Genomic DNA, 128,823 nt, shown 5'->3' with positions numbered 1-128,823 from the left:
ATTCTGTTTTACATGTAGACCGTTTAGACCAGACTATTTGGACCAAATTTGTCACAGTGGATCATTCTGGATATAAACTTCATGCAGCATTTTCTTATGCAAAATAGCTGAAAGGGGCGTTAGAGTGTGTCTTCTTCTGCTGGGGATACATACGCTGCTCTACATAATCGCCCCCATAGCTTGAGTGACATCTATCACTTTGTCACACTTTGTCTGCAGATAGACCCATTTATCATCTAGAGCAGAGACTGGAGCCCCAATAGGAGGAGAATAGGAGAAGAAATATCACTAAAGCCCTTTACAACTAGTTTGCATATGAGTAAAACGTTGATTTTCATAAAAATGGTGCTGCAGAGTCAAATAAGAAAAGTATCTTTGTCAAGTGTAGGAGCCGCTCTACAAGTTACTGTCATTAGTTTGATCATTATTTTCCTGCTGACAGACTCCCTTTAAGACCAGTGTTTATTGGCACAATGTGGCACATCTTAAGCCAAGCCATGCCCCATCCCTCTAAACCACACCGTCCCTTCTAAGCCTTGCTTCCTTGTTAGTTGAAGCCCTTCTATTCACTCTACATGATATAATTTTATATAGGAACTTAGGAAATAGGAAAAGAAATGTGGGAATTTACTAATCTTACCACACCAGTTTTCAAAAATATGCCCAAAATGGGTCACACTGTCTATTTTCTGCCCAGAGCAGGGCAGCCTGGGGCATGAGCAGGGGTATAACTAGAAAACATTGGGCCCCATAGCAACTTTTTGAATGGACCTGTGGTGGATTCAGAAACTGACTGCTGGAACCTTTAGGGTATGTTCACACAGTGGAAAATGAAGAGGAATTTTCATAATTTTCCGCTGCCGGCATTTTCGCTGCAGTCTAGCCGTGAAGGGCCTAATCAGGAGTGAATCTTGAGCCACGGAATCGTGGCAAGATTGAGCAGGACGCTTCTTTTTTCTGTGTCCTGCTGCGATCTCTGCCTCCCATTGAAAACAAAATCCGCAACCAAATGCAAGGCAAATTCCTCCGTGTGTACACACCTGTATACAGTGTATACAGCTGGAAGCAGTTCTGCTTCCCATGTAGCTGTATCCTGGGAAATGCAGCCCATTCACTTCAGAAGGAGCAGAAAGGCTTCTGGTTGTATATGTTGTATATAGCTTCTGACAGCCAGATCAGCCTGTGGATAGGTCACATCAATATCCAAAGCACATTGAGTCTTAAGCAGCCCCTGAAAGCTTTTCTGCTCCTTCCCCTGATGCTGCCGATCAGCACTAACAACAAGTAATAGGCAAATGGACACTAAATTAAATAAATCCTATTCACTTTGCTGGAACTGTAAAATACTGTTTTTTTTCTCTGTAACGTGTGGCCTCAGCCTAAAGGAAAGGTTTATATAGAGGCAAAGACAGGGGCAGGACTGAGAGTGGAGATCTAGGCTGAGAAGTCTTCCTCTGGATATGATAGCTGTATTCAATGTGTTCGGTATACACTGGGGAAGATTTAGGAATTGGTTGCACAAAACAGCCAATCAGAGAACAGCTTTCATATTTTAAATAATTCAAATTGAAATCTGAATCCTAATTGGTTGCTATGGGCAAATTAGACATCTTTTCTTATAGATAGTTTAATAAATCTGAACACAGATTCACCTTAGCAACACCTTAGGCAGGGTTTATGGGCAAGGGGATATCTACAAAATGGAAGGCTGACCCTTGATTCACATCTGCGTTAGGTAATCCGTTCGGGGAGTCCGCATGGGGACCCCCCAAATGGACTACCGAACGCATTTGCAAGCGATGTGCAGTGAAAGCATATGGACCCCACAGACTATGGGAAAGGAAAGTAGATTGTGAAGTACTTTCCTATCCGCATGTTCCATGCGGAGATCTTGTGGCAAGCACACGGACCCTATTATAGTCTATGGGGTCCATATGCTTTCACTGCACACCGCTTGCAAATGTGTTCGGTAGGGAACGAGGCCCGAGAGGATGGTTGTCAGTTTAGAAAAGAGATAAAATGGGAAACAATAATGTACAGACCACAGTATGAAGTAGGAAGAATCACAAACTTTTAGAACAAAAAAATAGAAAAAAATCAGGGCACTCACCAGCCAGTAGTAAAATTCACCAAACTTTAATAATCTTCCATAAAAATAGGCACTTGAACAGCATTTACAGACGGGGGTATGGTAGATGGAATGTAGAAAGTTTAACCCAGATGTATTTGTTACAGTAGTTGTCTAGAACTAGACACATCACCATCTTGGTCCAAAGGCTGTGTATAGCCCATGGACAGATGTAAAACAAACTTTACTTACTAGTCTGATTCATTTTAGGAAATACAACTGGGTCAGGTCAAGCTACATATTGCTGATGAAAACAGCAGATTGGAAATCCTAAACTTTGTGGTAGTTATGAAATAAAGCATTGATTAATCTTTTATCCCTCTTTCTTATGGTATATAGACATAGATGTTGGGAGCGAGGACAGGAGTCATGTTAAGGCCCCTTTAGATGTATGGATAATTGTGCGACAGTGGCAAATAATGGAATAGTGTGAAACCGTACAAAGATCAAGCGAAAAGCGGTAATTGCTTCGTAGAAAAACCGTGACATACAAGGTTCTCTGAATCCTTTATTTAGCATATTCTTATATAAATTGGAGAAAATGGTCATGGACTGTTATGCTACAACTAATTGACACAGAATAAATCGTATTTTACATAATAATGTGCACCTAGCAAGAAAAAGCATAATACATTTTGATGCCTTTAATATATAAAAACATAAGCTAAGTGCATTGACAAAAACTGAACAAGATTATGCATCAATCCATATTCTACCAAGAAAGAATACATTAAAAAATGCAAAGTAATCCAGATGCAATATAAAGTAAACCTGTGGATTCACTTATTTTCCATTATTGAGGCTAGTTATTGCAATTTATCTCTGACAGCTTTAATACAGATGTCTCAGTATATTAGGCAATCATGTTAGCAGCAGCGTAACTAGTATATAGGGTGTACAGAGGTAACAGCTGCATCTGGACCCCATTGCTTGGGGGTATTATAAATGGGAGATGATATGCAGGAGACCTGCTTGTGCTGGGGCCTAAGGTACATCTACATTTTTTTGAGTGGAGTGAGCAGACGGCCAATGACAAAGTCCTGGCTGCACTATCACAAAGTACTACCCTGTTCTATTACCGAAATCTCACCATCTAAAATTGTAGGGATACTATAAATAGATGTGGCCTCTGTTGCCCATACTATCCAAAGGTTTTCACTTTCATGTGTATGCCATTTATGTATATATGTACATATGCATGTACATATGTACAGTGGCAGCCAAAAATAATGCACCACCAGTGGATTTTGTGAAACGTATGTGATGTGTATAAGATGAATCCCTACAGATGATATGTATACCTCCTACTACGAAATCGACTGAAAAATATCACGTGACATCATGTACAAAATTGCCAGATACTCATCATCCAGGAGAGAAGAGGATAGAATTGGAAAAAGACAAGAAATCATTTTCGCTACAACCATTACATTTTGTGGAATGGTACAGTTTTTTTGGCCGCCACTGTATATGTATATAAAGGGCTTCAAGGTTGTCTTTGGATGCTTATACTTACTATGAGCATAATTTATTGACAAATATATATAAACTATGTATCAAAGTGATACAAGGGTTCAAAAAATGCAAACAAATGAATAAAAGTAAAGTTATTGAAAAAGGAGGGACAAAAGAACAATAAACTTTTTACATGGTTATACGTCACAATAATACAGTCCTTTGAAAAAGTTTGGGCACCCCTATTAATCTTAATCATTTTTAGTTCTAAATATTTTGGTGTTTGCAACAGCCATTTCAGTTTGATATATCTAATAACTGATGGACACAGTAATATTTCAGGATTGAAACGAGGTTTATTGTACTAACAGAAAATGCGCAATATGCATTAAACCAAAATTTGACCGGTGCAAAAGTATGGGCACCTCAACAGAAAAGTGACATTAATATTTAGTAGATCCTCCTTTTGCAAAGATAACAGCCTCTAGTCGATTCCTGTAGCTTTTATTCAGTTCCTGGATCCTGGATGAAGGTATTTTGGACCATTTCTTTCTACAAAACAATTCAAGTTCAGTTAAGTTTGATGGTCGCTGAACATGGACAGCCCGCTCTCAAATGATCTGAAAACAAAGATTGTTCAACATAGTTGTCCAGGGGAAGGATACAAAACATTGTCTCAGAGATTTAACCTGTCAGTTTCCACTGTGAGGAACATAGTAAGGAAATGGAAGACCACAGGGACAGTTCTTGTTAAGCCCAGAAGTGGCAGGCCAAAAAAAATATCAGAAAGGCAGAGAAGAAGAATGGTGAGAACAGTCAAGGACAATCCACAGACCACCTCCAAAGAGCTGCAGCATCATCTTGCTGCAGATGGTGTCACTGTGCATCGGCCAACAATACAGCACACTTTGCACAAGGAGAAGCTGTCAGGGAGAGTGATGAGAAAGAAGCCGTTTCTGCACGTACGCCACAAATAGAGTTGCCTGAGGTATGCAAAAGCACATTTGGACAAGCCAGCTTCATTTTGGAAACAAAGATTGAGTTGTTTGGTTATAAAAAAAGGCGTTATGCATGGCGTCCAAAAAGAAACAGCATTCCAAGAAAAACACTTGCTACCCACTGTATCAGCAGATTCTTGAGAATAATGTTCAAGAATCAGTGACGAAGTTGAAGTTACGCCGGGGATGGATATTTCAGCAAGACAATGATCCAAAACACCGCTCCAAATCCTCAGGCATTCATGCAGAGGAACAATTACAATGTTCTGGAATCCCATCCCAGTCCCCAGACCTGAATATCATTGAACATCTGTGGGATGATTTGAAGCGGGCTGTCCATGCTCGGCGACCATCAAACTTAACTGAACTTGAATTGTTTGTCCAAAATACCTTTATCCAGGATCCAGGAACTGATTAAAAGCTACAGGAAGCAACTAGAGGCTGTTATCTTTGCAAAAGGAGGATCTACTAAATATTAATGTCACTTTTCTGTTGAGGTGCCCATACTTTTGCACCGGTCAAATTTTGGTTTAATGCATATTGCACATTTTCTGTTAGTACAATAAACCTCATTTCAATCCTGAAATATTACTGTGTCCATCAGTTATTAGATATATCAAACTGAAATGGCTGCTGCAAACACCAAAATATCTAGAACTAAAAATGATTAAAATTAATAGGGGTGCCCAAACTTTTTCATAGGACTGTACAAACTTACTTGAATGTAATAATTGAAATGAATGTAATAAATTAAAACAGCAAAGAACAATGTGGGGAATTTATTAAACATCGTATGCCAGAAAACGTGCACATGTATGAAGAAAAAAGTAGGCACCACATTAAATATTGGTGGGGGTCAACTCATGTACGCTAATACCAAGGACAAAGGAACAAGAAAAAAAATGCATACATAGAATTGAGATGCTCAACCCAAATAAAGTTTAAATAAATAAAAAAATTCTAATATTTTATTGTCAAAATAGACATAAAAAATAAGTAAAATCATCAAAGACTACACCAACATGGGATCCTAAAGTACAATGTAACATGACAGCTCCATACAAATAAATATTGCATAATTGGTATAACAAATAGAGATGAGCGAACACTAAAATGTTCGAGGTTCGAAATTCGATTCGAACAGCCGCTCACTGTTCGAGTGTTCGAATGGGTTTCGAACCCCATTATAGTCTATGGAAAACATAAACTCGTTAAGGGGGAAACCCAAATTCGTGTCTGGAGGGTCACCAAGTCCACTATGACACCCCAGGAAATGATACCAACACCCTGGAATGACACTGGGACAGCAGGGGAAGCATGTCTGGGGGCATAAAAGTCACTTTATTTCATGGAAATCCCTGTCAGTTTGCGATTTTCGCAAGCTAACTTTTCCCCATAGAAATGCATTGGCCAGTGCTGATTGGCCAGAGTACGGAACTCGACCAATCAGCGCTGGCTCTGCTGGAGGAGGCGGAGTCTAAGATCGCTCCACACCAGTCTCCATTCAGGTCTGACCTTAGACTCCGCCTCCTCCGGCAGAGCCAGCGCTGATTGGCCGAAGGCTGGCCAATGCATTCCTATGCGAATGCAGACTTAGCAGTGCTGAGTCAGTTTTGCTCAACTACACATCTGATGCACACTCGGCACTGCTACATCAGATGTAGCAATCTGATGTAGCAGAGCCGAGGGTGCACTAGAACCCCTGTGCAAACTCAGTTCACGCTAATAGAATGCATTGGCCAGCGCTGATTGGCCAATGCATTCTATTAGCCCGATGAAGTAGAGCTGAATGTGTGTGCTAAGCACACACATTCAGCACTGCTTCATCACGCCAATACAATGCATTAGCCAGTGCTGATTGGCCAGAGTACGGAATTCGGCCAATCAGCGCTGGCCAATGCATTCTATTAGCCCGATGAAGTAGAGCTGAATGTGTGTGCTAAGCACACACATTCAGCACTGCTTCATCACGCCAATACAATGCATTAGCAAGTGCTGATTGGCCAGAGTACGGAATTCGGCCAATCAGCGCTGGCTCTGCTGGAGGAGGCGGAGTCTAAGGTCGGACCTGAATGGAGACTGGTGTGGAGCGATCTTAGACTCCGCCTCCTCCAGCAGAGCCAGCGCTGATTGGCCGAATTCCGTACTCTGGCCAATCAGCGCTGGCCAATGCATTCTATTAGCCCGATGAAGTAGAGCTGAATGTGTGTGCTAAGCACACTCATTCAGCACTGCTTCATCACGCCAATACAATGCATTAGCCAGTGCTGATTGGCCAGAGTACGGAATTCGGCCAATCAGCGCTGGCCAATGCATTCTATTAGCCCGATGAAGTAGAGCTGAATGTGTGTGCTAAGCACACACATTCAGCACTGCTTCATCACGCCAATACAATGCATTAGCCAGTGCTGATTGGCCAGAGTACGGAATTCGGCCAATCAGCGCTGGCTCTGCTGGAGGAGGCGGAGTCTAAGATCGCTCCACACCAGTCTCCATTCAGGTCCGACCTTAGACTCCGCCTCCTCCAGCAGAGCCAGCGCTGATTGGCCGAAGGCTGGCCAATGCATTCCTATGCGAATGCAGACTTAGCAGTGCTGAGTCAGTTTTGCTCAACTACACATGTGTGCTAAGCACACTCATTCAGCACTGCTTCATCACGCCAATACAATGCATTAGCCAGTGCTGATTGGCCAGAGTACGGAATTCGGCCAATCAGCGCTGGCTCTGCTGGAGGAGGCGGAGTCTAAGGTCGGACCTGAATGGAGACTGGTGTGGAGCGATCTTAGACTCCGCCTCCTCCAGCAGAGCCAGCGCTGATTGGCCGAATTCCGTACTCTGGCCAATCAGCACTGGCTAATGCATTGTATTGGCGTGATGAAGCAGTGCTGAATGTGTGTGCTTAGCACACACATTCAGCTCTACTTCATCGGGCTAATAGAATGCATTGGCCAGCGCTGATTGGCCAAATTCCGTACTCTGGCCAATCAGTGCTGGCCAATGCATTCTATTAGCTTGATGAAGCAGAGTGTGCACAAGGGTTCAAGCGCACCCTCGGCTCTGATGTAGCAGAGCCGAGGCTGCACAAGGGTTCAAGCGCACCCTCGGCTCTGATGTAGGAGAGCCGAGGGTGCACTTGAACCCTTGTGCACCCTCAGCTCTGCTACATCAGAGCTGAGGGTGCGCTTGAACCCTTGTGCACACTCTGCTTCATCAAGCTAATAGAATGCATTGGCCAGCGCTGATTGGCCAATGTATTCTATTAGCCTGATGAAGTAGAGCTGAATGTGTGTGCTAAGCACACACATTCAGCTCTACTTCATCGGGCTAATAGAATGCATTGGCCAGCGCTGATTGGCCAGAGTACGGAACTCGACCAATCAGCGCTGGCTCTGCTGGAGGAGGCGGAGTCTAAGATCGCTCCACACCAGTCTCCATTCAGGTCCGACCTTAGACTCCGCCTCCTCCAGCAGAGCCAGCGCTGATTGGCCGAATTCCGTACTCTGGCCAATCAGCACTGGCTAATGCATTGTATTGGCGTGATGAAGCAGTGCTGAATGTGTGTGCTTAGCACACACATTCAGCTCTACTTCATCGGGCTAATAGAATGCATTGGCCAATCAGCGCTGGCCAATGCATTCTATTAGCGTGAACTGAGTTTGCACAGGGGTTCTAGTGCACCCTCGGCTCTGCTACATCAGATTGCTACATCTGATGTAGCAGTGCCGAGTGTGCATCAGATGTGTAGTTGAGCAAAACTGACTCAGCACTGCTAAGTCTCTGCATTCGCATAGGAATGCATTGGCCAGCCTTCGGCCAATCAGCGCTGGCTCTGCCGGAGGAGGCGGAGTCTAAGGTCGGACCTGAATGGAGACTGGTGTGGAGCGATCTTAGACTCCGCCTCCTCCAGCAGAGCCAGCGCTGATTGGTCGAGTTCCGTACTCTGGCCAATCAGCGCTGGCCAATGCATTCTATTAGCCCGATGAAGTAGAGCTGAATGTGTGTGCTTAGCACACACATTCAGCTCTACTTCATCAGGCTAATAGAATACATTGGCCAATCAGCGCTGGCCAATGCATTCTATTAGCTTGGTGAAGCAGAGTGTGCACAAGGGTTCAAGCGCACCCTCGGCTCTGATGTAGCAGAGCTGAGGGTGCACAAGGGTTCAAGTGCACCCTCGGCTCTCCTACATCAGAGCCGAGGGTGCGCTTGAACCCTTGTGCAGCCTCGGCTCTGCTACATCAGAGCCGAGGGTGCGCTTGAACCCTTGTGCACACTCTGCTTCATCAAGCTAATAGAATGCATTGGCCAGCACTGATTGGCCAGAGTACGGAATTCGGCCAATCAGCGCTGGCCAATGCATCCCTATGGGAAAAAGTTTATCTCACAAAAATCACAATTACACACCCGATAGAGCCCCAAAAAGTTATTTTTAATAACATTCCCCCCTAAATAAAGGTTATCCCTAGCTATCCCTGCCTGTACAGCTATCCCTGTCTCATAGTCACAAAGTTCACATTCTCATATGACCCGGATTTGAAATCCACTATTCGTCTAAAATGGAGGTCACCTGATTTCGGCAGCCAATGACTTTTTCCAATTTTTTTCAATGCCCCCAGTGTCGTAGTTCCTGTCCCACCTCCCCTGCGCTGTTATTGGTGCAAAAAAGGCGCCAGGGAAGGTGGGAGGGGAATCGAATTTTGGCGCACTTTACCACGTGGTGTTCGATTCGATTCGAACATGGCGAACACCCTGATATCCGATCGAACATGTGTTATAACAAATATAAGAATTGATTCCAGAGTAGCTGTGTTTCAAATGTGAGATATATAGTCAGAAAAAGTACAATGTTAGCTGTCCATAAATAACTAAATATATGTGCAAAAAAGATTAAATGCAATAAAGTGCAATGAGCCATAACTATGAAATATAAAAATATACAATAATCCATAAAATACATACCATGGCAAGGCATTTCAAGCTGTACCACCCCAGGACACAAGAAATCTCCAGAATTAAATATCATGGACAATATGGTGCAAAAAAAAATATTTTAAATAGCTTCATAAAAGCTAATTACACAGTCCAGTCATATTAATATGCCCACCGCCTACTTTTGACGTCAACGTTAAATAACCAATTGCAGAAGGCAGGTGTCATCAGCCATCTGTGTGCACTCATCATTGTGGAAGGCACGATGGATCAACACAAGTATGCATCTATCCTTGTGGACCATGGTCCCCCCTCCCTACGAATTGTTTTTCCTCAGGATGATGGCATCTACCAGCAGGACAATGCGACGTGTCATAAAGCTCGCAGTGTACATGCGTGGTTCAAGGAGCACCAGGATGAGTTTACCATACTCCGTTGGCCAACAAATTCCCCGGACTTGAACCCAATCAAGAATCTGTGGGACCACTTCGATCGGGTTGGAGCTGGAAACGGCACTGGAGTCAGCATGGCTCAACATCCCAGTGAACATCACCACAACATCCCCTCTCTTCCTGCATATCTCGCAGCAGTCTGCTCTGAGAAAGGTGGTCACATTAATGTGACTGGACTGTGTAAATCAAAATATAATAATATATACAATTTAAATTGTCAAGGAAATCATTAAGATTAGACTAGTAAACCAACAAAACAGACAAAAGATGGTCAATCAAGAGAGGAACGCATCAAAATTAGACTAAGGTGAGCCAAAAAAGTCAGCAATGATCAAAGTGTTAATCCAAGTACAGGAAATGTCCCATAATAAATGTTAATAGCTCATGAACAAACAACCTATAGGACAAAATATTCCAGGATCAGAGATTCCAAGTTCCAGGGTTGCAATTAATCCATGAAGACATAATAAATCCAGTACTCAACGACCAAAGGTGACTTCAAAGGGAGGCAAGATAGGCCGTCAGAGGCTGAATTCAGACGGATAATGGTCAAAGGGTCGATCAATTTGAAATCAACAGGATCAAAGGAAAAATCAAAAGAAAACTAATATAATGTCGGTGTTTGTCCAAACAAAGTTAAGCTACCGATGTGAGCTTTTATTCCTCATATCGATCCCTGCTTGCTAATCCAATGATGGAGGAGTCATTTTGGATCCTGTAAAGTATGGCCTACATAGACCTAAGAATCATAGGGTTGTAACTTCAGTTCTAGAAGAACCTGTCTCCAGGTCATTTGATCTGATATGTATTTGACAGGAGAGTTTTTGGATATCCTCTTTCTTGAAACACATTGCTTGTGTTTTAAACTGAATCTCTTATGAGAATATTCTCCTATTGTGGGAGAATTGTCCTTTAGCGATGCCCTGCTTCAAGTGGTGGGGATAAAAGTTGGATGTAAGTCTGAAACTAGTGCCCTGTCTTTTCTCATTGGATTCATTTTCTTGGCAGAAATTAAGCACATCATAAAAGGTCTGTTGGTCCTGTCCCTGAAATTCATCTGCAAGAGTCGGTTGCAGATATAAAAGATATAAGGTTAACTTACTATCAGTTGAATCGTCTCCTGCGTATCTTGCATGATACGCAGGAGACGATTATATATGATATATGCTTCAATGCCTAGGTCCTCTTTTTCTTTGGTTTGCACTAACTTTTCGCAGGTTTCTGATAAAAAAAAAATCACTAGTACTGAAATCTCTATAAGATGTATCTATTTCCTTCCATGTGGAATTTCTCAGTTTAATACATCCTCTGGTGTTGCCTGTGTGTTTCCACTTATAAGCTTATAGTTTGTCATAATCTTGCCTATCTCTGTGAAATTTATTTTTTTTCCTCTCTGTGATTTCCATTTCATATTTGTCCATCATGTCTTTCAATTTAGATTGGAATGGTTTGATCTGTTTTCTCAAGTCAAATTGAGACAAAGTATCCTCTACCTGCCTAATTCCCTGATTTGTATCACCACTTTTCATCCTGTTCCAATAGCAAGTTAACAATGATCCGTGAATACTGCATCAGTTCTGTTTCCCAAATCTGTTCAAAATCTGCACATTAAGGCCTCTGGGAAAGATAGAATGGTTAGTGTACTCCTGCAAGCTCCATATTTGCAGGGGCGAACCTAGCGTCTATGTTGCCCACAGACTATAGAAAGGTGCCCTCCCAACCCCCAAAAGAAAAAAAAAAGGCTTTACATGCTACTAGCTTCACACACTGCTATCATCGCACAATATACAAAGTTATACAACAGTTTTTAAGAATATTCTTCCTGTATTCCTTCAGTATCAAATATCAACACCACGGCATTAACAATGAAAATAACTTCACACATCTTCTGCTTGGTGGATGGATGAGCCCACGTGGCCCCCATTCTCTTTAATAGGAGCACTGCAGATATCTGACTACTGTACTCTGCTATCTTGGGCACTCCCATCGAAGTATCTGAGCGTGTGGGTTCATCCTTCCAACACCCTGGCTGCGGTGAGGTTGAATTCCCACCCAGTGTGTGTGTGTGTGTGGAGGGGGGGACTAATTTTCAGGCCCAGTGAGGGTCTCAGCAGACAGCCCCCCCATCAATCAGGTATCTCTCCTCCATCATTTAGGAGAATACAGTGCAGTAACATTTAGTGACTTCCAGATGATGTCTCTGACTAATGATTCATGTTTCCCTTCTCTTCCCTTTGAACCACGATGACCACTTCTTCCAACTGTGACGTGTTTCTGCAAAGTTTGCAACACAGACTTCTTTGGCTCCTCACTTTTCCTGGCACCTAACATTATCCTCACCTAGACAAAGCCCCCTCCTGCTGCTACCCCAATTATAAAATATTTGATATCATTCTTCCCCATAATGAATAATACCCCTTAGTGCATCTTTATAATAATAATGTCCGTGTGTGCCCTGTATAAATAGTGCCCCTTATTAATATTGCCCCATGCCTACCCTGTTTAAATAGTGCCCTTTATTAATAATACCCCAGGTATTTCCTAATTAAAAAGTTTTCCAGGTCATTAATAATAAAAATAAATAAATCTGGGACTCAAAAACCCTGGACCCGCACTGATCAGCGGTTTAAATGAACCGTGGTACCTGTGTAACCTGTGACTGCTTCTTTGTTTACATAGTGTCCCTCATCTCATAGAGTCCATGTCATGTAACTATAGCCTCGTCCTATACATGTCTATGTGTCAGGACTGCAATTACATGACACGGTCACTATAAACAGCGCGTGATATAAACAGGTGCCATAGCCCCTTCATACAACTGATCAAGGGTGGGGGGCACTGATCTCTTATTGATAATGTGTCCTAAGGATAGATCATCAATAAAAATGACCTGTAAAGTCTCTTTAATAAAACTCAATTGCCGTCTTGAAGGGGTTGTTAAGCATAACCACTTTTTTAACATGAGGCTAGATAAGGTTCTCCAGTGTTTTTCAGCACATTCCAGTCCTGTTGCTCCAATGTTTTCTTCCAGTGGAAATCCCCACAGCTCTGTGATGTCCCATGTCAGTGACCTAAGCGGTCAGGTGCAGTGGGGACTTCCACCAGAAGAAAATACTAAAGCAGCAGAACCAGACTGCGGTGGGAGACATCGGAAGACAAGGTATTATGGCCCACAGCAAAACCTGTACACAGTATTATGGCCCACCAGGGCCCCTGCACACGATATTATGACCCACAATGGCTCCTGCGCACGGTATTATGGCCCATGGCGACCCTTGCACATGGTATTATAGCCCATGGCATCCCCTGCACACAGTATTATGCTCCATAGAGCCTCACTCATAAACTATTATTATAATCTGGGGTCTTTTCAGTCCCCAGAGTATAATCATCGGAGACCCAGGGGAGGATACAAACATAAAAACCAAAGTTACTTACCTCTCCTGGGCTCCAGCACACTCTCTGCTGCTTTCAAATCTCTTTAGTGTCGGTTCAGACATCACATGGGCCAGGCCGGCGTCATGAAGCTCAATGACGCCGATCTGGCCAAAGTGACGTCTGGAACGTCACCAAGAGGCCTGAAGCCTGTTGGGAGTACACCGGATCTAAGCAGTGGTGAGTAACATTGGTTTTTATGTTTATCACCTTCTCGTCACCTTTTCAGGGGTCTGAAAAGTATATTAGTAGTATTTGTTGCGATTCGAGGGCCTGCGGCCTCACTTACCGATCCCCTGTCCTGTTCACAGCTGCATCTGCTTCACCTTTTGCGTCTCATAGTAGAAGGGAAAGCTGAAGTGGCCATGAGCAGGAACAGAGATAGGTAAAAAAAAAATAGGGTCCGTTATCTGCTGGGGATACTCCAGTACATAATGGCCTATAGAAAAAAAAAAACTATCTTCACCTACCTACGATCCATTGATGGAGCTGCCACCTCCTCTTCTTGTTCCACCCAAAGAACGTTGCTTCTTAGTGCAGCTGGCGCAATGACATCATAGTATCACCACTTGCGCTGAGATGCAGATGTCTCCCAAACCAAGATAGATCCTGCTGAGCTTTTCTTTTTTTTTTTTTTTTTGTAAGTGGGCTGTCTTGGGCTGGTTGAGGTTACATAGATAGTAAAAATGCTGCCTCTCCAAACAGCGACTATATTGCCGCCTAAGGCGGCCACCTCACTTCGCCTTGTTAGAGGTGCTCCCCTGTATATGTACCACCAAAGTTAGTGTGTATTAAAGAAAACAAGCATAGACTTGGCTCATCTTTCGTCCGTAGGCCCTGATTTATGTCAAGGATGCACCCGAGACCTCTATCTAACCATTTCACCGCGTCTGCCAAGTCCAGGTCTTTTAATAGGCGCTGTTCCACTGATTCCAAATAATGTTTTTTTCTAGCTTCCACCATTCCCAAACAATAAGTCCTGTAAATTTTGAAGCCTATATGCTATTTAGAGAAGGAAAAATTCTGGAACTCTCAAATATATTTATGTATTACTGGGTAGGATTATAAACCGTTATACCCAGGAGGATTATGGTGCTCAGTCAATCAATATACCGGAACTTATCTTTTTCTTTATATGTCTTTGGTTCCTCCGCCTCACAAAAAAAATTTACCAAAAAAAATCTAAATTTTTTATATCTCTGCCTCTCCCCCTCTTTTATTTTCTTTTCCTTTTTGAGGTTGTTTTACTTCACTGTACTGTATACATGTCATCCATTTACATGGGACCCATAAGTAATTTCTACTAGCATTTCTTCCTGTAAATGCTTATACATACCTGTAACATGTCTTCTTTTCCCTATAATAATAATAAATGTTATTTATATAGCGCCAACATATTCCGCAGCGCTGTACAATTTATAGGGTTCAAATACAGACAGATACATAACAAAGAACGTCATTTCACACAATGGGACTGAGGGTCCTGCTCGCAAGAGCTTACAATCTATGAAGTTTTTCCTTAGCCAGCCAGTGGACTAAGATGGCAAGTGAGGTTACTTCCGGTCGTGTGGTGCAAAAGAGGCTATTCCTCCTTTAAACTGGGCTGTTAGGGTAGTATGGTAGCAATGCCTGGGCAATCTGGCCATTCTTTACTGCCACCTATCTATTATATGGCTTTGCTCACTGACTCCTTTTACTACTTATACCTGGTAAGATTGTTTAGGTACCAATACTGCATTTTAGATTCATCACAACGTCTCTACTGAAGTATAAGAAAGCTGGGCACCGCTCCTCTAGACATAACATTGTATGACCTACATCCAGGATATTATAGTCATATTTATGTATCTAGTGTTTGTTTTACACATTATGGATTGCTTATTGCACACTGTTGTTGGCTTACATAATTTTTATACAGTATATTTGGGTGATTTAAATATTCATTGAAGAATATATATTAATTTGATTATTTTGCATATTTCTACAGATGACAGAAGAAGGTCTCTTGTGAAACGTTTCATGTCTGGATATAATAAATTTGGAGTCTAACTCATAAATATATTTGTGTGCACCATTTTTTTTCCTTCTCTACTATTGTTACAGAATTAGTCATTCTCCGAGCAACTGAAGTTAACTTGAGTGCCATATCGTTAATATCTGTTGCATGCTACGTAGGTTCTATACTATCAGTAGCGTGGCTATGGGTGTGATCCCGAGCACTGACACTAGCTGCCTCTGACTGGAGATCTAAATCACATCCCCTTATCTACTCCTGCCTGACACCGCCCTCTTGAGAGTACAGAGTCTAAGTAGTATATCAGCACTGATTGCTCAGGTACGGTGGGGGCTAGAGAAAAAATCCAACTGTGGCAGGAGCAGTGGAGTAGCTACTACTAACAGATGTGAAGAACTGGAGTATATGGGGGTGATGAACGGTCTTCTTTATTGGAAACACAGACTTATGCTAGGTTCACACCAGCGTTCGGGTCTCCGTTCTGTGGTTTCCATCTTCTGCATGCAAGAAGACGGAAACCACAGACCGGGTCCGGCCGTGAGCAGCGGTGAGCGTTTTATGCTCTCTGCCGCCAAACTGTTTTGTTTAAATCCAGACACAGAGTACTGCATGTCCGACTCTGTGTCCGGATTAAAAAATCTGGTTTCGCAGTGGAGAGCATAAAACGCTCGCCGCCGCTCACGGCCGGACAGCTTTTTCACCCATTCAAATGAATGGGTGAGAGAGACTCCTGCAGGTTTCCGTCTCCTGCTCTGTTTTGTGCAGGAAACGGAAACCTGCAGAACGGAGACCGGGCGCAGATGTGAACAAGCCCTTAGTAATGTCAAAGTGACAGCAACAGATATAGCTATGGGTAACCAGGGGTAACAAACAACGTATTTAATAAAACACAGCGCTGTCAGATATTTTTTTTTTATGCCTTTTAAAAAATCTTCACTCTTTGAGGACTGATGCCTCTCTGTGTGTATACTCTCACACAGTGATATAAGAAGCAGCAATGTCTTTTTACAAGCAACAAATATGGAAAAATATATATATTTTTTTTTAAAGGATACTGCTTGATGGGATTTTACTTAGCTGTATCCAACAGACTTGTTATAGGTGTTCCCTTTTATATTAATATTGTCACTTGAACAGACTGAACATTGGTATAGGAAATTTTTCTACAGCCTCTGGTCCCTATAAATGCAGGCAGGTAGACTTTAAATGTAATGTACATAACATAATATGAAAAATGATGAAATTAACTTCGCTATCACTTTTTTAGGGGGTGTTCTTGCTGGACAAAGAAAGAAAACAGGCCCAATTTTACTTATCAAGTGACAAAATTTTATAAAAAAAAAATACACAACTACTTCACTGGGTTGTGACTTTTGGCAAGGAAAAAAACAGCCAAATTATGCCAGAATACTACAAATAGACTGCATTTGTCGTGACTGGATTTTTCAGATCTTAATTATCAGCACACATTAAATCTGACTTTGCAAAATGTGAATTATGATTAAGTCTTAGACTACATAGCGACTTGGACAGTGATGCCGGTAGCACAGATGAAGATCACTAATGTAAGAGAATAGAGTCACACTGCAACTATAACTTCTAGCTGCACAGTCATTGTGCTCTGCTGGATTTTCTTTTCAACTAGAAGCAGCAGTCACAGCAACCTCACAGTCACAATGGTGAAGGAGCTACATGCCGATCTTTAGTCCCACAAGGGTAGTCATGGCCAAAGTCACCATGTAGCCCCAGCTTATTAGATGAAACTGTTGCAGAGTCAGCAGAACACGCATACACCCGGTTTGTGCTGCAGTGCTGGCTGTTCCCCTCTATACAGTGTGAGTCTGTGGCAGACTACTCTCACCCAGTCTCTATCAATTTATTAATCCAAGTCTTTACCAGTCCAAAGTCATTAGAATCCCCACAATGCATTATTTGCATTGGTTGATCTGTAGAGGTAAACCACAACGGGATGCACTGGAAATGGCTGATTAGAAAAAAAAAATTAAAAAAGTGTCAGCCACAGAAAATGCCTGGCTGCACTTTAGAGTTTTGCTTGAAGGAGGTGTCTCATTATGGACACTTATCCCCTATCTACAGGGCAGGGGACCTCCGGGTTCCCCAGTGATCAGGAGGACCTGGAGCCTAAAGTCCCGCTAAGGACTCCTTGTGAACCAGCGCTCCATTCACTTCTATGGGGCTGCCAAAACTGTAACACACCTAGCAGCCCCATAGAAGTGAATGGAGCCCTGGTCACACAAGTGCATTAGTCTCTGGTCCTCCTGATGACTGTGGCCCTCAGTGATTGGTCACTTATTCCCTGTCCTGTGGATAGGTGTTCATAACGGAACAACTCCTTTAAGGCTTGTGCATGTGTTTTTGAAAAATGGAGTGCGTTATTCATCTGTGGTATCATAAGCGATTTCCCCATATTTAATAAGGGAGGGGGTGGGGAAAAGAAGTGGTGCAGAGAAAAACCCCCACCAAAAACAATAAAAATGGTATGGATAAAAATCACAATGCATTTCACTATGTGCGACCTTGGCCTAAAGGAGGTTTTCAGCAATATGATATATGTGGAAAAAAACTTCTTTTAAATGCATCATTCAGTGCTCAGTGAAGGATTCTATGGCATTGTAGTTTTTGTGAATAATCACAACACAATCCAAGTTTGTCATATGAAGGTTACTGCTTGCACGAGCAGACACCATTGGCTTATAATGAGCGGCACCATTTCGAGGAGAAAAATAGTGATGATGCACAATACTTTCTGGAAAATCTGACGGACTCCTTTATAATACAAAACACTGGGTAAGGCACTGATGTGAACCGAAATACAAACCAAACCATCCCTTTTTTGGACAGTCAGACTGTTCCCACAGTTAGTTGATCCTGCTAAAATCCTTAGGATTGGCCAACATATTAAATGTGTACGGCCGACTTGGTATGTATGAATTATAACTTGTTACTTATCCTCCCTAATCTTCATTTATTGTTATCGCAATATTATAAATACATCTGCCCCAATATATTATTGGTGAAATGAAATAGATACTTAGCAAAAGATAATTTTGGAGCGCCATCTACTGATCTTTATTGAAAAGTGAAGCAGCATGTAGAGTAGGATCTGTGGTGAAAGTGCCATAAGACATCCATACTTTCCATCAGTTTTAGTTTACAAGCTGCACAAGGACTCTATTAATACTGTTCAATCTGTAGCTGTGACCTCAACCATGTGTTGACAATGTGAGAAGGAGGATCTACTTCCACAATTTATGATCTTGTAGAGTATATGCACAATTTCCTTAAAAAAAAAAACCTTCCTTTTGAGATTTGATCTTGTACTTTTTTGTTTTTCCCTTCTAACTCATCATTGGGGTTAACGTCACCTGCCATGTCTATTCCAGTTTCTTTATTCCTATTAAAATAATGACTAGAGATGAGCGAACAGTGTTCTATCGAACTCATGTTCGATCGGATATTAGGCTGTTCGGCATGTTCGAATCGAATCGAACACCGCGTGGTAAAGTGCGCCATTACTCGATTCCCCTCCCACCTTCCCTGGCGCCTTTTTTGCTCCAATAACAGCGCAGGATAGGTGGGACAGGAACTACGACACCGGTGACGTTGAAAAAAGTAGGAAAAACCCATTGGCTGCCGAAAACATGTGACCTCTAATTTAAAAGAACAGCGACGCCCAGGTTCGCGTCATTCTGAGCTTTCAATTCACCGGGGACGGAGGTTTCTGTCCATTTAGCTAGGGCTTAGATTCTGGGTAGGCAGGGACAGGCTAGGATAGGAAGGAGAAGACAACCAACAGCTCTTATAAGAGCTAAATTCCAGGGAGAAGCTTGTCAGTGTAACGTGGCACTGACGGGCTCAATCGCCGCAACCCAGCTTTCCCAGGATCCTGAAAGGAATACACTGACAGTGTATTCCCGTATACCCTATATATACCCCCGATCCCCGTTCCAACGGTGTGCCCCCCCACCTTCACCCCAGAAATACACTGCAAGTCCCCTAGCAATAGAATTGGGGCTATATACACCCACTATGTTTGCTACTGCCATATAGTGCCATTGTCTGACTGGGAATTCAAAGAATATATTGGGGTTACAAATACCTTCAAGTCCTGCCACTGCCATATAGTGCCAGTTTCTGACTGGGAATTCAAAGAATATATTGGGGTTGCAAATACCCTCATTTCTTGCTACTGCCATATAGTGCCAGTTTCTGACTGGGAATTCAAAGAATATATTGGTGTTACAAATACCTTCAAGTCCTGCCACTGCCATATAGTGCCATTGTCTGACTGGGAATTCCAAGAATATATTGGGGTTACAAATAACTTCAAGTCCTGCCACTGCCATATAGTGCCAGTTTCTGACTGGGAATTCAAAGAATATATTGGGGTTACAAATACCTTCAAGTCCTGCCACTGCCATATAGTGCCAGTTTCTGACTGGGAATTCAAAGAATATATTGGGGTTACAAATACACTCATTTCTTGCTACTGCCATATAGTGCCATTGTCTGACTGGGAATTCAAAGAATATATTGGGGTTACGTGCACCCACAATTTTTGCTACTGGTATATAGTGCCAGTTTCTGAGTGGAAATTCCCCAAATAATTTGAGGATACATTCACCCTACATCTCAGGCTCTTGCCATATTCACCCAGGTTGTCAGTGCTGCACCAGCTCGTTCCCAGACAGCTCGACCTGAAAAACACATTACCTATATAGAGGATTTGGACAATGAAGACAACATGTTCTAAATCTAATGTCTGCACCTTCTCCAGAATTAAAACGAAGGCAGCTATTAACTTTCAAATAGCACTGCACAAAGGAAGATCTTATCAGCTTGTCTCATGACATGCTACTAAGAAGTGTCATTTGTGTATCTTAATGTAAATATAGTTGTATAAGCTTGTTGGGTTTTAGGCACTGCCAAGTTATTTATTACCACCCGCTCCCTTATAATGATGACGCCAAAGTCACTGTGGGTGTTCAGAGCTCACAGCTTTGGTTGACATTTGTCTTGCTCTCTGTCGGTACCAGCTGTCTTTTTGGATACTGTAAAGTTATGTTGACTTTATTAACAGCTATGGAAGCTTTAGCCAGGTTGTGACGGTGTGTAACCCTAACAACACTAAGTGGGATACACATTAATAGTCAGTCTATGTACGCTAAACGCATCACTGAAGTAATTTTTTTCCTTCTCCCCTAATATAAGAAAGGAACAGACATTAGACCTAGACCGTGGTTCGAGGCTTGTAAAAATCCAGTATTATTTGTTCTCCATGATGTGAAATATGCGTTAGACTCTTGAAAAGCAACCCAAGATGAAGTCAGCCATGTGTGCCAGTGTGTTACTTGGCATGCTTTTGCTGGCCCCAACTGTAAGGGTCACTCTCCATTTCCTCCATTTTCCACTCCCCTTCACACCATTTGTGGTGAAGCAATGGGATGCACTGAAGTGCACCCTCTAGCCTCGTGTGGGACAGGGACATGAGATGCCACTCCAACCCCCTCGTCTTCCTCTGCCAGCCAACGGTGCGAAGATGAGAGGAGTGTGCTCTGAATGTTTTCTGCCTAGCAGTAGCCAATAGCTAATCAGTTGCTCAACCATGAGTGGCCATGGGTGGCAGACTTATGTGAAATCCCATCCCATCCATTGCACTGGACACGAAACATTAGCATGCGCTCATCACAACTCTGGATATGGCAGCTGCGTTAAGCAGGTGCAGGGTACAACAGAGACCAGGCCCGAGCACCAGGAACAGGAGTTAGAAATACTGCAGCATCCGCCATTTCCTTCCAATTATGGGGTTTTGGACCTGCCACCGACTTTTCTGGACCTCAGTGGGGATCATGAGACACAGTTGCCATCAGGGCAAGCTGTGGTCATGTGCGGTTTGCAGTAAGGGGACAGTGCGCAATTGGAAGAGGAGTTGGTGGATGATGAGGCCACCGACCCCACATGGACAGGGGTGATGTCTAGGGGCTAAAGCAGTGTAGATGTAGAGGGAAGCTAAATCAACAAAACACCTGGGTAGAAGCAAAGGCATAAACTGGGGTGATGTTTAGGGGCTAAAGCAGTGTAGATGTGGAGGGAAGCTAATTCAACAAAAAAACAGGGTAGAAGCAAAGGCATAAACTGGGGTGATGTTTAGGGGCGAAAGCAGTGTAGATGTGGAGGGAAGCTAAGCAGCAAAAACAGTGGGTAGAAGCAAAGGCATGCAAAACTCTACCCTGTTGGAAGACTTATTCCTAGGTCTGGAACACGTTAATGGCCCCCCCTGGACAAATTACTGCCACTCAGGGGCCTAGTGTCACCAGGAGGGACAAGTATAAGCGCATGTTGTGGGAATACCTGGCCGACACCAGCTCTGCCCTCTCTGATCCCTCTGTGCTCTACAGCCTACACTTATTTTCTCATCTTTTTTTCTGCACTGCACATCTCTTGCCTACTTCCTTTGGGATCTCAGAAGTGGTGGTCTCAGTGCTGAGAAACACATCTGAGTCCCCCATGCAATATGCATTAAGAGAACCCTGGAGCCTACCATAGCATTGAGCCTGGCTAAATGCAGAGAAAGATTTTGGACCACTTCCAGAGATGGTAATTTCAGTGCTGCAGTTGGCAATGGATAGTGTAATGGGATTAGCTGAGGGATCGCGGTCTTGACCACTTTTTGGCACAAAATGAAAGTCCAATCCCGCCAAGTATGGTGCAAGGATATGATGCAAGGACACCTACATATCTGTCTGTGACACATTGGGGAGTTCACCCTCATCCGCCCTTTTGGCCTGCACCATAATGCGCCTCTTCCCAGCTAAGCTAAGCGCTGAATTTAGGGACTGCCTCATGTTTGGGGGAAAGTGCTGGTGTGGACGGCACAGTGAGGTGGCGCAGTAGACACTCTGCCCAAAAAGGGCAGAGTGTCCCCCAGCCGGGACTCCAACATCTCCTGGGCCAGATTTTTTGAGATGAGGCCGTTGAAGCCTTGGGCATGTGGGTGGGTTGCGCTGTACTTTAGCATGAAATGAAAGGCCTGGGAGATGGGGAGTTGCTGGGAAGAGGCACATGATGGCGTGGGCAAAAGGAGAAGTGGCAGGAAAAGGGGAGGATGAGGGAGAAGTCAACAAAGTGGCGGAGGCAGATGAAGTGATGTCCTGGCTCGTCCTCTGGAGTGCATCGCCAGCACTGTGAGCAGAGGCAGTGGCATGAACGGCGGGCGACGTTTGTCCTGCCGTTGCTGCCTGCCACTGATTCCAGTGCTTGGATTCCAAATGACGGTGCATTGAAGTGGTGGACAGGTTGCTCTTCTCAGGGCCCCTACTCGATTTCGAGAGGCAAATTGTGTAGACGACACTATATCTGTCCTCGGCGCATTCCTTGAAAAAACGCTACACCCTCGAGAAACGTGCCCTCGATGGGGGAGTTTTTCTGGGCTGGGTACAAAAGGGAACATCTTTGGACATTCCGGGTCTGGCCTGGCTTCGGCGAAGCTGCTGACCTCTGCCTCTAGCTACCCTTTTTGGTGCTGCACCTGCCTCAACATCCACACTACTTTCCCAGCTTGACATCCGCCTTGTCCAGGTGGGGTCGGTGTCCTCGTCATCCACCACCTCCTCTTCCAACTCCTGTCTCGCCTCCTCCTCCTGCACAATGCGCATGTCAACTGGCTGCCCTGACAGCAACTACATCTCATCGTCGTCGATGAGTGTGGGTTGCTGGTCATCCGCCACCAAATCGACCGGAGATGGAGGAGACTCTAGTGTTCGAGCATCTGGACACAGATACTCGTCTGTTAGGTCCGTGGAATCGCGAAATGGAGGGGCAGGTTGCGGTATAGTCAAAGGAAGGGAGAACAGCTCTGGGGAGCAGGGACAATTGGGGTTATTGTTCTGGGAAGATTGAGAATTTTGGGTGGAAGGAGGACAAGACTGTTGGGTAAGAGGAGGAGAGGAGGTAGAGGCTGACTGGCTGGTGGACAATGTGCTTTAAGTGTTATCCGACAGCCATTGCAAGACCTGTTCCTGGTTCTCGGGCCTACTAAGGTTTGTACCATTCAGCCTAGTTAATGTGGAACTTTTGTGCAAAGCGCAGAACTTAGGGCCCGCCTGATGTTAAAGGACACACGCTGGTACAAGGCTCAACTCACCCTAAGTGCCAAAAACACTGCTGGTGCAAGGCTCTACTCATACCAAGGGCCTCGATCTCTGCTGCTGGTAGCTCAGCTTAAGATCCTGTAACTTTGTTTGGAAGGGCTCATGTTAAGGGCTAGAAAAGTCAATTTTGGAAGGTCTTACCACATCACACACACACACACACACACACACACACACACACTGACAGTTGTGGGTGAGGCCTAAAGGATTTCCCATTGCCTATTCCATCTGTGGTTGTCATGGTTTAAAGGGGTGGTTGTTACTGTTTGTTGAGCTTAAATTGGGGTTTGTGTCCATCCATTTGGGGAGTAAAGAAGGTTTCCAGGTATTTTCCCACTTTGATAGAGGTTTTTTTGAATGTGGAAAGTGTGTAGTTGTTAGGCTGTGATGTTGGGGTAATAGAGGGTCTTTGGTGTGTTAGATGCCCCCAGACATGCTTCCCCTGCTGTCCCAGTGTCATTCCAGAGGTGTTGGCATCATTTTCTGGGGTGTCATAATGGACTTGGTGACCCTCCAGACATGGATTTGGGTTTCCCCCTTAACGAGTATATGTTCCCCACAGACTATAATGGGGTTCGAAACCCGTTCGAACACACGAACAGTGAGCGGCTGTTCGAATCGAATTTCGAACCTCGAACATTTTAGTGTTCGCTCATCTCTAATAATGACATATTACATAATAATGTGATATATACATACACACAATAACCATCCACAAACCATGACATGTCCTCCATTTCATCAGTGCTAAAAAGTAAGGTCTACTTTTGTCTCTTATCCATAGCTCATTTTCCAAAGCATCGTGGAACACCCAGGTGGTTAAAAGTACTTCTGTACGTTCCCCAAAATGTCATCAATAAAAACATCAGGTCTTATTGGAAAAATAAGCCCTCGCACAATTCTGTTAAAAAAAATAATTAATGATTAGAGATGAGCGAGTACTGTTCAGATCAGCCGATCCGAACAGCACGCACGCATTGAAATGAATGGACGTAGCCGGCACGCTAGAGTCAAAGCAGAAGTACCAGGTGCTTCCATTCATTTCAATGCGTGCGTGCTGTTCGGATCGGCTGATCCGAACAGTACTCGCTCATCTCTATTAATGATACTATGTGTTTTGGAAAGTGGAGATGGAAAAAAATGGACGATGAACACAAAGGGTATTCTAAAAGTAGTAAAATGTTACATAAAAAAATAGAAATAAAAACACTATACAATTAGTTATTTAAGCTGTACAGTGAATGGCAATTACTTTTACTGAAGTCTGCGGAAGATACTAAAACAGCTAGATCAAAGAATTGGTGTGGAAATTCTGGTCAGTTTTTAGACTTTACTAAGTGCAGATTTATTAAAAAGAAGGTGCACACCTCGTCCATGCGCTGGAACAGAAATAGTTAATTCGATTTTCGGCATCGTCAGATGATAAACTAAACAGGACTAATAGCAACATCCACAGCAACCCCTCAATCAAGCCATGGTAAAATCAGCCCCACAGCAATGTAGAATGGGATGGGTGTGCAAAAGTGCTATACAAGTTGTTAGCACAGTCTCAGAAAGCAGCTGCAGACTTTTATTATTATTATTATTGTTTATTTATATAGCACCATTAATTCCATGGTGCTTTACATTTGGGGGTTTACATACAATACACAAAATATACAGGTAGATATAATACTAACAATGACCGACTGGCACAGTGGGGTAGAGGGTCCTGCCCGCGAGGGCTTACAATCTATGAGGGAAGGGGGGTAGAGACAGAAGGAGAGGGGGGAGACTGTACAGATGGCAGTGCGGTGATAGTGTTATTGGAGGTTGTAGGCCTTCCTGAATAGGTGAGTCTTCAGGGCCTTTTTGAAGCCTGTGATTGTGGAGGTCAGTCTTATGTGTCTTGGTAAGGAGTTCCAGAGTATGGGGGATGCACGAGAGAAATCTAGGAGACGGTTGTGTGAGGAGCGAATGAGAGCAGAGTGGAGTATGAGGTCGTTGGAGGATCTGAGGTTACGTGTGGGCAGGTAGTGGGAGATTAGTTCGGAGATATATGGAGGGGACAGGTTGTGGATCGCTTTGTATAATAACGTTAGTAGCTTGAACTCAATTCGCTGGGCTATAGGTAGCCAGTGGAGGGACTGGCAGAGGGGAGCAGCCAATGAGGATCAGGCAGTGAGGTGGATTAAGCGAGCAGCACAGTTTAAGGTGGACTGGAGGGGGGCGAGGGTGTTTGCTGGGAGTCCATGGAGAAGGGTGTTGCGGTAGTCTAAGCGGGAGATTATGAGGGCCTGGACGAGCATCTTAGTAGTATTAGGGATGAGGAAGGAGCGGATTTGATGGATGCTCTTGAGTTGGAGGCAGCAGGAAGTGTTGAGGGTTTGATTGTGTGACTTGAAGGATAGGTCGGGGTCCAGTGTTATCCCAAGGCAACGGGCCCGTAGGACAGGGGTAAGTGTGGGAGCCTTACTTAGGAGCCAGGAGCAAGGCTTTTTTCATAGATGTTAATTGCAGTACTTTTAATTTAATTTAAGGGGGGGATGGATGTTTGGAAAGGGCAGGGAAACACCAGAAGGAAAGACCAGGGGAGATAAGGGTAGAAAAGGGTGAAAGGGTGGTGGGAGATCACTCCTGGCACAGAAAATATAACACATGTAACAGTAACATTAAAACAATGTAACCACTAAAAAGATATAGGAGAAAGGAGAGGGCATTAAGGCAGGAGAGAGGTTCCAGTAGGAGGAGTGTGAAAAGAGGCCTGAAAAGAAGGAGAATAATAAAAGATTCCACAGCTTCCACACGTGATGGATGTAGTCATCTGGTCTAAGTGCCAAAACCAGGTCTTCCATCCCCTGTATGTGCAGGATCTCCTGGAGACAGTCTGATATGGACATAGGTAGCAGTGGATTTGCATCAATGGGGATTGACTGACCAGGCCGCTATCAACATAAATCTCACCAGCTTACGAACATGTTTCTATATCTTGCGAGAGAAGATAGAAGGGAGGAGGGGGGGGGGGATATGTCGTCCTTTAGAGTTACCCCAGTCACATTCCTTATGACTCTACAAACTTTATGTCAAAACAGGAGAACGCCAATTCCACCAGACATGTAGCATCGTCCCCGAGGAGCAACAGTTGCCTTAACTTTTTAATGGATTAATGTTTTCAGACAAATTGACTATACTCTGCACGAAATTAACAACTTCTCGCCACAGGCATGTTTCAATTTTTATTTTTGACTCCCTGCCTTCCAAAACCCATAACTTTTTTTTTTCCCGTTCACAGAACCATACGAGGTCTTAACGTTTGTGGGGCAGACTATACTTAGCCATGGTAAGAACTTCACAAGAAATTGTCTTAGAATCGCCATATTCTGCCACCTGTAACTTTTATATTTTTGTGCACCTACAATAGCCTGTAATAGAACATAATTCCAGGCAAGCTTGGAAGCCTTCCATAGGTTCCCAGCTGTCATGTCAATGACTCGCCGGCTCCAGTTCTTGCTCTGGGGACTGGCGATCCTCTTCAAGATGGTGGTGCTCGAGTCTCCGGGAAAGAGAGGCACTAATTGCAGACATTAGCACTGGGTCTCTGCTCAGTGGTTGCCATATTTAATTATCACGCATCTATCCTGCTATCATGGCAGATGTTGTGAATGGATTAATGGTATTTAAAGATTTTTTTATATTTTTGTAACAAGCTAAGCACATGTAATTAGTGTAACTAGTACTGAGAATAGGGGTCTCAAACTTCTGTTTAATAACTCAGAGTGTAAACCCTTGCAGTCATAGCCATCTATTTCACTGTGCCAGTCACTGTTAGTATTGTATTTGTTTTGTATATTTTATGTACTGTATTTAAACCCTCAAATGTACAGCACCATGGAATTAATAGTGCTATATAAATAATAATAATAACAACCCCAAAAGTAGCCTTGTGAAATTCAATGTCTCCCAGCAGTGATAGGAAATGTAGATAGAGAGTCCTGTATCGGAAAGAGACTGACAACATCCGTAAAGCATTGCAGAATATGATGGTGCTATACAAAATAGGTTAAATAAAAATAAATAACAGTGGCCCCACACAGTTTAATTAATAAAGTTTAATCACTAAACTATAACTTTAATGGCCCCCACTTGTACCTTACTGCTTCTGGGCAAGTACCATCTCCTGATTTGGGCGCATTGCTGTGACGTGTGTGTACATTATGTTCTGAGATGGAAGGAGCAAAGAAGCTGAGAGGAAAGTTCCAACTTCCGGTCAGCTAGACTGTAGTTACTACAGCCAAACTTGTCAAGAACTTGCATCCCATAGGCCTAATGTGGCCTACGCAGTCAAAGGATTACAACAGGTTCAGTTCTTTTCTCACAGATAAGTAAAACTGGGGAGAAGGCCGTGGGCTGCAGAGGACAATCCTGGGGGTGTGAGACCCCTGACTAAAAATTATATTCAGCTTATTTGTGGCCAGGTAATTAAAAGCATGTCCTAACGGTCAGTCTACTGAAGTGCTCACTGCACACAATACTCCATGACATTTTGATCTCTCAATACAATGCATAAATTTATATGGAACCATAATGGGCTTGTCCTCCCTATTGGCTTCCACTTCCTTATACACAAGAGTAGAAAAACAGATTACAAACTTGACAACAGTCATAAATGGATGCTGAGAAAAATATATAAAAATAAAATAGATGGAACAAAAGTACAGATCTAAGGAATCAATGAATCAGAGTTCTGCTTATACTCTGTCAAATGTCAGAATGTATAAATTCACAGCCAGATTATTAGTGAACTTGTTCTCAGGGATCTATTTACACTGCATGACATTTCAATGCAAAGATATGAAGAAAGAATTCCTTTGAGAACACAGCAGATTTTGAGCATTGTGCTAGTTTGACAAAGCACGGGTGGCGTCACCTCACATCACCTCACTTCTGGTTTAGAAGAGATATATATATATATATATATATATATATATATATATATATATTTTTTTTTTTTTTTTAATTCCTAGAAAAAAACCTAAATGTAAGTGAATTCGAATTATACTCATGTCTTTCGAATATCTCAGTATACATTTTTCCAAAAAATAAAAGCAGTGTCATTCACAAGGGAAGTTGTACATTGCAGCCTTTCACTGGCTAGAGGTACGCATGGCTATTGGATTTGTCTAGTTTCACGTAGAATGTTTTAATAGGACTTTAAACGAGACGTTATAATGCCTGCCAATATTAGCATGCAAAAGTCAAAGGCTAACTCTAGCTAATATCTAAAGTTGAGCTTTGACTTGTATAGATAAAATAGCACTACTTTTCTGATAGCATCAGTATGATACACTGTTTGATAAAGGCAGAGTTTATTGCAACTTCATGACACTAAGGCATTATGCGGCTGAGATGCCCATTTAGAATAGGACAGTGACAAAAATGGGGACAGTAGATGCTGGAACCGTCATGTCTGAAAGCAGTTTTTTTTTTGTTTGTTTTTTTTTTTACAGCAATATCATCCCAGGACTACTTAAAGCAGAAAATGACCATTGCACTGTGAGAGAAATGTGGTATTTAAAAAGGGGTTGACTCCTCAAAGCATCCCTGACTACATTTGTTGGATTCAACATCTTGCTCAGATGGACTTCGAATGATCTTGTATTACATGGCCTGAAAGTGACAAATGTTAGAAATGTCTCTGGAGAAAAAAAAAAAAAAAAAAAAAAGTCAAAAACACAAGGTGTCGTATTAGTTGTAGCCATGTCAAATTATATCATCTGCCTAAGAAAAACAAATAGCTAGCAGTTATATAGACAAGAAAACTGACCAGAGAACTGACATCACAAGCTGTCTCCTTTTTCACGCCTCCACCATGAATGTTTTCCTGCAATAGGAGCATCAGATTAATATAAAATATAAACCATTTGTTGGGGTTGATTTCTCTCATTCAAGTATTTTTCTAACCTTGTGTTTAAAATGGGTATTTTTAAAGTGGTACTCACATTTCAAGGCTCCTATCTATACTGCTAGTTTATGTAAACTCAAAAGTTTTCTTAAATGCATTGCTTTAGAAACTGCTTTGTTTGACTTCCGTATGAGATTATTCCTCTCATTATTTACACATTGCTTCCTTGTTCCCCAGCCTGTATGTCTTATTATCTAGCATGGAGAGAGGGGCCAAGCTCTTCAGATGACATTTGCTCTCAGAGCGGATATCTTTTACTAATTGCAGTTTGCTCATAAAGGCTCCAACACTTTCTTATATCTCTATGTAAATACAAAAGATAATATTGAGTTTACTTTGTCAGTCCTGGCAGCAGGTATAAGCTTTCTATCTCCAAATGTAAAATACACTTACTGTACCTGTTTGATCATTATTATAGATTCCTTGTAATCATAACAATCTCTTATGGTAAAGGCAATGTCTATATCTACTAAAGGTACTTTATAGTGTCTTGTCCATCAAATTGTCAAGGCCTGCCACAAGCTTGTTGAAAAATACAGGAAATGAGAAGAAGAAACCGAGGACAAACTGAGAGGAGGTTAATCCTCTAAATTATGCCCTATACACTTGTTGGTGATTCAATGGCTAGGAACACAAGACATCACAACAGAGGTTTCAGCAAGCATCTGAAAAAAATGGCAGGTTGAGAATGTGCACTGCAACTAACTTTTATTCTCTTTTGGACTGCTGGAGACAAAGCTAGGACAGTACAGTACTCAGGTATCAGACCCTTAGTAGGGTATGGCCACACCATTATTTTATTTTTATTATTTTATTTCCTTACATAATGCCATCATATTCCGCAGCACTTTCCAGACATTGTCAGTTACTGTCCCATATAGGACTCACAATCTACATTCCCTATCAGTATGACTTTTGGAGTCATATACAGATGCAAAGGACCGCAATTCTCTTCACACTAGGTGTACACCATTAGGACTTTTCTCCTACTTTTCCCCTACATTAAAGAGGAAACACATATCACACAGAATCCATTTCTTTTAAAATAGTTTATTTACAGGTTCCTTAACAAAAGTACACTTCTGGTTACACTGGAAGAATTGACTGAAAAATGTACATTTCATGTTCAGAATTATATTAACCATTCATCCTATATACACAAGTCTCGTCACCACTGGTTCCAACATGTCCTGCTATGTACCGCTGACCACAGATGCAGTGCTAAGGGTAATCTACTGCAGTTTTACATTTACAATAGTTTACATAAACAATATTACAGAAAATATAGAATATGATTTTTCTAGGCGCTATCCAATTTTAACGCAGGTGACCACAAGAAATAGGCAAGCAACTAGGGTACAAAGGAAAACTAGTGCATGCTGGGTAGGCACAGTCTATCATGCATGATAGACTATGGTACAACAACAACGCTCCAAGCGTCTCCAATTGGACGGAAGTTGAAGCTAAGTTATAAAAGTGGTTTAGAACTTCATTTGCTATTTTGATAAAAGGGTCTCTGTGTCTGAATAGACATTTTTGTATTTTTGCTTTATAATATCTTTTATGCACTGACATTTCTACAGCATGTCGTGCATACAATATTCCATCGGCACCAACCCTCCCATGGTTAATGGATTCTTTTACAATCAGATAACAACTGAAATAAAACACATTAAAGCTTGCATCGGTATCAGTATTAAAAAAGTAAATGTTATGTACTGTTCTATATGAAGTAATACTGCAGTAAAAAGGTTGCATTTTAATCTATACAATAAAACAGGCAAAACTGGAGCCGGAGACTCACTGTGTCTAAATACAAATATATTTATATAAATACAAGTGTTAGTAGAAATACATTGACATATGAGCATGGTTTATTTAAATAAAGGCTAAGGCAGCAGGTATATGCAATAGATGTCCATAGAAAGGAGATCAGGAAATCAATAACTGTGGCAATGCCATACAAGAAGTTGGAGAATAAAGTTAAAATAAAATCTTAGATTTAAGAAAACGAGAACATGAAAATGTAAACAAGTTATTTCTTAGATAAACAGTCATATTCACAAAATTCATTACATATTGCAAAGGTCTCACAACAGAAAGTGTACAACAAACTTGTCTATTGTATGTATATACTGCCATTCCTTGTATCAGAGGTATAAATCTGTGCTCCACATTTAGTCTGAAGGCAGCATTGCCCATAGCCAGTGCCGGCCCGCTCTATGACTTAGTGGGTACAGTACATCCAGCACCTGCTTTATGCACCCCTTTATTCAAGATGTAACTGAAGAAAATGGTAGCTACATAAGACGTGTTCTAAAAGTCTGATGCACTTCTTAAAATATATAAAGAAAAAGCACAATACCTTGACGCCAATCTGTGACAAAGGTACAAAGTGCTTCAAGAAGCATAAATTGAAGGAAGCAAGCATGGGTTAGACCACTGCCCCTAATGATGGTTAGTCTGCTGGTTAGGTCGCCCGAACACAAATTCTCATGCAAAATGCGCATCATGCCACGATCATGCAAAGACATCACTGCAAATAAATAGCAAGAAAATATTAATGGTGTGAAACTGAGCATGAAGTCTAAAACCCTTAACCTAATGCATGCCATACATGTGAAATACTTCTACAGAGAAACAAGATGACAAGGACAATTCTCAACATTAGTGTATGGCTTTAGTCTTCAGATTGGGATCTATGATAACAGTCTTTGCAGACAGCAATGGTTAAGAGCATGGTAAAAACCATAAGACTTCTGTATTCACATGTGGCAAAAGCTTGTGTGACATCCAGGTGGGGTTATTGCAATAAAACCTTGGACTGCCTTCATTATACAAGAATTGAATGCCTTTGTCTGCTTGTTTCTTTCTTCTTTTATAGAGGTGCAGTATTTGGTGACGTGTCATAAATTGCACATTGTTAGGGACTATTACATACGTGTGTGTGTGTGTGTGTGTGTATATATATATATATATATATATATATATATATATATATAGGACTCAGTGTTTTATGTTATCCTAGCATGACTGCAGCATGCTACACATTTCAATTACACTAAATGACAGGGTCAAAGGAGGAGAAATGCAAAATGGAAGACACTGAGGGTCCAAATAAATTAGGTGGAACAGTAGACCACAGCTACGTAAAATTCTCAAATTGTATATAGTTTAATCAACTCCACCAATCGTGTACACTAAATGATGGACATGAAGGACAAACATTCAAGTCCATGATTTGATTGCCAATAACCCACAGATGATTAGGTCATAGTGACAATGAGGGGCTCCATCAGTATCCCCAATGATGTCTGGGTGAAATAAAGTCAAGGCCACCAATATGATTTATGATCTGATGTCTGACTATCTACACATCATAAGAAGGAGATTAGTAAGGAAACTTCTTTGATATGTTCCCATTTGCTGAAACAGTATCTGTAATCAAAGAAATAGCAATCCTTTAGGCTAGAGCTTACATGACGATAGGTTAAGTGAATGGCGTTGCAACACGACTGTCACAAAAACAAGAAAGGTTTGACTTTCTTGCGACTAATATTCATAGTCGTAGCAACCTCTGGGATGCAATGTGATTACATTCACTAATATGAGTGAAAGAGTCACAGAGCAATACAGCTATCTTTGGTCATGTGATAGGAGTCACAGCCAAAGTCACCATGTAGCCCTAGCCTTACTTTTAGAGCATCTCTATGAAGAAAGTAGGTGCAGCTGAGGGGAAAAGTAAAAAAAAAACAAACAAAAAAACCCCCCAAAAACAAAGAAGCAGATTTTCTAAGCTGAATGTGACAGAGTTCTGGATTTATATGAGCCCAATAAAATGGCTTCATACTTTGCATATTTATTAAAGGAGTCTGGCTTAGAGAAAAGGAGGCATGGTTATAATGAAAGAATAGGGTTAGTGCTAGCTTCTGATATGCTACTACAGCAAGCTAACCTGCACACAGAGTACAAAGGGGCACATTTACTAGTAGGTTCTACCACCAATTAATTGGCTTCATTTGTACCAGAATTCCAATGCAAAGACAACGAAAAGGTGGTATAAACTATTAGGAAATCTGCCCCTATGTACTCGTAATGTAAATTAGCATACCCGATACTCTTTGACACTAGTCCTATAGTTTAAACAAAGAGTGCGAGGAGAAACTACCTTAGATACAGCAATTCCAACATTGTAGCTAATAATGCAATCTTTATTTTACCAGGCTAGCTTATAAAAGGACTTGTATGGTGACAAAATATCCTATAAATGTATTCTGAAGGAGTACTTACACCATAGCAAAAATGTTAATGTGTTAAACAGCTAAAGATTAATTAAGTAAATTATGGCTTCGTAGGCATTGAAGGGATTGTAGGACAAACAACATTTATTTCTTACCCACAGGTCTGATTGTTTGGCAGCCCCACTGATCATTAGAATGGGGGTCCTGTGCCTCCCATTTAGTTCTCACTGCATGACCACACTGAGAAGGAGATTGAATGGTGCAGCAGTGAAATATCTGCCTTGCTGCTCCATTCAAAGTCTATGGGGTTGATCGACATAGCAGAGCAGCAATCTGCTGTTACCGTCTGCCCCACACACAGTAAATAGGGCAGCAGGGCCATGCTTGATAACCACTCCACTCCAAACCTTGTACTGTGGACAAGCAGTGTCCTCTGTGGAACAACTCCTTTAAGAAATGAAACTGTGCTCCCAGTGGCTTCATTATGCCCCCATAAACAATGCAAATGAACAGGCAGCAAGTTGAAACAACATATTAAAGTTTATGTGCAATTTCTCCTTTCTTTACTGTTTTGTCTACTGTCATGCCCATTGATCTGACAACGCATCATTAGCCCGCTATTTATTTAGTCAGTTCAAAACCATGGCATGTAATGTAGTGCAGGCTTTGTTAGGATTTTGTTTTTTTGATAAAAAAAAGTCATGGCAGCCACAGCAGGTCTACTCTGATGTACACTGCCAATTGGGTAGTCAGTAACCCTTATAGATATGCTTTGATGAAAAGATTATATTTTAATATTGGCGTTAATGCAAGTAGATCTGTAATCTAATACTGCTACAATCAAAAGAAATAGAAGTCTCTAATAATCCAAATACAGGATATGCAAATATCAATGTCAATGACACACACTGGTGCATGTCAAACTTAAGCACAAAACAGGACAATCCCTGTCCGATAAGGTTTTAGGATTGTGAAGATATATGTTACATGCTAGACAACATGCACTGAACAGGACTATGAAAAGTGACTGAACAGTACAACATATAAACTGAAGTGAAGTGAGTGACGTCACTGGTTCCCTTTCTGTGGTCAATGTCTGGCGGACAGTGGCAGAAACTGGAGCACCAGGGAGAGAAGAGTATATGTTGTTGCCCCCCAATCCCCCACACACACCCCTTTGTCAGCCTCCTCCCTCGGTCATGAAATTTGTGGACAACCCCTTCAAGGTAAATGCTCTAATGTCTCCTCCTCCCTCCATTTCCTGGTTTTGGTAATAAACTTATTGGCAGGCCAAGCCTGTGTCATATATAGCTCAGGCCAATGCTCCTAGACCAAACTGTACACTATTAGGAAACATATTTCAGCAGTATCTGGCAAACAGTACAAAACCGATAATTCAATGTATTGGGAAAAACAGTTCAGTTAGCTTAAGCTAAAACTTAAAATTTGATCTTGTAATGGAAATACCCCTTCACCTACATATCTCTGTCAATCATTAATGTCAGACATAGTTATGGCCAAAACATATAAACTTGGCTGTGTAATCTTTGCTAAAAACCCCCCCCCCAAAAAACAGAGGCAGTTCCTTCTTACATGGGCGTAAACATTATTAGAAGAGGTTGCATTCCCCCCCCCTCCCCCTTTAGAAAAAAATGCAAAAGTGTCTGGAATCCTTAAACCCCCCTGCTGATAGAATAATATACATGTTCAGCCAGTAGTCTACAATGAAGTGTATGAGGAGTTTGAGAAATTTGCTTGGCTGTTACCTTATCTTCCATTGACTTTACACTCTGGTAAAGTCACAGATATAAATATATTGCAGATATTTCAACCTCTTAAAAGGAGCCGATCATTATTCGTAGTCTAAATTCATAGGACTCAAACTATAGCATCACTTTACAAGTAAAATAAAATACTAAACACATACAATATAAAAGAACCAAGTCACAGGTTTAAAGTGCTACCTTACGGTTTATAAAATAAACCAGTCATTGCAGACACCTAAATATCCATAGTGGCACAAAATTACGTGGATTTTATGTTGTTAGGAAAATACTTAAGACCTACAGATTGACATTTTTGTTCAGATACCTTTAATTTGGACACATACATGTCCTAGGAGAAGTGTTTTAAAGTCTGCATAGGCACCCAATAGAGACCATGCTTTTACCACATGGTGCTAGATTTTGGCTAAGTGAATGACACTTTGTGAAGCCTTTATAGGCATTGTCTCGACCCCTACATCTCGTGATCAGAGGAAGCACTCTGACCCAAAGACGATGGCTGACTATACCAGCTCCTTATCTGTGAGATTAGGGAAGAAGGGAGGGGACGGTTTGCCCTGGCATCAGAGCGCTTCTTCTGATCACATGATCCAGGAGTCAGGACATGACTGAAACCCCCGGAGTACATCTTTAAGAGTCTACTGGAACAGGTAAATGAATCTAAACTTCCCACACAACCGCTTTAAGACCCACTTGTTCATCTAAATTAGGGCACCTAAATTTTTTATGGGGGTCTGTTCTGCTAAAAGCATCATGAATAAATGCAAATATCTCAATCTGGTTTGAAGCTCATCGTAATGATGAAATATTACTTAAAGATAAAAATTACATAACAGAAAGTGGGATAGATATGTGGTCAGACAGAACATTCTAATAAGTTACTGAGGCAAAGTGCATTCTGTTAGCCCAGCCAATTGTAGCACCTATGAGTTATATACATATTCCTGAAAATACACTAACATTCTGTGCGTACAAATGGCTTCTTTCAGGCAATTGAATCAACCACCCTTTAAACAAGGGTCATCTCTCTGAAACGTATCCACATGCTTGCAGGTATGTACACTTAGAGGAGGGCATGTGCAAAAGAACAATTTAAGACATCATGTGCCAACAACCACAGAGTACACACAGTGAACAGTCCATCCCAAACAATCCCTTCCTTCTTCCAAAACAATCTGCTACAACTTTTACGTGCACTTCAGCCACTGGCATATGGAGAATGGAACAGGACTGCTGCCCACTGGTGTTCACTATATAAAGAAAAAAATAATCCTCCTAAAATTAAATTTGGAAGTCCATGAATTAATAGTAATTGCCCTCTCAGTAATGTAGGGTTTGCTCATCCATGCCCATATAGTGTAATAACTTAATCTCCACCTAGACATCACTGATTAAAATGACCATTCAGAAGATTACATAGACAGATCAGCCAGAAAGAGGTTTCTTTAAAAAAAAAAAAAAATCATAAAGGAAAATTTTTTACACTTCATTATTGTATAACGTTATTTGGCACATTCAAAATAATGAATTTAGGACAGACGCAAAAAGGAAAAAAAAAACCCAAAGAACTAAACCCTTAAACCTGTCATATTAAAAAGAGAAGGAAAAAATAAAAGCACAATGGTGACATTTCCTGAAATGCAGCTATGTGCAACAAAAGGTTATGGTGAAGATTTCCTGGCATAAGGTTCTTCTACCTCGCTGTGGCTGGCTGTACATGCCCTGGGTAAGACCTTCTGGAACTAGTAGCTTGCCTCTGTCTTGCAAGGAATGACTGTCCTGAACCTGTACTTGCCAGTCTGTCTTCCGCAGCTTTTTTATGCAAGGTCATACCCTGAAAATGAAACAACAATAGGCATAACGTGTTAACAAGGACACAGGTACCAGAACACACAAGTGACCTCTAGTCCACTCTGTAGTGCCACACTCCTTATTCACTACATCCCCCCTACCCCAATGTCTTTCTCTTTAACCCCACACGTCACCATCCAAGCTGAACTGTCAGTCACAGGTAATTAAAGCATCTATGAGAAATGTATCAATCTGCAACCATTTAAGCCCCCTGCGATGAACAAGCTACTTGCTGTTTGCGCGTGCCATTACAGATCCCTTTCAACAAGTCAGGTAATAACCAAATTTAAAGTGAAGCATCTCCTATTTATATCACGGAAGCAGCATGTGTCCTATTACCCACTGCCAAGTCTAAAATACATAGTGAAACCTCTGAGACTGAAGTGAAAATGTAGCCTGGGTAAGAGGGTGGTCTTCTTACAAAAAGTGATCTTTTAGTTTCACTGTATTGTGTTAGCACGTGATTCTTACCATATTATACCAAGCACTGACAATCAGCTTTTCTTCTTGATCTCTCTGTGTCTTTGTTTTCTCATACTCTTTCTACAAGAAAAAAAAAATTATGAAAAAAAAAAAAACTTGTTATACATTAGTTTAGCACTGAACATAGTAATCTACTGTATATAAAAATGACATATCTAGCAAAAGCAGTATGTCATATTAAATAATAGCTTTACTCCATATACTTCAATGCTATCCGAAGACTCCAGTGATGCCTCTGTCTTCTCTCGACAACTCTTTGCCGCATCATCGGCTGGCAGAGCCGACTGCGCATGTCTGTCCAGCCATTTTCTTGTGGCCTCTTAAACAAGCGTCCTTTCGGCCACAGGAAAATGGCTGAACTGACACAGGCAGTTGGCTCTGCCGGCTGATGATGCGGGATAGAGGCGAACAGGAGAAGAAAGAGGTGTAGCTGGAAAGTCTGCTTTCCTGCTCCAGAGTCCCACCATCTGCCTACTGGGTCCCACCTCCCGGCTGCTACTATGCCATTGGCTTGACTACCTATGTGACCAGATGTCATGTACCACCCAAGCTCGCTCTCACAAAAACAGACACTCCACTACAACACCTCCTTAGCGTAACAGAGAGAAGATAGATAGGGCACAGTGCCACTGCCACACAAAGTGTGAGAGAGAGAGTGCCAGTAAGTTTGTTTAAGATCCTACTGACACTACACCATCAACAGTGAATGCAAGTTAGATTTAGGGTTACTAACCCGAACCATTTCACAAGATTTGTCCAGAGCAAAGCAAAAGAAGTTCTTAATTATTCCTGTGCCTGAAAAATAAGACCTACCCCAAAAATAAGCCCCTAGCTCTTTTGTCGGAGAAAAAAAAAAAAGACCCTGTCTTATTTTCGGAAGAACACAGTAGAACATGTGTTTCTGCGATTTGTAAAACAACAGCCCAACCAGTTTTATAGCAAATTCTTCACCTCTAAAGAATGGAACATCTTATCTTTTTCTTGAAGTTGATTTTTTAGAGCTTGGATCTCTGGCCCTGTTCCCTGATTTTGTTTTGGATCCAATGTACGTATAACCTAAAATAAAATAAATAAATAAATACCGTACATGTGGGGCAAGATCTAGGATATACAACTGGCACTTGTAGCACCGCTTAATGATTAATAAAGGAGATTTGAATACAATCTTACACTTTTTGCTTTTTCTAGATATTTTTTGTAGCGTTCTTCCATTTGTTTCATTTCATCTTCTTTCTTCCTTAAAGCTTCTTGCAATTCTTCGATTTTCATTGCTTTAGTGTAAGTAAAGTTAAACATTTAGTTATTTTTGCCATGATGATTGCATAAGTGACACACTTCTATCCATTTATGTTCATCAGCAGCATACATGTGTGTTTGTCATACACAAGTACATAATTTGTACAGCTGCATCAAGGCTTTTGAACTTCTCTTCTGATATACTTCCTAAAGAGCAATATATACCATCCATACATCACTTCCATTAAACCATCCATCTGATGCCAAATAGGATTTGCAGGTCAGGGCAGCAATGCAGGTAGTAGGACCATTGGCACATACTAGATTCAAGCGGTTGCTTGCTGGGTAGAGGCCTAACTATTAAAGTTAGCCAATCCACATTGATAAAAGTGTGATGGAAGAAAACAAGATGGGAACTTAGTCACACCAGTATACCTAATGCAAATATATTTTTTACATTTCAAATTTTTCAAGCACGTACTACTTGGGTCTCACTGGGCAACATTTCTTATAGATAAACTGTGATTTAAAAAAAAACAAACAAAAACACAACACATACCGTATATACTCGAGTATAAGCCGACTTTTTCAGCACATTTTTCATGTTGAAAAAGCTCTCCTCGGCTTATACACGAGTCAGGGTCCACAGAGCACAGAAAACTGAAAGGACCTGGAAGGGGGAGGTCCTTTAGTGCTCCTTCTCTGTGATTGGCTTATCATGAGGTCACGTGACTGTGATGTTATCAAAGGTCCTATAGCCACTGATATGTAACATCTACAGATAAGATTGAGTCTAAATCCTAGTAGCTCCGCCCACACCAGAGTCCGATCACATAGTCATGACATCATCAGAGGTCCTTTAGCACACTAGGATTTAGCATCTACCCTGCAGATGAGTGGCCAGGATTCATTGTGTCTTATGGAAGATGTCTGTTGTATGGAGGAGAGGAAGCTACAGTAAAGTGACACACACAGGGACCTTCCTTTAGTTACTCTGCCTATTAATGTCAGGCATTTGCGGTTATTAATTTAGTTTCAGTAACTCCATGTGCCTCACATTAATAACAGTTAACCCCATCATGTCCCTCATATTAACCCGTGTGCCCATATAAGGGTTACTAATATGTGAGACACATGAGGGTACTAATGAAGGACCTTAATTATGAAGATACCTAATTATTACCTCCATATGTCCCACATATCAGTAACTTATGTGAGGCACACAGGGGGTTAATGTGAGGGATATGATGGGGTTAACTGCTATTACTATGGGGCACATGGAGTTACTAAGCTGTAATGCACATGACCAGACTTTATCTGCAATGGTGGATTTCCCCCCCTCGGCTTATACTCGAGTCAATACGTTTTCCCAGTTTTTTGTGGTAAAATTAGGGGTCTCTGCTTATATTCGGGTCGGCTTATACTCAAGTATATACGGTAATTTCATTTCAATTCCATTAATGCAGCAGAAAAATCATGAACTGGTTTACAGAACATACAGAAATGATGCCAGCAGATAAAAGAGTGATGGAGGATACATCTACTATACTTATTTAACACAGCACTTATGAAAGGGTTTGACTATATAGCATAAGACAATCTTATAGAAAAAAATCTTGGTACAGTGTAGCCTAGATTAAAAATTGCAGTGCTCTCTCATTCAAGTATTTGCGTCTTTGCTGCAATACTCAACATCCACTATATAAAAAAAGGAGTGTGAGCACTGCAGCTCCTGGCATGTAAACAACGCTGGGAGCCAGGGTCCTGTGAAAACTCCTGGCTATGGGAATTCACGATTATTGAGATCGCACCACATCTATCCATGGCTTGTGTCTAGTATCTTAGTTACTCCATTGAAAGGAGCTGAACTAAAATACCAGACTCCTTTTATACAAATTTGCATAAAGACAGTAGAGAGTTTGAATAGCTGGCATGAATTTTATTTTGTTCCAAGTCTATACTAGCAGAAAATAGGGGATATAGGGAAGTGGATAGAATGGGATGTCTCCATTTCATAAATTTGATTTTTTATTTTTTTTTTTTGTTTAATGACAGCAAGTGTGAAAATTGTTATGAAATGCCTGGCTTTGAATAGGTTAAAGGGGTTTTCTAGGGCTGATATATATTTGTCAAAATGTAACAAAAACAAACAATCAAAAAAAAAAAAACAGACTTTAAAAAGTGGGTTGGAATTTGGCTGTGGTTATCGTTTTATACACCATTCTCAGTACCCCAAATTATGAATCCAAATTCAAGACCTTACAGGATTAGTGAATGCGTTACCGTGACTTTTTTATATATATAAATATATAATTAAGAAAAGTTTATGATTTAATAGCAGAGAAAAAGATGGTTTGGTTTAGGGAAATTCCTAAATGTTTTGAGGACATTTCAGTGTTTATTCACTTGCCTTTATAAAGTTCCTGTGATAAGAAAATTAACTTACAGCTATTGTTGTAACGTGGTTCCAAATCTTCAATGATGGCACGTTTCTTCTGTAATTCATTGTTGGCTTCATGAAGTTTCTCTCTGCAGTTACACAGACAAAACAATTAGGACACTCAGATTTTTAAAAACACTAGCCAAAGAATGAATTCTAGCATAAGTGATTTTAAAGGGGTTGCTCAGGACCATAAGAGAATTGATACTGATGACCTATCCACAGGATCCCACACTGATCATCAGTTTGGACTGCCAGAAGCCTTATATGCCTTGGTCATAAATCAGAAAGTGAAGATGAAATGGAGGCAGTTTTCCGACTCCTTTTGCTCTCCAATTCCTGCACTGAGCATCAGCTTCAGCTTTCGGCCATGGGTTTACTCGTGGATTAGTCTCAGAAACAATGGGGTTAAATCGGCTCATGCCGTGGGCTCTTCTGTGGCTGAATCAGACGTGAAATCCACAGAAAAACAAGCAGGATGCGTATTTGTTCAGCATCATATAGCAGTCTCAGCCTCTTACTGAAAACAATGGGAGACAGATTCTGGATGGAAATTGAAGCTGATCTGCATGTAACACATTCTGCAACTGATCTGCAGATCTGTGTTGTGACAAACAATCTGCACATAAAATTGGGGAAAAACTTATAAAATGTATCTACCCCAGTTTTCTGCTGTAGATAAGTGATATTGTGGGCAGAGCAGGGAGGGCTAGAAACATCTCAGCCCTATATATTTACTTTAACTCATGTCAGTTTTCTGATGTGAGTTATATAGAAATTCTACACCAGTCCCTAACTGTTGTAAATTTCTATTCTGACACATGGGCGAGCAGCTGCTTTATTAAGAGGCTGGATCGTCTAGATAAATCACTTGACCTTTAATATAAACTAGTTTAAGACTGGTGTGCAAAATGCCTGTCTTAATAAATGTCTAAGCACAATCAAAGCAAATAGTCATTAATTACTTTCCACGGCAACTCATTGGTGTATATATATTTCAGGCATAAAGAGAAATATTTCTTACATACCTAGTGAATGTTTTTCCTCCACTTGCCCTGAGGTTATAATTCCTTATAGGACTGTTGTACGTGTTTAGTTTAGTAATCTTCTGTGTGCATCATTTATATTATCTATTAGCCTACACCAGCACTGACATTTCATAATGTCTCAGGCCCACTGTAGTTTACCCATTTCCTGGACAACCCCTTTAATGTTGCAATTACTCTACGGGTTTTTTTTTGTTAGTTAAAAAAAAAAAAAAAAAGCAGCAATTTCTGGATTGATAATTTACTTACAGATGCTCTTCAAGCTTCTTCTTCAAGAGAAGTGACTAAACAAAAAGATAAAACAACAGGTCACCTAAATATTTATTTGACTTCTATCAAAAAAGTATTGCAATAATGCTTCTATATCGTATCCAGAATATTTGCTCATAAACTTAAGGCAAAAGCTGAACAAAATCAATGAATCTATCAATATTTCTTTTAGTATTATTATTTAAGAATATATTTTACTAAACTGGAAAAGTTCTGTACTTACTATTGCCTTGAAAAAGTCCAACCAAAAGCAGCATTGTAAAAGAAAACCAAAAGAATATTACAGCTCAATGTTTACAATGGATTTTTCCTACCACCAGTAGAGGGTGCTATGTACAGATAATCTTATAAAAGAAACAGTAGGGATGAAAGCTTTAGGCTTAGTTCACACGTAAATAATGTGTGGCTTATTTTGGCACCGGAAAAAACGCTACCTAATTAGGAAGCGTTTTTTTGACCCTGGCACGCTTTTTGTGGAGCTTTTTTTTTTTTTTTTTTTGTAAAAACCGCTTCCAGGTGGTTTTCCCATCCTTTAAGAGAACAGGACGCAAAAAACGCGTTACGTTTTTTACCGCGCAGTTTTTGTAAAAAAAAAAAAAAAACCGCTTCCCATTCACTTCTATTGCTTTCTTCAGGTGGAAAACGCCTGAAGAAGGGTCATGTCGCTTCTTTTCTCTGCTTGCAGAAAAATCTGCTAGCAGAAAAAAAAAGCTAGCAGTCTACATAGACTAACAATGTATTGAGGAGGATTATGACGTGGATTCCGCTGTCAAAATCCTCCTCCATGTCCCCGTGTGAACTAGCCCTTATTCACCATTAAACAGTATATTACTAAAGAGCCATTTACACTCTCACAGCTGTCTAACATTGTAGGTTAGCACACGACATGTGTGATTAAAACAATCATTTGTACTAAAAATTATTTTGTTTGGATTTCCAAAATGCACTAGTAATTCTGTGGGTTAGAAGATGACCATTTCTACAGTCCAGGACAACCAAAATATAAATACAAAGTCAGGATATTATGAACATGGGGAGCGCAGATTACACAGTTATGTTAGACACACAAAGCCATTCTGAGCAGCGTACAATGCACTTGCCACCATCTGTGCCCTGCTACACAAATCGGGCACATTTATCAATAGTGTCTAAGGACCTATTGCCCTAAAGATGTGGCAATCACAATATGAGACAAATGTTTCAGTCCAGAACTACATTCTGTAAACAGGACTTCAATGACCTTTTGCTCTTTAAAAAAAAATCTGCATATGCCAAATATATTTACAACTATTCATATATTAGTAAATCTGACGCATCATTTCAGAGAAATAAATATGGATAAAATGAGTCTTTGATGTGCCGCCAGTTTCTAATTTGGAAAGGTCTGGCTGCTAGGATACTTCAACTTCCTGCTTAGTGAATGGACTACAGAATTGCTTTCACACTGCAACCCCTTCAAAGCTTTACCCTGCATATTCACACAGCAGACCACTATCCAGAAGAAAATAAATAAATGTGTGTGTGTATGTATATATATATATATATATATATATATATATATATATATATATATATATATATATATATATATATATTTCATAAAGAATGGTAATAAGCCATTTTTGGGTCAGTGTTCAATTTGCAAAAGCCTATTCTCACCAGAGGGTAAACGGCAGACTAACAGTCAAAAGCCATAAAGTTCCATATAGTTTGCTAAACATATAGAACCTAAAGAGTATACTAAACAGTTTGCCCAAAATCTGCATGCAGTGTCTTCTAGGTATTTTTATTCTTGGAAGCGTACTCTACACACCAGAAACTGTGCGGAAGAAACTATTATCCTAATGCATTACAGCAGCTGCACTAAAGCTATTTTCACCTTCCTTTTAGTTAGTATTTCTCGACATATACTGTTGACAAAAGTTGTTTGTCATAAAATGGGTATAACATGACATATGTTATAGGTGACCTAACACTTACATCCGCTATTATCAGAACTTCCCACGCTCATATATAAGACTTCTCCCGAGTTGCACCACTTCTCTGGAATGCTCTATCCAGGACAATCAGATTAAAGACACATCTTTTCAGATAGGCCTATCACAATTCCTAATGTAAACCCTTTCATACAGTCATTAGAATCCCCAAAATTTAACCCACGTCTGTTCCAGCTCCCACATTACCCCACGATATGCCGCCATTTCAGGCTAACTCCGTCTGTCCAAGCACCATCCATATGTTAAACGACACGACTGGTGACAGTTCAAAGTTTTATGTTTGTGTAATGACAGTAACCTCTATTATAAAAGTGTCTGACCCCTGTATAAGCAATGCCGCCCCTGCTACCTCTTATGTCACCCCCTCTACCTCATAGATTGTAAGCTCTTGTGAGCAGGGCCCTCAGTCCCATTGTGTGAAATTACTTTCTTTGTAATGTATCTTTCTGTTTGTATTTGAACCCTACTAATTGTACAGCACTGCGGAATATGTTGGCGCTATAGAAATAAAATTTATTATTATTATTGGTCAAAGGCTACCATGTTAAAAAGCACATGCCATGCAGTTTATATATACTTTGTGAAATGCCTCTGGATAGAAAATGGATACAGATTTTTTTTTTTTTTTCAAAGTTGAAAAGGTAAACCATTGTATAGTGCCCTAGCAGACACCAAAAGGACCCTTGGGTACATAGTATCTTAAATTCTAAGGGGGCGTTCACACTACCGTCAGTGTCCGACAGGTAGTGTCCGCTCCTAGTGTCCGTTCAAAATCTGGCACGGACATTAGGAGCGGACACTAGCTGTGTCCGTGACACCTGTCATTTATTTAAATGGCGATCGGGTGCGTTCTTTTGCACTCCGTGCCTTTCCTTCACTGTCCGCATGTAAAGATGTCCGACTTCGCAAACGGACAGAAAAACCCGACATGTAGGGATTTTCTGTCCGCTTGAAAAACACATATGATCCTAACAGAGCCCAACATTTATATCCCATTTGGAGCAGCATTAACAGACCACAAAGCACTAGTGACGAGAGTATTTTTTTTTTTTTTTAACCTTTCCTGCCCAATTTTAAAAAAAACTACTCAATAAGTTTATCCTGGACAACCTCTAACACTAATTAGGCCCGTTAATCTGAGTCTAACCAGCGGTAGAAAGCTGGGGGGGGGGGGGGGGGGGGCTGTGGGCTAAAAAATGAAGAGTAATTCTAGGTGGATATCTGCCCCAAATTCTTGAAGGGCCTAATGTATCAACTTTATCTAATGACCATATATAAACTGGGATAGCAGCTCCATGCATGCATGATAATACAAATAAAAAGAAACCCAATAACTCAAGCCTGTAAGAACTTACATCTTCTGCCTTTGCTCCTTGTTCTTGTAAGGACTTCTGCAATTCTTCAACTTGTGACTGTACTTCTATCAGTCTCTGATTTACAAGTCTATCAATCAAAAATGGACATCAAATTTGTTATTCAGAAAAAAACATTTGGAAGAAAAACATTGGCTGAATTTTTGTGACTGTATACTACATGCTGGTAGTTTTGGCAGAAAGCACATGGATTCCTGCAAATCTCAACCAAATGAAAAGGACAGTCGCAAAAACTTGTCAATTGGGAATTTACCTTGACAGTATAAAAATACAACATGATTATATTTATGCAAGCTTACAGCTGTTATAAAAGGCACCAACACTCATGCAGGTATAAACAGATTTCTTGAAAATAATTATGACAAAATTTACAGCTGAAACATTACCAGGTTATGTAGACCACAAAAGTATAAGAAGATGCTAGTTTGCAGTAAAGGGTAGTATTGGCCCTCCAGACAAAAAGGAAAGAGAATAATACGTTCCATTGGGAAACTTTTTACATGATCTACCATATATTTCGGACAATAAGAGATATTTGACTAAGTGACGCACCCCTGACTTAGGCAAGAAAATAAGGCAAAGGCGGTGATACTAAATGTAACCTTCCCTGGTGATCAAATGGAGTAGAGAGGTGGTATGCTAGGAAAGGTAATGGGGGCTATTAGGTAACAGATAAGTTGTACATACACAAAAAGTGGGGGCAGTAAACTGTGTGGGGGTAACTAAGGGGGGAAGGGGGGGGGGGTAAGGTAATGATAGTGTGAGGAGCCCTGTTAGTGCCTTCCTACACAGTAAACAATGCTTCCCCCCATCCTTTCTACAGTATAATACAACTGTGAACCCTCTCTACAGTATAATGTTACTGAGTGAGCCCACACAGCAGAAGCCTCTTTACCCCAGTATAACCTCATTACCATTTATAACTGTCAGGAGAAACACTCCCCTCTCTACCGCTGCCCATGTATTACTGTTACATTATAATGGATGCACCAGGGATCGGAAATCATAGTCTCTGTTGCCTACACAGGAATGCAGCCATGCCCCAGCCGCTGTCATTATAAAAGGAGGCAGGGATCCATACTGTTAGTAGTCATGGTGCAGTCCACCATCTGCACTATTAGACGCAGGCTACGGACTCAGACACATTTTGGCAAGGTTTTTCCATACTAAAAATGCGGTTCCTCTAGTATTGTGTGCCCAGAAGTGTAAACTGGTAAATAAGAACTGCATATTAAGCCTCAAGGTAGATACGGCAGTGAACGCTACATCTGCAGAAAAAGCTGGCAAGAAAGCCTTTCCTAAAGGCAAGTACAAAGCAGCAGATGGTTTTTCACACCTGTTCTCCGTCTCCAGCTCGTTCTTCCGCGTGTTTGCATCATCGAGCAAGCTCTGTAACAAAGTGATTTTTTCATTGTCTGATCCTTCTTGATTAATTTTTAACATCTTATTTTCATGCTGAAGGCGAATCAGTTTCTCCCTTGAGAAAGAACACAGTATAGTTAGATGTGGCTTCTTTATTTCTGTTAAGTTCATTGCTGTATCACAAACACGGCTTTTCAGGTAATACCCCGTGAACATTCATCACAAGCACAACCATCAAATGCTGAAATGTATTCAAAGAAAGAGTGCTCTCAGCCTATCTACATACATGAAATTCACCAACTGCATCAAAACAGCACCCAGGAAGTTACAGATGTAAAGTGTTACAATTCTCCTTGTCATAGAAGTGTGTCCCTACATAGCGTGACATGGGCAGCACTGACTGACAATGTCACACTTTAGAGGCACACCCTTCTAGTAGGAATAACAGATGGATAACAAAGCGGAGCTAGAAGAAAGGATAAACCAGAACTGTTACATTAGGATTACAATTTTAGATTTACTAAGAGACATGTCAGTATTGGGGAACGGTCTTGGATTTGGACAATTCCTGCTTGTTAGAAGTGTCTCTTGACAATACATTACCCACTCTTACAGATGCATGGACTTTCCCAATGACTATTACGACAGACGTAATGAACTATAGGGGCCAAGGGTCAATTTACAAGACTGACTTTTACAGAAAAGGTAGCAATACCACTAGAATGGCACCATGCTACTTTCAACAGGATGCACTGTTTGCAGCAAGGCCTTTAAGAAGGGACTCCAGCGTGTACAACTAAAGGTATCAGCGTCAAACACAGAAAAGGGAATAGGTGGCACCCAATAGAACTTTTCCAGACACTTTATTAGCATCTGCCGAGTATGCAGCAGGGCCCCGCTCTCTGAAGAAGGAAACAACTATTTTGAGCAGGACACTAGTATATTACTGGTCATAAAAGGACTTTTGCCTTTTGCTTCAACCACCATCCTGTGTAGCTGCCAATACCGAGTCGGGAAGGGTCCAATGAGCGCCACCTCTTCTCTCTTCTGTGAGACTTATGAGACGTCTAAAAGAGAAATATGTCTTGCACATGGTAACCAGCCACAGCACAGCTTTCATTTTTCAAGAGCACTACATGAAATGACATAACCGATTAACCCTTTCAGGACCAAGAGTCATTGATGTCCCAATGCTCAGGCCAAATTTAGCATTTGTTATGCATTGCTGTACACTGCAGTATCTTTTTAATTGGTTTTGATTATTATTTATTTTTACTTTTTTTCAGGACAAGCATTTAAATAAGTAGCCTTATTTGTTAAATAGGTTGATTTTTTTTTTCTAGAAGTAGAAGAATGTTATAAAATATGAAGAAAATGTAAATATGCTAAATAGTTTTTATATATACTCTTGCACATAAATATGTTAAAACTAGATTTCCAAGTTCTTCTGATCACAAAGGCTACACAATTATATAGTTTTTCAAGCAAAAAAAAATAAATTAGGGTTTATATGTAGAGATGAGCGAACACTAATCAGAACAGCCGTTCCGAATAGCACGCTCCCATAGAAATGAACGGAAGCGGCCGGCACGCAGACTTTGCCGGCAGCCGGTCGCTTAACCCCCCGCGTGCTGGCTACTTCCGTTCATTTCTATGGGAGCGTGCTATTTGAAATGGCTGTTTTGAATAGTGTTCGCTCATCTCTATTTATATGGTTTTATATTCAGCATGGCTTATTTTCTGGACCTTTGGCCCATGTGTATAACCAGTAGTTTAGTATAGTCGAGGGATGTAAACTGCTTTACTTATCTCTTGCTAGGCTCCCTGCTGAGAGAGCAAACCTAGGAGAAGAAGATGAAGGTTGTGGCTGGCAGGGGAGCAATGTCTGTTAGCACAATGTAAATGGAAAGGTTGTTTCACTTTACTGTGGTCACCATACAGAGTTACATTTTATTGATAAAATAATTGATAAGGGTAGCATTTAGGACTTTTAGAAAATGTAACTCAGGGACAATAACTTCAGCATAGAGATGCTCTTATCTTTACTATAGGAGCAGTTGTAAATCATGCATCAAATAGCCAGATTAGTGATGTCTAGGGGTTAAAATATATTTTAAAGCATGACTGAATAGGCGTGAATAGGATTAAGCATGCAGCTGCACAACAAATGATCACTGTGGGCTAAATATCACTACTTCCTGATAAGTATAATACTAGGAAGTACAGGGTTATTTCTTCTATTGCATACACCTCACTCTTGGCTGACCATCTGTTGAATAGCAACAAATACGCAATGAGGCAAATTTACTAGTAAGAATGTGCCAAAATGTACATGCTGTGCACCACATTTATTATGTGAATTTATTAGACACTATTTGCATCCTGCCTAACAGAGATCATCAGACATAGGATGTGACCCATCAAGGCAGGGGTATGTCCTAAGATGTGAAACAAAATCAACTAATATGCAGAGTAAATGAAACCCGCACAGTTTATAGGTGCACCAGATTTATCATCCAGCTCCAGTCACTGGCTCATTTTAACACTACTAGACAGAATTAGTAAATCTGCACCACTATTTTCCATCCAGGAAAGAATCAGTAAATATGACCAGACTACACTTACTTTATTTCAGGTGTAATAATTTCTGCAGCTAAGCTGTCTGCTGGTTCCTGGTTGCCTAATGGCATTAACCCTGCCAAAGTAAAAAGTTAAAACATGTTATAAAGACAATCTAACAAAATAAGTAAGATTATGTTATCAAAGTAGTTGATGTAGTTGTGACGACCGGTGTGTGCAGAGGTCTAACACGAAACTCTGATGCAAAATTTGTACCAGGCTATACAACTATAATGTATTTTTTATAGCATTGATCTCAAATTGGGAGGAGCCACCGAATGGGCCTCCTAGATGGGTAAGTTCAGAGTGTTTTCTTGCAGGCAGATTTTGAGGCGGAATCTGCCTCAAAAAACACCTCCCAACTGTCCCATTAATTTCAACTAAGAGTCAGGAGCAGATTTTCTTTTCCCTACAGCTTGCAAGACAAAATAAATAAATAAATAAATGCCTGACTCCCACAGAAAAGAATGGGGGAGTTGAGAGGTGTTCTTTAAGTCCGGGTCCCCATGTGGTGTAAATGCGGCAACTTGGCTGTGTCGGAAACGAAGTTAGGGCAAAGTGGATAGGTTTCTAGTGAATCCCATGCCCACTTGGTAGCATGTCCATGGTGTGGACATGCTGTGATTTCCAAAACTGGTGCGATTTTGGAAATCGCTGCATGTCAATCATACCTACGGAAACACTGGCCGTTTCCCCATAGGTATAATTGAAACGAAATCCACAGAGAAAACCTCGGCAAACTTTCTGTCTAAAGCGCTGCGGGAAGAACCGCGATGCATTGCCACCACGGACTTTCTCGTAATGCTTTTTTCTGCAGGATGCCCTGTGGGGTCTTAGACTTAAGCAGATTTTGAGGTGTATTCTTCCTCAAAAATCTGTCTGCAAAAATCTTATGTGAACTTAAAGGGGCTCTATCATTGGGAAAATTCATTTTTAACTAAACATATACTTGCATAGCCTTTAGAAAGGCTATTCCACACCTACCTTTTGTATGTAAATCTCCTCAGTAGTAGTTTTTGAATTAGTCCGTTTTTATTCATATGCTAACTAGCCTCCAGCGAGCACTGTCTCTCTCCTGTGTATACAGCACAGGCTACTGCTGATGACTCATCTCCCTGCTTGCACACACAGATAGCAGAGAAAGTGCTCGCTGAGAACTTCTTGTGCTCACTGGAAGCTAATTAGCATATGAATAAAAACGGGCTCATTCAAAAACTACTGAGGTGATTTACATAGAAAAGGTATGTGTGGAATAGCCTTTCTAAAGGCTATACAAGTATATGCTTAGTTGAAAATGACTTTTACCAATGATAGAGCCCCTTTAAAAGAAGGAACTAAAACACTAAACAAGGCTCCTGAGCCCTGGTGTGACAGCACCACTCTCGGCCCCTTGAATTACGCCCCTAACATTACCTGCTGTAGTAAGCTGACCTTCTTGAGCCTGTACACATCTTAGCTCTTCAATAGTTTCCTTTAGAGAATCTCTTTCCGATCTTAGTCTCTGTTGTATAAGACAATAATAAAGAGTTAGATTATTTGGGAGAACGCACAACTCTTGAATATATGTGTGTCACAGCAACGAAAACCATGTAAGTTAGAAATGACCACACATTAAAACCTATATAAATTTGGTATCACTGTTTGTATTGTTGCAAAATAAAGGTAATGTCAGGCGGAATTGACTGGCATTTTCTATGTAGTATTAAGGTGCTCCTAGATGGGTCAGCTATTGATGACATATTCTATGGATAGATCATCAATAGTAAAATCCTTTTCATCGTCTTAAATGGACTTTGGTTGGAATGCTTATCCCACACACACACATATTTTTAAGAAAATACATTTTTCAGAAAACAAGAAGCAAGAGATACGGAGCTCAAACATGGTTTAAAATACTTACATCTTTCTCTTTTTGTAAACTATCAATTTTTTCCTTCAGTCTCTTGTACTCAAAATCCAATTTGTCAGCTTTTTTTGATTCTTCAGACAGTCTATTCTGAAGCTCCACAACCTATTAAGAAATTTGCCCACAATGAATTAGAAGGGAAAAGATCCGAAAATCTGTAGCGCAAAGGCTCAAAAAAGACTGAGGCGTACCTGTCTCTTGTAAGTCTCCAGCTGACTCCGGGCAGCATTTGCTTTCCTCAGCTCCTCTTCCAAGCTAACTGTATTTTGCATGTACATTGTGTTTTTTTCTTCTAGCAGTTTCACCTGCCTTCGTAGATCACCCAGATCTTCTAGTTTTTTCTTGTAAGAATCTACCTGGCTCTCTAACTTTGCTACTTTATCAGAAGAATGCCTGAAAGAATATGACAGAATATGAATTAAATAATAAATTAAAAGGGGTAAGTTAAACATATTTTCAAATATAAATTATTCAACTTTTCTGTAACCATCTTAGAGGTTTCTTTTCTCTAACCATCATAGTCTTTTGTCCCCATCTGCTGCATCCATGGTCATATCCATTGGCAACTGATCAAGGCAACAGACTGTCACCAATAAGAAAGTTAGAGAAAATCTTTAAAACTCGGAAGAATTCTAATTTATATATATTTGCAAAAATGTTTAGCTTTCATTTTCTACATATTTAAATGAAAAAAAAATTTACATACTATTTAATAAGATATGTATTTCAAAATCTAGGTTTAAGATGTTTCATCTGAGGTTTTGCAATGCGTTTTCCTGCGAGATGACACATCACATTAAACAAGAACTGTTGCAGAATCAGTGAAGCAGCTGCAATTGACGGATGCAATGAGTTGTAGTTGGTGGAATTGGTGAAAGGTCCTCTTTAAAATGGTATAATGTGTGTACATATAGGACTGCATGCTAAAATTAAGAGGCTACTAAGGCAATGTATTTATTGATTTGAGGCTACATAGATAGATATATGTGACTACAGATAGCTTCAAGCCTTTGTAGTAAGCAATCTGCTGGTTATTGGGCAGCCTTGCTGAATGCTGCAAGTACACAGCATGATACATTAGTATACAAGACACAATATAGGTCTAGGAACACAGGAAAGATCTTGGAATTTTACCGACAGTTCCTGCTGTAATTTCCTGTACAGAGAGCTTTCAAAGCTCAAGAAATCCAGCAACAAATAGTTAAGCGAAGCCAAATGAGCAGATTTATGGAAACTGACAGAAGAGGAAAACGAAAAAAAAACAAACAAAACAAAACCAACAACAAAAAACAATAATCACAGCTTAAATTTTTTTTTCGAGGAGCAGAATAGAAAATATAAGTGGTTGGTTGGTTACTATGTGCACTGTACAAGTGTAATACATCTCTAATAATCTACCCTAAATCCACATACATATAGCAGTATTTGGTTAGTATTTTGAATCAATATGCATCAGTGGTAAACCAAAAATTGAAGTGGGTCCAAACCAATAAAGCAGGCTCACCCCTCATTTTGGCTTACAAATACTAATACAAAAAACAGCCATACCATAAGAGAATGTTGTGGGTGAGGTACAGTTCAAAAATGCACAAACTCAAAAAAAAAAAAAAAAAAAACAAAAAACACTTGTGTGAATTTACAAGGACGATGGAAAGTAATAAAGCAGCCTAAGACTTTGTACAAACAGGGAACTGTGTTACATAGGGGTGTGAAACCTAAAATTTCCTGATTATAATCCAGCCGCACCCAACATTTAGGGATGGAGGCCTCTTAACAAATGAGTGGCTATAGCAAGGCTCTAATCACTCTACTGAGATTCATAGCATGATGTACTAGTTGATAAATCGGAAACACAAGTCTGTCTCACAATCTATGGAAATAGAGGTGTAAATATTTTTGTAATTTTCACAATTAAAATTAAATATATTTATTACAGGGAAGTTTCATATTGTCAGTAGGTTTAGTTTCTTTTTTTTTTTTTTTCAGGTGCATTACAAAAGACGTGTGACTAAGAATGCAAGCCCCTCAAAAACATTACATCCCACGTTTACGGGTGTATTTCCAACAAAATTCTGTTATATGTTTTGCGGCATCTGTTTTGGTGCATTTTGTCACAACAAGTTTTCTAAAAAAAAAAATTCCTACATGTTAGAATAGTATGTGTGGCTCAGCAGGAAAAGGGAGCATGGAGTAAATCAGGGTAAGCAACCTTTTTATACAGCGTGCCGATTTCAATTTAGAAAAAAAAAAATGTAAGGATGAGGTACTTTGTGTCAGCAACAACTCCCCCCCCCCCCCCCCCCCATTTATGCTACACTGACAATTGCAAATTTTCAAAAATAAATATTAGGATCTGTCATTACAGGACAGATACACTGAGGAAAGTAAAAAAAAAAAATTAGGCATATTCTACAGTGCAGAATTGACAGCCATGATCGTCCGAAACAGGTGGTTTTTGCTGTGACATCCTCTTGAATTGCAGCAGGGTCACCGCTGTTTTCAATCTTTGCACTTAAACATGGTGTAAACTGAAAACCCACATTAAGGCTAATGTCCCACATTGCAGAAACACAGCTTTTTATGTTGCAGATTTTGCTGCAGTTTTTTTGAGCCAAGGCCAGGAATTGCTAAAAAAAGTAATGGGAAATATATAGGAAGTTCTTATACTTCTACCTTCTACTCTATTCACTTCAGGATTTGGCTCAAAAAAAAAAAAAAAAAAAGAAAAGAAAGAAAAAGATCCGTTTCCACAAAGTGGGGCTTTAGCCTAAGGCCCCACATTTTGGAAACAGCTTGTTTTGTTGCAGATTTTGTTGCAGTTTTTTTGAGCCAAAGCCAAGAGCGGCTACAAAAGGAATGGGAACTATACAGGAAGTGCTTATATTTCTCCCTTCTACTCAATCAACTCCTGGCTTTGGCTCAAAAAAAAAAAAAAAAAACGCAATAAAACCTGAAAAAAAAAGCTGCATTTCCACAACGTGGGGCTTTAGCCTTAAAGTTAACTTTGTACTGCGTTCTTTCTCCACTAAGTTGCTGCTATATATTGCAGCAGGTTAGCGTCAAAGGACCACATTTATTAAGCTACTGGCTTCTTTTTGTGGTGTAAATTGCGCCTTTTTAAAGGTCTTTTCCTGCGATACACTTTATTTATAAAGCATTTGTGCCTTTTTTTCACGATGCAGTACTGCTATCGCCACTTTTGCCTTTTTGGCAAGAAAAGGGAGCGTGGTGTAAATGGAGATCCTTTTTACCCTGTATTTATGACTTGTCTCTTTTATAAAAAGGCGTAAATGCACTCCAGTTCATGGGCAGTGTAAAAGAGCCTGTCAGGTTAGAATGCATTAGAAAGGGGCAATTGCACCTTTTTGACCAATAAGGGCAAAGAGGACAATTACCGTATTTTTCGGACTATAAGACGCACTGGACTATAAGACGATGGAGATGTATGCCCCATCGTAACTCACTTCAGATTCTTTGAACTTAAATGGTACTGTATTTCAGAGTCAACATGAGAAAGAAAAAAAAAAATCAGCTTTTATAAATTATCATGGTGCTATCTGCTCCTGCCATAGTGTGCAGATACAAAGTGACTGCCCTAAAAGTTGTGCATAGACAGTTGCAGCTGCCACATAAGAGCAATGACCCTTAAGCTCTTGCCCTCTTGCTCTTACATAACATTGAAACATGTTCATGCTGGCAAACCCAAAATATTAAAGAATAAAAAAAGAAAAAAACATACCGTATTTTTCTACAGGGTATCTGCAGGGCTTACTAACCAAGATGCTTTCATTTAAAAGCAGAATCCCAATAGAGAAGATTTCACAAGCATAATTACGTCATAATGTACCGTATTTTTCGGACTATAAGACGCACCTAGGTTTTAGAGGAGGAAAATAGGGAAAAAAAATTTTGAAGCAAAAACTGGTAAAATATTTAATATATGGGAGCTGTAGTTTTGCAACAGCTGCAAGGCCACATTGACAGGTGACCCTGCAGCTGTACGGGGACGCATAGAGTGTTTTTTTTTGCGGGGCCAGAAGTACTTTTTAGTTATACCATTTTGGGGAATATCTATTGCTTAGATCACCTGAAAAAAAAAACAAACGGTGGTTTATACAACTGTATTGCCGTCTATGGGACATTCTGTCTATTAGTATTACGGCTGGTCATAGAGACCAGCCGCAATACTAATATAGCCGTGACAGGCCCCGGGGGAGAAGAGGCCGCTGACAGACTGCAGACCCGGCATCCGCTGTACTAGAGAGGCGGATGCCGGGGAGGGATAGACGCCGGGGCCTGAGACATCGCTCCTCTGCCCTGCCTGAAGCCAGCGGCGGGGGGACGGAGGAGCGGAATAGCATCACTCCTCCCGCTGCTGGCTTCATTCAGGGCAGAGGATCGCAGCGATGTCTCAGGCCCCGGCGTCTATCACTTGCCGGCATTCGCCTCTCTATTACGGCGGGTGCCAGGCCAGGCACATTCAGACTATAAGACGCACCCTTCTTTTCCCCCAAAATTTTGGGGAAAAAAAGTGCGTCTTATAGTCCGAAAAATACGGTACTTTAAGGCTACTTTCACGATAGGGGTTTTTCAGACTTTATGGGGTTTTTTTTTGGTTTTTTTTTAACAAGCTTTGTCAAGTTTTTTTTTCCTATTCAGAAGCCTATGGAAAAATTCTTGAACCAAGAAAAAGCAACATACTACAAGAATGCTACAATTTTAAAGTAATGCAGCAGACACACAAAGCACACCAACAGTGAGAAAAGGGGGAAGAAAAAAAAAAAAGTTAGAGGAGTGCATATTTCCCTACTGACTTACTATAATGGGTCTGCTGGGTTTCCACTCGAAAAATAGAGAAAGAAAAGTTCTGCTTGCAGGACATTTTTCAAGAGGAATGGGGGACAGAATTCCCAAATGGTTGCCCAACGCAGTTGTGACCAAAGCCAAAAAACAGTAAACAAAAGGTACAGTATGTGTACAAGCCCTTTACTAGTCACCCAGAGAATATGCTACTAAACCTTTACATCTTTTTCTTCTGTTCAGAATGCTTTGAAGCTAAAATTGAAGCAGATATACCAAAAAGAAACAAAACAAAAAAAAAAACCAAAAAACATATATACGTTTTTCTGAAGGACATGTTGCTAAATATTAAACCAGCAGATAGAAGTTATACAAATGCTAGATGTGACAGCTATAGATAAGAAAGTATGGGCAAGTACCTTAGCACATCCATTTCATCTTTCAGCGACTGTGCTTCATCGGCTAGTGTTGTTAAATCTTCATTCTGTTGCCTGAGTTCTGTGATCTCCTTCTCGAGCTCTTCGCAGCGTATCCTATAATCATCTTTGGATGCTTCAAGCCTAAAAAGATGAGAAGCTTTTAGAACACCAATTAAACAAGAAGCAATAATATTTAGCAAAGAGCCCGACTACACGCGCTCAAAGGAACATGCAAGTTTTTTTTGACAGGAGTCTAGTCTAGTCTAATCTACAGTACTGTTTTTGTCGAAATGACCAGAAACCTTCCAGACCAACAGGAAATCAGTGGGATCCATTCTAAAGCAGATCATGGCCTGTCTCATGATACCAGTGTGAGCTTACGTTTTTCTACCGACATGGAATTATTTATATGGGAAGATTTTATCCATTAAATGGTCACAAACTTTTCAGACAACTTAGCCTCATTTAATAGAGCATGTTATTCTGGAGCAAAATGTAATGCACTTTATTTAAAAAATGTTGTCATTTTCTCACGAAAAGGGGAAGGTCTATGTTTACAGCTACTGCATTATTACACACTGCTTTCCCTGCCTGTACACTGCACAAAGGGGATTCTGCAGCTTCATATTTCTCACAGATTGAGTAAGAGGAATAGGGCAGGACGGCGCTCACAGGTCCAATAGATTTTATTAATAAGGAGAATTGCACAATTGTAAGTGCAATTCTTCTTATTAATAAAATCTATTGGACCTGTGAGCGCCGTCCTGCCCTATTCCTCTGCCGTTTCCCCGGTTGACACAACCGGTGCCTTTGAGACGTGCTGCTCCCCATACCTGGTATCATATACACCTTAGTACGGAGTTGTGAACGCTGTCACAACCAAACCAGGTGAGAGGCCACCAGGTCTGATATATTCATTACAATTATCTAAAAAGGTGAATAGACTATCTACACTATAAAGTGTGCTCGGTGTTTCTCTATCTTTTACAGATTGAGTAAGGACAGTCTATGTACTTCTGTCTAGCTGCTTGCATCATTGATGATGTAATGTACAAGATTCTGGTACAAGATTCTCCGTTGATGAGCGATCGCTGCCTTCAGTTGTATGTGCAAATGCACATACAGCTGAAAGCTGTCAGTGTAGGCCGCGGATCACGCAACCGCGGCCTACACTGACTGCAGAGTTTGACCTCTGCCTCAACGCGGGCGCGATGACGTAATCCGTGCCCGCAGTGAAAAGGAGGTGGCTGCCAGCGGCTCTTCATGGGTGAGTATGAGAGTGTGTGACTGACTGTGGCTTACTGTGTGTGAGTGTTTATATACAGTTAGGGCCAGAAATATTTGGACAGTGACAATTTTCGCGAGTTGGGCTCTGCATGCCACCACATTGGTTTTGAAATGAAACCTCTACAACAGAATTCAAGTGCAGATTGTAACGTTTAATTTGAAGGGTTGAACAAAAATATCTGATAGAAAATGTAGGAATTGTACACATTTCTTTACAAACACTCCACATTTTAGGAGCTCAAAAGTAATTGGACAAATAAACATAACCCAAACAAAATATTTTTATTTTCAATATTTTGTTGCGAATCCTTTGGAGGCAATCACTGCCTTAAGTCTGGAACCCATGGACATCACCAAACGCTGGGTTTCCTCCTCCTTAATGCTTTTCCAGGCCTTCACAGCCGCAGCCTTCAGGTCTTGCTTGTTTGTGGGTCTTTCCGCCTTAAGTCTGGATTTGAGCAAGTGAAATGCATGCTCAATTGGGTTAAGATCTGGTGATTGACTTGGCCATTGCAGAATGTTCCACTTTTTTGCACTCATGATCTCCTGGGTAGCTTTGGCTGTATGCTTGGGGTCATTGTCCATCTGTACTATGAAGCGCCGTCCGATCAACTTAGCAGCATTTGGCTGAATCTGGGCTGAAAGTATATCCCGGTACACTTCAGAATTCATCCGGCTACTCTTGTCTGCTGTTATGTCATCAATAAACACAAGTGACCCAGTGCCATTGAAAGCCATGCATGCCCATTCCATCACGTTGCCTCCACCATGTTTTACAGAGGATGTGGTGTGCCTTGGATCATGTGCCGTTCCCTTTCTTCTCCAAACTTTTTTCTTCCCATCATTCTGGTACAGGTTGATCTTTGTCTCATCTGTCCATAGAATACTTTTCCAGAACTGAGCTGGCTTCTTGAGGTGTTTTTCAGCAAATTTAACTCTGGCCTGTCTATGTTTGGAATTGATGAATGGTTTGCATCTAGATGTGAACCCTTTGTATTTACTTTCATGGAGTCTTCTTTTTACTGTTGACTTAGAGACAGATACACCTACTTCACTGAGAGTGTTCTGGACTTCAGTTGATGTTGTGAACGGGTTCTTCTTGACCAAAGAAAGTATGCGGCGATCATCCACCACTGTTGTCATCCGTGGACGCCCAGGCCTTTTTGAGTTCCCAAGCTCACCAGTCAATTCCTTTTTTCTTAGAATATACCCAACTGTTGATTTTGCTACTCCAAGCATGTCTGCTATCTCTCTGATGGATTTTTTCTTTTTTTTCAGCCTCAGGATGTTCTGCTTCACCTCAATTGAGCGTTCCTTTGACCGCATGTTGTCTGGTCACAGCAACAGCTTCCAAATGCAAAACCACACACCTGGAATCAACCCCAGACCTTTTAACTACTTCATTGATTACAGGTTTACGAGGGAGACGCCTTCAGAGTTAATTGCAGCCCTTTGAGTCCATTGTCCAATTACTTTTGGTCCCTTGAAAAAGAGGAGGCTATGCATTACAGAGCTATGATTCCTAAACCCTTTCTCCGATTTGGATGTGGAAACTCTCATATTGCAGCTGGGAGTGTGCACTTTCAGCCCATATTATATATATAATTGTATTTCTGAACATGTTTTAGTAAACAGCTAAAATAACAAAACTTGTGTCACTGTCCAAATATTTCTGGCCCTAACTGTATGATACTACGGAGCATATAATACTGGGGGGGATGTACTAAAGAGCATATACTACTGGGGGGGTTGCATACTAAAGAGCATATAATACTGAGGGGATACGTACTGAGGAGCATATAAGACGGGGAGGATGTGTATTGAGGAGCATATAATACTGTGTGGGAGGGAGCGTACTCAGGAGCATATAATACTGGGGAGGGGGGGGCGAATTTATAAGCATATAATACTGTGTGTGGGTGCCACTGTGGAGCATATAATCTTGTGGGTGGCTACTATGGAGCTTATAATACTGTGTGGGGGGACCTACTGTGGAGCACATAATACTGGGGGGGCTACTGTAGAGAATATAATACTGTGTGGTGGACCTACTGCGGACCATATAATACTGTCTGGGGTCCCCTCACTATTTATGTCACACAGTATCTGTTTTATAGCAGACGTGATATTAGTACAGGATGTAAGAATATTACACGGTCACTATAAAACAGATCCTGTGCAATGTAAATAGTGAAAATTAATTGTTCAAAGTACAAAATGCAGAGAGCTTTACATTTCAGTACAAAGTTGTTTGTATTACTGAAAGCTCTGTAAAGCCCCATTCACATGTAATTTTTGGTCTGTAACTGTCCGCAATTGTGGATCCGCACAATATTAAGTTTAAATTGCCATGTTGGCACTCTGCAATAATTTAGTGGGTTTTGGGTTGCAGTTTGGGCACTTAGTCTCTAAAAGGTTCACCATCACTACCATAGACAGCGAGCAGCTTTACGATCTGCTCTCAATATTTCTCTTTTTTGTCTGTGAGTAGCTGTATTAGAAACTGTATTTGGATTTCAGTTTCACTGAAGAATCTTATATACAAACTAGCCTCTTCGTCTGTGGGTTCTTGGCGTGGATGATCCATCTATATTCAGTAAATTGCTGCCGTCGATGGTTTGCCTGCTCCGGCATTTCAGCAGCTCTCAAGCTGTCCTGCTGCTGAACTTGTTCCTCACACTGTGCCTGTGATTGTTCCGGCATCTTACCAGCTCGCTGGGACACCATATAAAGCATGTGCTGTTGGTGTCGATGATCCCCCTCAGCTCCATTTGAGGAGAACTCTTTTGACTTCTGGCTACCTTCACAGCTGTTGTTGTTTGCTACAAATTAAATTTTCTTTTTCCAGGCATGTTTAAAATTGGCAAACTGCCAATTTGGATTAAAGGAGTTTGCCCATGTCAGTTTATCAGCACTGTCTGGAGCAGATCACATAATATACAAATGCATGTACACAATCCACTGAGGGTTAGCGTGTGTTTACACAGGGAGATAAAATCACTGGGTTTCTCAGAACCTGAGATAAGCTGCTGCCAAAAAACAGTTTAATATAGTATGTGAACATAAATTCATAACAGTTGCGAAGCCATGTCATTTACTGGGATAAAATGGAGCCTTTGTGTTAATCGAGGTTAAAAACTATCTATCTATGTGCCAGATTTCATTCAGATCCGTTTTTGCGTGATTGAGGAACAAACACACAAACATCCAAACTTCCACATTTATAATATTAGTAGGATAGGATAGGATAAGATGTTCACTTTGGCTTTTCTCAGCTATCGGATGTTTTTGGCAAAAATACAGTTGCAGTTCTAATGAATGACCATTGAGGGGTGGGGGTAAAGACTTTTCCAGCCAGAATTGTTTATGTCCCCTGAAATGTACAGAATTGTAAAATGTATGGGCAAAACTGCAATGTTTTACAGTACCTGCAAAGTAGATGAGATTCTGGCTATCCGCAGCAGAATTGTTGTGATTTCAAAAAACAACACTTTTTTTTTTTAATGCAGTATTTCCGCTATACCTACAGAAACACCGGCATTTTCTGAATAGGTATAATAGAAACAAAGTCCACAAAAGAAAACTCAATGCTTTTCTGCCACAGTCTTTTCTGTCGTGCTTTTTGACTGTGGCTTGTACTGGGGCCTTAGCAGTAAAAAGATTTATACATTTTTTGTTGTGAAGTCCAAGGCTGAAAACCAAGGTTGAACCTCTTCTGTCACTGTCAGTTGGCACTGTCAGTTTTTATCTAGTGTGGGTTCCACACAATGATTGGTCCCATTAATATATCCACCCACCATGTTTTCACGCCAAAATCACAGCAAGAAAGGACATGCTTACTTTCCCCCTCCTCCATGTAAGAATTCAATTCCAATTGTGGGGAAAAATCAGTGAACCAACAGGAGTCAATAAGTGATTTTTTTATACTGATTGTAAAACATAAGATGTGCAGTTTAAAAACCGTGTGAACATACCCCATTAACGTTATTAAGTATAAGATTACCATGCTATATACTTTCTTTTTACTGCTCCCTCAGAAGTGTGTTCACATGTTCTGAAATCTGCAGTGGAAATGCATGCTGAATGCAGAGTGAGTTCTCTTCTTTATTGGAAATATCCAATATGAGTGCAAAATCAGTAATATAATCAAAATACAAAATCCTCTGTACATCCTACAACTCCCTCACACATTTTGAAAGGTAAGGCCTCCTGAAAATGACCATCATTTTTATCCACAACCGCCAATCTGCAAATACGGATAAACGTACCGCCCCATTCATTCATTTCTATGGGTCCATAAACATGTGGCTGTGCGTCTGTCCCCTATATAAGGCCTGCAAATTATGAAGCATGTTCTATTTTTGCCCGCATTTGCAACATAGACAAGTTTAAGGACTCAAACAAGTCTTTTTACAGGTCTGTGTTTTGTGCATGACATACTGACATGGTTTCTGCAGATTGTAAATCAGTATTTGCAGACAGTAAAAGCAATACAGTTGTATGCATGGCGCCCAACTCATTTGAATGTGAGGTCAATTCATAGCCTTATGAATCTCAGACGTGTTTGTACCTAAAGGTTTCTTCTTGTAGCTGCTCCAGCTGTGTCTGAAGCTGTAGGTGCCTTCTTCCAGCTGGACTGTTAGGATCTTCTAAAGAATCAGACTGGTTTAAGCGTTCCATAAGAACCTGGTTTTCCGCAAGCAAACTGCTTTTCTCCTCTTGGAGTGCTGCAACCTTAAAAAATAAAAAACAAAAGCCATGTAATATAGATACGTTTATATAAGAATTCATTTATTATGCAACCAATGGAACATAACATTCACAAAGAGCAGTCATGTCAGTGTCACACTGTTATTACTATCTGTGTCGCCACACGAAACATTACAGCGTTAAAGGCCAACCACATTTATTAAAATCATTAAGAATTTTCAGTCGCTTAAACATATTATTTTACAGCTTTTTTTTTCCATCTTCCCTGGATATTTTACACAGCAACAGTCAGGACATAGGAGAATTCCAGAGTACTGATGCAAATGATTCCCTAACAAAAAGCTTGACTGCACTCTGCATGGCGAAAAGCATCAAAAGAACAAATGTATTATCATACTGCAGAAAGCAAATAACTCCACAGCACTCCGGATTCCTACAATACTAGCATAACTATTAGATGTATTGCAAAAATGACCATCTAATTTAACCCCTTACTGATGAAACAGTCTGAAAAGGCCTGACTGAACACTATCCCCTCCCAAAGTTGCCTCTACATATTTCAGCAGCCACAACATTTGAAATCTTATATGGACATGACTTACGGTAATCTGGTCTTGTTTTATGCGGTGGGGAAGAGGTGGGGTATTTAATGCAGGTGCAATTATGTAATTTATATTCCCAATACAGGTGTAATATCTAATATATGTAATTTGTGTACTTTGTACAGCATGTGCGTGAAAGTGTATATAATGAAAATATAAAATATATGGATATTTAATTATTTTTAAAATTGAATGAATGATCCTGTGTATCTATGACAAGGGACATATGCTAAGGTAACACTAGTGTGTTACAACAGCTATATTGCTGAATAGACAGCCCTACAATCTTGAACACGGGTCCTTGGTGTCCGATTGGATCACCCATTTAGCCAGTGGGAGAGAGGAACTCTACTAATCAAGTCACGGTCACAGGCATTGGTGATCAAAGAGTTTAGAGCCATAATTGGAGCCTTCTTCTAACTAAAGCTGTAAAGAAGGAGGCTGCACCAATAACTGATGCTGTAGCCGAACTCTGTTCGCAGTTCAAAAGTGCTCAGTGTAACACGGTGAAGAAAACCTGGGTCAACACTGTAGGGATTGTAGGGTTATAGGTTGGACTTGATGGACTAATGTCTTTATCCAACCTCATCTACTATGTAACTGCAACATACTGTAGCTCTATTTAGGTTACTGGTGCTGTATTCTAGCAGCCTGCTGACATCACCTTAGAGCCCAGTTTATATGGTGAGAGCTCCTGGAGTTTGGAGTCCGTGGGACATGTACCACACTGTGCCGCTCCGTGGTCTCTAACCCCCCCCCCCCTTCCCTCCCTCCTCACCTTCTGTTGTTGTTTTCTTTCTGTGTGGGTTGTGTGATAGGTTCTATATTTTGCTTTGTTTTTCTGCTTAGGTGGATGGGTCAGGCCTATTTGGGGCCTAGTGTTGCCAGAGAGTGCACTAGTGACTAACTGTGAGGAAGACTTCCTGGGGCACTACAGGGCCTGGAGAGGACTGAAGAAGGGCACCAGGTATGTGAAAAGGGGTACCAAAAGATGGAGAAGCATCAGAGAAGGAGCAATGGTGGTCCCACCACGGGGTGACACAGTAGACAAAAATGGGGGTCATCCTCTATGTCCCTCTAAAAAGGCGACCCCAGGTACCAGGGGAGCCAGGTTTGGTGGGGTTTGTAACAGAGACTCCCAGGAGTCTGCCATAGCCGGAAAGTGGAGCAGGGGGATGGAAATACTTACCCTTTCCGCTGTGTTCAGGTGCCACAGGGTCACCCCATTGGTGAACTACGCATGTGGTAGTGGAGTCACTGACACTAACTGGCCATGGGGACTGGGTGACTGGCAAGGCGCTCTAGGACCAAACACAGAGCCCACACAGGGTGCGACTAGTGTGGTGTACATGCTGTAGACACCACGCCTACGGACACTAGGCTAAAACTGGCCAGCATAATATCTTTAGAGAGGAGGAGCCAACAACTTTTGTTATACCTAGTGTCAGCTTCCTAGTGGTTGGACCTATACTCATGGTGCTGTGTCCACCAATAAAATAAGCACGAGAAAGGTGACTTTGGCAATGGAAAACACTGTTTGATTCAGATGACACTAATCCATCTGCAGTGGGAAGGTAAGTTGGGTTCTGTTGACAGACTCTCTTTAAATAGTTCTTGGCTCTCACTTATTACTGTGCACAGAAACAATTATTTCAGAAATAAAACCATTCTACTCATGGAAGTGATTACACTGTTGGAGATGTATGCCCCATCGTAACTCACTTCAGATTCTTTGAACTTAAATGGTACTGTATTTCAGAGTCAACATGAGAAAGAAAAAAAAAATCAGCTTTTATAAATTATCATGGTGCTATCTGCTCCTGCCATAGTGTGCAGATACAAAGTGACTGCCCTAAAAGTTGTGCATAGACAGTTGCAGCTGCCACATAAGAGCAATGACCCTTAAGCTCTTGCCCTCTTGCTCTTACATAACATTGAAACATGTTCATGCTGGCAAACCCAAAATATTAAAGAATAAAAAAAGAAAAAAACAACATACCGTATTTTTCGGACTATAAGACGCACCCAGGTTTTAGAGGAGAAAAATAGGGAAAAAAAAATTTCAGGCAAAAAATGGTAAAATATTTAATATATGGGAGTTGTAGTTTTGGAACAGCTGCAAGGCCACATTGACAGGTGACCCTGCAGCTGTACGGGGATGTATAGGGCGTTTTTTTTGTGGGGCCAGGTGTACTTTTTAGATATACCATTTTGGGAAATGTTTATTGCTTAGATCACCTTTTATTTAATTCAGAGGCAAAACAGAGAGAAAAACCCGGCAGTTTAGCACTTTTGATTTTGACGTTCACTGTACATAAAAATATTAGTAGACCGGGCATTTTCAGACACAGGGATACCTAATGTGTATGTTTCACAGTAATGTTATACTTTTATATGTATTCTATGGAAAGGAGGTGAACTTTTATTTATTTTATTTTTTATTATATTTTTTTTAAGTGGTTTTTTTTTTTTTACTATTTTAATATCCCCCGCCTAGGGGGCTTGAACCTGCAATCATTTGATTGCAAGTCCCATAGACGGCAATACAAGTGTATTGCCGTCTATGGGAGATTCTATACATTACTATCGCGGAGGTTCATAGACCAGCCGCGATAGTAATATATATCTATGACAAGCCTCGGAGCCTTCATTAGGCTCCCGGCTGTCATCGGAACAGGTCGGCTCCTGCGGCCTCGCCGTGCAGGAGCCGGCCTGCATCACTAAAGGTATGGGGCCGGTGGGGGGGGGCTAACTGACTGCCGGGACCTGTGGAGGAGGAGTGGATTTGCAGTATGGCCGCGCTACTGCCACCGCTGGTTTTCTTCAGCGGCAGTAGCGCGGCAATCTGCAGGCCCCGGCAGCTAAGACACTCCCCGTCATCCGCCGGTCTATTACAGCAGATGCCGGGGACTGTCTTAGCTGCCGGGGCCTGCAGATTGCCGCGCTACTGCCGCTGAAGAAAACCAGCGGTGGCAGTAGCGCGGCCATGCTGCAAACCCACTCCTCCACCCACATTCAGACTGTAAGACGCACCCTCATTTTCCTCCGAAATTTGGGGGGAAAAAGTGCGTCTTATAGTCCGAAAAATACGGTATTTCCCAACTATAACAATGCATCATTCTATGCGGAACCACAAACCATGCTATTGCGTGGATGACTGCTACTGGATTTAACTCATGTAATACAGTTGGAAATGCAAATTCTGTGAAATTATGACAAAGTGTTAACTAATATTAGTATTTCTGAGCAGAAAGTCCACAGTGCAAATGCAGTCCGAAGCAGCATTGTGTTAGTTCGTGTTTGATGCTGGGGAGGCATTCACAACTTTACCCTTTCTTCTAGCTCATTACATTCATATCTCAGTTTATCTTGTTCCTCTTGAATAGAGTACGCCTTTAATTAGCACAGAAAGCAAAATAAAAAAGTGGTTAATGGATTTTGCTGGACACTAGGACAACATAATACACTTTTACTATCTTGTGTGTACGCAACAGATCATGTAGAAACAATACCGATGTGATCGAATAATATTATTCTAGAGGTTAGTGGAGTGCTACAGATTCAGCAGAAAGTGCCCACAGACATTTCATGGCAGTGGTAAAGATGCATGCTTATGTTCAAGCAAGCACTTGCAGCCAGGCAAAAGCTGCACCGTTCAGGGAATGTCTTTGGGCAACTTATTGGGCTCTGTTCATATGACTAGGATGGTTTTGAAATCCATCAGTATTCATGGATTCCTCATAGACTTGAGTCTACTGAGAGATCCTTGAAAAGTCAAATATAGGACATATCCTATTTTTTTCACTACCTAATTAAATGGACCGTCAAAAAAAATAAAAATTGTATATATATATATATATATATATATATATATATATATATATATATATATATATGAGTAAATGTCTGGAAAGCTTTCCATTTTCTGACAGTATGTGTGTTATTAATACATTTTGTGATACACTATTAAATTTAGTCTCCCTTCTGTGAAATACTGCAAGTCTTTATTCTTCCCCTTGCTTCAATAGTGAGAGCTGTTCCCGCCTCTCACTGAGTAACCGTGCATGGAGCACAGGCAAGGAGTATGATAAAGAAAAATAAGCAAAGAAAATCTGAGGCAATGTTTTTACCCGTATTAATGAGTAATACACATAAAAATATTTTTTAACACTGGGTTCACACCAGCGTCTGGTCTTCGTGAGCGGCCGTGAGCGCCGGTGACTGTTTTATGTGCTCTGCGGCGAAACCATTTTTTTTTTTAAACCGGACACAGTACTGCATGTCCGACTGTGTCCGGTTAAAAAAAAAAAAAAAGGTGGTTCGCCGGCATCCCAAATGAAACATTTGGGATTGAAACATGCAGGCAGGTTTCCATCTCCTGCCCCTGTTTTGTGCAGGAAACGGAAACCTGCGGAACGGAGTACAGGGCGCAGAAGTGAACGAGCCGTAAGAAATATTCGTGTTTAAAGGGCTGGTTATATGAATCATTTTATTTTAGTATCTGAAACAGGTGTCTAGATGTGGGTGTAAAAATATATGTAAGATAGTACCTGTGGGCAATGTGCACCCACCATTCATTTTTCACCAGTCCTAAGCTAATTTTAACTTTATGCTTTATTATGCCACAACTGTTATCGACAGTCTGACGCTAGGTTCACACCTGCGTTCTGGTCTCCGTTCTGTGCTTTCCGTCTTCTGCATGCAAGAAGACGGAAAGCACAGACTGGGTCCGGCCGTAAGCGGCGGTGAGCGTTTTATGCTCTCCGCCGCGAAACCGGATTTTTTCATCCGGACACAGAGTACTGCATGTCCGACTCTGTGTCCAGATTAAAAGACCCAGTTTCGCGGCGGAGAGCATAAAACGCTCACCGCCGCTCACGGCCGGACATCTCTCTCACCCATTCAAATGAATGGGTGAGAAAGACTCCTGCAGGCTTCCGTCTCCTGCTCTGTTTTATGCAGGAAACGGAAACCTGCATAACGGAGTGCCGGGCGCAGATGTGAACGAGCCCTGAGGCAAGCAGAAATCCATTTTTTGTCTTAGCTGCTGCTCTGTCCCCTAGGCATTAGGCTAGGGCCCCATGTTGCCGAAACACAACATTTTTTTGTTTCCTATTTTGCTGTAGTTTTTTGAGCTAAAGTCAGGAGCGGATTTATATTATAATAGCTTCCATTATATTTCCCATTGCTTTTTAAGCCACTCTGGACTTTAGCTGTGTAGCTAACTGCTCATGATAGCTGGCATGTATAAAGAGGTGCATGAAGAACTGATATCTTAAAAGGGTTCTACCACCTCCACTAAGCATATTCACCACAGTGTTACAGAGCACATTACAGTGATAAACAACACACTTTTGTTATGCACGGCAAATTTCTCAATTTAGAGGGAAAAAAAAGTAGTTCATACACTGGAGGCAGGCCTTCTGCCATTAGATTGCTGCTCAAGTAGGGAGGGTCATGTCAAAACAGTGGGAGCATCAATTCTTACTGCCCAGGGTTGCACAGATAGAAGATAGTAGGGATGCCACAGTGACAAGAGCAGTGTTCAAGACAGCTGAAGTTCCGCCTCAATTGCATAAGACTTCAAAGCTGTTTTTATCCAAAACTACAAAAGTTATTTACAAAAAAGATAAGTTTATCATTGTAATGTGCTCTGTAACACAGTGGTAGTAGTTGAATAAGCTTGGGGGAGGTGGTACTTACAATTCATCATGATTTACATTAAGCAAAAAAAAAAAAAACACAATAAAATGAGGAAAAGGAACCAGACATGTATACTGAGAGATTCATGGAGGTTATATCAAAATGAGTGAATTAATAAAAGCCAAAATAATAGCTAATCTGGCAGCGGTTTATTTTGTATTTATTGTCTCAGATTTGCAAATAAGCACTAACCTGCATGTCAAGTTCATGGCATCTCTGGGCAATTTCTTCTTTTGCTGCCAGTGCTTCATTCAATTCCTCTGTTGTTTTCTTAAGCTATTTTAAAAAGATTAAAAAAATAAAAACGCTCTATCAGTTAAAACGTCTTCTTTAGTTGGAGCATTATCAGTAAAGGGTTTTCCGCAACAGAAACTTATGACATAATGCTAGAAAACACCATCACTAAATCTTTAGAAAACGACCTCTGGGACATCACCTATCCCTAGAATGAAGGGAAGAAGACCCTCAAACATCCTCTCTGTTCAATGAGGCTCTTTATCATGTACAGGAACCCAAATAAAGTGAAAAACGCTGAATCACAAAACTAAAATGATGGGTTAAAAGTAGCGCCATGCAAGGCACATGTGCATAGCTAGAGCTACATACACTTCCTTCTAGTTCAGGATCAATTACTGTAAAGTAATTACGGACCCACCTCTTACACTACAATAAACAGATTATAATAAAGTAAATTCAATATCTTAAAACCGGGCCACACAAAACTCAGGTAAGCAAAACAATGTCAAAAAGTAAACCGGCCCTTCAGACTGAAAGACAAATCAATTTGTGCAGATGTGAGTAATGTTTTGTAAGGTTTGTACAAAGTTGTAGATGCCAATAAGCATTATTCATTAGCAGGATCCTGATCACATCACAGGTTTGTGACAAGCTTACCTGTTTGTCAAGCTCAGCAAAGGCATCTGTTCCAATAGACACTGGGGTTTCCTTACTCATCAGCTGCAAAGATACCACACAGTTATAGCATACTTGTCACACAAGTGTTCAACACATGTCATTTCTCAACAGTATATATATTTTAAAAAATCATTATGGAAGAAGGAGGTGAAAGTGAGAAAAAAAAATTATTTGAGATTATTATAATATATCATGTAGTAGCCAGCACAACAACCCAAAAAGAGCCTAAAACTGGGAGGGGGGGGGGGGGGGGAGAAATAAATATCATTAAATTGGGCTGTGTTGATTCAAGTATTAAAATGGAGTACTAAGCATATTTTCTTCATTATGAAAGCAAACATTATAAAGCAATTACATAGGTCTATCGAACCTAACAAAACCACATAAACTAAATGTCCACCTTATTAGACACACTCATTTTTAGCTGTTATGTTGGACCTTTTCAGGCCTTCAGAATCGCAACAAATTGTTGTGGCATACACAGATATCATCCATGGATACCAGATGACACAAGTGTAATAGAAATCTGGATTCATTGACAGCAAACGTTTTTCCACTGCTCAGTGATCCAACTTTTATTATTATTATTGTTTATTTATATAGCACCATTAATTCCATGGTGCTTTACATTTGGAGGTTTACATACAGTACACAAAATATACAGGCAGATATATTACTAACAATGACCGACTGGCACAGTGGGGTAGAGGGTCCTGCCCGCGAGGGCTTACAATCTATGAGGGGAGAGGGATAGAGATAGAAGGTGAGGGGAGAGACTTTTAAGCAGTTTTCCCCTCTGAAAAGTTGCATTTCTGTTTCCCTTAGGCAGCAATGACACTCAAAATGGTCATCTGCCGTTATAGCCCATCTATGCTATGGAAACCTGACTTGTGCATATAGCTAACATTAGCTAGAACACCACCTCGCTGCAATCTGCTTAAGGCACAAGTAAACTTTTATTTACCTTTTCATAAATCAATAGTGCAGATAAAAGGAACAAGCTTTGCAATATCCTATTAATATTAGAAATGTGAAAGTTTGTGGGTTTGTGAGTTTGTGTGTTTGGATGTTTGTTCCTCAATCACCGAAAAACCGCTCCACCGATTTGGCTCAAATTTTCCACAAACATAGCTAATACACTGGATTGCGCAATAGGCTACTTTTCGTCACAATAACGCACATACGTTTTTCCCACAACCCACACAAACATCCAACTCACATCACCATCTCTGCAAAATCACACACTTTGGCCCATAGCAAGCCCCTAAACTTCACATTCCTCTCTACAACCTAGCCCCTAACCACACACACTCACATTCACATATACCTCAGCACTTTCACACTCACCTTCACCATCCTGCAGGAGCCGACCTGTTTCACTCTCCGGCTCAGCCATCTTTACCGACCCCCACCACTGGGAGGATCCGCGGCTCCGCCCACCAAACTACTCCACTCTCTTCACACACTGTCACGAACATGGCGGCTGGCCACATGGTTCCATACGCCACTCATATGCCGGCCGCCACACATTGCTTCAGGCCGGCATACCATACAGCAGTGGAACCCGGTCGAACACGGCCAGCCGCACGTAACCCCCGTACTCTGCGGCTGGGAACACAGACGCCTCGGGTAACAGCACGCATGACTGCTGAAGCTGCAGCCATGACACACACAGCTCCCTGGCATCATCATGGTAAGTGTTGTGGGGACACTGATCGGCAGGTTGCTTAGCGGAGGCGGGGGGTTACAACAGGTGGTGTGTAATGGGGGGGGGGGAGGTGGTAGTGGTTAGGGAGGGGTTCTGCTGGGGGGGAAATGGTACCACAGGGCCGAGGGTGCGTAGAGGGGAGGCCCAGATTGCACATGTGGAAGGGAGGGGGGGCTTACGGTCACCGGAGTCACGGGTGGCTGGTGCTGGGAGGAAGGGGGAGATGTAGGAGGTCACTGTAATCTCTATATTGGGGCAGGGGAGCGGGTGGTGGGTAAGGGCAGGGCCGGGGACGCACGTAGCGGGAAAGAGGGGGGACCGAGGCGCAGCAGCAAGGCCGTTGCCTCCCGACCCACCATCCTGTAGGAGGGGCCCGCCGCAGCCGCAAGGAAAGGGACGTGGGGGGCCACGGGCCGCGCTGCAGGTGGTTCGCGCCAGGGTCAGGGGGGCTGAAAGGAAGTCGTGGGTAGGAGGGGACAACAAACTGAGGGCAGAGATGGGGGAACAAGAAATATAAGCAGTTCACCGCCACCGCCAACCCGTAGACGAAGTCGCGGGTAACTGCTAGTACTTCATAAAAGAAGAGTTCCTGTGTCTTTAAGGATTATATTCAGGAAGGCCTACAACCTTCAATAACACTACTGTCACCACATCTTAACAGCATCACCTACTGTCCCCATCTCTCATAAATAGTAAGCCCTTGCGAGCAGGGCCCTCAATCCCACTGTAGCAATTTGTCACTATTTGTGGGGCTCTAAAGTAAATAATGATGATGATAATTTGGTCTTTATGGTGTATAACCCTAAATGTAGCCTTATTGAAGAATGACATGTTATAGCATCCCATTATGATGGAGGGGATCTGAACTCTGGAATGCCCACTGATCCCAAGAATAAAAGGGGACACAGTATTGGTCTACCTTAACTTGAATGGAGCTGTGCTGCAATTCTCTAAACAGACATGTGGCCATAGCACTACCTTGCACGGAAAACAGTCCTACAACAATGCTTTGACCATTTAATTGTCAGGATCGGTGAGAGGTCAAAAGGTCTTGGTGATATGTTATCAGTTTATAAGATGGGAATAACCCTTTAAATGTTGCCTACAACTTTGAGAAATAACCGCTTACAGGAGGTATGTACAAGGGGGCAATTATTTTTTACTAGTATTTAACACAAATACTATTGTGTATTTAGATAGGCTTATAAGTAAGTGATAACTTCATAAATTATTAATTCACACTACAATACATTTTTTTTATTTAGAAAGTGCCGAATATTGTCACACTGCTCTAATATAGCAGACTGATTATAGTTTTACCAATAATAACCTAGTAATATACTGAACTTTCTATCACTGGAGATGGCTTACCTCCTGGATAGCAGTCATCACCACATGTTGTACAGACTCCTCCATCATCATAATGGTTTGGATGTATTCTAAAAGAAAATACACATGCTTTATAAACTACTGGATGAAAGCAGATATAAAACAGAAATACACATTCACACTGAAGAACTCATCCTGTCACATAGGTAATCATACAACCCAACAGTAAACTAAGCCACAGAGAAAAACCTACAAACAGCAGGCCAGCCAAATCAAACGTTAGCACAGATTCTTCTAAAATAGTTTTTTCAGCCTTTGGAAAATATTTAGGAAGTTCCTTTAAAAACAACCCCTTAAATGTTATTACTGCCATTGTGAGCAGTCTAACGGCCAGTGCATTTCCAATGAAAAGTCTACAGGTTTATCCAGTGGCGTAACTAGGAATGGCGGGGCCCCGTGGCGAACTTTTGACATGGGGCCCCCCCTCCCCAAACCGATGCCGAAGACCTCGACTGACCCCCTCCTCCGCACTCTATTATGTCCCTTAGTAAGCCCTGCACACAGTATTATCCCCAATAGTGTCCCCTGCACACACAGTATTAACCCCTATAGTGTCCAATGCACACACAGTATTAACCCCAATAGTGTCCAATGCACACACAGTATTTACCCCTAGTGTCCCCTGCACACACAGTATTATTAACCCCTATAGTGTCCAATGCACACACAGTATTAACCCCTATAGTGTCCAATGCACACACAGTATTTACCCCTAGTGTCCCCTGCACACACAGTATTATTAACCCCTATAGTGTCCAATGCACACACAGTATTAACCCCTATAGTGTCCAATGCACACACAGTATTTACCCCTAGTGTCCCCTGCACACACAGTATTATTAACCCCTATAGTGTCCAATGCACACACAGTATTAACCCCTATAGTGTCCCCTGCACACACAGTATTATTAACCCCTATAGTGTCCAATGCACACACAGTATTAACCCCTATAGTGTCCAATGCACACACAGTATTAACCCCTATAGTGTCCAATGCACACACAGTATTAACCCCTATAGTGTCCAATGCACACAGTATTATTAACCCCTATAGTGTCCAATGCACACAGTATTATTAACCCCTATAGTGCCCCTGCACACACAGTATTATCCCCCATAGTGTCCCCATATGTCCCACTGTGGACACCTATAAACATTTATTATACTCTGGGGTCTGAAAAGACCCCAGAGTATAATAATCGGAGACCCGGGGGATTAAAACCATTAAAAGAACAGAGACAGTTGCTTACCTGTTCCTGTCGGCTGTCCTGTCCGCTCTTGTCCAGCTTTAATGACGTCAGACGTCACATGACCCGGGAAGCTGGCCTGGGTCATGTGACGTCAGACACGAATGACGGAGGCCTGGCAGGATCGCGGAGAGGTAAGTAACACTGTTTTTTATGTTACCTTACCCCTCCCGGTGCGCCGATCATTATACTTGGGGGTCTGCAAAGACCCCCGAGTATAATGATAGCCTCTGTGGGCCCCGCAGTGTCACTTGCCGATCCCGGCCCAGCCAGGATCGGCAAGTGAATGGGGCCCGTAACGGACTTTAAAAAAAAAAAAAAAAAACGCAGCGGTAGCGGCTGTCACCGGGCCCCCTAATGGCCCGGGCCCTGTGGCAGCTGCTACTGCTGCTACCACGGTAGTTACGCCCCTGGGTTTATCTCTGGGTCATGCAAGCAATGATCATCATGTAACACTTGTTATATATTTTGGCATAGAAATAAAGCTTTGCAGATGTTTTTTCCAGATTTGTTTTCCACATGCAAGTCAATGACTGTTAGAAAGTGTCTGCACGTCATCTGCAATCAATATGCAGAGGTTTTGATTTTCCCCTAGCTTGTACTAAATTACGCAGACATTTTAATAATGCAACATGCACCCCACGTCACAGGTCTTTTTTTTTTTTATTTATACTGGCTGTTAACATTGGACTTCCTAGATGCCACAAACTCTGGTGACATGAGGGCAAGCTTTATTGGTTGCCAGATGATTGGATTTTTCCTGTCTTAGGCTAAGGCCCCACAGGCTGTATCCGCAGCACTAAAGAGCTGCGGGAAGAACTGCTGCGTGAACGCGGACTTTCTCTTAACATTATATCTACGGGAAAGTCGCCGGCGTTTCCATAGATATAATTGACATGCTGCAATTTGCGAAGCCGCAAGCTGCGATCTTTTCCGCAAAGTGGGGATGGGATTTGCATGAATCCCATCCACTTTGCCTGAACTGAACAACGCCGCAATTTTTTTCCCGCAGCGTCTCCGCTGCGGGCAAATCGCTGCTTTTCCGGTCCGTGTGGCCCCAGCCTTAGGCTGTATTCACAAGGCCTTGGATAAAAACTGGTAGGAAGAAGAGATGATCCGGACGGTTTTTTCATGGCCTTTTGTATCCACTTTCACAGATCCCTTACAGATTTCAGTCTTTTTTTTTTTTTTTTTTGTAGACGGAGAGCCCCATATAGGGATCACAATGTACATTTTCTTTTTCTTACCAGTATGTCTTTGTAGAATGGGAGGAAATCCACGCAAACACAGAGAGAGCATACAAACTCCTAGCAGATATTGTTCCTGGTGGGATTCCAACCCAGGACTCCAGCGCTGCAAGGCTGCAGCGCTAACCACTAGCCACCATGTTGCCCCACAGATTTCAGTCTATTGACAGATCCATGAAAACAGACAAAAATAGAACATGTACTATTTTCTGACAGTCTGTTAAAATGGATGTTAAGAAAAAGAAACTAATGTAAATATCACCATTGAAGTTAATGTACCGTATACACTCGAGAATAAGCCGACCCGAATACAAGCCGAGGCCCCTAATTTTACCACAGAAAACTGGGAAAACTTATCGACTCGAGTATAAGCCGAGGGAGGGAAATGCAGCAGCTACTGGAAAATTTCAAAAATTAAAATAGTCAGAGTTTTGGGGTGCAGTAGTTGCTGGGGAAGGGGAGGGAGTGTTTTGGTTGTCTATCTGCCCCTTCCCTGAGCTTGAGGACTGAGTTTTTTTTCCCCCACTTGGAATTCAGCCTGGCTGAATATAGGGGATCTGCAGTGCTCCTATTAACCCCTTCCTGACAGAACAGGAGCTCTGCAGATCCCCTATATTCAGTAGACTGGGCACTCTCAGACACAGGGATACCTAATGTGTATGTGTTTCACAGTAATTCTCTACTTTTATATGTATTCTAGGAAAAGGAGGGATTTAGAACTTATTTATTTTTTTAAAGCTTCTTTTTTTTCCACCATTTTTGGGAGATTCTATACATTACTATTGCGGCTGGTCTATCGCAATAGTAAAAAAAAATAATAATACATTTATTTTTTTGCTTGACTCAAGTATAAACCTAGGGGGGCTTTTTCAGCACAAAAACTGTGGTGGAAAATTCGGCTTATACTCGAGTATATACTTAAAAATGGCCATGAGACGAGGGAATAAGGGCTAAATCATTCTTTCACCCTGGAGACAAGCTGACAGAAAAGTCTAATAGCCACTTCTACTCAGCTGAAACCACTGGGAACCAGCAACAATAACAATATACCCATGTATTACATTTACTGTATGGCAAACTTTAGATTTTGTATGTAAATTTCCAAAAGAACAATAATGGTAGGTGGATGGTGGATTACCTTGCTTCTGTTCACATTTCACAGCACAACCTAAAATAAGCTGGAGCATTCTTCCTAGTTCAGATGCATCGGAGTGTTCTCCTACCAAATTAACATCTGGAAGTGTAAAATCATTTATCTGATGTCCCAAAATCTGAAAACAGTGCACACCAAATCATTATTGTAAAGATATGTTAGAACAATTCCTAAAGCGTATACATTATTTTCCTACAATAAAAATACAAGCTGTAGAATAGACAATAACGGTATTGCCGAAATGGAGTTTCTATATAATCTAGTTTTTATGTAACAACTTAAAGATATTCAATTTTCCAATATAATTTCTGTATCAATTCCTCACGGTTTTCTAGATTTCGGCTTGCTGTCATTCATTCTGTTTCTTCTAGAGTTACTTCTGGTTCTTAACCTTGTTTGTGGTACCGAACCCACCAGTTTCATATGCACATTCACTAAACCCTTCTTTAGTGAAAAATCAAATATGATTTTTTTCAAGACATCGGTATATACTCGAGTATAAGCCGACCCGAATATAAGCAGAGGCCCCTAATTTTACCACAAAAAACTGGGAAAACTTATTGACTCGAGGATAAGCCGAGGGGGGGAGGGGGGGAGGGTTGCAGCAGCTACTGGAAAATTTCAAAAATTAAAATGGTCAGAGTTTTTGGGTGCAGATGCTGTGTTAGATGCTGGGTGCTGGGAGAGGTTGTTTTGGTTGTCTGTCTGCCCATTCCCTAAGCTTGAGGACTGTTTTTTTTCCCTCACTTGGAATTCAGCCTGGCTGACTATAAGGTATCTGCAGTGCTCCTATTAACCCCTTCCCGACAGAACAGGAGCACTGCAGATACCCTATATTCAGTGGACCAGTCACTGTCAGACACAGGGATACCTAACTTTTATTTTTTTTAAAGCTTCTTTTGTTTTCCCACTATTTTATGGGAGATTCTATACATTGATATTGCCGCTGGTAATAGACTCCCCCCCTCCTATAAAAAAAAATAAAAATTATTTTTTGTTGACTCGAGTATAAGCCGAGGGGGGCTTTTTCAGCACAAAAACTGGGCTGAAAAATGTGGCTTATTATTATTTTATTTATTATGCTCACTTATATAGCGCCATCATATTCCACAGCGCTTTACAGACATTGACAGTCACTGTCCCATATAGGGCTCACAATCTACATGTTACTCGAGTATATACGGTATATGTTTTTTACTGGTACACAAAATGAACTGTGCATAGGGCCTAGGGTTCCATCGAACCCTGGTTAAGAACCACTGGTCTAGAGGATAAAACTCTGACCATGGTCATGTGATGAGCACACAGGTGCACAGCTGATTACCAGGCTGATGTCTGATTACTGTGCTGTGACTATAACGAGCGACACCTGTGTGCTCATCACATGACCATGGACCGTATATCACATGACCATGGTCAGAGTTTTATCCTCTAGAAGTAACAGAATGAATGACAGCAAGCCGAAATCTAGAAAACCGTGAGGAATTGATACAGAAAGTATATTGGAAAATTGTATATCTTTTTATTGTACATTTGTTTGTCAATTTTGGTCTGAAAGTGGCCAACCCCTTTAAATGCAGAAAACCAGGGCTAGCATAAAAAACTAAGGGCGGGTTCACCCTTGCGCCCAGTCTCCACTTTAGCCAATCCGGCGGCTTTCCGTCTTCTGCCCCGACAAACTGGACAGAGGAAGGAAACCTGGCGGTCAGTTTTCAAACCCATTCACTTGAATGTGTTTGCAAAGTGACCACCCGTGTGCGTGTTTTGCCTGTCCGTGGCAAAACCGTTTTTTTTTTTAACCGGACCCAAAGCCCTGTATGTCCGACTTTGTGTCCGGTTAAAAAAAACGGTTTCACCGAGGACAGTCAGAAGACGCACACAAGCGTTCACTTTGCAAACCCATTCAAGTGAATGGGTTTGAAAACTGACCGACAGGTTTCCGTCCCCTGTCCAGTTTCTCGGGGTAGAAGACAGAAACCCGCCGGATTGGCTAATGAGGAGACCAGGCGCAGGTGTGAACCCGCCCTAAAACAATAAACCGTTTCATAGAAACCATAGAGAAATATACAAAACTAAACAAGATTTAACATGAGTCAAAGTGAGCATCTTAATGGGCTTAACACATTGATTCTATACAAAGCTCCTACTAGATATGAAGAGTAAAACAGAGGTAGAGAAGCTTTATAATATGTTCACATCTGCGTCCGGTTTTCAGATTCTGTTGGAGGACCAGACAACTGATACATGGACTGCTACAGCTGCAGACACCAACGGTGACAGCCAGACCTCACTGATTATAACGGGGTCTGTGGGGTGTCCGTTGTTTTAAACGGAAACAACCAGACAAAAAAGTTGGTCTTGCAGCACTTTCTTGTCAGGCTATTTTTGGCGGTCACTGCAACGGAGTCTCCAGCACAGATGTCAACCCAGCCTTAGTGGTCAGTACTACAGATGCAATAGTTCTCTCCATCAGAAAAAGCTACAAAGATTGAAATTGCACTGTCGCCACTGCTGTAATGACAAGATAGTACAGCAAGGCCAGTAGACCAGCTATCAGAAGGGGAACACATTGCTCAATTTGCTGGTTTGCATGGTAAGGGCACTAAGAGAATATGTCTACATGGTATTGAATGGGTCCGTACTTCTTTCAAATTACTGGTTACATGCCGTTCGGGGGATATTGTCACTCCTTAGGGAGAGACCACCATATAGGTGTGTGGAGACTTGTTAAGCTAGTTGGTTACATGCCGGTGGTGGTTAACTGTAGTCTATGAACTGTTTATTTGGACATTTATATATATATATATGTGCAGTCACTAGCATGGTCTGTAACCTTCTAACTACTAACAATATGGTATTCCTTTGTGATGTACAAATCCATATACATGATTTCAAACTATAAATGTTTGTAGTTACACCATCGTTGGTTACTTTGTCTGTAAATTATATGGACCTATACATACATGTGTTATATACATTTAGCCCTACATGCATGGTCATTTGGATGTATATTTTCCCCTATTCTTTAGATTTTTTTTCTGTGTATTTTTATGGATTTTTTTATGTAACCTAATAAAAATATATATTTTTATATAATTTTTGTGGTAGTTTTTGCCTTTTCATGGCATAAAATGTGTGCATAATTTGTTTTCTACCCAGTAGTTGCGCCCTATATATATTTGTGTTGTCTGGTGCTTGAGGAATTAGACAAGGACGACCTGGATACCAGCCACAATGTTTCAAGGAAGTCCAAGGGCAAAAGATTACAAAAATGTGTTTGCTAAGCATTTTGAATAAAATTTTTTAAAATATTGTAGATTCAGTAAATAGGCAGCACACACCAGACCCATGTAGCTGTAACCTAAAAATGAAGACCAAATAAAGGGATTTTCCCACTATCACCACTTCCTGCTCACTCACAGGATAGTGTACTGCTGGGGACCCAACCACTAGATAAGTAGTCCTACGGAAGAGAATAAAGGGGTGATCACGAATGCACACGGGGACCCATTTTCATAATCGCTGGAGGTCCTAGAGGAGGGACCCTCAGCAATTAGGCACTTATTCCCTGTCCTGAGTGTCTCTTAAAGGGATTCTATCTTTAAAATCACATTTTTTGTCGATCACACGTAGGAACAGCCTTAAGAAAGGCTGTTATTCTCCTACCCTTAGATGTCTTCTCCGCGCCGCCGTTTGGTAGCAATCCCGGTTTTCGTCTGTATGCAAATGATTCCTCTCGCAGCACTGGGGGCGTCCCCAATGCTGCAAGAGAACTCTCCAGCGCCGCTTCCATCTTCTTCAGGAACGGCCTCCGCACGCGTCTTCCTCCGGCGCTGGGGGGTCAAACTTCTAGGCCTTGGGCAGAGCCAACTGTGCATGCCCACGGCCACAAGAAAAATGGTCGCTGTCACAGTAAGTAAGCGGCCATTTTCTTGTGGCCTATGGGCATGCGCAGTCGTCTCTGCCCAAGGCCTAGAAGCAGTTTGAACCCAGCTCCGGAAGAAGACACGCGGAGAGGCAGTTCCTGAAAAAGATGGAGGCGTCGCGGGAGACTTCTCTCGCAGCATTGGGGGCTTGGTACTGGGATTGGTACTGAACAGCGGCGCAGAGAAGACATCTAAGGGTAGGAAAAGAATAGCCTTTCTTAAGGCTATTCCTACGTGTGATCAACATAAAATGTGATTTTAATGATAGAATCCCTTTAATGATTTTGCATTAATAAGGATTAAGATTAGGGGCGTGCTACACTTCAGTGGTAAGATAAAAATTGTGTCCATTATCTTTACCATTTCAGTTATAATTACCTCGTGATTGTAGTCCAAAATACCTTTTAAAATCTTCTTCAAATTACTAATCTGTAAGAGGAAAATGAGATGTGAAAATGGGATAAGTGTGTGGTCAGAAGTACAACATATGCATGTGCATGAGACAGAGGTACTACTACTGATATAACTTGTAAAAGCATCCCAGCATAAAATTATGTTAGTTCAATAAAACTGGGTTCACACTAGAGCTGGTCAATTAATTGGAAATAACCAAAAGTCAGTTGGTGTTTCATGTAAAAAGGGGAGTGCCCTTAAATTTTAAAAAAATTGGTCAATCATTTTAATTGACATAAAATGTTCAATTAATTGTGATTTTAACTTGGGTCATAATCTGCCTAGCCCAAGTAGACATACCGTAAAATCCTTCTACAAAAAACAAAAAAAAAAAGTGTAGATTTGTGTGTAGATTGTACCACTTTGCCACCAATTAGACTTAAGTAGATGACACATAGAGAACAAATCCGTGATGTTTCTTTTAAAACCTGCAACATATTCTCAAGTCTTTGTCAGAAACATGTGAATAGGGTTTTCTAAACTCCATTAAAAGGGTTGTCCAAGATAGTATTTTTTCCTCTCCCCTGGCCTAATTTAAAAAAAATAAATAAATTTACAAACCCATACTTACATGTCCCTGGGTGCCTCCCAGCACAATCCCTACTGTTCTGATGTTTCTTCTAGTATCTGTCTTCACAGCCGGTGAAGACTTCAGCCGCAAGGAAACATCAGAGCAGCAGGACATCAAAGTACCAGGGTCAGGTGAGGAGGTTTTATTTACGGTATTTATTTTTCATCCCTCTTCCTAATATAAAAAATAAAAATAAATATCCTGGACAACCTCATTAACTTATCCTTTAATTTACCGAACATATCTGGTGCGGAATATTTGTATCAAATGCTTCATCGGAGAATCCATAGATTTGGACAGAAACTACAATACTGCATGTAGATCTATTGATCTATTGTTGCAACAAGATAAATTCAGTTATAGGCCACGGAGTCCACCAGGTACTGTAAATTACCATTGGACAACAGATCCAAGATTGCAGCACAATTTTCGTTTATATAAATGCAATGCAAATGTGAACAAAGCCTCAGTTAGTCAAACCGTGAGTTCCATTGTATCTGCTAATCTATGTCGGGGCAAAAACACCCAATGCAAAGCCAAAAGGATGTCAAGGACAACACCTGTTGTGAAGTGTGTGAAGTAAATCTTGTGCTAAACCTCAAGAACACAAGCAGCCAAGAAAAAAGATTACTGCTAGGCTGGTTGAATCACACGCAATAGGTCATGCTAGCTAAAGGTTTTATGCAACAATCCACATTTAGCAGCTGATTATTAACTGCACGGTAATTTATATATACAAATACATACACTAGAATAATTCTATCTAGTCTAGTGGTAAATAAAAATAGCCCTATGCCAAAATATCATAAAACGTAAATTGTAGTAAGTTTATCAGACCTCATACTTTTGGAAAAAGTGACACACGGAGCACAGGTGAACCAAAAGTTGCAAACTTTGGGACATAAAATGTGACATTTATAATACACTTTATTTAAAGGGGCCCTATCAGCAAAGTGAAATTTTGCTGTATGTAGGCTATTCAGGCACCGCTAATCTTACTTTAACCCCCCCCCCCCCCCCCCCTGTTTTAAAATAAAACTATAAAAACATATATGTAAATCATACCTGAACGTGCACGATGGGCGGTTGCACACGATCCGACTTCATCTTCTTGCAAGCATACCTCTTCTTTCTTCTTGCAGCGACGCCCTCTGGTCCTGGCTCTTCCACACCTTCAGCGTCCTCTTCTTCCGGTGTGATGGCTTCAAATCCCACGCCTGCGTAGTAGTGCTTCCCTCCGGAGCGCTACTGCGCAGGCTTCGGTGCTCAGGATGCTCAGTTCCCCTTACAACTTCACGAGCGCTTGCGAACTGCCATTGCTAAAAATGGTGGCAAAGCCTGCGCAGTAGCGCTCCGGAGGGAAGCACCCACTACGCAGGCACGGGATTTGAAGCCATCATGCCAGAAGAAGAGGACGCTGAAGGCGTGGAAGAGCCAGGACCAGAGGGCATTACTGTAAGAAGAAAGAAGAGGTAGGCGTGCCAGAAGATGACGTCGGACCTTGGAGGACCGCCCACTGTGCACTTTCAGGTATGATTTGCATATATGTTTTTATAGTTTTATTTTAAAACAGGACGGGGGTTTAAAATAAGATTAGCGGTGCCTGAATAGCCTTTTTAATGGCTATTCACGCATATGTGGGGCTCATACTGCAAAATTTTGCTGATAGTGCCCCTTTAAGAAGTACAAAGTATGGTATTAATTCCTCCCAATGCGATACTGATTCTCCTCTATTACTGTTACCCCCTATGCATGATATTAACATACGTAAAAGGAAGAAAGGTAGGTAGAGGATGTAAGAGATTGGCAGTAAAGAACAAAGGAGAATCAAAAAAGGCAAGTTATTTTTCTTATTTGTATCTTACACTAGGTTCACACCTGCGTTCAGCCTTCCGTTATGTGCTTTCCGTCTCCTGCATGCCAGAAGACGCAAACCACAGACCGGGTCCGGCTGTGAGCGGCGGTGAGCGTTTTATGCTCCCCGCCGCGAAACCGGATTTTTTAATCCGGACACAGATTACTGCATGTCCGACTCTGTGTCCGGATTATAAAACCCGGTTTTGCGGCGGAGAGCATAAAACGCTCACCGCCGCTCACGGCCGGACAGCTTTCTCACCCATTCAAATGAATGGGTGAGAGAGACTCCTGCAGGTTTCCGTCTCCTGCTCTGTTTTATGCAGGGAACGGAAACCTGCAGAACGGAGAGCACAACGCAGATGTGAACGAGCCCTTATTCTTATATCCTATTTTGAATAAAAATAAATATTTTTTTTGTGACGTTTCCAAAATAAATAAATAACTAAAATAAGGATATATCTGGTGTACAAAGCAAATTGTAGTTTTGAGAAAGACATTGCAACCTTTTCTGTTCTCTTTTATGTCACCGTTACCACTTTACTGAAAAGAAACATGAAGAGTATGGGGTGTGTAGGACTACTGGGAAAATCAGAGATATGATCTATTAAGCCAGTTTATTGGTGTACATGATGTCCGAAATCTACAACAGTTAGCAGAAATGTGACCCTGCCAAATACGGCACGGCAAGTACATACAAAAACTGGAAACATTCTCCAAAGAGATGTACCTTCAGCCTCCAATTGTCTCCCACATCTGTTTTTATCCTGTTTAACCAGTTCTCATCAAAGTATGAAGGGTCACTGTGAAAGACAAAAGAAATGATCACATTCCACAAAAAGCTCTAGCAAGGTAGTGAGCATAGGAAGAGACAGGAGAACACTATTACTGTAAGTGAAACAAAGTGAAATTTTTTTTGCCGTAGATCGCACTGCAGTTTACAATTCATTACAGAATAACCAAAACTAAAGGTCGGCTCAATTACTCGATATACACTTGCTCAAATGGTTTCCATTATTTTGCCATCCTGTCTCACACGGTCACTGAATAAAGGATTTGTCACTCTCTGTATGCCATCCAATCAGGATTGCAGCTTTCACCATTCTCTTTATTAACCAATAATACACCATAATAAATAAGCAATTGTCTGATTAAAAATTCCCATTTAAGTGTCACAAATAAGAGTGTATAAAATTTTCAATAAAAGACTGTTATTTAATACATAGCTTAAAAGGGTTGCCCCACATTAACAAATTACCACTTAGCCACAGTGTGAGTGAGAGTGTGTGTAAGAGATTGCTGGGAGTTAGAGATGAGCGAGTACTATTCGAAACGGCCGTTCGAATAGCATGCACCTATAGAAATGAATGGAAGCGGCCGGCACGCAGACTTTTCCGGCGGCCGGCTGCTTAACCCCCTGATTGCTGGCTGCGTCCATTCAGTCCTACGGATGCGTGCTATTCGAAACAGGAGTTTCAAATAGTACTCGTTCATCTCTACTGGGAGTACTAATGCTCCTCATGTGTCCCTCATTTCAATGTACCAATTGTTGAGCATACAAGTTGTTGGCTCATTCCATCCCTATGATCTTTGTCAGTCCCACAAAATCTGAATTAGTTGCTTTTACTCAACAGAGTCAGTAGTGGTCCCAGCAATGGGACATTTATCTGTCCACAGAATAGGCGATGAGATGCAATGTAGGACCACCAGTTTACTTCTGAATCATATGAAATACAAAGAAGTCCTTAGAAGTAAACAAAGCAGAAAAAGCCTTTACTGAACATGTCTAAATGTACATGGTTGATACTTTGATCGGTTAGCCAAGCCACTTTCTGTAACCTAAAAAAGTGAAATAATTTTCAAGATTCTGTTGTCTTTTACATTGTCACCAATGACTTTCTGGTTGTGATATTTACTATAACAATTAAACTGAATCAAATTTCTATAGCAAATTAGAAACTGGAAATTGGTGGTTTTGGCAGACAAAATAATTTGTGTGGCCAACTTAAAGAGGACCTTTCATCACTTGGAGAACATGTAGTTTTATATACTGCTAGAAAGCCGACAGTGCGTTGAATTCAGTGCAGTGTCAGCTTTCCCAATCTGCGCCCTAGGTGAAGAGCTGTCGGTGCCGGTACAGTAGCTCTTTACAGTCAGAAGGGGGTTTCTGACAGTCTGTCAGGGATGCCCTTCTCCAAAGCAGCACCTATAGCACTGTACTGTGTAAGCAGGGAGGAACGCCCCCCTCCACTTCTGATAGTACTCGTCCTTAAAGTAATATAACACTCTGCTCAGTTCATCTTGCTCTGTAACATGCAAGGGGAAAGGCTTCCTAGATAAATAAGTAGCGATGTCTCAACTTACATTTTCTGAAGGACCATGGCCATTGCCACGCCACTGGTAAGGTCTTCTACAGTTTTACATGGTGCATCAACGTGAAATGTCTGTATCTGAATATGAACAAAGAAAAAAAAAAATCAATTAACAAAATGCAGAGAGAATGAATAAAAGAAATCTAAATAACATCAGTATTTGGTGTGATCTCCCTTTGCCTAAAACAGCATCAATTCTGCTAGGTACACTTGGAGAACTAACCACATATTTTCTGTGGACGTAAGACTGCTCAATTCCCTCTGTTTCTTTATGTAATCACATAATGACAGACTAGATGAGGGTAAGATTCAGGCTCTGTGGGTGCCATATCAACACTTCAGAAACATCTCATTCTTTTTTCCGCTGAAGAGAGTTTCTAATGACATTGACTGTATGGCTGCTGAAGTACTACAAAAGGTATTATTTTGGTATCAAGATACTACACATAGTCCAAATTGTGGTATCCTTAGGTTCTGTTCACACAAAGTGGAATCCGCCTGCTAAAACGCCTCTCATTCATTTCAAAGGGAGATGCTAGCTTTTTTTTCCCCACTAGCATTTTTTTCAGCTGGGGGGGGGGGGGGGGGAGCGACATGACCTATCTTCAGGCATATTTTGCCTGGAAAAACCCATTGAAGTCATTGGTAGGCAGAAAAACCGTGACACAGTTTTTTGGTGCGATTTTTGCAAAAAAAAAAATGCCTCAAAAAACTCCAGCATTTTTCAAAGAGAAGTTTCCAGGTCCATACACTGTGATGGAGCAAAAAAAAAAAACAACTAAAAACACCTAAAAAAAAAAAAAAAAAAACGCTCCAAAAAAACAATTCCTGAAACAATTTTTTTCTGCTGCCAAAAAACTGTGTGAAACATACCCTACAGTTCTAATAAGTAACAGGTTTTCCACATGAACATAGCATTTAAAATTGTAGACAAAAGTTAAACATTTTGGCATCTCTAAATAATGAAACATTTTGCAGCGTTTTAAAGATTTAGAAGTAGTAATGGCTGTCTTTCTGACAGGCCTGAGACCATGGAAAGTAACCTGTCATCACTAAGATGGTTGGTTAGAGAGAATGTTTAATTACTTAGAACTACAAAAATTATTTCAATTGTCTACGAAAGTTTGACTCCAAATAAAAAAAAAAATAAACAAACACTGCTGATCTTCACTGCAGACTAAAGTGCATATTTGGAGCTGGGAATCCCCATTAAACAAAAACACATGTACACGGCTTTCCATTGTTTCCATTGGGAAACCCACCTTGCAGTTCAAAGAGTGCAGAACTTTCTGTGCACGGATTGTCAATGTTGGGAAAACAATAAGAACTGATGTGTCAATCACTGATGTAATTTCCCCACAAATAACACAAAAACTGCAGAGCTACACTGAATGGGGGTACTAGACAAGAGGATCTGCGGCAATGTGAACTGCAGAAACACAGCAAAAGTTGGGGCAAATCTGGGGTGAAAATCTATAGCACTTCTCCCAAGCTTTTCAGGCTAAAGGATTTCCTCAGGGAACTCCTACCTGCAACCCCCTGGTGGGTTTCCAAGATACTCCAGTTGGCAATCCCTGATCTACAGCATAAACTGACATGCTGCACATTTAACCCCTTAAGGATGCACGACAGTTTATACGTGACTTTTTCATATGTTCTCTGCCAGTCTTCCAAAATGAATAACTTTTTTTATTTTTCTGTTGACAGACATATGTCAGGGCTATTTATTTGCAGGACAAGTCATACTTCCTATTGGCATTGTGAAGGATGTCAGCTTGTGTAAAACTCCATTTTGGATACCAGACATGTGGTCCCAACCACCATTTCGTATTTCAGACATGTGGTCCTGCCATATGCTCAGACTCCATTTTGGATTCTGAAAACATGTGGTCCTACCTACAACCATTTTACAACTCACCTTTATTTAGAGAGCTCAAAACCCCCTCAGCCCTCGGGGGGGGGGGGGGGGGGGGGGGGGGTGACCTCTCTCCAGTTTGTTATCCAATAGACATGTGCCAGGACTATTGTTACAACATCTCCACCAATCATGTTATGCTAATTATGCAAGTAAATCCTGTTCCTGTCTATGCAATGTATTATATACGGCTTCATTGTCATCATTAAAGCAGAACCACTACTTAGGGCTAGTTCACATGGGCATAGAGGGGGCGGATTATGGCGCGTAATGCATGTCATAAACCTCCCCCTCACAATGGTGGTCTATGTAGACCGCCAGACTACTTTTTTCCGTGAGCGGCAGCAAAAAAGAAGCGGGCTGCCCTTTATTCATGGCAGCGACCTCCAAAGTCAGCCCAAATCCGCCTTTACGCTCCACGTGTGAACTAACCCTTGCACCACAGCTGAGTGTATTTTTTGTGTATCTCTAGCATATGCTAACCATGTCTTTAATAATTTGGACTTCAATACGGTGATACTTGGAGCGGATTGCGCTCACAGTATCAGTGTTTGGTATTTACGATTTTTGATCACTTTTTATTGTTATTTTTTGGAGAAAACAAAGTGACAAAAATACGTTAATTTGCACATTGAGATTTTTTAAAAAATTTTTGCGGTATTCACTGTATGGGATACATAACACAGTTTCTGGATAGTGGGGACTTATAAACACGTGGGGATACCTAACATGTTTGTTTATCTTTGTTTAGATTATATATTTAATATATTTTAGGGTTTGTTTGTTTTAATTTTGATTATTTGTGTTTTTACGATGTGTTTCTTCACTTTTTCCCTGTGCCACAAGAAAATATATGTGATATCCTCAATTACTAGTAACAATTTGTCCCAAGAAGTGTAGTGCTTGACCATGACTGCGCAGCTTAACAATTTTCCCAGCTTCATGAGAAGGACGTCACTCCCTTGAAATCCGACAGCTACTAAATATCTGGAACAGTCATCAGCTGGTTGGCAGCCAGTACACTGCATGCCTTGCTGAGCTTAATGCCGTCTCTTTTACACAAGGCCAGTACTTTAGGACGTAGTGGTGAACTCAAGGGTGAAACTTAAATACATGTATGAGACAATATTTTATTAAAAAAAAAAAAAAAAAAAAAAAAAGCTTGTACACTGTCAATAGCTGTGAGATAAAGTTTTTTCTTTTCATAGCATCTCATGCTACTTATCTTGGCAGATCTAAAAGAGCTGGTGCCTCACTGAACTGAGACTTAGATACTGTATTACTGATATGGTATGAAAGATGACTACAGCTATAACTGAACCTGAGAGATAACTAGTTGTGCAGTTCATGCTGCACAGAAAAATCACATTCCCAATTGTGTTTTCAACTAGTGAGATTACCCTTTTTGTTATATTGCGAGCTACAATCTTTGCAGGCTGTAAAAATTTTCTAGGTTGTATAAAACCAGAGATAAAGCCACTTGAAGTGAGAAAGTGTGTGTGAGTGAGTGAGTGAGTGAGTGAGTGAGTGAGTGAGTGTGTGTGTGTGTATATATATATATATATATATATATATATATATATATTACCGTATTTTTCGGACTATAAGACGCACTGGACTATAAGATGCACCTAGGTTTTAGAGGAGGAAAATAGGGAAAAAAAAATTTGGAAGCAAAAAATGGTAAAATATTTAATATATGGGAGTTGTAGTTTTGCAACAGCTGCAAGGCCACATTGACAGGTGACCCTGCAGCTGTACGAGGACGCAATACTAATATATAGCAGTGACAGGCCTGGGAGCCTCATTAGGCTCCCGGCTGTCACCCGAACAGGTCGGCTCCTGCGATATCGCCGCGCAGGAGCCGGCCTGCAACTTCACAGGTACGGAGCCGGTGGGGACCGGCCCCGGGGGAGAAGGGGCCACTGATACTGACCCGGCATCCGCTGTACTAGAGAGGCAAATGCCGGCGAGGGATAGACTCCAGCACAGGTGCCGGGGCCTGAGACATCGCTACGCTCCTCTGCCCTGCATGAAGCCAGCGGCGGGGGGACGGTGGAGCGGAATAGCATCGCCGCTGCTGGCTTCATGCAGGGCAGAGGAGCGCAGCGATGTCTCAGGCCCTGGCGTCTATCCCTTGCCGACATCCGCCTCTCTATTACAGCGGGTGCCAGGCGCCACATTCAGACTATAAGACGCACCCTTCTTTTCCCCCCAAATTTGGGGGGAAAAAAGTGCGTCTTATAGTCCGAAAAATACGGTATATATATATATATATATATATATATATATATATATATATATATATACACACATACAGTCCTATGAAAAAGTTTGGGCACCCCTATTAATCTTAATCATTTTTAGTTCTAAATATTTTGGTATTTGCAACAGCCATTTCAGTTTGATATATCTAATAACTGATGGACACAGTAATATTTCAGGATTGAAATGAGGTTTATTGTACTAACAGAAAATGTGCAATATGCATTAAACCAAAATTTGACCGGTGCAAAAGTATGGGCACCTCAACAGAAAAGTGACATTAATATTTAGTAGATCCTCCTTTTGCAAAGATAACAGCCTCTAGTCGCTTCCTGTAGCTTTTAATCAGTTCCTGGATCCTGGATAAAGGTATTTTGGACAAACAATTCAAGTTCAGTTAAGTTTGATGGTCGCCGAGCATGGACAGCCCGCTTCAAATCATCCCACAGATGTTCAATGATATTCAGGTCTGGGGACTGGGATGGCCATTCCAGAACATTGTAATTGTTCCTCTGCATGAATGCCTGAGGATTTGGAGCGGTGTTTTGGATCATTGTCTTGCTGAAATATCCATCCCCGGCGTAACTTCAACTTCGTCACTGATTCTTGAACATTATTCTCAAGAATCTGCTGATACTGAGTGGAATCCATGCGACTCTCAACTTTAACAAGATTCCCGATGCCGGCATTGGCCACACAGCCCCAAAGCATGATGGAACCTCCACCAAATTTTACAGTGGGTAGCATGTGTTTTTCTTGGAATGCTGTTTCTTTTTGGACTCCATGCATAACGCCTTTTTTTATAACCAAACAACTCAATTTTTGTTTCCAAAATGAAGCTGCCTTGTCCAAATGTGCTTTTTCATACCTCAGGCAACTCTATTTGTGGCGTACGTGCAGAAACGGCATCTTTCTCATCACTCTCCCATACAGCTTCTATTTGTGCAAAGTGCGCTGTATAGTTGACCGATGCACAGTGACACCATCTGCAGCAAGATGATGCTGCAGCTCTTTGGAGGTGGTCTGTGGATTGTCCTTGACTGTTCTCACCATTCTTCTTCTCTGCCTTTCTGATATTTTTCTTGGCCTGCCACTTCTGGGCTTAACAAGAACTGTCCCTGTGGTCTTCCATTTCCTTACTATGTTCCTCACAGTGGAAACTGACAGGTTAAATCTCTGAGACAACTTTTTGTATCCTTCCCCTGAACAACTATGTTGAACAATCTTTGTTTTCAGATCATTTGAGAGTTGTTTTGAGTAGCCCATGATGCCACTCTTCAGAGGAGATTCAAATAGGAGATCAACTTGCAATTGGCCACCTTAAATACCTTTTCTTATGATTGGATACATCTGGCTATGAAGTTCAAAGCTCACTGAGGTTACAAAACCAATTTTGTGCTTCAGTAAGTCAGTAAAAAGTAGTTAGGGGAATTCAAATCAATAAAATGATAAGGGTGCCCATACTTTTGCACCGGTCAAATTTTGGTTTAATGCATATTGCACATTTTCTGTTAGTACAATAAACCTCATTTCAATCCTGAAATATTACTGTGTCCATCAGTTATTAGATATATCAAACTGAAATGGCTGTTGCAAACACCAAAATATTTAGAACTAAAAATGATTAAGATTAATAGGGGTGCCCAAACTTTTTCATAGGACTGTATATATATATATATATATATATATATATATATATCACACACGCATACAGAGAAAGTAGCAGGTTTCAGGTGAAAATGGTGACTATGGTGTTGTGTAAACCACAACTAGGCCTAACAGTCCTAAGGCACTTGCTACCGGCCATGAATGAATAGCATAGTGAGGGCATCGGCGACACCTGCATTCTGCCCATGCTTCCATGGCCCCATTCATTCAATGAATACAGGCAAAACCTGGGACCTGTCCTGAGTTTTGTGGCCCTGAACATCAGTCCGCATATTGAACAGTGTAATACACAGCTGCATGCGTGGGCTAAGGGGGCGTTCACACTACCGTGTGTCCCCGACAGGTAGTGTCCGCTCCTAGTGTCCGTTCAAAATTTCTCACGGACATTAGGAGCGGACACTAGCTGTGTCTGTGACACCTGTCATTTATTTAAATGGGCATCGGGTGCGTTCTTTTGCACTCCGTGCCCTTTCCTCACTGTCCGCATGTAAAGATGTCCGACTTTTCAAGCGGACAGAAAAACCTGACAGAAATAAATGCATCATTGCACTATTCAGGAAAAACCCGTATAGCATACTGAACTAGCACACTGTCATGTGCAAGGGGCCTAAGACACACAGACACAACTGCCCAATTTTGTGCACCCTGTACCAATGACCCCCACAGAGTGTCACATGGACAAATTAGAATGAACAGAGCAGCATTACCTCACATTTTAGCGCTGTTCATCTATCATATTGACCACTTTTGGTAGGGTCACTCCAGCACTTAAACCCTTTTTCAAATATATTCTAATAATGTTTGTTCAATAGTGATGGTTTACTTTTTTCCCCCCTCTCTTTACCCTTCCTATGTTCAATAAACCATTTGAAGTGACAATCTCCCCCTTTGACAAGTGCTACAGCTCTACGTTAGAGATGAGCGAGTAGTATTCGATTGAATACCTCCCTTTGCACAGTTATTGGTGTACCCGGTCGAATACCACGCGGTAAACATTCAATTCCCCTCCCACCTTGCCTGGCACTTTTTTTTTTTTTTTTTTACACCAAAAACTATGCAGGGGAGGTATTTGCTAGGAAGAATTTGATTTCTATTAAAAAGAAGTTAAGAGATTACTTAAACAGTAGCAAATAAATAAGGTAAGTGGTACATTCATGTAAGGCCTGGTTTACATCTGTTTTTTCACATTAACCCCTTAAGGACCAGGCCATTTTTTGGTTTCGCATTTTCGTTTTTCCCTCCTCACATTTCAAGAGCCATAACTTTTTCATTTTTCAGTTCACAGAGTCACATGATGGCTTATTGTTTGCGGGACAAATTGTACTTTGTAATGGCACCATTCAATATGCTGTGCAATGTACTGGGAAGCTGGAAAAAAATTCAGAATGAGGTGCAATTGGAGAAAAAATGCATTTGCGCCATTTAATTTTTACAGCGTTCACTGTTTGGTACAAATGACATGTTACCTGTGTTCTACGTGTCAGTACGAACGCGGTGATACCAAATTTATATAGTATTTGAAATGTTTTGATACTTTTAAAAAAATGATAAACTTTGCAAAATAGAAAAAAAAATTTGTGTCATCATGTTCTAACACCTGTAACTTTTTCATATTTCCATGTATGGAGCTGGTTGTGGTGTCTTTTTATGCGGGACAAGATGACGTTTCTATTGATACCATTTGGGGAAAGATCTGATGGTTTGATCACTTTCTATTCAATTTTTTATAGGAGGCAAAGTGTTGAAAAAAACGCTTTTTGGCTGTTTTTATTTTTTTTGCCGCTACGCCGTTCACAGTACGGGATAAATGTTTTAATATTCTAATAGTTCGGGCATTTTGGAGCGCGGGGATACCTAATATGTTTATGTTTAATGTTCTTTAATTACTTTTATAGCTAATCTAGGGAAAGGGGGGTGATTTGAACTTTTATATTTTTTTTTATTTTTTTAATACTTTTAAAAACTTTTTTTTTTCTTCTGTTACATTTATGATCAGACCCCTTAGGTACCTTGAAACCTAGGGGGTCTGATCGCTCATACTATTCACTGCAATACTACAGTATTGCAGTGAATAGGAAAATCCCAGCACTTCTATTACACGATGCCTCTGGCATCGTCTAATAGATCTTGTGCAGAGACAAGCCTGGAAGCCTTCAATAGGCTTCCAGCTGTCATAGCAACCGATCACCGCCCTCATGTGACGTTCAGGAGGGCGGCGATCGGCGAAACATGGCGGCGCCCATGCCGCCGGCGCCGTTTACACACTGCGGTCACGTTTGACCGCAGTGTGCAAAGGGTTAACAGCAGCGATCGGCTTGGGCACCGACCGCTGCTGTTATTGGCAGGTCCTGGCTGTATTATACAGCCGGCATCTGCCGTGTATGGAGCGAGCTCAGCATGTGAGCTCGCTCCATACATCCCCATGCGACCCATGACGTACAGTTACGTCAAGGGTCGCTAAGGGGTTAAAAAGTGGTGAGCAATGAAAACACATGGACCCCATACACTATAATGGGGTCCGTGTGTTTTTCACGCGGTGTCCGCATGATGCGGAGAAAAAGTACTTCAAGAACTATTTTTTAATGCATTCAGTATTCCGTTCAGGGAGTCCCCAAAAGGACTCCACAAACGGAATACTGAACGCAGAAGTAAACAAGGCATAAGAGCTCTGACATCCTCATTTAAAAAGGAGGACTTAGCCATTATGTAACACACACCATGGAATGCTCCGAAATACCTATCCGCTAGGTTCACACTAGCATTCGTGTCTCTATCATTCGGGTCTGTATGGGGACCTAAAAAACAGAGACCCTGTCAGTTTACAAAGCGGCTACCTGTGGAAATAGACTATAATGGGGTCCATTGGGTTCCCACCAGCTTTATACTGAAACCAGCGGAGAGAGAGGTCCTCCTTGCAAGACTTGACTTTCCACCGATTTTAAGCAGAATCTGCGTCAGAGTATCGTATGGAGACACCAATGCACGTGTTTACCCAACCTGATATACTATACTCTTGAATGAGTCTACAGGGTATCTGCAGGGCTTACTAACCAAGATGCTTTCATTTAAAAGCAGAATCCCAATAGAGAAGATTTCACAAGCATAATTACGTCATAATGTACCGTATTTTTCGGACTATAAGACGCACCTAGGTTTTAGAGGAGGAAAATAGGGAAAAAAAATTTTGAAGCAAAAACTGGTAAAATATTTAATATATGGGAGTTGTAGTTTTGCAACAGCTGCAAGGCCACATTGACAGGTGACCCTGCAGCTGTACGGGGACGCATAGAGTGTTTTTTTTGCGGGGCCAGCTGTAATTTTTAGTTATACCATTTTGGGGGATATCTATTGCTTAGATCACCTTGTATTGAAAAAAAAACAGGAGGTGATTTAGAACTTATTTATTTCATATTTTTAAAGCTTTTTTTTTTTTTTACTATTTTATTCCCCCCCGGGGGCTTGAACCTGCGGTCACTTGATCGCAAGTCCCATAGACGGCAATACAACTGTATTGCCGTCTATGGGACATTCTGTCTATTAGTATTACGGCTGGTCATAGAGACCAGCCGCAATACTAATATAGCCGTGACAGACCGGGGAGCCTCATTAGGCTCCCGGCTATCACCCGAACAGGTCGGCTCCTGCGATATCGCCGCGCAGGAGCCGGCCTGCAACTTTACAGGTACGGGGCCGGTGGGGACCGGCCCCGGGGGAGAAGGGGCCACGGATACTGACCCGGCATCCGCTGTACTAGAAAGGCGGATGCCGGGGAGGGATAGACGCCGGGGCCTGAGACATCGCTACGATCCTCTCCCCTGTATGAAGCCAGCGGCGGGGGGACGGAGAAGCCCCTGCCGCTGCTGGCTTCATGCATGGCAGAGGAGCGCAGCGATGTCTCAGGCCCCGGCACCTGTAATGGCGTCTATCACTTGCCGGCTTCCGCCTCTCTATTACAGCGGATGCCAGGCGCCACCTTCAGACTATAAGACGCACCCTTCTTTTCCCCAAAAATTTTGGGGGAAAAAAGTGCGTCTTATAGTCCGAAAAATACGGTACATAAAACTATCATAACTTAGATCATACCGTATTTAGCAAGCATTTTAAAGGCACTTTTTTTTTTTTAGACATTTTTATAATTTGAGCATAAATGGGCTTAGTTTCGGGTATCTCCTAAATTGCAACAACGTACCCCAAAATTGCACCAAATTAAAACCCGTAAAGTTAGGTTAGTTATCAAAGTGTCTGATGCAGTTTGATAAATCTTGTAAATCTTCTGCAATGTCTCTCAAAGTGGGAATACAATTCCCTAATAAACTGAGAACAAATATGGAATTTGTCCCATTGACACATGCTCCCAAACACAAAATGCCCAGGCACAGCAGCAGAAAAACAGGCATTACTTCATGATTAGGGGATTTTACAGACATATAACTTTCTAGATGTGTCCCCTTCGTTATCTTTTCCTCTCAGAAATGTCAGCCAATATTTTGGCTTGCAGCACTAAAAGAATAAAAGGCTTGGCTTCCTGTAAAATAAACAAGGCAAAAACCACTGCAACAGCGTGGCAACCCAAGAAACTTTCCTGAGAGATTAAAAGGAAAAATAAACAGTGCCTTGAGGCAGTGCGTGTCTACTACACAGTCCAGTCATATTAATGTGACCACCGCCTACTTTTGACGTCAACGTTAAATAACCAATTGCAGAAGGCAGGTGTCATCAGCTATCTGGGTGCACTCATCATTGTGGAAGGCACGATGGATCAACACAAGTATGCATCTATCCTTGCGGACCATGTTCACTCCTACATGTGAATTGTTAATGCGACGTGTCATAAAGTTTGCAGTGTATGTGCGTGGTTCGAGGAGCACCAGGATGAGTTTACCGTACTCCCTTGGCCAGCAAAATCCCTGGACTTGAACCCAATCGAGAATCTGTGAGAACACCTTGATCGGGTAGTTCACGCCATGGATACTCAACCGCGTAAGCTAGCGCAGCTGGACACGGCACTGGAGTCGGCATGGCTTAACATCCCAGTGAACATCATCACAACATCCCCTCTCTTCCTGCGTGTCTCGCAGCGGTCCGCTCTGCCAAAGGTGGTTATTCTGGATTTTGACAGGTGGTCACATTAATGTAACTGGACTGTGTATTACACACATGGACTAACAAACTTGGAATTTAGCACAAGTCACCTGTCTGAGGACACAGAGGTTACCAGTCCTAAAAAAAAACAAAAAAAAAAAAAACTGGCAAACACATTGCAAATAAACAACTCATGTTCATGGCCGTAAAACTGACTTAATAGTTTCATGACTATAAGGCAAGGCAATACTGGTCTCCTTCTGTGTTCATCACCCTATTGCTGTTAAAGTCTGTTGCTTTCGTCTTACGATGGATGAGAGCAACAGACATTTACAATGATATGGTGAATGTCCCCTTAGAAGACTATGTGAGACAACACCATGCTACTTACGCTAGGTTCACACCTGCTCCTGGGTTTCTGTTCTTCTTAAAAAACAATTACCTGAAGAACCAATAGACTATAATGGGGTCTGAAAGGTTTCCGCCCGAAAAATGAGTAGTCAGTAGTACTAAGACGTGAAATATGTGCTGTGGCTATGAACAACAAAGGCAGTTGCATCATTCTCCACCACTGGTCACTATACTTTTCATGCCTGCAGTAAATTGATGTAATTGGTGTATTTTAGTGAACAATGATGCCGGTTTTAGGTACTTAGAATGAGAGGGAGGAGTGTTCCGACCACTACTGCACAGAATCCCTCTCCATAGACTTCTGTGTAAGATGCAAACTGACATGGATTCTATAAAAATAAACAGTTGAATGAAGATAAGGAAGAGCAAAGTAACTTAATAAATAGAAAAGATTTCTTTAAAGTGTTACACACATAAAAATACTTGTCCGGATAAGTAAACACATAATTTGGGATTGCATTGAATATACACAACAACAGAACGCGTTAGATTTATTTTAAAGTTTTTACTTTTTGTAATATATATTGGTATTGAAGTTGTAATGTGAATTGTATATGTTTTTGGTGTGCTTTTGTGTCGAATGACAAATGTGAATGGACTATGATACGACTGTGTCTAATATAGACTAATTAACATCAAGCTAAGAAAGGGTATATAGAGGCACATTTCTCATTCAGCCTTTACTTTGCCATGAGGAAGGGGCTCTGACCCTGAAACGCGTAGGCGGTTAAGGCTTTTTTTTCGTGTAATCTATTGTTCCATGTAAACGAAGAAACGTCTACATGTAAGTGCTGTGTCTTTTTTCTACTATTTTTTCACTGGTTTCTTGTCATTTTGGAATTTTAAATGGTTTAATAAAAGTAATTTTTTAAATCGACACTAGACTGGGTGCTGAATCACTACCTTTTTTTTCGTGGGTCACCATTACTGTCCAGTCTCCCAGTGGTTACAACTCAACAAAATTAAATGTGATAAAACTAAAAGCAACAATAGGGATATACAGAAAAAAGGGGAGACAAATAGAGGGAGTGTTGCTGCCTACTAGGTTTATCGCACATAATGCTAGAGAGTTGTAAGAACTGGAAGACTGGACAGTAGTAGGGGCTATCTATTTGGGTTTCCTCACACCTGCTGCGTAATAGGTGTGTTAATCTGTTTACCATGATGTGATATATAAAATTCATGAATATTAACCATAGTTCTTTCATTCCCCTGATGAGTTTTATGGGCTATAAACAAAACATGCATGTCGGGAATTCTCCTCAACGTGTTAAGTTAGGAAAATATTCCTTGGTTTATAACCACTATATCCGTCATGCTCTAGATTTTTCCTTGAGGTCGAGTGTGTCTAGGGCTACTTTGCTTTAGTATCAGGTTCCAGTCAGGGTCATCTAGGGCGGTGGCTCAGAGATAGGAATTGAGAGCGTAATAGTTGATTGGAATACGGTTAACTAGGGTGAGATTATGACCCTTTCCTTCCACTTCTAGTTTGTCCTCCTGGATTTTTCTTGGATCAACCTCTTTATCTGGACTATCACATTTTGCACAGACTGCTACTTCAAAACATGAAATGGTAAGACATTGTAAATTCTTTGTCTTATGGGTCTAGCGAAACCTGTACCCACTTTGCGGTAAAATCTGCGGTGCGGACACGCCGTGATATCCAAAGCAGGTGCGGTTTTGGAAATTGCAGTATTTCAATTATACCTACAGAAATGCCGGCAGTTTCCCTATAGGTATAATTGAAACAAAGTCCGCACAGGAAACCTCTGCGAACTTTCTGTCTAAAGTGCCGCAAGAAGAACTGTGATGTGTTGCCGCCATGGTTTTTCTCACAGCGCATTTTTGCCCCATGTGGCCCTAGCCTCAAAGGGGATCTCCAGGGAGTGTTTCAATTCTTACCTTCTCATTTGTTCTATTTGCAACTTCAGGGCTCAAATGACTAGAACCAGACCCTGACCCTAATGTCACCCTTCCCTCTTTATTATAATGATGTGTTCAGTCAGCTCCCATTGTACAGTACAGATAACTAGCAATGAACTCAAGAGAGGTGACATAGTAACTCAGGAGCTGATACTGATCATGGGATTGGAACCAACCCAGAACTCATGGTTTGTTGCAAATAGAGTTACAGAAGTAAGTTTTGAAACTCTCTGGAGAACCCCTTTAACCTTGATTCATACCGACATCTCCTGAAAGGAGAGAGAGATCCTGGGGCAGTGATCCGCAATAGCCAGGAGCCTAGTGAAGGCTCCCAAGCCTGTCAATGTTCTTCAGACAAAAGTTTATGATTTTACAATATACTGCAATGTATTAGTATTGCAGTAAATTATACGAGTGATCAGGCTCCTTAATATTTAAGTAGAGAAAAAAAAAAAAAGAAAAAAAGTGTTTTAGAAAAAAAAAAGGTACGTGAAATTATGACAATCTCCCCCTTTTCCTAGATCACATATAATTTTTTTTTTTTAAAGACCAAATATGCCCGAACTTTAAATATATAAAAATAATGATCCCAAACGTGAAACAATCCCTCAAACAGTATAAATAAAAAACGCAACTGCCCTACTAAAAAAAAGATGACAAACACAGCGCTGCACATAAAATTATAAAATAAGCTATGGGTGACAAAATATGGTGCCCCAAGAATTTTATTTTTTCAAGTTTAGAATTTTGGAACAGTATTAACACAACAAAATCTAAAATTTGGTATTGCCGTGATCATAATGACCTGCAGACTATAGCTAACGTCATTTTTGCTAACAGTGAATGGCATAAAAACAAAACCCTTAAGAATGAGGTGCAAGTGCAGGTTTTTTTTCTTCCTAAGGCTACATGGATATAGGCTTAGTTAAATTAAAAAAAATCCCAATGATAGACTCCCTTAAAGATATGATCCCATGGCACACTTTACCAAGATTTTGGAAATGTCCGTCTCAAATTCCCCTCCATTTTCTGTGGGAGACTCTGCCACAAAAACCTCCTCAGTATGAAACCAGCACCAGACGGACCCCGTTATAGTCAATGGGGTCCACGTGTAACTGCTGTTTTGATAGTCTGGCTGCCCGGGCAGTCCAGAACGACAGAGAGCCTGGTGAAGATTTGAACCAGGCCTTACAAAGTTTCGTAAATTCACCTATATTATTTACTAGCAGTTACCCGTGACTTCGTCTGTGGGTTGGCGGTGGCGTTGAACCGCTTATATGTGTTGTCCCCCCATCTCTGCCTCCAGTTCCTTGTCCCCCCCATCTCTTCTCCCTAGTTTCGTATCCCCACATCTCTGCCCCCAGTTTCTTGTCCCCCCACCTCTGCTCCCAGTTTCTTGTTCCCCCATCTCTGCCCCCAGTTTCTTGTTCCCCCATCTCTGCCCCCAGTTTCTTGTCCCCGCAGCTCTGCCCCCAGTTTCTTGTCCCCGCAGCTCTGCCCCGTTTCTTGTCCCCCCATCTCTGCCCCCAGTTTCATGTCCTCCCATCTCTGCCCCCAGTTTCTTGTCCCGCCATCGCTGCCCCCAGTTTCTTGTCCCGCCATCGCTGCCCCCAGTTTCTTGTCCCCGCATCTCTGCCCCCAGTTTCAAGTCCCTCTATCTCTGCCCCCAGTTTCATGTCCCCCGATCTCGGCCCCCAGCTTCATGTCGCCCCATCTCTGCCCCCAGTTTCTTGTCCCGCCATCGCTGCCCCCAGTTTCTTGTCCCGCCATCGCTGCCCCCAGTTTCTTGTCCCCGCATCTCTGCCCCCAGTTTCAAGTCCCTCTATCTCTGCCCCCAGTTTCATGTCCCCCGATCTCGGCCCCCAGCTTCATGTCCCCCCATCTCTGCCCCCAGCTTCATGTCCCTCTCCTACATAGGCTCCAGTGTAGTAGCACTCACCTTGGCCACGCTCCCTCACCGCTGCTTTCTCCGCTCGCTCAGTGCATATAGTTTTCGGGCTGCTGCCTGTGTGTGGCGTCAGGTTGCTATGACGCCGGGCCGCGCTCTGCTGCATCTACGACACACACAGGCAGCAGCGCGCGAACTATGTGCACTGAGCACTGCTCAATCGGCACGCCCACACTCAGCCCCCAACCTATGGTGCCGCAGCCCTGGCTCTATAGCCCACCCACAGCCTGCCATGCACCAATAGGAGGTGCGTGGACAGACCAGCGCTGGCGGAATGTCAGCTTCTACAGCCGAGCCCGGAGGTGTCTTTGGAGGGTCACGGTGGCGATTTGGGGTGAGTGACCCACATTTTAAGTAGCCTACTACCTTTTCCTGGCAAATATGTGTGTGTGAAATTTTCCCAAAATCCATTCAGCCGTTTGGCTGTGATTGAGGAACAAACATCCAAACACACAAACCCACAAACTCACAAACTTTCACCTTTATAATATTAATAGGATAGGATGTCTGAAAAGATGTTTTCTAACTTATTTTATGATTTAAGAAAAGTACTAAGTAGCTCTTTGAAGGGGTTATCCGATTTTTAGTAGAACAGCATGGCTATTAGTAATGTTTATATACTGCGAGCCATGCAGCTCAATTGCTGTACAAACTGTAACAGGAAGAGTAGGTACTGCAATGCTGCTCCATAGACTTCAATGGGACAGCACTAAAATACACACACTCGTCACTACAGTATGTATGCAAGGGAGCACTGCAGCTCCTAGTATGTAAAAGTTTCTGAAAGCTGCACTGACTCAGTACAGGTGATCTGCGGAAGTTCAAGGTGCGAGAGCGTCTGCAACTCTAATACTAATGGCCTACCATAAGGATAAAACAAACTACCTTCTAACGTAACGTGGGAAAATGAATGAAAACAATATTTTCTCCCACAAAATCATTTGCTAACCTCTCCAATGTAAACAATTAGAAACATTACAAGCAAACGCAGCATTCCAAACGGTGAATTTTTTTTTTTTTAATCATGAAGGCCTAAAAGATGGTTCTGAAAAGGTTAAAGGGGTTATCCAAGAATTTACATTAAGGGGGTTTCACACTTGCGCCTTTTGTGATTCCTGTGAAAAGCCACGAAAAACTGCTTGGGGACGGCTTGCCAGCGGTCAGTTTAAGAACCCATTCATTTCAATTGGTTTTTAAAGCAAACCGCCGGTGTCAGTATGGAGCCTCTCCAACGTGAAACTATTTTTTTTTTTTTTTTTTTAACAGACACAAAGTTGGACATGCAGGACTTCAAACGAATGGGTTTTTAAACCGACCACCGGCAAGCCGTCCCCAAGCAGTTGTTCCTGGCTTTTCAGTGCAATCACAAAGGGCATACAGTGGCGCAAGTGTGAATGCCCCTAAGAGCAAAGAACGGAAAAGAATTTAAAAAAAAAAACAAAAAACACTACACTCCACCACGCTAGTTGGATCGCATAATTCTCTGCTTACCAGAGGGGAGTTTTGTTTTACTCTATCCCATTTCATGCTTTTGGCCATGATTATGGAAATCCTGGATAACCTTCTTAAGATGCAATATGAATGCCTTGGAAAATGTCTGACCTGCAGTGTGTGAGCAGTCATTTCCTATGCTGTAATTTTGGTCAGTGTGCTATATAGCACGCAGGATTGGTTTTAGACAAAATGTGGCCCTGAGCAAAATTAAAAGTGGGTCCCCAAATGCTGACATACCAACAAAACAGCATCACATTTGGTCAATTCAGAAGGCAGTGCAGCACTTCAGTGTCACTGCTAGGGAAAAAAAAAAATCACAGGAACAAAACAAAGCTTAAACCATCATACACACACAGTTGTGAAATAATACCAACAACACAATGTATACACAGCCCTGGCATCTCCCTATAGGTAATAGTGTCCCATTAAAAATAATACTCCCTGCTTATTAATAATACCCTCCTATACTTCATAGTGCCTGCTTATTAAAGGGGATTATCTGGTTTCCAACATTGATGGCCTATCCTTAGGATAGGCCATCAATATTAGATCTGCGGGAGTTCAACTCCTGGGGCTTTCGTATATTACCAGTACTGAGCCAGTGCAGTTTGTGGGTATTGTTTACATACCGCAAGCCACGCTGCTCACTTGCTGTACAAACTGTAGCAGCGAGGGTAGGTACTGCAAAGTTGCCCCATAGATTTCAATGCCACAGCGCTGAACTACCTACAATCGCCACTACAGTTTGTGCAGCACAGCTCGCGGTATGTAAACAATACCGTAAAGCACATCGTGTCGGTACGGGTGAACTGTGGGGGTCCAGGTTGTCAGACCGCCACAGAATATTGATGGCTTACCCTAATATGTTAGAAACCGAATAACTTCTTTAATAATAATCCCCCCTTATAAATAATAGTTTCTGCTTATCAATAATAATGTCCCCTTCTAAATTATTCCTGCTTATTGGTAATACCCCTTTATAAATCATAGTCCCAGCTTACTGACGCGACTTTCATGTCCCTTCCATTGAGGGGGTTGATTGGCCGCAGTGGTCATGTGTGGCGGAGACTTCCGGAGCTGACCGTGCTGGGAGGCACCAGAGCACAGGTGAGTTTTTTTTCTTTATTTGTAGAGTTCCATCTTCCTAGGCCAAATTTTAACATTTTTGTTTAGCCTGGACAACCCCTTTAATCCCTTTATTTTGAAGCCTGAATTTGCAGCTTCTTCCCAACTCCTTGGCTCTGGTCAAGAACACTGATAGTACATTATTATCATCGTGTCCTGTATGTTCCAGTTTTCACAGACATTTGCATGTATAGTTTAACAAGTATCTTACAGCAATAAAGTACTACAGCAAAAAGAACGCAATAATGTAATTGCCACAATTTCTACACAAAAATGACAAGGTAATAATTTACATAGGACTGCATGCAAATGCTATTACATTAATTGGATGATAATTATATACTGAATCACAGAGCACAAAGAAGTATTAAATGGCACATTCAGCTCCATCTGTACATGGCAGACGGCTGTGTATATCTTAGGAATGAATGGATCACTGCTGCACAACAGACCTGCAATAAAAGCTCCAACGCAAATATTCATGATATGATGATGTAATGACGGGAGATAGATCCAGACTGCTCGGAGTCAGACAAAGAGGCTGTGACAAAGCTGACACATCCTTCAACACAGTACACAGTCAGTCACATGGACAGCAGCACAATGACGGGGTCTGCATCACTATTTACATGACGTCTTCCTTTATTGTATGAAAAATAATCACCTGGATTCCTTCACATCTTAATATTTCCAATAAGAACTAAATAAGAAAATGAGACCTAAAATAAGAAAGGACAATTACAGAAATGATAAAGCTGATGCTGACCTCAGAAGACCCCTCACTTATTATACTATATGTACCCTAATATACACCCAGTAACTGAATCAATTCATTTACATGCTGGAACAAATCGGATACAAGGGAAAGCAAGTATGGAGAAACCTAGAAATAATCCTGGCGGCTGGGCAGGCAATCTGTGGATGAGTTAAATTGGATTTACACATATGCCGTAGACTTCAGGGCTAATCTGGTAAAATATTCTCACCATTCCCTGTCATAGGAAAGTTCGGCAGAGCCAGCCCTTTACACACAGAAATGTACTGTTATGGTGATATTCCACATTGTTGTAAAGGTTAACTCCTTGGTATTGTCTTAGGATGAATATAAACCTTATACTAGAACTCTATTATACAGAACCACCCTTTCTGAAAGTGGTAAAATGCAGACACATATAACAACTGGAACGTCTCATGGTTCTACAGAAACAAACTTAGAGTACTTTAGAAACCCTATGGGGAGTGAAAGCTGGCCATACACAAGATATGTTTTGGGGCTCATTCACTCAGGGCAAGAGGGGGCGGATTTAGGCGCTGAATCCACATCATAATCCGCCCCCTCACAATAGAGGTCTATGTAGATCACTAGCTTTTTTTTTCCGCGAGTGGCATGTTCCCACTAATGGAAAAAAGAAGCGAGCTGCCTTTTATTCAGGCGGATTCTGCAGCTGATTCAGCCACGGCGTCCGCCTCGCGGCAGCACCCTCCGGACTAGGCCCATTCATTTGAGCCTACTCCTACTTCCCGCGTCACAATCGGGACCATAATGCGCCATACCGCCCTTAGGAGTTTGGAGGACATACATCTAATGCACTACAGAAACAATGGCTGCATTACAATCACCTGAAAGCTGCCTTAGACTCTATACACATTAGTCCAAATGTACAAACATGGCTGCACATTAAAACTGGATGAAATCACACCCCAAGATGGGCATTTCATCTCATGCGCCCTGCTCACCACTTTCTAAGACAGAACAGGGTGGGAATTTAGATGGGCCCTTGGTCCATGAAATTTAATATAACAAACCAGAGTGAGTTATACAAGAAATGCCCGTCCCTGACTGGTCTAGATTTGTGTTCAGGTGCATCAGACCACCCGACTTGCCCCAAAATTATTAAGAGCCTGAAGCCTCTTAACTCTGGTGTGTCTGTGGAGGAATGGATTAAGACTGGCATAGTAAATGCTAGTCTTGATAAACTCCCCACATTGTGCTTATATCTGCAGTAGAGCGTACACTCTCAGTACATACACATCCAATGGAACCTTACGAAGGGCACACGTTGCGGAAAAGCTACTTTTTGTGCACATTTTGCTGCTGGTTTTTTTTTGGGACAAAGCCAGGAATGGATTTAGAAGAAGGGAAAAGCATAAGGGCTTCTGTTATAACTCCTTAGCAGCACACTATTGGCTTTGCCACAAAACTATTGCAACAAAAATAAGCCGTTTTTCAGCAATGTTGGGTCTCAGACCTACAGCGGCATTTATGGCCCTTACACTTCTTCCTTCATGGCGGTCCTCTATATAGGAAAGTGCAGTCTGCTGTGCTCTTCTAAACAATGATATAACCGCTATTGGACACTGTTTCAGCCTCCACCTGCTAGGCAGATACATTAGCTGTGAGCACAGTTGTGGTATGTCCTAAGCTGATCCAGTCAGAACCTCTCTCCATACAGTGATAGTGGCCATATCACACATTCAATGGAGGAGGCCTCTTCACAATGGCTAAGTAAACCCTATGACCTGGGTCGTCCTACAGCCGGCCATACATGGTGCAGCGAACAATGGTGGGGGGTTCATTTCTCACTATTAGGATCATATAGTGTCCATTACTATTGTCTAAGAAGAATAAAGGGAGGGCAAAGCTAAAAGAATAAAAATGTGAAGGGCTGGCAGTGTATATGTAGCCACGTCCCTTCTCACATCTATCAGAATAGCTCCTAGCACATCCCTGGCTATACACTGCCCGGCAGCCACGTATTATCAGCAGTATACAGTGTGTGCAGTATACAGTGTGCGCCCCATAGGGCAGCAGTGACAGCAGCACTCCGCTCACACAGGCCTGGGAGTGCGGGCGGAGGGATGGGGGAAGGGACTAGCCTTCCTCACTTACCCACGTCAACAGACTCTCACACAGATCCACCCGGTCCAGGCTCTCCACGTTTAACATCCTCGATCCGTCCGCTACTCGCCAATAGATCTCCAGCTGTAGAGCGCCAAGAACTGATCACATGTACAGCATGTATGGAGGATGCACTCTATACAATTGTCAGGCCAATGGCACCGGCTAACGGGGCTGAGTGAGGCGCCGCTCCTATCCTACGGGGTCGGTGTTCCCGGTGCTGTCCTCCGGCCGCTCCTTGTCTGGCTATGCTGGGAGGGTTTCTCTGGTGTCCCCCTGCTCCGGGCCCTGGCGCTCTTGCTGGGGGATGGGTGGTCGGTCTCCTCCTCTTCCCCCTGCTCGCAGTGAGTGTCTGTGGGTGATCCTCAGCTGACACCCAGCGCTCACTGCGCACAATCACAGCGGCATCCACCGGATATTTTACACAGCGCGGCCCAAAGCCGGGTCTGTCTCTGGTACAGCGGCTGTGTGCTGGAGGAGGAGGACTCGGCAGCCTGTCCCTGGAGGCAGCAGGGTGCAGATGTTACTGAGCAGCCCCTCCCAGGAGAAGCGGCCCCTGTGCTGAGGTGTCTCCAGTGCCTGCCCATTCATACAGCCAGGGTGACCCCCTCACCTATCTACTGAGCTGTCTGAGGAGAAGAGGTGCCCCAGTCTCCACACTTGTGTATAGCCAGTGCTTAAATTGGGAAAAATACCCCCTCTCCAAAACCCTGGCCGGCCTACGACCCCCCCCCAAATTCCTGCACACACTATTATGCCCCATAGTTGCCCATATGCACAATATTATGCCCCATAGTAGCCCCTAAACAAAGTATTTGCCCCATAGTGGCCCCTGCACACAGTATTATGCCCCATAGTGGCCCCTGCACACAGTATTATGTCCCTTACTGGCCCCTGCACACAGTATTATGCCCCATAGTGGCCCCTGCACACAGTATTATGCCCCATAGTGGCCCCTGCACACAGTATTATGCCCCATAGTGGCCCCTGCACACAGTATTATGCCCCATAGTGGCCCCTGCACACAGTATTATGTCCATTAGTGGCCCCTGCACACAATATTATGCCCCATAGTGGTACCTGCACACAGTATTATGCCCCATAGTGGCCCCTACACAAAATATTATGCCCCATAGTGGCCCCTGCACACACTATTATGCCCCATAGTGGCCCCTACACAAAGTATTGTGGCCCTTGCACATAGTATTGTACCCCATTGTGGACACCCATGAACATTTGTTATACTCTGGGGTCTTTTCAGACCCCAGAGTATAATAATCAGAGACCCAGGGGAGGATACAAACATAAAAAAACCAATGTTACTTACCTCTCCCTGACTCCAGCACACTCCTCGCAGATGTCGGCCATCTTCAATGATGTACGGGACATCACGTGAGCAGGGGCTTGCGTTGCAACGCATAAGGATGCAAGTCCTGGCCCATGGGACGTCTCCAAGTAGACCTGAAGGCTTCTGCAGCCAGGAGAAGTAAGTAAGGCTCCGTTCACACAGTGTTTTTTGGTCAGTAATCCGCCTCAAAATACTCCTCCAAAAAACGCCTCACCATACAGTCCTATGTAAACTCCTTTTTTTTGTTCTAGTGGATTTTCTGCTAGCGGAAAAAAAGAAGCAACATGTCCATTCTTCAGGCATTTTCCGCCTCAAAAATTCAATGCAAGTGAATGGGAGGTGGAAAAAACGCTACCGTTTTTCTGAGGCGTTTTTTGAGGTGTTTTTGACAAAAATCGCCTTAAAAAATGCCAGGCACATTTTCTACCTCCCATTGACTTGCATTGATTTTTTCAGGTGGAAAACGCTTCAAAAAATACTTCAGGAAATGCTTCAGGAATTTTCCTGAGTGGATTTTTCCTGACCAAATTCCTGACCAAAAAACTGTGTGAATGCAGCCTTTAGGGCTAATTCACATGGGGGCAATGTGGCAGATTTTGACAGCAGATTTCCCTTCAAAATATGCCTCCATACAATGGTGGTCTAAGGAGACTGCTAGCTTTCTTTCTTCAGGTGGATTCCGCCTGAGGAAAGCAATAGAAGTGAATGGGAGGCGAAAAATGTGCGTTTACAAAAAAGGTCATGTCACTAAAGTAAAAAAACAAAAAAAAAAAACGCTAGCCCTCTACATAGATCACCATTGTATGGAGGAGGATTTTGAGGCGAAATCCGCTGTCAAAATCTGCCTCCTTATCCCCGTGTGAACTACCCTTAGGGGAGGGGAAAACCACCTGGCATTTTTTGAAGCAGTTTTTACCAAACACTGCTCCAGAATAAGCTCCAAAAAACACCTCAAGGTCAAAAAAAACACTTCCTATTAGATATGTTAAAGGTCTGTTTATTGGAAAACTTAAAAAAAAAGCACTTTGAAAGTCTGAAGCCCCATATTTTGAAAACCTAACGTTTTGCCCATGGTGGAAACACTGCAAATAAAAATGCTGCATTTTACATTACCTGCAAAGTGAATGGTTCAACCCATCCACATATTGCAGAAAAAACCTGCAGCAGAAAAGTTCACATTTTTGCAAATCGCAGCATGTCTGTTATACTTGTGGAAATACCGGCATTACCCAATAGGTTTAATAAGGGCAGAAAGTCCACAGAGGAAAACGCAATAAAAAAAAAAACGTGATGCACTTCCACTGCAGTATTTTCCAATGTTTTTTTTTTTTTTTGCTACATTTGGCTACATGGGGCCTTAAACCCACATTGCAGAAATGCAGTGGGTTTTTTTGTTCCAGATTTTGCTGTGGTTTTTGATCCAAAGCCAGGAATGGGTTGAATGATGAAATCGGCCTTCAGACAGGTGCATTAATATTCATTCATGTGAGTGGGGGTTATTCACATGACCTCTGTTTAGATTCTTAATATAGGTAATACTCTATTTTTTAATAGTTTTCATGGATCTCTCCATGGCTGTGAAAAAGATTTACATTTTTCAGGGACATTTTCAAGATCGGCCTTGTGAATGTAGCTTTAGTGTTTCCGATATATTTCCCATTTCATTTATATCTGCTCCTAGGTTTGGCTCGAAAAACCACAGCAAAGGCTGAGGCCCCACATTGCAGAAACGCAGCCTTTATTTGTTGCAGGTTTTGCTGCGGTTTTTTGAGCCAAAGTCAGGAGTGACTTGAAAAGGAATGGAAAATATAAAGGAAGCTTTTAGAAATTTCCTTTCTGTTAAATCCACTCCAGACTTTGGCTCAAAAAAACGCAGCAAAATTTGCAACAAAAAAATCAGCTTATGCACAATGTGTTAACATATGGCTAAGGTTGGATCACACCATCCTTAAATCTGCTTGAAAGATGTGGAGAGAAAAGTCCTATAACAGGCCATTTTTCTCCACATTTTACGGCCAGAAACACGGTGGACCCCATCATAGTCTATGTGGTCCTTGGGTAACCCCTTTTTTAAGCAGATTAGGTGTCCATTTATTGAGTTCCCAAACGGAAAACGTCATTTCAGTGTGCAATATGTGCCTAGCTTGTATCAGAGATGAACGTTCCAAAAGCTGTTGTGCCCGGGATACCCACCTAACGATTTGTGGAGTGTGTGTCTCTGCTGACACAAGTTGGGTGCGACACTGAAATGGCGTATCTCTGGAAAAATAGCGATTTTCACTTTTCATCATCAGTTGCACAGTCATCTCTGGAAATGAATTAACCTACTGTACAAAATTCCACCAGGAACATGCAATATCACAAAAATATGGTATATTCTACCAAAATGTATATATAACTTACGGTATACCGTATATATACTCGAGTATGAGCCGAATTTTTAAGCACAGTTTTTGTGCTGAAAAAGCCCCCCTCGGCTTATACTCGAGTCAAGTAAAAAATATTTTTATTTTTTTTATGGGGGGGGGGGGGGTCTATGACCAGTCGCAATAGTAATGTATAGAATCTCCCATACAATAGTGGGGAAAAAAAGAAGCTTTGAAAAATATAAGAAAAAAATAAAATAAACAAAAGTTCTAAATCCCTCCTTTCCCTAGAGTACCGTATTTTTCGGACTATAAGACGCACCCAGGTTTTAGAGGAGAAAAATAGGGAAAAAAAATTTTCAGGCAAAAAATGGTAAAATATTTAATATATGGGAGTTGTAGTTTTGGAACAGCTGCAAGGCCACATTGACAGGTGACCCTGCAGCTGTACGGGGATGTATAGGGCGTTTTTTTTGTGGGGCCAGGTGTACTTTTTAGATATACCATTTTGGGGAATGTTTATTGCTTAGATCATCTTTTATTTAATTCAGAGGCAAAACAGAAAGAAAAACCCGGCGGTTTAGCACTTTTGATTTTGACGTTCACTGTACATAAAAATATTAGTAGACCGGGCATTTTCAGACACAGGGATACCTAATGTATATGTTTCACAGTAATGTTATACTTTTATATGTATTCTAGGGAAAGGAGGTGAACTTTTATTTATTTTATTTTTTATTATATTTTTTTTAAGTGTTTTTTTTTTTTTTTTTACTATTTTAATATCCCCCGCCTAGGGGGCTTGAACCTGCAATCATTTGATTGCAAGTCCCATAGACGGCAATACAAGTGTATTGCCGTCTATGGGAGATTCTATACATTACTATCGCGGAGGGTCATAGACCAGCCGCGATAGTAATATATATCTATGACAAGCCTGGGAGCCTTCATTAGGCTCCCGGCTGTCATCGGAACAGGCCGGCTCCTGCGGCCTCGCCGCGCAGGAGCCGACCTGCATCACTAAAGGTATGGGGCTGGTGGGGGGGGCTAACTAACTGCCGGGACCTGCGGAGGAGCAGTGGGTTTGCAGCATGGCCGCGCTACTGTCACCGCTGGTTTTCTTCAGCGGCAGTAGCGCGGCAATCTGCAGGCCCCGGCAGCTAAGACAGTCCCCGGCATCTGCTGTAATAGACCGGCGGATGCCGGGGACTGTCTTAGCTGCCGGGGCCTGCGAATTGCCGCGCTACTGCCGCTAAAGAAAACCAGCGGTGGCAGTAGCGCGGCCATGCTGCAAACCCACATTCAGACTATAAGACGCACCCTCATTTTCCTCCGAAATTTGGGGGGAAAAAAGTGCGTCTTATAGTCCAAAAAATACGGTACATATAAAAGTAGAATATGACTGTGAAACACATACACATTAGGTATCCCTGTGTCTGAAAGTGCCCGGTCTACTGAATATAGGGTAGCTACAGTGCTCCTGTTCCGTCGGGAAGGGGTTAATAGGAGCACTGCAGATACCCTATATTCAGCCAGGCTGAATTCCAAGTGGGGGAAAAAAAAAACAGTCCTCAGGGAAGGGGCAGACAGACAACCAAAACACCCCCTCCCCTTTCCCAGCACCCAGCAACTACTGCACCCAAAAACCATTTTAATTTTTGAAATTTTCCAGTAGTTGCTGCATTCCCCCCCCCCACCTCGGCTTATACTTGAGACAATAAGTTTTCCCAGTTTTTTGTGGTAAAATTGGGGGGGTCGGCTTATACTCGGGTTGGCTTATACTCAAGTATATACGGTACGTGAATATACCAAGGAAATCATACACAAAGCATAATTAGAAGTATAAATATTTTATTAAATAATTTAAACAATAAAAACTATTTCTGGAAATGAAATTAATGCAACACTCAAAGGTTAAAAATGCTCGCTACGCCACATAAATCCCTTGAGGGGTGTAGTTTCCAAAGTGGGGAGATATTTATTCTTATTCAAATTTCTGATAATTTAAGGGTTCCGCAAAAGTGGCATGATGTCTAAAAACTAAACTGTGGGGCCACACAGTGGCTCAGTGGTTAGCACTGCAGCCTTGCAGCGCTGGAGTCCTGGTGTTCAAATCCCACCATGGGCAAAAAACCATCTGCAAGGAGTTAGGTGGGTATCCCGGGCACAACAGCCTTTGGAACGTTCATCTCTGATACAACCCCTAAATTACCAGAAATTTGAATTAGAAGACATATCTCCCCACTTTGGAAACTACACCCCTCAAGGGATTTATGTGGCGTAGCGAGCATTTTTAACCTTTGAGTGTTGCATTAATTTCATTTCCAGAAATAGTTTTTATTGTTTAAATTATTTAATAAAATATTTATACTTTTAATTATGCTTTGTGTATGATTTCCTTGGTATATTCACGTACCGTATATACTCGAGTATAAGCCGACCCGAGTATAAGCCGACCCCCTAATTTTACCACAAAAAACTGGGAAAACTTATTGACTCGAGTATAAGCAGAGGGGGGGAATCCACCATTGCAGATAAAAAGTCTGGTCATGTGCATTACAGCTTAGTAACTCCATGGGGATCATAGTAATAGCAGTTAACCCTATCATGTCCCTCACATTAACCCTCTGTGTGCTTCACATAAGACTTACTGATATGTGAGATATTTGGAGGTAATAATTAGGTATCTTCATAATTAAGGTCCTTCATTAGTACCTTCATGTGTCTCACATATTAGTAACCCTTATATGGGGCAAACAGGGGTTAATATGAGGGACATGATGGGGTAAATGTCACGACCTGAAGACTTGTGTAAAAATTGTGTGTTTTTCTGGTGGGGTTTTGATCCAGTGGTCTGGGGTCATCTGGTGGTTTCCTTGCCATTGGGCCATCTGTTTGGGCATTGAGTATCGGCCTTCAGAATTTACTTGAGGTTCTTTGGATCGAATCTCAGGTGTTGGTTTGTCCCTCCACACTTTACTCTGCCCTGTCCTTCAGTCCTGTTTGCCTGGCACTATCTGGTTATTTGTGAGGTTTGGGTTCCAGTTTGTTTTGTCCCAGTCCTGTGTTAACCCTTTCCTCACCTCTCCACTGTTCCTCTCCTCATTCTCATGTTGCATATTGTGTTGTACTGCGTGTCTGTTGTCCAGCACATCCCATCCTGTTTGTTTTGTCTGCAGCCGCACCTTGGTTTCTGTAGGTGACCACCTTAGTATCCCCAGTCCCTAACTCTCTTGTAGCCTTTGCCCTATCTGTCGGATAGGCCTTCGTGTTAGAGAGCCAAGAGTTGTTGGGGCCAAGGCTAGCTTGGGAACAGCTGACCACCACCTGCAGGCAGGGCCTAGCTAGCCGTCGTAGCGTCAGGGAAAGTCTCCTTCCCCTGTTCCCTTAGCGGTGCAGTCTGCAGTCCAGATTCTGGGTCTAGGCATAGACACGAACGTAACAGTAAACTGTTATTAATGTGAGGCACATGGAGTTACTGAAACTAAATTACTAGGATTTATACTCAACCTTATCTGCAGATGTTACATACCAGTGGCTACAGGACCTTTGATGACATCACAGTCACGTGACCTCATGACAAGCCAATCACAGAGCAGTAGCACTAAAGGACCTCCCCCTTCCAGGTCCTTCCAGTTTTCTGTGCTCCGTGGACCCTGACTCGTGTATAAGCCGAGGAGAGCTTTTTCAGCATGAAAAATGTGCTGAAAAAGTCGGCTTATACTCATTATATATGCTTTATGCAAAGATATGGTATATTAAGTGTAAGCATTACAAAGTGAAATTTGTCCTTCAAAAATTACTCTCTAAACATAGAAAAGCAAATATAAATGAATAAATTAAAAGTTCTACTGAATTTTTTACTGCAAAACTATATGTGAATTTACTCAGCTCTTCCTGCTTTATGCCTGAGGATTATACTGCATTTTCATGGTTTCAGGTTCCCCCTAAATATAACTATGTTCATGAAAAAACCTCATTAACTCCACTTAGTATTTTGCATTTCACTCTCAAGCTAAATTGAACCCTTAAATAACTTCCATACAAAAATTGTGAAGCATCTGAAAATTATGTCTTACTATTTCTTACTATTTCCTTACTGAATTTAGCTGATGGGAAAAGAATTCTATTTTTGTATATTTGCGATGTGAGTTTATATAATTTTTTACTTTTTTTTCTCTCTATCAATATAATCCTTTATCAGTTGGAAATCTGCCTCTTGCTGTGTAGCAGCTGAAGAATGACTACTGTAATGTAACGTTACTAATTACCTCTAGATAGAAGCAGTTACTGAACCTTAGGTCAAGACAAGTCACTAGAGCGGAACAGATTACTTGCTCTCTACAGTAGCAAAACAAAACTCCTTCCTTGTAGTTATCAAAGACTAGCAGAGAGCAGGGAAAGGGTAAAAAAAAGAAGGTGCACTCACTGCTTCAATTGTCTCCCACATGTCTGCTGGATCTAATCAGTGGCCTCAATGCCTACTTGAGATGTTGGGTATGTCATAGTTGTAAGAAGCAGTTTTTATCCTTAAATAATGTTTGTATAAAGCTATGTGCAGATAGCGATAATACAAGAAGAATTTGAGCTGAACTTCCATTTCTCTTTTCCAGCCTTTTGGCTTCCTTTGGAATAAATGAGCCTAAACAGCAGAGCGGCTCACACCATGAACTCAGCAGCTAGATCAAGCAGGTGGCTTATTTTGCAGTGCGAGGCAGAATTTGAATTGGAATTCTCCTCAAAATTAATGCAAAATCCTGCCATGTGAACAAGCCCTAACTGTCACGAAGAACACAACTTATCTGGTTATTAAGTGGTTGCTCCACTCAAGTACAGGTCCCAAGCATAGGACCCACATCTATAAATCAATTATGGCTTATTATATAAATATTTCATAAATATCTGAGATATGAAAACCCTTTTGCATAACCCTAAGAGCAGATCTATCAGGTTATCTGTGCTGCCCTTAGTAAAGCATAGGATACCCAGGCAAGGCAGTGTGGCTTCCTCTTGCACTCAGCATCTAAGAAATATGACTCAATGACTCATTAGCCTCTGCCCATGACTTCGTCTGCGTGTTCTTGACATTGATGATCTGCCTATATTCAGCCAGTTGCTGCCGTTGATGATCCGTCTGCTCCAACGTTTTGGCAGCTCTTAATCTGGCCTGCCGCTGAACTTGTTCCTTGCGCCGTGCCTGTGATTATTCCAGCAGCTCGCTGGGACGCCATATAATGAGCGTGTTGCTGGAATCGATGATCCGTCTGCTCCAGCGTTTCAGCTGCTCTAAGAGCCGCTTGACGCCTAGCTTACTGAATCCTCCTCAGCTCCACTTCAGCAGAAGTCTGTTCACTTCTGGATACCTTCATACCTCTGTTTTGTTATTTTTTTGGGAAATTTGCGACAAATTTGATTTTCGTTTCCTCAGCATGTTTAAAATTGGGAAACTGCCAATTTGTATTAAAGGTGTTTTCAAAGGCAGTGTCCGAAGACGCTGCCTCAAGAGTCTGCTTCTGACTTTCTGTATTTGTGTCTCCCCTCCTCCCTCTGGCTCAACAGGACACAGAAGACTTAGTTATGCGGAGTGTTCTGTTTGCATGTACAGAATGGACTCATTGTTATCTGTGTGTTTACATAGAGAGATAAAAGACCAGACGTTATCAGCAAGCTGCAGATTAGTTGATTCTCCTGGCAGGAAGAGCAGTTTAATATAGTATCCTATTAATATTATAAAGGTGAAAGTTTGTGAGTTTGGATGTTTGTGTGTTTGGATGTTTGTTCCTCAATCACGCAAAACCCGCTCCACCGATTTGGCTGAAATTTTCCACAAACATAGTTACTACACTCGATTGCGCAATAGGCTACTTTTCGTCACAATAGCACACATACATTTTCCCCAGGACCTCCACAAAACCTAAACTCACATCACTATCTCTGCAATCTCACACACTTTGGACCGTAGCAAGCCACAAAATTCATATTACCCTCTACAGCAGAGGTCTGCAACCCCTGGCACACGTGCCAAGAATGGCACTCCTGCCATATTTCACTGGCACACCAGCAGCACAGGACCTGCAAGAGTTAAATGAAGTCAGAGGTCCCTTCAGTGCTCTGCTAGAGCTAAGGCATAAGGACACTCCCCTTTGAGAGGGGTGCAGGAAACCCAGGGGGTGGAGCTTAATCGCTCAGGTCTGTGCCTGCTATAGTGGTCTGCATCCTGCAAAAATTCCCCGAGGAAGAGAGGAAGCTGTTAGCAAAGTGAAACTGAAAAACACACAGGTACATAGGATTACTGTTCTCATTAATGTCAGGCATTTGGGGTTATTAGTTTAGTCTTAGTAACTCCATGTGCCTCACATTAATAGGAATAAACCCCATCATGTCCCTCATATTAACCCCTGTGTGCCTCACATTAATAGGAATAAACCCCATCATGTCCCTCATATTAACCCCTGTGTGCCTCACATTAATAGGAATAAACCCCATCATGTCCCTCATATTATCCCCTGTTTGCCTCATATAAAGGTTACTACTATGTGAGACATGGAGGTACTAATAAAAGACCTCAATAATGAAGATACTTAATTATTACCTCCAAGTCTCTCACATATCAGTAACTCTTACACAAGGGTTAATGTAAGGGATATGATGTGGTTAATTGCTATTAATAAGAGGCGCATGGAGTTACTAAACTGTCATGCACAGGGACAGACTTTATGTTGCTTGCTCAAGAGTATCCTGTGCCCAAAACTTACATGTACTGGCGGAAAATAACAAATCATACAATGTCGTATATCGAAGTATATTCACTTGAAATACTTCTGTCCCAAAGACACTGTACAGTTTCTCAGAACACCGTATAGCAGCTGAAATACAAATTAACTTCAACACAAAAGTGTCACGTATTCTCTGAATTACAGCAAAAACAAGATACAAAGTTACATTTCATATCCCATACCTTATACGCAGTACGAAAACCTTACCCGCGCCTGCTTACCCACTTCTACAATCACCACAGACGAAGTCGCGGGTACCAGCTAGTATGAACATAAATTCATAACAGTCGTGCAGCCCTGTCATTTATTGGGATAAAAAGTATCCTATGTTTTAATTGAGGTTACAAATTATCTATGTGGCAAATTTCATTCAAATCCATTCAGCAGTTTTTGCGTGAAAGAGTAACAAACATATAAACCCACAAACTTTCACATTTATAATATAATAGCATTACCTGAGTGACATTGTGCGCACCGCCCTCACTCCCTGCGCAAATCACCTCCTACGTAGCCCCAGCCTCCCCCGCACACCCATCCTCATTCCACCTGCATGCGCGGCAGCGCCAAGGCAGTTTGCCCGCCATGCTTCAACCAAGGGCGCCACTCCCATCCATGCACAGCAGCCAGACCCATCCACGGCACATAACAACGCCCCCCGCCAGCGCTATACACAGAAACTCCAATGGGCGGCCCCACTACCTATTCCCTCCCACCACCCCTCACCCAAATCCATTCAGCCGTTTGGCTGTGAGTGAGGAACAAACATCTAAACATCCAAACGCACAAACTTTCACCTTTATAATATTAGTAGGATCTAGGATAGGATTATAATCTCCTAAACGGACTTCACACGGACTGTAACTGTCGGAACATAGTTGGAATGATGAAAGGTAAATCAGAAAGAATGATCCATGGGCTATATTCCCCACCATGGCACATGTCTTTTGGGCAATGCTGTAGGTAAATTTAGTAGGTAAGAAATGTTTTCTACCATGAATAGTATTGTTTACACTTTAAAGCAGCCATTTACACGACGTAACAAATATATTTCTAAACACATGAACATAATATACATCCACTAACAAAAAAAAAAAAAACATACCTAGATAGAAAAGTTAGATTGCTGCAAAAGTCAGCATGCAGTTGGATTACAGGCTCTCAGAAGCTACTCTTTGGTAGGCAGAGTAACTTTTGGCAAAAGATTGTTTACTACTGGTCATGCGTCTGTGATACACTCAATACATTTTGCCCAGTTGACAGACTTTGACAGCGGCTACATCACTGCACTGGGAGAAACAGGATGGTTATTGCTACAAATTGCAAAAAAACTTCAACCAAGCTTCACTGTTACTTGCAGACAATCATTGCACCACAATTCAGTACCTTTGTGGAAAAAAAAACTGCATTATGTTACTAACAGATATTTTAGTTTGTGTTGTCAGTCCAGTTCATTTTTCCTCCATCCCAGTTCCTTTGTTGTTCTGCATTGTTGGTCACTTGGCCTTGTTTCCGCATGGAAGGTATAGCTTTTTGGCCACAGTTCTTCCATGAAGACCACTCTGGCCAGACTTTAGTCAGTACATGGGTATACTGATTTGTTCCAGTTCTAAGCGATTCTGGACATATATATATATATATATATATATATATATATTTATAATATATAATCAAAAAGCCAGTAGAATCATTCAGGACACAGCTCCAAAAATATGACCTCTTTCCTTCGCTCTCCAGCCAAGTTCTGCCCCAAAGTGTTGCTGCTGGAGCAACTTCTTAAGCTCTCTTGACGAGGAGACTCTAAACAGCTGAGTTGCTGCCAGAACAACCACAAAGTGTGGACTGGAGGGGGGTGGAATAACAGGTCCCACTGCCAACCTACCTGCCATTCCTAAAAAATCCAGCCCAATAAACAGAACTTTGAAATAACCCTCAGCAGACTGAGTTATCTGCTGAGAACCATTCTTTCTGGAATTTTTCATCTCACCAACCTGAGTAGTCTGGGTGAGATGCACACACCCTCCATTACCTGACTAGCCATCGGCTTACATATCCCCCCTCTTCTCCAGACCGGAGGACTGGGCATTTGTGGCCATCATACAATGCACCCTTGACAGGGTGCATATATATATATATATATTTTTTTTTTTATTTAGACAGGACCAGGGGCAAAGTGGTAGAAGGAGTGTACATTTCTCCCAGGTTCCTGTCATATACATTCTAGATGCAGCTGAGAAAAGCTGTGTGCATTGATGGAGGGTTTTACCAAAACCCTGGTAAAAAGGTCTGGCTGCTGGACATGGGGGAATTGGGTGTGTCTCTACTCTACTCAGCCACTCCAAATTTTGGGATTAATTCCTGTTTTCCTGAAGGATGTGTATAAAAGGGCAGACAGCCCATAGGGATAGGGCTCTCTCTGCTCCTGGAAATTCACCTGTAATACTGCTATACTTTGTGTTTAGGGAGCCGTGCAGAAGGCTCTCTTTAGTTAGTATACCTGTTGTTGAAAGTAGAAGCCGGTCGGCTAGGATTTTGTTTTGTATTATTGTTTTGTTTTTTTCTGCACAACTTCTAAAAAACTGGTTGCGACCAGTTGCACCATACTTGGCTGGACTTTCATTTTTGTGCCAAAAAGTGCTTGTCTATCTGAGTAGACGATGATCCCTGAGCTAATCCCATTAAAATATATATATACATAGTGTTAGGAACCTGATGCGACAATAATGAACAGTTAGTCCTGGGCAACAAGAATCCCCAAACACAAAGGCCATAAAAGTCCCGAGTGTCCAACGCTCTCCTAACCAGATTGGAACCAGGCCCCAGAGGTCTTTGCCAGAGCTCCTGATGGTGGAGTTGGACTTGGTAAATTCTGGGATCCAGAACCACAACTGACTAGAGAGCGCCGCACACTCAGCGCACCCCAAGTAACAAAGGACCCAGAAAACCCAATAACACTAATCTTAGCCAATGAAGGAACGGGAGTAGCTGGTCAGCAAGGAGAGAGATGTTCTGAGGAATGCCAGGAGATAGCAGAAGCACCGCAGGAAGGTCATACAGGCCAAGTTGGTACACAAGAGGTCTCGTAGGTTCCAGGGATAGCAAAAATGAAGTCAATCAAGCCGGGTCGGTACACAGGAGGTCACAAGGTAGCAGGAGGGATAAGCAAATGCGTAGTCAGGAGAGCCAAGTCATACACAAGAGGTCACGGAGAAGCCAAGCAGAGGTCAAGTAGGAGTAGTCAGAAAACAAGACAAGGTCATCCACAGGAGGTCAGAAATTATCCAAATCTGGGGGTCCAGGAGAGGTAGTCTGGAAGGGAAGCCGAGGTCAAAAAATGGGAACACTGAAGGAGGTTTAGGGTCAGAAGCAGAGCAGAAACACAAGGGGAGCTGGCACTAGTAAACTGAATAACCGGCGGCAGACAGGAGCCAAAACAAGGCCTAAATAGCCTTCGGCCCACCGCTGACCCCGGAAGCCAGATTCCGGTCCCAGGAGGAGACCAGAATCCCCGCAGACATCCTTCACATGGGAACGGAAGCGTGGATATGGTGCAAAAGACAGAGCGGGCCGGCCTGGAGCCCTAACATACAGTACATAAGCATACATGAATATGAGCTTTTTGGTGTTTACATTTTGATCAAACTGTAGCTATAAGCCCACCTTCCCTATCAAGGCAATCTCTGTTAGGAGGATCTTACACAAAAATGACTCACCTTTATTAGGGCCTTGTTTTCCCATGAATTACAGTGATTTCTTTTAGTAAATTGTGAGGAAGGTCCACATCAGTTCACAGTTATCCACAACACAGTTCCACAGTCGCTTTATGACGTACTATTATACCATGTCTGTTCTGAGTGGCATAAGGGCCCCGGTTCATACTTTTGTCTGGGTCCCCTTACCCCCTCCCTATAGCAAATTCTTAATAGTGGGGGTTACGGGTGCTGCATTGAGCAGCAAAGCACCCAGCACGTAAACTATAGTGGATGTCAAGATTTGAACCTGTGTCTCTTTGCTTGCTGAGCTATTCAGCTTGTTGAACAGTTGTCTGCTGGACTATTGTGTTGAGCCTACTCGTGAGGCTCATCATCTGTTTCTACTGATTAGAACCTGCCCTGAATTAACCCTGATTGGACTGCCTATATATATGTGACTTATGGTTCCACACTTCCTGGTTGTGTTATTATTGTGTTTAGGCATCTAAATACAGACTGTACACCCAGGAGATCTCCTTGCTGTTGATCTTCTTTATTTTTTGGTACTTCCCTTTGCTGGCTGCAAACTCACTGTAGCTTTACTGCAGCTCCTGAGATAAATTGGACTTCTACCTGGTCTTTATGTATCTGCTCCTGGACTACTACTTCAGCCCCCCTACAGGCAATCCGTGTGCTCCCTTCAGCTTCCCCAGCCTTACCTGACTCCTGCTCCTGTACTACTAGTATTGTAACAGTGGAACAGTATAATATGTTCCACAGTGGCTCACCACACAGTATAATATGTTTCACAGTGGCTCCACACAGTATTATATGCTCCACAGTGGCCCACACACAGTATTACATGCTCTGCAGTGGTCCCACACAGTATTATATGCTCCACAGTGGCCTCCACACAGTGTTATATGATCCACACTGGCCCCCACACAGTATTATATGCTCTGCAGTGGCCCTACATAGTATTATATGATCCAATGAGGCTCTCCACTCAGCATTGTATGATCCACAGTGGTCCCCACGCAGTATTATATGCTCCACAGTGGCCCCCACACGTTATTATATGCTCCACAATGGCCCCCACACAGTGTTATATAATTCACACTGGCCCCCACACAGTATTATATACTCTACAGTGGCCCCTACACAGTTTTATATGATCCACACTGATCCTCACACAGTATTATATGCTCTACATTGGCTCCCACCAAGTATTATATGCTCCACAGTGGCACCCACACAGTATTATATGCTCCACAGTGGCACCCACACAGTATTATATGCTCCACAGTGGCCCTCACACAGTATTATATGATCCCCAATGGCCCTCCACAGTATTATATGCTGCACAGTGGCCCTCATGCGGTGTATTATGCTCCACAGTGGCCCCCATACAGTATTATATGACCCACAGTGGCCCCGACACAATATTATATGTGTCCAAGAGCCCCCACTAGAGCCAGTGCTATTATTATACTCTGGGTTCACCTCAGACCCCAGACCGCTATCATAGTGGCTGGGGCCCTGGCCATTTTCATCTGGCCACAGACTGCATACACTTCCGTATTGTTCCGCCACTGCCTGTTCTGAATTGGTCCTGGCCATTCTCTATGCGATGCGCTGCAGCTGATAGTAGCGGGGGAATACCTAGAGTCAGTATTGGACCAAAATGTAATCTTACATGGCAGCCATTGGTTAAGCCCAGCAAAACAGGTTTATAGAGCAGATCTCTGTTCATGCTCATAGAGAAGGATCCTATATAATGTCATTATACACTATAAGGGCATATAAGGTTGTCTTCATGTGTCAACAGCTATAATGTAATACACTTATGTGCCCAGCACACTATGCTCCTGTCCTGTAGTGAAACATGTGGGATCTGTCTGTAATTAGCATCTTGCGGCTTCTATGTGAAGGCAAGTAGATTAGTACAGTATAAATATGGTGTGATTCCGGCAGGGGTGCTGTCTGTTCCTGAAAAGGAATCTATCCTTGGCACTAAGTAACTGGAATAAATATATTATAGTGTGGATTTTATATAGCTTGGTTGGCATGTGGTTTATTTTACATAGCCCTGTTTGTTACTGGCTTTCTGTGAAACCACAACACTAATTAAAATACTAAACCCCTAGAAAGTGTTTTAATTTCATATCCAGCTATGTCTGGTTAATCTTAGGTCAAGTGCAATGTCATTCAGCATACTTACTTATAAACATACATTATCAGATCATGTCATTCTGTGAACAGATGTCCTTTGATATTTATATAATGGTTACATAGTATGGGTTATACAGAGCAAGAGAGAGACTTCTTGGGTTTCAGGCCTGGATTAACAGGGGAACTGATAAAATGCAGCAGAATATCTTGTGTTTGTTTAAAGCTAAAGACCCACACTGCTGAAAAGCAGCTTTTTTGTTGCAGATTTTGCAGCAGTTTTTTGAGCCAAAGCCAAGAATGGCTACAAAAGTAAAGTGAAGATTATAGGAAGTACTTATACTTTTATCTTCTCCCCGATCCACTCCTGGCTTTGTCTCCATAAAATGCAACATTTCTGCAACATGGGGCCTTAGCCTAACCCTTCATTCACATCTGCATTCGGTATTCCATTTGGGGAGTCCACATGGGGACCCCCTGAACGGAATACCGAATGCAACTGCAAACAGTGTGTCTGTGAAAGCACACAGGCCCCATAGACTATAATGGGGTCCGTGTGCTTGCCACACACTGCCCGCTCGAATCATGTGGACAGGAAAGTAGATTGTGAACTGCTTGCAGTTGTGTTCGGTATTCTGTTCGGGGGGTCCTCATGTGGACTCCCCGAATGGAATACCGAACGCAGATGTGTACGAGGCCTTAGACTAAAACTCCACATAGCGAGGCGCAGCCAAAAAATGTTGTGGAAAAGACAGCAACGGGAATGCACTGTATTTTTTTTTTCTGTAGCTTTTTCCACAGAGAGTTTGCAGGGTTTTCCTCTGCAGACTTTCTGCCTTTATTACACCTATATAGAAACTCCAGCATTTCCATAGGTATAATTGACATGGTGCAGTCTACAACATGAATTGAGGTATGTTGCTGTCATCCATCACAGGATCAGAACAACACTAAACACTTAAACAGTGATGTAGACAGAGTCCCCTCTGCCTAAATGTACTGTAAAGTAAAAATACATGACATTGAAGCTTTCTGTCTAACAGAAAAAAAATGACTCCCGGTACACCTTTCAATTTCATTCAAAGAGTAAACAAACATGCAGATTGCCACCTAGTGACTACAACATAGGACTTCAGGCATTTGAAATATGACTGTACAGATGACTAATCATTGCCAATAACTTGTTAGGTCAGCAAAACATCTCATAAAGTCTCTGGCAATATGTTGTGGTCTTAAAGGGGTTGTCCAGGTAATTTTTTTATATTTTAAATATGCTGGGAGAGGTGGGAAAGAAAAAATCATACCTTTCCCCCATGCCTCTCAGTGCGGGCTGGTCCTGCTGCTCCATTGTTATCTTCCAGCAGAAGTCCCTGCCACAAATGAACACTGAGACCAATCAGCGGTGTGACATCCGGGGGTCCATTTCTGGGGCCATTGATTCAGCGGAAGTGAACCAGGACATCACCGCCAGCAAGCAGTTTCACTTTGAGAAGATAGCCCAGCAGAAGGATCAAACAGGGGTGGGGGGACACCAGGGACGTAAATAATACTTAGACACTAACAGGGACGTAACTAGCAAAGACTGGGCCACATAACAAACTTTTGATCAGTAACCCACCCTCCTCCCCCACATGACATAGCACCCTCTTTTGTCTGGCCCCCCCACAATATAATGCCCCATTTACACACACTATAATGTCCCAAAGTGGCCTCCAGACAGTATAATATCCCATAGTGGCCCTTCTACGCAGTAAAATGTGCCATAGCAACCCCTCCACACATTATACTGTCACATAATGGCCCCTGCACTAAATCTTGAACTACAAATATGGAATTCAGGTTAAAGTTCACATTTATGAAGCCATGCATCATGTGTCATTTGAAACTTTCAGAAAAAGAGTGTGGATCTGTTTTATTAACCACTTACGGACCGCCCATAGAGTATATACGTCCGGATAGTGGTTGCCTAGTTCTGACAGGATGTATCGGTACATCCAGTCAGAACACAGCAGCTGCACAAGATCGTGCAGCTGCTGAAGCTGGGAGCCGGCTGTAACTTCAGCCGGAGCTCCCAGAGAGATGGCAGGGAAGGTTTATTCCCTTCCCTGCCTTCTCAATCACTGTGTATACAGCACTCAATGAGCGCTGTATACACGGCTATGGGCGCACCATGATGCGGCCGCCCTCTGACCCGGCGGTCACGTGATCCGCCGGGCTCAGTGTCTTACAAGAGCTCCTGGGTCCTACAGGACCCAGATTAGCTCTGTAAGTCTAAAGAACAGTGTGGATGAGGCTGGATTCCTCCTGCAACTGAGGCTAAATGTAGCAGCTTCAGTTATAGGGGAAATCAGCCTCCCTAACAAAAAAAAAGTGATCAGATGTCCCCAAAGGTCTCTTATGACCTTATGGGGACACAATCTGAAAAAAATAAAATATAATAAAAAAGTTTTAAAAAAATGAAAATAAAATAATAAAAAATAAATAATATAATAAATAAAATAATGCGTTAATAAACGCTGTTATTAAAGGTTATAGCCCCAACACCATACAAAATAAAAATTACTGTAACGGAGAGGAAAAACTATTTTATAAAGTTTTTTAGTACCGCTTTGTGTTATTAAATAAAAAATAAAAAAAAGTGAAAACCAGACACAATTTCCCTCCTAAAAAACAACATAAAAATAAAGCCCTATGTGTCCCCGAAAAAAGATGCAAAAATTTGTTGAATGAGACATACGAGAAAAATGTTACAGCCCTCAAAACCGCACATACAAAAAAACCCGAAAATGTGTCTGGTCCTGGACCACAAATTGGCCTGGTACTGAAGTGGTTAAAAAAAATCTGAGAAGACATGGAAATGGATTGCAGTGGGATAATGTGCTATGTTCTACTCTAGCATTATAATTGATGAGATTTATATAAATCCTATCCACATTCTATGACTAAAGGCCCTTTCATGCTAACTACTTTTTGGGTTGACCCATTATAGTTCACAATGAGAAAAAAAAAAGTGTCATGCATTATTTTTTTTATTGCATTTCTCTACTTATCTTGATCATTCATGTCAATTGTGCTGTAAAAAACAATGGACATCACATTGACATCATCTGTTTGCAGTCCATGTGCTGTCTGTTCTTCACACATACATCACAGCAGCTGCCTGTCAATTCAAATACATGTTGGACTGGAGTACCTAAGACCAACCATTAAAATTCATTCTGAGTGCCCACCATACAGCTACATGAAAATATTACCTGACACTCATTCGCAAATTCCTAAAATGTCACCAACATAATTTTTCGAACCTAATTCGAACCAGGTTACTGTACTGGAGGGCATCTTGTCTAAGTTGGCGGACTTTGTGGAGGGGACTCTACTGTTAGGAGGTGATTTTAATCTTGCCCTGGAGCCGTCGCTCGATGTTTCTAGGGGCTCCTCGCATTTGTCTGGTAGTGTTTTGCGGCAGCTTCGTAGGTTGCTCCACTCCTATCAGTTGCTGGACGCTTGGTGCATGGTTCACCCCGACGACAGGGACTACACGTTCTACTCCCATTCCCGCAACGTGTATTCAAGACTCGATTATTTTTTCCTGAGACAGGCGGATGTCCCCCTGTTGTGGGAGTCCATGATTGAAGCCATCACGTTTGCTGAACACGCAATGGTCCTTGCTGAGCTGGCCTCCCCTGCGTCCAGACCGAGGTCCTGGCAGTGGCGGCTCAATGAGTCGCTACTCCAGGACGTTGCCACCTCTCAGGCGGTGTCCCCAACTTTGGACAACTACTTCAGGGAGAATGACACCCCTGATGTTTCGCCGCTAACCATCTGGTCCGCTCACAAATGTGTGGTCGGGGGGGTGTTGGTACAGCACGGTACTCAACTCAAGAAGGAGCAGTCGCTAGAGGTCACAACTCTGATCGCGGACGTGGTCACCCTGGAAAAGGTGCACAAACGCATGCATGCCCCTGACATTCGCACTACGTGCCTACTGGCAAGGGGGTGTAGACATTTTTACAAATTTGGTAACAAGTGCAGCTGGTCTTTAACAAGGTCCCTCAGGGAGCAGAAGACCCGAAATTACGTCACCACTATCTCTGATGCCGGGGGCGCTCATGTGTCAGACCCAAACCGCATTGCTGAGGAGTTCACTGGTTTTTACCGTAACCTTTATAATCTCCCCTCCTCCGCAACCGCTCCTGGTGCTCCGCCTTTACAAATTGCGATTAGGTGCTATATTGAAGACTCGGGCTTACCCACTCTTCCCCCTGCGGCACGGTCGGCTCTAGAACTTCTCATTACGGGCGAAGAGGTGGCCCTAGCACTGCAGTCGATGCAACCTAGCAAGGCCCCAGGCCCAGATGGCCTACCAGCCTCCTACTACAAAAAATACTCTTAGGCTTTAATACCCTCACTGGTTCGTGCCCTGAACTCCCTGGCGTCCGGTGGGACCCCCCCTCCCGATTTCACTAGAGCCCACATCACAGTTATCCATAAAGAGGGTAAAGATGTCGCTCATTGCGCTAACTATAGCCCCATTTCCCTCCTGAACGTCAATTTGAAGATCTTCTCCAAAATTTTGGCCGCCACTCACCTTTTAAGCAATGGGTATCTCTGGAGTGCTCTTTTAATGGCTCTCCTTTATGCATGCCGCCGTGGCTAGATGCCCCCTGCCCGACGCCTCTACGTGCCCATCCCACTATGAGCCCCACTCTCCGGGTTTGTCGGCTTCTTTTCTCCAAGTCTCAACTTTCCCCCTTCCCTTCTCCCCTGTTCCCGATCTTGGGAAATCCGTCCTTCCCGGCGGGACTTTCACCTGGTTCTTTCAAAGCGTGGCGGGACCTGGGTCAGTTGAGAGCCACTCACTTCAGATCTAACGGTGCCTGAAGATCGTATCGGGATCTCCTCTCCGATTCCAGCCTCCCCCCTCTCGGTCCTTGGCGTGCCTTTCAATTGTCATACTTTCTTGCCTCTATACCTAACTCCCCGAGTTTTGACAGACAACTCACGCGCTCTCTCTTTCAGAATTCTATCTGCTGCTGGTTTCCCCCCTCTGGAACACCGCCCTTCCTTCCTGTCTAAATGGGAGTCGGACCTTAATATGTCCTTCACTGACGCCCAATGTGCCAGAATCATTGAATTCGCCCACAAAAGCTCAATAGCCAGTAAATCCCAGAAGGCCGGCTACAAAATCTACCGGTGAAACTGCATAAGATTTTCCCAGCTACTTCTCCTCTCTGTTGGTGTTGTGGTTCGGAGGAGGG

General features: G+C 41.9%; 1 protein-coding gene across 3 annotated transcripts; it reads right to left on the bottom strand.

Annotated features, from left to right (window-relative positions):
* Positions 1-30,557: 30,557 nt before the first annotated feature.
* Positions 30,558-107,580, bottom strand: HOOK3 (hook microtubule tethering protein 3). 3 transcript variants are annotated; one of them, XM_075280427.1, is made up of 24 exons: positions 107,209-107,580; positions 86,480-86,565; positions 84,846-84,918; positions 81,616-81,666; positions 77,297-77,429; positions 73,647-73,714; positions 70,547-70,609; positions 69,845-69,928; positions 67,280-67,342; positions 63,208-63,371; positions 57,351-57,491; positions 52,323-52,524; positions 52,126-52,236; positions 51,639-51,726; positions 50,232-50,301; positions 47,581-47,721; positions 46,227-46,314; positions 42,854-42,888; positions 41,565-41,647; positions 39,053-39,153; positions 38,834-38,938; positions 37,871-37,942; positions 37,246-37,382; positions 30,558-32,059 (listed from the first exon to the last, which is right to left on the bottom strand). In XM_075280427.1, exons 1-24 carry the CDS (start codon positions 107,263-107,265, stop codon positions 32,044-32,046), a joined length of 2,232 nt encoding a protein of 743 aa, XP_075136528.1. In that variant the 5' UTR covers positions 107,266-107,580; the 3' UTR covers positions 30,558-32,043. The 3 variants fall into 3 exon arrangements, with proteins under 3 accessions (XP_075136528.1, XP_075136529.1, XP_075136530.1); XM_075280428.1 differs by lacking the exon at positions 67,280-67,342; XM_075280429.1 differs by lacking the exons at positions 30,558-32,059; positions 67,280-67,342 and having other exon boundaries at positions 35,427-37,382.
* Positions 107,581-128,823: the final 21,243 nt, after the last annotated feature.

Source organism: Leptodactylus fuscus, chromosome 1 (genome assembly GCF_031893055.1).
Source record: "Leptodactylus fuscus isolate aLepFus1 chromosome 1, aLepFus1.hap2, whole genome shotgun sequence".
Lineage (NCBI taxonomy): Eukaryota > Metazoa > Chordata > Amphibia > Anura > Leptodactylidae > Leptodactylus > Leptodactylus fuscus.
Note: the sequence above shows the minus strand (reverse complement) of the source record. Positions and strands in the feature narration are given on the sequence as shown.

Coding starts and splice junctions, on each gene's coding strand:
- HOOK3 (XM_075280427.1), bottom strand. CDS start 107,265: ATGTTAAACGTGGAGAGCCTGGACCGGGTGGATCTGTGTGAGAGTCTG. Junction 50,302..51,638: donor AGGTCAGCTTACTACAGCAG/GTAATGTTAGGG, acceptor TTACTTTGGCAG/GGTTAATGCCATTAGGCAAC. Junction 37,383..37,870: donor TCAGTGCTTGGTATAATATG/GTAAGAATCACG, acceptor TTTCATTTTCAG/GGTATGACCTTGCATAAAAA.